Genomic DNA, 105718 nt, shown 5'->3' with positions numbered 1-105718 from the left:
GTGTTGTGTGGTGGCGGGGAGAGAGGGAGCCATCCGTTGGTCTCCACAGCCTTGGCCTTGGGACTTTGCCATGTGAGTCCTTTCCTAACAAGTCCCTGAGATTCCTATCCTCCATTCTGATCCTGAAGTTCTGCTGTATCTGAGGGACAGGATTGCTCTAGCCCATTTCCACTTTCTGAGCTTCTTTCTCTTTCTTTATAATCTCTGTCTGCTTTTATTAATAAAGATCTCTAATTTTTTTTTTTTTGGTTTTTTGAGACAGGGTTTCTCTGTAGCTTTGGAGCCTGTCCTGGAACTAGCTCTTGCAGACCAGGCTGATCTCGAACTCACAGAGATCCACCTGCCTCTACCTCCCTAGTACTGGGATTAAAGGTGTATGCCACCACCACCTGGCCAAGAATCTCTATTTCTGCCACTTTATGTTCTTTATAATTCTTTGTCCAGGGAGACAAGAGCTTGAAAACCAGCAGGTGTTCTTTGGACTCAGATCCAAGCCTGTAATTCTGGTATACTCAGAACATTCTTCCTGAGTCTCCTTTTGGAGATGAAATTGCATAAGGTGCAGTGTTGAAGTTTATGGAGGAGGAAGGAGTGATAATCTGCCTATATTCAAAAGTCACAAAGAGCCTGGCTGTAATTGAGAGTAGCCTGTCATTTTTAGTATCTTTTGGAAAATGAGCATTGACCCTGTAACCAATTTTAATTCCATCACTTGCATTAAATGTCTGGCTATCAGGAACCAGGAAACATGAACTAGATCTCGGGATGAAGAATTTCTCTGTTTTTTTTTTTTTCCTTCCCAGATCCCCTTAGTTTTCTGCCTCATCCTGACAGTCGGAAGCCTTTCAGAAAGAGATTTCTTGATTGTCTATAGACTGGGAATGCCTTGGCAAGTCTAAGATCAATCTTTATAACATGCCCTTGGACCTTAGCATAAGTGACTTCATGATGGAAGTGCCATTCAAGCCAAGAAACTCAGCACGTAGGCAGGACCACCTGCCAAAACTGAAACAAAAACTTGATCCATCAAAGTCCACAGTTCTGGAAAAGTTCTGGACAAATTATAACAACCTTGATTTCTGGCTTCTATGGTTCCACTTCTGGCTAACTGTTCTTGCGAACTGAATATGTCAACACAGGATGTGGGTTTCATGCTTATCTCTCCCTGATATAGGCTCGGTGCTACATGGGGATCTTGAACACCCAAGGTAGTCACTGGTTGACTTAAAAAGACTTTCCATTGGCTTAAACTCATGTCTATGTAGTCTTCTCTGGTGGATACCCCACAATAGTTATTCTGGGAGATTTCTTGATTGTCTATAGACTGGGAATGCCTTGGCAAGTCTAAGATCAATCTTTATAACATGCCCTTGGACCTTAGCATAAGTGACTTCATGATGGAAGTGCCACTTCATCGTGTCAAAATGATTTCCTTAAAATCATCTGATTGGGTCTTCCAGCACTCGGGAGGCTGAGGCAGGCAGATCTCTGTGAATTCAAGGTCAGCTTGTTCTACAGAGCAAGTTCCAGGACAGCTACGGGCCCAAGTCTTATCTTAGGCTAGTTCTAGCCCTTGGGACAGCCATTCCTTTCTCACCTTTGTGTCTGAACTAACATTGTAGCAGGCCCCACACCTTAGTAGGCCCCAGACTGTAGCACAACTGACTTCATAAAATTCAGCAGGTAAACAGCACCACCTGCCAAAACAAAACAGAGACCTAATCCATCAAAGTCCATAGCTCTGGGAAAGTCTTTAAACATACTAGCCATGGTTTATTTTTGGGGGGGAACCTCTGTAGTTCCACTTCTTGCTAACACTGCTCTTGCTAACTTCAGTGTGTCAGGCCAGAACATGGTTTTGTGCTTAAAAGCTCCCCGTGAGAAGAGCTCAGTGCTACACTCCGACCTGGAATACTCAGTGTAGTTGCTGGCTGACTGATAAAGACTTTTTCTATTGGCTTAAACCTGTGTCCAAGTAGTCTTCTCTGATACCCCACAACATCTTGTGACTAATGGACCTTTTGGAATCTATTAACTGCGTTGACCACTAGCTTCTACCAACCTTAAGCTATGATTGTCATCAGATAGCATCTTGGACCAGTAGAAAAGCTTCCCTCACCTCCCTATAGTTACCTCTCTTGCGTATTCACTAATGTATTTTAAACTTACTTGATTTATGACTTTCTTTGATCCGTTGAACTATAAAATTTCAAGCCAGGAGGTGGTGACGCAAAGCTGTCCTTTGTTTACTCTAGGATGGGAGCTGTGGTTTGTTTCTTCATTGAAAAAACTCCCACAGGTTGATTTTTACACATGTGCTGTGCCACAGGTACACAATACATGCGCGCACACACACACATGCACACACATACACACACACTAAATGTATGTAACTTTTTTTGAGACAGGGAACCACTCTGTAGCACTGGCTGGCCTAGAACTTGCTATATAAACCAGGGTGGCCTGGAACTCATAGGACTCTGCCTGCCTCTCCCTCACCAATTAAAGTATACACCGTCATGTCCGACTTAAATGTACATTTTAAAAACTTAGAAAAATGAAACACTAAAGAACCAAGTTATTCCAATTGATGTGAGAGATGCATCGCAATTCACATTTATAAAAGAAAGCCTTAACAGATACAAGAAAATGAGATAAGATCCTGCGTGCGCTCTATCATGGACTTTACATCCACAACAATAGAAATAGCAGAAAGTACGCAAACTTGTGGACACCAAGCTACAGATTTCCCATTCATTAAATAGTTGTGTGTGTGTGTTCAAGTAGGTGTGTGTGCGTGTTGGTGTGGTAGATCAACAGGCTTAATGTCATGAAAACAGCCTTCCTACCAAAAGAAACCTACGGATTCATTGAAATTCTCATCAAAACTCCAACATAGTTCTTCACAGAAGTTAAGAAATATCTTAAACTTCATATTGAAACACACATTCACAAATGGAATATCTGAAACAATTCTGAAGAAAAAAGAACTGCTGGAGGTATTAGCTTCCCAGATTTCAAGTTATAGTATGCGGCTATAATAATAAAAGCTAGCGTGGTATTGGCATAAAAACAGGCCTGCTGGTGGAATAGAATGAAGATCCAAATGTAACTCCAAATGTCTACAGAAACCTGATTTTTAACAAAGAGACCAAAAAAGAAACTGTATCTTCAAAACAGAAATTGAAGAAGACATCCAAGGAAGGGTAAATAGAACATAGTGTCATAAAGAGGACATTAGAATAAGAGGATTTAATGGGGAGGGGAAGGAGAAGACGGGGTCGATGTCAGGACGTGGGAAGGGATAACTAACCCTAAAGGCCTTTGGAAAAGCCTTATAGAAATTACTACTGTGGAAGCTTCCTAGAGTACATAGACATATAAATGGAGTTGCTTGTGCCAGCCCTTCCAAAAATAATTCAAACCAAGAGGTTGTGGAGAAATGGTTCTTGTGTGTGGTTGTCTGTCCAACAGTCTCTGGAACATCCACTCATTACCCCCTCTATGTCAGAACTAACGTTCTGTGACTAAGAGATTAAAAAGCAAAACTTTTGAAATCTATTAACTTAGTGGGCTGGTATCTTCTACCAAGCCAAAAGCTAAGAATGTCATCAAATAACAACTGATGATTCATAGAAAATCTCCCCCCCCGGCTGTAACCCCCTCTCTGACAGACCCACGGATTCATAGACCCCCCCTGCTGTAATTCCTTCTCTGACAGACCCACAAATTCATAGAAAATCCCCCCCCTGCTATAATCCCCTCTCTGAGGGACCCACAAATTCATAGAAAATCTCCCCCCCCCGCTATAATCCCCTCTCTGAGGGACCCACAAATTCATAGAAAATCCTCCCCCCGCTATAATCCCCTCTCTGACGGACCCACGGACGCATTTCAAACTTGCCTTGCTTTAATTAATTTTCTTGGGTCTGTAAAACTATAAAACGTCTCAAAACTGCTTCTAGATCAGAACATTCCATTTGAGACCTAAATGTAGATTCCTGGGCCGTGATCATTCATATTTGCTTCAGAATAAACTACATTATCTATTCCTTTGAGGTAAGAGCTGTTTTTTTTGTTTTTTTTTGTTTTTTTTTTGTTTTGTTTTGTTTTTTGGTTTTTCGAGACAGGGTTTCTCTGTGGTTTTGGAGCCTGTCCTGGAACTAGCTCTTGTAGACCAGGCTGGTCTCAAACTCCCAGAGATCTGCCTGCCTCTGCATAGGCCACCCTTGATTCCTACTTCTATTCTATGTATATTTGTTCCAGACACAGGAGTCTTTATCTCAAAACTGAAGTGAAAAAAACCAAGAGGGACATGGAATTGTCCTGGCAGCAATGAAAATATTCTAATAAGACCCTTGAGCTCCTCTATTTGGCTCTTAACCTATAGAAAGAACAGGCCCCAAGAAATTGGAATTTTTCCCAGGAATATCAAGCTGAGGCCTTGTGGGAGCCTGTGACAGAAGGCTGGGATTTTCCTGTGAACTGTGGATAGGGCAGAGTGTGGACTTCTTCCCACGAGGTGGCCTTCTAGAAAGAATTGCATAAACCCTGATAAGTGGATGTACTTGAAAGCCAGGACATGAAGGGAATGCACTGGGCTGTCCACATTATCTCTGTTGGCAAAGGCCTAGGAGGAACATTTGACTCTTCTCACACGACCGAAGATGATAAGACATAGTACCATGTGTGTTCCCTCGTTCTCCTTGTATTGCTTAAGCTCACTCTAAATGTCGCCTCATGTTTTGCTTGCTTTAATAATAAAGGAGCGAGAAGAGCTTTATGCGCAAGACTTGAGTTCAAATGCGTGGAGTCCCCTGGTTATCCAATGAAGATTTTTGGCACATCTCTTCATCCACTGAAATTTAATCTCGCGGGTCGCTGCCCAGGCGGGTATAAAAGGCCAGACGTCAGGCAGAGTTTTCACACGGTTCTGACGTCACTCTACAAGAGAGACTGAAGTCTAGACGACGATGGTGGACCAGAATGCACCTTTTGCAGGACTGCTTAGTTATACATGCCTCTCGTCTTCCACTGAAACCCAAACCTCACGTCAGGACCCAGAATTGGACTTGGGTTGGGAGTGATGGGCCCCTTTCTGTCTTTCCCCAATATTGTTACATTGAATAAACTTCCTTTTCAGCTTTTCATTGTTAGCTGTGTCAGGAATTAGGCTACTGAGTGAGTGAACCCGACTTGTTCGAAGCGAAGGGCCGGGGCGGCAGGGGTTAGGGCTGGCGCAGGCAGGGGCAGTGTCCAGATCCTTGACCTAATAATAAACTAGCAATTTTACAATGCTCCCAATGTTACCAGCGCGGCAACTCCAGTTTAGGTAGACACTACTAGTTTTGTTTTGCTTTGTTTTTGTACTCTTACCCCTGTTTGTTTTGTGTTTGTTCGTTTGTTTGTTTTGAGGCGGATGGTGGTATGTTACTTCCTGAGGAGCATCAGTATGGTTTATCATTCTTAGCACTGAACCGGGAGCATTCAGACTGGATGAACGGCGGTGGGAGGACAGGAAGACAATTCTTATTACAGTACCTAAATCAGTTCCAGTGGGGGCTCAGCAGATTCCCCCCACCCGTCTGAACTGCCTAGCTGGTCGGATCAAGCTCCCCCTGAAAAGCCCCGGGTTAAAGAACTCTCCAATCCGCCAAGCCCAGAACCCCTGCTGCAGGCTGTTGCTCTCCATCCCAGCAAGGGGCTCGCTCGCGCGTCTCCTTTAAGGGCCGCCAAGTTCCCGTGACGTCAGGGCAGGAAGTGTTTGAGGAAGTGGTGCTGGGCTGGCTGCGTGGGGACCCTGAGTTTTCATGTCCTCTGTGGGTGTCGCTGGCGGCCCCGCGGCCCCCGGGGCAGGTGAGTCCCAGGCGAGGGCGGCTCGCTGCCCGTGGAAGGGTTCGCGTGGATGCGCGCTCCGCCTCTTCCCGGGGTCGGTGGCTGTGATCGGTGGGGACGCGACCCGCCAGCGGGCCGGGCCGCAGCAGCAACTTTTATTTATTAACTAAACCGGAGTGCTCCCCTCACCTGGAAGGGCAGCAGCCGCTGCTGACCCACCGTGCTTCGTGAGCTCCTTCTTTTCCTCTCTCTGAACTTGTCCTCTCCTCCTGCTTGCTTCTAGAGTTAGCAGGGCATCAATATGAGCTGGTCACCATCCCTCCCAACCCAGACCTGTGGGGCCTGGGAAATGAAAGAACGACTCGGGACCGGGGGATTTGGAAACGTCATCCGATGGCACAATCAGGTAGGGTCCTGGCCCCGGGGAGAGTGGGTGGGATTTCTTGGTGCTGCTTCTATCAGGGCCGGTGTGAATGGGTGGGCTCCCTCCTACTCTTGGCTAATGGGGCGGCAAGGGAGAGTAAGAAAACGGACTGCAAAGGGGTCTGAGAGCTGCAAAACGTTGACTCTCAAAAACCATCTTAACCATGCTACTTAAAAAGAAGAAAAAAAGAGTAAGCTGTCATTCTAGGTATTTCAAATAATATCCTTACTAATATTAGACTGACATGTAATACAGTACACACTGGTGAATGTTGTAGAATACAGTATAGTGTTAAAAGATGAGAACAATAAAAATGTTTTAAATAAATTTAAATTTTAAAATATGTTTAAATAGTTGGTAGTTCCGCGGCCTTTTGTACCGTCTGCACAAAGCACAGAGCTAAGGATGATGGGTGAAAATGTGCACTGTATAGGCCGCTGAGCGATTTGGATTAATTTCTTTTTGGATCTGATTATATTCTCATTATTTTAGTCCATATGTGTTTGACATGAGTTTCTCATGTTAAAATTTTTTGTTCTTCCAAATATTTTGGTTTGGGCTAGTGGTTTAAGTACACTGAAATTCTTTGCAGGACTCTCTTTAATTTACCGAATGAGAGTTATTTAATGCATTTTGGATAGTTAGTTCATCGTAATGCCTGAAAAGTACATGTCACCTGTGATATTTCTGTAGCTCCATCCCTCCTTCTGCAGTAGATCACTTACTTACCTCAGGGTTGCTGAGTAACAGACAGGGTGTGTAATGTTGTACTTGGGGGTCACAACCTGTACCCTAAGCCAGGTGCTGCCACCCATCTTCAACAAGCCAATTAAAAGAGTCAAATTAATAGTGGGGAGTCAATGTAGTCACCTTGGGAGGAGGGACAGAGAGACCCAGCAAACACACAAGTCTGTCTTCAGGATCCTGACTGGGCTTAGGGTTTAAACAGAAGAGCAGCCCGGTGGCCCAGCTTAGCACTGACCCATGTTGCCATCCTCTAAGATTTCTGAGAGTTCGTTACAAACCTTTCTCCAGAAGACAAATTCCCCTTCTGGGTGGTACCTTTTCTTCTCCCAACCTGAAATTCCTGGGGGAATTCCCATCTCTTTGGGGTTCAGTGTTTGAAGGTGTCTCTTTCATTTATATTTTCATTCTTCCTGGACAGTTGTAGGACCTTCTGATAGACCCTGGAGGGGCTCTCCAGAAGTGTATTTTTATTTTTTTAGGATTCTAGTCTTGGGCAACCCTTGAGAAACATAACCAAAATTAGAAGCCACCCTTCTAGGGAATCAATCCTTCCTGGACAGCTATAATTAAAGTCTTGCCTCGCAATTGAGCAGTCCAGGTGAGACACTAGCCTGGCTGATGGCGGTGATGACAGGGAGAAGTGGGCAAATGTAAGAGCTATCTAGGAGTAGCGTGAACAGGACTGGGTGGGATAGAGGGCACAGGGGTCAGAGTTGGGGAGGAGCCCAGCTGAAGTGGTGCTGTCTGAAGGACCTGCCTGTGTAGTCTAAAGTCCTCTGCCATCTTCATGGGCTGATCCACAGGAAAGCCAGGGGGCTGCTTTGAATGCGCAGGCGCGATCTTTGGTCCATATTTGAGATCAGAAGATGCAGCGTGTTTTCCTGTGGTTGTGCCTCTGTCCGAAGCCTCTTGAAGAATGCATCTCAGATGTGGTAGCCGCACTTGGCATCCAGCATCTTCTTGCTACTTTGTAGGCTTTCTCCTGTCTATACACAAAAGAATGCACGTAGCTATCACAGAGAAGTGCTGCCTAAGAACCGGGCTCATGGCTGCAAACCTATTGCATGCCAGCCTCAGGCCAGGTGTCTTCCGTGCGGGTTTTGTTTGCATTACTCTGAGCTGTGTACCTTGTCTGACATGCTTTACTTCCAGGGTCAGCAGCTCTAATTCCATTTCGTAGCCTAGGAAACAGAAGCACTGGGGAGTTAGGTAATATCCCGAAAGAGGACATACTGTTAACATGTACATCTATTTAGATCAAGACCACATACTCCACAGTGGCTTCTGCAGGTTGGAACTAGCATTTAGGACACACCCAGCATATTCCTAGTTATTTCGGAGGTACTAGTTGGTTCTTTACAATCAATCCAAACCATTTTGAAGTACTAAGGAAAAACTAAAGAATACCCAAATCTGTATTCCCCATTGAAAAAGAGCAGTGTAGCAATGCCCCTCCCCCAATTCCCTTGATTCCTGGGAATCACAGTGTGAGCTTGACAGTTTTTGCTGCTTAGGAATGCTTCTAAATCTCCTGCTCAGAGCCCAGCACAAACTGTGCCGGTTCAGGTAGGCCTTGAGATATATATAGAGAGAGGAAAAAGATCCAACTCCAGGGACCTCAGCCTGCAGTTCCTTTTGAGGGTAGGCAGGGGAAGTAGCCACACATTCTCACATTCACACAGAGGTTGGTTGGAATTCTGACTCACTTGCCACAACCTCTGGTGTGTGTTAGGGGTCCTCAGCCTGACTGCAAAGACATGAGGCAAATGCCCTGTGGAACTGTCGCAGGGTCCTTTGCAAATGTTACATTGTCCTGTAGGCTTTCAGGGGAAGGAGGCTAGCAAGTCTGGGGGACCCGTGTGAAGATTACAGGAAGTAGTGAACTGGCTGGCTGTCAGAAGGCAAAGTGTTATCACTTATTCTTCCTACAAAGCAGTGCTAGTCTTTACTGATAAGGCTAAGATCACTTCCGTCTGCCTTTGTGTTTTAATGTGTGATCTTGGAACTCAGGTCTTTAATGGGCGTGGCCCTGAACTCCTGCAGACAAAAAAAGAGAAGACACCCATCCTTAGTTAAGTCTACTTACACTGAATCAATTCTTAGAAATATGACTGAGTCTAGATTTAAGTCTCACGTGTGAAAGTAATAACAACTACTTACTGCTTATCAAGAATGTCATTTGTCGGCCAGGCATGGTGGCACACATCGTTAACCCCAGCACTCACAACACACAACACACGGGACAGAGGCAGGCGGATCATTGTAAGTTTGAGGCCAGCCTGGCTTACACAGTGAGTTCCAGCACAGCCAGAGCTATATAGTGAGACACTATCTAAAAACAAAACAAGCCGTGCTAGCTGCGCCAGGTGCTGTGTCCATATTCTCTTGCTTGCTTGGTAGCAAGGGAAGACTTTGAGGAAATGGAACTTCGTCAGGTTCTTGAGAGGAAGTGGACTTTAGCTGGCTTGTCAGGAAAAGAGACGATTACGTGGGTAGAGCATCATCTAAGGAAATGATAGTTTCATGCTCTGCTCAAGGCTGCCTGAGGATCGCACCCTGCATTTCATTTTAATTGGCATCCCTGGAAGGGTCAAGTTTTTTCTCATCTGTGGATAAAGAGCCAGAGGTCTGATGGACTCAGTGCCGCGTATTTAGTTGCTCAAGGAGTCGATAATGCATTTGTCCCTTGAGTCTGTTCCTGACATCTGTGGGAGAGATTGGAGGACACTGTGTGTCTGCCTTGCAGGAAGACTGAGGAGTTGTGGCCCTTTATCATAGGAAAGGTGTCTGTGCCACTTGGCAAGTCCCAGATAAAGATGCATCTAGACCTCTTTTTTTTTTTTTAGAAAAGTATCTATTTTATTGTTTGAGATTATAATATAATTATATCATTTCCGTTTCCTTTCCTTTCCTCCCACCAAACCCTCCCATATACTCCCCTTACTGTCTTTCAAATTCATGGCCCCCTTTATTATTAATTATTGTTATACACCTACATGCATATTGATATACATGTGTGTTTATAAATACAACCTGCTCAGTCCGTATAATGTGATATATATATATATATATCTTCAGGGCTAACAATCAGTGTTTTCCCCCTGGGAAAGACACTTGCTTCCACTCTCAGTCAGTATTCCTTTGTTGCCTATAGTTATTTATGTAGGCTTCAGGCCTCGTAGGGTTTTCCCTGTCCATGTTGGCACGTCTATTATTTTGTCCTTGTTCAGCTCATGTTTAGGCAGTCATGTTAGTGAGACTTTGTGGGTGTGGCTCCTGATATTATGCGATGAGTCTCATAGCAAGCCCCCCTCTTACAGTCTTTCCCCCTCTTCTGAAATGATCCCCGAGCCTTAGGTACAGGAGTTGTTAAATGTATCCCAGGCCTCTGCTTTCCAGTGCATATTTGAGAAGTTTGTACGGTGTATTTTGATCACATTCAACTCCTCTCTCCTGACTCCTCCCAGCTCTCTCCCACTTCCCTAACCATCCAGCTTTGTGTCTTTTAAACCATCCGGTCTAATGTATGCTGCATCTCACAGAGGTGTGGTTGCCACCACAGAACACACCCTTACAGAGAACCGATTCTGCCTCTCTCAGCATCTATACTCTGCCAATAACTAGGGGTGAGACTTTCTGCCTACCTCCCTCTCCGTGCTTGGATGTTCCCTGGCTGAGCCTGTGCGTGCTTCATACTGCTGTGAGTCCGTACATGAACACCTTCCTTGTCCTGTGTGTGCTTCATACTGCTGTGAGTCCATACGTGAACACCTTCCTTGTCCTGTGTGTGTTTCATACTGCTGTGAGTCCATACATGAACACCTTCCTTGTCCTGTGTGTGCTTCATACTGCTGTGAGTCCATACATGAACACCTTCCTTGTCCTGTGTGTGCTTCATACTGCTGTGAGTCCATACGTGAACACTATCCTTGTCCTGTGTGTGCTTCATACTGCTGTGAGTCCATACGTGAACACCTTCCTTGTCCTGTGTGTGCTTCATACTGCTGTGAGTCCATACATGAACACCTTCCTTGTCCTGTGTGTGCTTCATACTGCTGTGAGTCCATACGTGAACACTATCCTTGTCCTGTGTGTGCTTCATACTGCTGTGAGTCCATACGTGAACACCTTCCTTGTCCTGTGTGTGTTTCATACTGCTGTGAGTCCATACGTGAACACTATCCTTGTCCTGTGTGTGCTTCATACTGCTGTGAGTCCATACGTGAACACCTTCCTTGTCCTGTGTGTGTTTCATACTGCTGTGAGTCCATACATGAACACCTTCCTTGTCCTGTGTGTGTTTCATACTGCTGTGAGTCCATACGTGAACACCTTCCTTGTCCTGTGTGTGCTTCATACTGCTGTGAGTCCATACATGAACACCTTCCTTGTCCTGTGTGTGCTGTCATACTGCTGTGAGTCCATACATGAACACCTTCCTTGTCCTGTGTGTGTTTCATACTGCTGTGAGTCCATACATGAACACCTTCCTTGTCCTGTGTGTGCTGTCATACTGCTGTGAGTCCATACGTGAACACCTTCCTTGTCCTGTGTGTGCTTCATACTGCTGGGAGTCCATACATGAACACCTTCCTTGTCCTGTGTGTGCTTCATACTGCTGGGAGTCCATACGTGAACACCTTCCTTGTCCTGTGTGTGCTTCATACTGCTGTGAGTCCATACATGAACACCTTCCTTGTCCTGTGTGTGTTTCATACTGCTGTGAGTCCATACATGAACACCTTCCTTGTCCTGTGTGTGTTTCATACTGCTGTGAGTCCATACATGAACACCTTCCTTGTCCTGTGTGTGCTTCATACTGCTGTGAGTCCATACATGAACACCTTCCTTGTCCTGTGTGTGCTTCATACTGCTGTGAGTCCATACATGAACACCTTCCTTGTCCTGTGTGTGCTTCATACTGCTGTGAGTCCATACGTGAACACTATCCTTGTCCTGTGTGTGTTTCATACTGCTGTGAGTCCATACGTGAACACTATCCTTGTCCTGTGTGTGCTTCATACTGCTGTGAGTCCATACATGAACACCTTCCTTGTCCTGTGTGTGCTTCATACTGCTGGGAGTCCATACGTGAACACCTTCCTTGTCCTGTGTGTGCTTCATACTGCTGTGAGTCCATACATGAACACCTTCCTTGTCCTGTGTGTGCTTCATACTGCTGTGAGTCCATACATGAACACCTTCCTTGTCCTGTGTGTGCTTCATACTGCTGTGAGTCCATACGTGAACACTATCCTTGTCCTGTGTGTGCTTCATACTGCTGTGAGTCCATACGTGAACACTATCCTTGTCCTGTGTGTGCTTCATACTGCTGGGAGTCCATACGTGAACACCTTCCTTGTCCTGTGTGTGCTTCATATGCTGGGAGTCCATACGTGAACACCTTCCTTGTCCTGTGTGTGCTTCATACTGCTGTGAGTCCATACATGAACACCTTCCTTGTCCTGTGTGTGCTTCATATGCTGGGAGTTCATACATGAAACGGCCCCCCCTTGGTCCTGAAAATACTCTTTTGTTGTAGTCTCTGGCTCTTACAGTCTTTCCAGGATGACACCTGAGTTTAGGGAAGAGGGATGTGATGTAGGCGTCTCATTTAGAGCTGAGCATTCCAGGCTCTTGATGTTGATCAGCTGTGGACCTTTGTGTTAACTGCCATTCACTGCATGTGGAAACTTCTCTGATGAGATTGAACAACACCCAGCACACCGCTCTGGGTCTCCAGGACCCGTGGTAGTTAGTGCCTCTAAACCAACTGACTCTCCAGCCTAGGTACCATCCATGGGCTCTTTCTGGGCTCAATTTCACACCTTTTTTCCCCCCTGAAACATTGATCTTGGGCAGGATCTGACTTCCGACTATATCCCGATCACACTGCTACTACTTGGGTGGTGGTAAGTGATTGAGCTCCCTGGAATGTAGTTCTAAGGGGACTTCTGCACTTCCTGTGAGTTTCCCCTGGATTGTTAGGAGGCTAACTACAGGGCCCAGGGTGACCCTTCTGTTTTCTTTATAGACTGGCCTTCTAGCTCCCTTTGTGCAGTCCCTTTCTGGTGGCTGCCAGCATCCTGAACATGTCTTTCCTTACCCCCCACCCTCTTCAAACTTTATAATACACGGTCATACACAAGGTTTGTGTTTTTGTGTAAAAGGCAAAAAACAGGCCTTCAAAAATCAGCTATGTTCAATATAGCCAATACGATTGGCCCTTTCCCTTTTATTGAGAATATAGACAATTTTTAAATTGTATTCTATTTAATGAGTCTGCTTACTAGCAAGTTGGAGAAATTCCTAATTTGGTTTCTGTTGCTATGATAGCCACTGTGACCAATATCAACTTGGGGAAGAAAGGGTTTATCTGGCTTACAGGCCCTTCATGTAAAGAAGCCAAGGCAGGAACCTGGAGGCAGGAGCTGAAGCAGAGACCATGGAGAAATGCTGCTTACTATCTTGCTTTCTGTAGCTTGCTCAGCCTTTCTATAAAGCCCAGGACCACCTGTCTATGGGGCAACACCATTCACAGTGGGCTGGGCCCTCCCACATCAATCATTAATCAAGAAAATATCCCACAGGCTTCGCTGTAGGCAATTAGATGGGGTCAGTTTTTCGGTTAAGGTTCCCAGATGATTCAAGCTTATATCAAATTGACAAAACAGAAGAAATTTGAATCTAAACACTAATAGGAAGTAAAACTGAAAACTAAGTTCCAGTCAGTTTGAGACAAATTGGGGGCTCATGACCTTGAGGTATTGCTTGTCCAAGCTGTGGCTTCTGAGAACGTACGCCAACTAGAGAAACGCGTTCCTAACATGGCCTCTCACTCCTGAAGACCACAGATGGACTTCGCTCTCGTTCGACTGTGAGCCACGGTGATTGATTCAGCATCAGTAGGAGCTACAATATAAAAAGGAAGCCAGCTCGTCAGAGAGAGCCTCAGAATCCATGCTTACAATCAGGATCTTCGTAGAGCATATACTTTTGTTGTATGGGAGCCTAGGCAGATTGGATGCTCAACTTACTAGACCTGGATGGAGGTGGGGGTTCTTTGGACTTCCCACAGGACAGGGAACCCTGATTGCTTTTCGGGCTGAGGGGGGGGAGGGACTTAATTGGGGGAGGGGGAGGGAAGTGGGAGGCGGTGGCGGGGAAGAGACAGAAATCTTTAATAAATAAATAAATTAAAAAATTATAATCACAAAAAAAATAAATAAATAAAATAAATTTTAAAAAATCCAAAAAAAAAAAAAAAACAATCAGGATCTTTAACAAAGAAAAGGAAAGAGGGATTCAGGGGCAGTTAATATACCTCCTGAGGGCCGGCCGGAGGGGCTGTTGAAGTCACCAAAGTGGATCGTAGCTGCAGCACAAACGCACTACAGAAATGCATCTCACTTCTTTAAGAAGTCTGGATGACCTTTGAGAAGGTCTGTCTAAAGTTATACATGTGTGACTCGGTTTACATGAAATGTCAAATTATGAAGTCCATGCAAGCAGAGAAGAGATCGGTATTGTCTAGGGGTGAGAGGGACTCTGGGGAAGATGGGAAGTGACTCCTATTGTGAGTGTGGGGTTTGTGGGGAGGGACCCTGCTCCAGCATTGTGGCTTTGGTTGTATACTTAGAACATACCAGAAAACTAGGCATGGAAGTAAGTGCCTCTTGGACACCATAAGCCCTAGTTTTGGAGTCAAACAGATCTGAGACTGTTTTAGACGTTTTGTAATATTTGTGCTCTGGCATCAGAGTACTAATGACCAATCTTATTTCTGAAGTTTTCAGCCTTCGCCACAGTTTTAGGGTTGATTTATTGATTGGTGATCACATTAGATGACTGCCCACTGTGTCTGGAGAGTTCCATTTTCCTTCTATTACCAGGTAGGCCCAGGCCCTTGCAGGAGTTTTGGCCATTTGGATAAATATGAGGCAAGTTGGATCCTAATGACTTGGGCACTAGCTTCTTGGACACTGGAAGTCTTGCCACGGTCTTCTTGTCATTTCCAGTCCCACATTAATTACATCACAGGGCCAACAGTCTTAGCTGTGTTGACCGTGGCTGATTTTGAAGGTCTTTAGAGGTTTCAGTCCTTCACCTTCTATATGTAGAAGCAGAAATCTTGTTCTGTATGGAGAATAACCCACCATCAGTGTTGAATGAGTGAGGTTTTTTTAAGTGAGTAGCAAGCAAAACTGAAAGAACAAATAGAAATAACTTAGAGGTGGATAACAGGGCACCATCAAACTGGGCGCTTAGATCGTTCAGAGAGAACATTCCGGAGTAGTCCTTGGCAGAGCATAGGAAAGCATCTTCAGGTAGGTGCTTGCATCAACCATGAGACATCCACTGGGAAGCCCTGCTGAAGCTCTCGTGCTAGGGTTCCCAGATGAGAGATTTCCAGGCAGGATAAACTTTTACCTTCCTGTCCCTACTGTAGGCGTTTTTATACTGTGCAGTATTAAATGGAGAGTCTTTGTAGCTCTTCTCAGTGAACTGGCCGGTGTCACTGTGAATAGGGAGTCTAATAACTACTGTCCTTCAGCCTTGCTTGAGGCTGCCACGTTTGACTCCGGGAACCTCACCCCAGGGCTTCTTGCTGCTGCTGCTGCTGCTGCTGCTGCTGCTGCTGCTGCTGCTGCTGCTGCTGCTGCTGCTGCTGCTGCCACTGCCGCCAAAACCACAGGCTCAGAACTCTTCCATCCTTCATGTTCCCCTGGACTATATACAGCAAAGAGACGTCTGTTAGCCTCAGGAATCAGTCACCCTGCTAAGTCACAAAATACCGATTTTTCCATTGAAGAAACCACAGTGAGGTTCAGAATGTTGTAGTGATATTTTATTTGTATTTTAATAAATAAAGCTTGCCTGAAAATCAGAATGCAAAACTAAGGCCCTAGAGGCCAGGGAGTGGTGGCACACACCTTTAACCTCAGTACTGGGGGGGAGGGGGAGGATGAATGCAGACTGATCTCTGTGGGTTCAAGGCTACCCTGGGCTACACAAGATCTAGAAAGGGATCCAGGTGGTAGTGGCTCACACCTTTAACCCCAGTGTTTGGGAGTCACACACCTTTAACCCCAGTGTTTGGGAATCACACACCTTTAATCCCAGCACTAGGGAGGTAGAGACAAGAGCGATATGGCTGGGCAGAGGAATATAAAGGGGAAGAGACAGAAACTCACTGGAGTCTTTAGTATGAGGATTTTTGGAGATAGGATCTTGCCCCTTTGGTCTGAAGATTTGGTAGAGGTAAACGGTCTCTCTAGTGGTTGACTGCTTTGCTTTTCTGATCTTCTCGAACCCCAATATCTGTCTCTGGGTTTTTATTGTTTGTGCTACAGAATGTAGTTCAGTTGGTGCAACGCTTGCCCGGTGTTCACAAAGCCCTGGGTTTGATCCCCAGCACATCTAAACTTGGCGCAGTGGTACATGTACACCTGTAATCCCAGCACTTGGGAGGGGGAACCAGGAAGATCAGAAATCCGATGTCATCCTTGTAGCCATAGTGATTATCAGCCTTGGCTTCACTAGACCATTCTAAAGTAAAGAAGTATGTCAATTAACAATGAAGCCGAGCTTCTGAAGAGTATATGCGTCATGCTGAGAACTGTCCATGTAGAGTTGGAGGATACCCTCTATGGGTCCTCATCTTCATTTCAGCTTTGAATAGTGGCAGGCCAGTGCTCCTGTTTCTTAAGTAAAGACACAGTCTCTGCATAGCTGGTGAAAGAAGGTGGAGTTTGAGCTGTCCTGTGTCCTACTGACTACCCTATACTCGTCTCTGAAGAGAAAAACTCTTGCACAAAAGCATGGAGATATCCACTGTGCCAATGTCAAGTTGAATCACATGGAAATGCCATTTTCACATGTGAAAAGGGCCAGTCACCAGCAATGCTGTATGGCTTAACCTAATATGGCAATGGTTGGGGTATGGAGAGAGATGTCGTCCCTGGACAGGAATTTGCTACAAAGCTTTAGTGGAAGACAGAGGGTCAGAGCAAGGCATAAGGGATCTGTGTTCCCTGGATGGGCAGAGGACATAGGAGATGAGCAAGCTGCGATGTGGGGACGGTAAAGAGAGCAGCCAGGCTGTCCAGGTGCTTCTTAGGCTACCTGCGTGGCTGGCAGGGCTCTGTGGGGGTCGTCTGTTTGGTCGTTAATTGTTCTGATGCCCAGTGTGCCCTTTCTGTAGGCGACAGGAGAACAGATTGCCATCAAGCAGTGCCGACAGGAGCTCAGCCCGAAGAACAGAGACCGCTGGTGCCTGGAGATCCAGATCATGAGACGGTGAGGACCTGCGCCCTTATCTGGGGAAGCCACTTCCACAACCCTGTGACGCTGGAATGAAAACCACAGCACGCTCTCCCTGCCGTGTCTAGAAAGGAACCCTAAGTCTCTTCCATCAGGACACTGCCAGGCTATCCAGAGAGGCGACTGTCCTCAGGGCTTCTAAAGGAGTAGCACTTAAACACTACATTGAGTTTGTGGTCAGGCCTGTTACATTAAACTTAAGATAGCTGTCATAGCTAAGCATGGTGCTGTGCTCCTATAGGCCCAGCAACTTGGGAGGCTGGAGACAGGAGGAATAGTTGAGCCCAGGAATTTAAGACCAGCATGGGCAACATGAGACCCTGTCAAAAATTATATAAGTCAATCGTGATAAGTTTTTATTTTTCAACAAAAATATCCTTGTCTTCCCTATGCTTCTAATTCCAGAGTGGCATCTGACCCTCTGCTGCTGTTTGCCCTCTGTGGATACCCTCACAGTGTGTGGGGGGACAGGATCTTTCTGTCCTGGGTGGATGCTCTCCCCCCACTGCTGTGACCTGTAGGTGAGCTCTGTAAGAGTTAGCTTGAAGCAACCAAGAAGATGCTCCCTCCACTCACTTCTTTCGTTTCTTTAAATGACTTAATTTTTACACGTATGGGTCTTGCCTGCATTTGGATACCACGTGCATGCTTGGTGCTGAGGAGGCCAAAAGTGGAGTTGAACCTTCTGGGACTGGAGTTCCAAGACGGTTGATGGTTGACGGTTGTCATCCAATATGCGGGTGCTGGGACTCAAGCCTAGGTCCTCTGGAAGAGCCCAGTCTCAACTGCTGAGTCATCTCTCCAGTCCTCTGTTCCTTTCTTAAAAAGCAGAGAGAGAGAGAGAGAGAGAGAGAGAGAGAGAGAGAGAGAGAGCGAGAGCGCGAGCGCGAGCAGTTGCCTCCCTCATTGAATATCCACGTGCACGATCGCATCTCCCATACCCTTAAATGGCGTAAGGTCCCTGTCATCACCTGTTAGAAGCAGCCTTGCAGCACAATGAAAACTTGAATTGGACACTTTAAGAACAATGAAAAGATACATGATATGCTTATAGGATATTTGAGTTTTCAGGGCTGAGGAAGGCTGAGTTAACATGTTAACTTAGTAGACTACTCCTGTTTAGTCCCCAAGGGGACTGGTTATTCTGTGCCTTTGTTGGAAGCTGAGATATGGAACGAGGGGGATGGATCTGAGCTGAAGCTCGAATGTTTATTGGTTTCCCCTCTTTCTAGGCTGAACCATCCCAATGTCGTGGCTGCGCGGGATGTCCCCGAGGGGATGCAGAACTTGGCACCCAATGATTTGCCTCTGTTGGCCATGGAGTACTGCCAAGGAGGAGATCTCCGAAGAGTGAGTCTTCCGGGATTGTGGGATTTAGGTCCATGTCAGCTGGGACGCTGGGAGGGGAGAAACGGAGAGACCATTCACCATCATCCATTCACCATCATCCAGCAAGCTCAAGCAGTCAGTGGACTGACCGCACCTATGCGAAGACCCTCTTCTATGCCTTCTTTGGGGTGTTTCCCATAAGTGTAAATCAGAAGGTTTAGTCAAAAGTGCCTGCAAGAAAGCCGAAGATGGGCTGTGTCACGTGATCACTAATGTGACAAGGAAAACTTGCCATCAGACCTGGACCAGGGAAGCAAGAGGGAAGTAGCAACACAGACTCTTCCCCCTTTGATATGTTAGAGCCACCACAAGCTTTTGGGGTCAGTGTCACTGCTGTCCAATGGGGAGAGACTTTCTTCACAGACGTGACAGCGTTGCACAGAATCACGGAGGATGGGAGGGAGTCTTAGCTTGGTCATCGGAGATCAGGGCCGCAGTTCCAGGTCCTTCCGTCTCACCTGTGGGGTTTCCACTTTCCTGCTCGCTGTCCTGCCTTCTCCACTCCAAAGCCACACTGGACAGAGGGCAGTGGCAGTTTTTCCGGGTCACAGGGACAGTTCTGTGTGCCACTTAAACACTCCTTATGCTTTTATAGGGTGCCTGGTTTATGGTTTCAGCATCCTGGTACCTACATAGAATTCCTGCACTGCAGGTAGATGCCGTGGCCCAGAGACGTTTCTTAGATAAATCACCAGCTATAGACCATGGCTGTGGTGGAACTCCCTGTCTGTAAACCTGGGTCAGGTCATTTAGTATGGGGGAAAAAATAAGCTCCAAGTGAGTTGTTTTCAAATCTACTCCGTCTATAACTCCATTCAGCTCCTTACTATAAAGACTCACAGCGTGGGGCCCAGGTGCTCTTTCGGGGCTCCTTTTCCATAGCAGTTCCCCTGACATACGTCATGTGCTGTGGCCTTTGTTCTGTGGGCCTTTCCCCTTCATAAAAGAAAAGTTTCTGTGAGTGAGTCTCCCGCTAGGGGTGGGAAGTCCTGACGGAGTGTAGCTAGGGAACAGGATATGACAACACCGTGATGCTCCTGTTTCCTGACCTTGGACAGTTACGTAGTTGCTAACTGCCGTTGGGTGGGAAGGCAGCCATGCTGTTGTAAGCTGTCAGAATCAAGTGACAAGTTGGTCAGACTGGAGAGAGAAGTGGGTGGGGGTAACCAGGTGACTGGGTGCTCAGAAGCGCAGTGGAGATGCACACTTGCCCCATCAGGCAGCAGAGACCCCGTAAGGTGAGGGAAAGGGGATGGAGATCTCAGGATGCCTCTTGGCCTGGACTTCAGGGTGATCTAGGGAGAGGCGGGATGTGGTTGCTTAAGAGAACCTCTGTCCTTGCTGTCGCTTGAAATGGCACTGGGGAAGAGTCCTGCTGCCCAGGGCTTTTATGATCTTGTTCTCTTCATTTCCTAAATAAGGTAACTTGTCTTTTACTCCTCTTTAAAACTTAAAAAAAAGAGTGGGCAAAATCTATATTATCTCTTAGAGCAGTGGTTCTCAACCTTCTTAGTGCTGTGACCTTATATCACAGTTCCTCATGCTGTGGTGACCCCCACCACAAAATTATTTGTGCTGCTATTTCATAATTGTAACTTTGCTACTGTTGTGAATCGTAATATCTGTGTTTCCTGATGGTCTTAGGTGACCCTTGTAAACGAATGGTTTAATACCCCCAAAAGAGATCATGACCCACAGGTTGAGAACCACTGTCCTAGAGTGCTAAGCTTGAGTAGCAGGTAGCAAATTTCAGATTCAGAGTTAATTTCATGACATAAATGTACCATGCTTTGTTTGTACCTGTAGTCCAGCTATGGGGGAAGTTAAGACAGGAGACTCATCAGGTGGTGGCGCACGCCTTTAATCCCAGCACTGGGGAAGCAGAAGCAGGCAGATCTCTGTGAGTTCGAGGCCAGCCTGGTCTACAGAGTGAGTTCCAGGACAGACTCCAAGGCTACACAGAGAAACCCTGTAGACTCTTTTTTCAAGAATTTGAGATCAACTTACAAAGTATGGTGAGACTCTGTCCAAAAAAAAAAAAATACACAGCCTCAAAAACAAACAAAAACCTAAACCGTGAGGAGAGTGAACTGTGTGGCGCATAGATAAGCAGTCGGGGATGGTCATGAGTGTTGATGACTCGTAGCAGCACGTGGAGCCGCTTGGTAAACTTAGAGCCATTCAAAGCCCAGCTCCAGCTTATATTAGACTCCCCGGTCTCAGTTTCTTCACCTCTGGCATGGAGATTTCAGCTGCTCTTCCCACTGTCCTGAGACGTGGGACTCGGGACAGTGATGCTGGGTGGCGCAAACAGAGTCTGCTGAATTCACCATGCAGTACCAGGTGCATGGCCAGGTACATAGCAAGTGCACATTCCCCCACATTAGATTGTCCAAGGAAGACCCTGTTAGCAGAGTAGCCAGAGGGTGGCTTTTTGCAGGAATCTCAAGAGCAAACTCAGTTGCTATTGACCTTAGACCCCGGCCACTCTCTTCAGACTTGCAGCAGTAGTGAAGTTGATTCAAATATTTCCTTCTGGGGCCAGGGAGGTGAATACATGGATGACTGCAGGCTGCTGCCTCGCTTTGACCCTGGAGCAAGTCCTACTGCCCCAGCTGCCTCCAGCCAGTTCCCCTGAACCCTGGTGTAGTCCCAGCACTCAGCTGTCTGACTGGCAGAAGACACAGGTGGGCTTCTCAGGGGTCTCTGACCACCCAGACTGACCCCGATTTTCATCTTCTCCTTAGTACTTGAACCAGTTTGAAAACTGCTGTGGCCTGCGGGAAGGAGCCATCCTTACCCTGCTGAGTGACATTGGTAAGTCCCGCCCTAGAAACAAAGCCAGGCCCTGCAGGGTAGACGTGAGTCCAGTCAGGCACCTAGGGAATTGCTTCTGCAGAGGGTGTGGTGAGATGTGGAGAGAACCTCCGGGAGTGAGTGAGGAATTCAGCCAGGGCTCAGATAGAGTTCCTTCCTTCCTAAGTCATGGTGCGAATGACTGTGCGTTCCCTGGAAGAGGTTTCCCTTCCCACCAAAGGGATCCACTCCCTACTTTCCTGGAACGGCGGGTGAGCTAGGTCGTCGTCTGGTAGTGAGGCTCTCTACTCTCACAGCAGCAGGTGTTTGCCAGCCATGGGCATAGGAAAGCCCCCTCTTTAACACACGGATACTGTGGGTGTCCTTAGATGCTGGAGCTTATGGCACTCGGAGAAGGCTGGCATCAGGGAGGAGAGTCAGGTGGGCCTGCGGACACCTGTATGTGGTGTCTCCTAGAAGTGGGGTTCTCACAGTCAGCTCTACCTCTCGCCTACAGAAGTGGGGCTCTCACGGTCAGCTCTACCTCTCGCCTATAGAAGTGGGGCTCTGACAGTCAGCCTAGAGAAGCAGATCTGAGAAGTGCCACAGAGCTTGCTCAGGGCTTTAAAGATGATGATGATGATGATGATGATGATGGTGGTGGTGGTGATGGTGATGATGGTGGTGATGGTGATGATGATGATGTGATGATGATGGTGATGATGATGATGGTGATGATGATGGTGATGATGGTGGTGATGATGGTGGTGATGGTGATGATGATGGTGATGATGATGATGATGGTGGTGATGGTGATGATGCCATCATCCAAGGCTAGTGCAAATTGATAGTTTGGGTTCTAGAGTTATCTAGAGTTCTTCCTTGAATATGTGTCATGTTTTTGGAGAATGGCCTATTTTCAGCCCTCCCCTACTTCATTCTTTCAACCTGTACATGTATGACTTGTTCACTCCAAGTTTGTTTTTCCAGTTGTACAGAAAGTTTGATGTGAAGTCACGCGTCCTTTCCTTGGGTTATCCAGCCATTAGCATTTACCTCATTTACACAGCTGTATTCTCTAACTTTGCAGTCCAGGGGCCTCTCATCTTTCAGGAACTTTGCCAGTGTGGGTCTTAAGGCTGAGATCCAAGCAGTCTGATATGTACAGCATTTCACCTTCCTGAGCATCCTCCCATTTCCTTTGCAGTGGAGCCCCATGGAGGCCTAGGTGACATTACTACAGTCTTACCTCATGGGTAAGCCACAGCCACCTCTTGGCCTCGGATTTTCCTGTGTGTCTGCCGGAGGAGCCCTGTCTGTATACCTGTGGGGTCTACTCTAGAGGTCTAGACTTCCACGTGTTCTCCCGACACCATACTTCCTGTCTCACTCACCCATGTTTTACTTAAATGTTCACCTGATTCTGTCTCTTTAAACCAGCAGCCAAATTACTGATTTGCTCCTGTTGGATTAGGTTGAAGGCAGGCTGGTAGGTAGGGGGTGGGGAGGAGAGAGGGAGGCAGGAGGTTCTTTTGTTCTCCCTGGGCGACATTTGCTTCCTTTGGTCACCGCTTTTTCTTGGATGTCATTCTCTCAAATATTTTTCTTCTACTCATTAGATTATTTATGCATCTGTCATATAGGTAGATAAAGTCTCTACATGGAGACTGGTGGCTCATGCCTGTAGTCTTAGTTTTTGGAAGATAGAGGCAAGAACATTGCTGCAAATTTGAGGATAGCCTGGGCTATAATGGAAACCCTGTCTCAAAGGAACAAAACCAAAAAGCTCTCTAAATGACTGGTCCATGTACGCTAACTGGATGACTACTTTGTATGCCCTTTACTTCCTTGGGTGCGGTGACTTTAGTATTATCTACTCTAGTGCCTCCTTGGTGCGGGTGGAGCAGCGGGCTCGAACATGCAAGCATCCTACCATGAGCTCTACCCAAGTCTTGAACCAAACTGCTTAAAACCAGAGCCTTTGGTCATTGCTTTGTCTTCAGCGTCGAGAGAAGTAGTAGCTGGTATATGGCGCCTTGTCTGTGGGTATCTATAAGATCAAATGTTCTGAAAGGAATTAAAACACATGATGACTCATTCTTTAAATGATAGAATCTGGACATCCCTGTATTAATACCCGGCTTATAAACCAGCCCTTCCACTCAGTAGCCAAGTGGCCTGAAGCGTGTTACTCATGCTCAGAGCGCTGACTCGTTAGCTGTAAGTGAGAGCATTGCTCACCTCGTTAGAGTCCTTGAACAAAGAATGAGATGCTGTACATCAGCTCTCCCTAGAATGCTGTACAGTAAACCAGTGTGGTCCCCTTCCCTTTCCCGCCCTGCAGGCCCTAAAACCCTCAGTCCCTGCTATGGATTATTAATGAGGTTGGAGCCAGCAAACCCCATAGGTGGGAGTCTCGTGAGATGCCCTTCCTGGAAATGCCTGCTCTTCCCCAGACCCATTTCTAACCCAGCCATTTCTGGGATGCATTCCTGTCCTTTGACTCTGCTTGAAGTTGCTGATAGATTTATGTTTTATTTGCATATCGCACCCCATTTCTGATTTCTGTATGAAACCATCAAATTTAGTCTCACGACTAAGTCAGCTCAAAAGCTTTTCATAGAGTGACGCAGTTAACATAACCGTTTTGTCTTCTGAAACAGCTCCTGAGCATATTTCGTCCCAAGTGCAACATTCTCTTTGCTGGAGTCACCACTGTTCCCTGCCTGGTTGGTTCCAGTTAATTAGCCAAGCCATGCTCCTGGTCACAGTCCACATTCATTGCCTTCTCATCTGGGTTAAATCTGTTTGCCCCTAATATCTGGGTCCTGATTTTTTAGGGACTCCGCACGGACCATCATCAGGTAACATGCACAAGCAGGATTCTTCCAGTGAGTTTTAAGTTACCAAATGCAGCTCCAGCAGCTCTAAGGAGAGTACACATGAGAAAACAGGTAGATGCCTGGCAGCCTCCTAGAGCTAGCCTGACCCACCATTGCCTCATCCTGGCAAACCATCCTGGGATAGACAGAGGCAGTGATAACAGTATGACCCTCCCCATAACAGGACCCCAGAATAGCCCACGGGAATCACAGTTACACTAAGTACTCTTTTAGAGAACATAAGAGTGTTGCTTCCTGCCAGCGAAGCAGCGAAGTCCCAAACAGTCAGGTCAGAAGGGGTCAGTGGCCCAGGCTGTCAGTGGCTTCCTGAACCTTAGAACTGCACATGCCCAGACCACACCTCATCTTCCATGTTGTCTTCTCTTCATGCTTGCCCCCTCCCCTTCACCTTCCTCTCCTGGACCGGCCGCTGTCTGCTTTACCGTATTGCTGGTTGTCTGTCTGGTGTCTTGTGGCACCTCTACCAACTGTATCTTCCCCGAGGCTGTGCTCTAACCTGAGCTCTGGATTCATGTCTGCAGAATATTTCTCCCAAAGTCACTCCCAAATTGAACTCTAAACTTCTTTTGACTTGATCCCTTTGTGATACCTTCTTTTTCACTGGACCTGTCTTTCTGCACACCCAGACATGCGTGCCAAGTTTAAATCTCATATTTTGGGTCAGTGGTTAAGAGTATTTGCTACCCTTACGAGGGATCCAGATTGGTTCCTAGTCCCCATATGGTGGCTCTCAATCCAAGGGATCTAAGAACCTCTTCTGGCCTCCCGGGGCACCAGACATCTACATAGTGCGCATGCACGCAGACACAGCATTCATACACATGAAATAAAAAGAAATAAACCTTTAAATCTCACCCTTGAAAATCTTCCCTTCATACGTTTCTTACTCTGCCTGGCTGGAAGGACTAAAGGACAAAAAACACTCTCCAGGTTGAGCTGGGCATGTGGCTCAGCTGGTAGAATGCTTGCCTTGCGTGCGTTATGCCCAGTGACTCATAAACTGGACATGGTGGCATGTGTCCCAGTTCTGGGGGTGAGGCTGGGGAGTAAGAGCAGCAGGATCTGGAATTTAAAATTATCTTTAACTGCATAGTAAATTTAATGCCAGCAGCCTTTGTTTCCAACTGAGGTCGCTAGCCTACTGCACACGGATTCCTATAGCCTGTTCCTCCATTCCCCCACTCGCTGTGTCCTTCCTTCCCCTGTACCTCATCCGGGACCCTCAGCCTTCCTGTCTGTTAGCCTCAGACTTTGCCCGTCACTCTTGATTTCCCTCACAGCACCCTGCTCTTCATGGTCGCTGAGCAAGTGAGAGAGTGGTTCTGCACTTTTGTCCTAACATCTGGTCTTGCTGCTTTCCGCCCTGCTTGTTAGTCACAGAACCCATTTTAGCCCAGAGACCTTGAGCCAGGCTAAGTCTGTTTTGCCTGGGAAGTCCGACAGCAAACTGGGCAGCTCATGGTAGGCTCGGCACTTTAATTAAGAGCACAGACATCTCTTACTTTATTACTCAGTGGCAACTTGGACCACCCATTGGTTGGCCTCTCTCCATCCCTCCCTCTCTTTTCTTCTTCTTCCTTCTGCCTCACCCCCAAACAGTCTACCACTAAGATACACCCGCCCCCTACCTGTTGCTTTTCGCTGTCTTGTTTTCTTCTGATCTCTACCCTCCTCGAATCTTCTTGTCCATTGTGTTCCCAGTGGAACATATCTCAAACAAGTGTCCTGAAAAGAGCTTACCAGACTCTTAAGACTTGTATGAATATCGGGATTTCATGGGCACGCCCCTTCCAAACCTCTTTCCTACCTGGAAGCCTGGTTGATTTAGTCTGTTTTCTAAGTTGTAGTTTATTATATGACGAATATGACTTAGAATTGACGTCATATTCTTACTGTAATCCTGGGGAGATCCCGGGTGTAGATGTGGGTACCACCCTGACAAGAGTCATAGTGATGCTCTTTGCCTGCTTTGGGTACTGCACCTGGATCTCTCTGCAGAATCCATATGACAACAGGCCAAGGTACCCATCACTCCCTGCCTGCAGGGATGGCCACCTCCCCTGCCTGCCAGACTGACCATCTCCTCAGTTTGCTGGAGATTCCACATGACTCAGCCCATCCTGATAGGCGTGGTACTGTGTTTTGTGTGTTTATGTATAGGTATAGATTAGTATGTGGATATGCTTGTACACTTGTGATGTGTCACAGAAAGGGCTTGGTATTAAATCAGTGTTGTTATTGATTTTTTTTATCTCCTACCCCTTTTGAGACAGGGTCTCTATGTAGACCAGGGTGGCCTTGAACTCGACATTTAGATTAGGTGACCTCTGCCTCATCTCATGATCATCTTTGTGCTAAGGTTATAGGCATATGCCAACTTTTACTTTAAAAAAAAGTGGTGGGGTCTGATACTGTCCTCTTGGCAGTGCATCATCGACATTCTTTAAGTCAATAGCTGTGCACCTAAATTGTTTTAAAGAAGTTGCCCATTATAGCTGGAGAGATGGCTTAGTTGGTGAAGTGCTGGCATGTGTCTTTGGTAGATTTCTATCGCTTCAATGAAATACCATGTCCGAAAGCAATGGGGGGGAGGGAAGGGTTCGCATCATCTCACACTTCCACAACACAGTCTATCATCCAGGAAGTCAGGACAGAAACCTCGAGGCAGGAACTGAACTGAAGCTGAGGATGAGCTGCGTACTGGCCTGCTTCTCGTGGCTTGCTCAGCCTGCTTTCTTAAAGCACTCAGGGCCCCCAGCCCAGGGATGGCACCATCCACAGTGAGCTGGGCTCTTCCCACTCGTCATCAATCAAAAAATATCTTACAGGCTTGCCCACAGTTGAAGTCCCCTCTTACACAATGCCAGCTTGTTTCAAGGTGATGTAAAACCAGTCAGCACACTGTGCAATCAAGAGGACCTGAGTTCAGTTATCTGCACAGCACCCCGAGTGAAAAGGGTGAAGTCTGCACCTGTAATCCCATCCCGGGGAGAGGGGCAGAGGTAGAAGGATCCCTGGGGCTGCTGGGAAACCAATCCACATGAGTTGCTGAGCTCCAGGTTCAGAAACCCTATTTGGAAAAAAGATAAAGGGGGCGGGGACAGGCTAGGAAAGGATGGAGGAAGATACCTGAGTTTGAGGCCCTTTCCTGAGCTTTGTTTGTGAAATCTTTGACCATGGATTTTCCAAATGTATTTTGTCTATGTCCCTTTTGTTAATCAGGGCTCCTGCGGGCTGGACTTGATCTTCCTAGAGGCTGACTGACCTCAGACTGCTGATCTTGCCTCCACCTCCCAGCTGCTCCCATACACCATCGTGGCTAGTCTTTTTATGCAGTACTTCAGCGCCTCATGGATGCTGGGCAAACACTGCAGTAACTGGGCTACACCATCAGCAGATAAACCAAAATCTCACAGTTAAAATTCTGCTCTTTTGGCCTGGCCCCCTTCACCTGGCCTGAGCAGTGTCCGCCCCAGGCTGCCGCTTCTGTCCACTGAGTTTATGCAACAGAAGTCAGAAAATGTGTCAAGACAGCACTATATTGTCTTTTACAGGCTTGTGAATTCTGAAGGAAAAAAGCATTTTCTAGATATAATAAAATATCGTTCATCTTTACACCCCCTCAGCATCAGCACTTAGATACCTCCATGAAAACAGAATCATCCACCGAGATCTGAAACCAGAAAACATTGTTCTGCAGCAAGGAGAGCAACGGGTGAGTGGCCTCCCTAGGACTTAGGGAGTCTCCGGGGCTGCTGGGGGGACTTAGGGAGTCTCCAGGGCTGCTGGGGGAACTTAGGGAGTCTCTGGGGCTGCTGGGGGACTTAGGGAGTCTCTGGGGCTGCTGGAGGGACTTTAGGGAGTCTCTGGGGCTGCTGGGAGACAGCTCTGGCAAGGGAGTACTCAGCATTGTAAGTTTGTTTCTGGATTTCCTCGAGTCACCCTGTGGTTCTCTTAAGGATTTCTTCTTTTGGGATTTCTTTCCGTTTTTGAAACAACAGTGCAAACTGTTCTTGCCGGCAGACTGAGGCAAGCTTGGCTGTATCACATTGACATTTTATTTTTTTATTATTATTTTTTCTCCAGTACTGAATGTATTACATTGTTAATTTCCCACGTTGCAGGAATCTGATAAGGAAAATGTTTATTATTCCACCTCCGCCCTCAACCAAACACCTCTTTGAGACAGACTTTTTCTTTTTCACTTGTTTTGGAAGCCTCACCTTTTGGTGTTAAAATGAGCTGAAGTTGGTTGTGGGTGTGGTTGAGAAGAGACAGGCAAAGGTAGCATCAGCCCATCGTGGGCATGGTCCAGGTTGCCGTTACACATGAACTACTTGTGGCCTCTGCCAATGGCTGCCCCACTCGAATGCAATGGTAACCTCCTCACGAGCTTAGATACTGTAGTCTCCCAACTCCGTTCAACCAGGGGTCGCCCATCCCTCCTGAAACGGCTTCCCTCACAATTCCTAGCCCAGCCCATGACTGTGGCAGACTCACCAAACCCTCATTCTTCCAGTCATTCTTGATATTTCCTGAGCAGGGCCTGGCCTGGCCTCTCCCATTACAAACCCAGGCTTAGTGACCCTGGGGTCTGATATGTAGGCTCTTAATTGATTAGTGGCAAACCAAGAAAAACATCTGCCCAGCATTTTTATAGTACCCAAAAGGTACCTGGTCGAGGACTTTCTCCTGTGAATATAGCGGCTCTAAGATGTTCAGGAACCACCATTCTTTGGGAGTTCAGGAATATCTTTGTTCTAGTGGCAAACAGACTCGCGTTGTGAAAGGAGACGGTCCTCTTACAGCCTACAGATTCTTCTCCTCACCCCACCCTTTTTTCTTCCAGTTAATACACAAAATTATTGATCTAGGATATGCCAAGGAACTCGATCAGGGCAGTCTGTGCACTTCCTTTGTGGGGACCCTGCAATACCTGGTAAGAAATGGGCCCAAGGGCTTGCTTCTCAGTCCCTGTGATGTTCATGTTTGTGGGTCTGTCTGTCCTTCCTGCCTGCATCTCAGGCTTGCTGGCTCCGTGGAAGTCTAGAATTTTTGTGTGGGTGCACAAACCCTAGTTCACACATGTGCGTGTTGTTTTGCCCTCTGGAAAGATTTAATCTCTGCCCTGGTGTGAGAAGGGCTGTGCTGTATGCCTTTACCCAGATCCTGGAACCTCTCTGTGCCAGGGTTCTGTCTGATTATCTATAGAGGCCAAGTTTCCTGGAGGGTCGCGGAAACCAGTGGGGAAGAGGTGGGGCCGTGACTTCTCTCCTGTGTGCTGTGTGATCTGGATACCGGAGTGATATTTGATCAACTCATTCTTCAGGAATGTTGTACGCCAGACCTTGTGCTCAGAGCTGGCAGTACAGTGAGAAAAGAGATAAGTGTTTTGCTGCTCACTGAGAGCTTACCATTCAAGAAGAAAGCAGGCGTTAGTCACCATGGCATCCAGATACTCAGAAACCACCGTTGTCATGAGCGCCTCTGATGCAAGTACAGTGTTGGAGGATGTGTTGTGTGTGAAGGGGGCCTAGCTAAGTCTGGGCCTAAAGGTGAAGGGCCAAAGTGGGGGGAGGCAGTGCAAGGATGGGGAGAGGAGAAACTGGCGAAAGCGTGGCTCATTGGAAGACACAGTAGTGTGGCCCAGGCGCTGGGGAGGAAGAAGGAAGGGACAAACTGTTATCCTTTACTGACTTTAAGGGTTTTTAACCGTATCATAAAACCTCTGGAACAGCCCTAAAGAATGACTAAGGCGGCTGCTGGACTGACACATCCCCAACTGTGCAAGTAGAGAAGGGAGGCACCGAATGTTTAAATGCAAGAACTGGGCTGGGACACTGTTTGGCATAGCTGTAATCAGCTCTTGCCCAGAATCTAAGCACTGGGCTGGTGGAGACAAGACAAGCATGAGTTTGGGGCCAGCCTGGACTACACGGCAAGTGCCTATCTTAAATAGAGCAGGGGTGGGGTAGATAACAGACACTAAGGAAGACTTAGTGATAGATTCATTACTGGTGATAGCAGCCATCAGATTGTGGTTGAATAATGGAATCTGAGTTCAATAAACAAAAAAGGTTGAAGGTCTCAGGGCTAAAAGATCATAAGCATTCTATCTCTTAAGAAAGAAATTGTGTCTTGTTTTCCTGAATTTGTTAATGTTTCCTATCTAGCCTACCAGTTAGAGTCCGGGAATGCTGTTTCTCCTCTGTTGTATGGAACGCAGCTTTCCCGGGACTGTGGGATGTAATTCAGACAGTGCGTCCATGTGGTATTATTATACACATTCCGCTAAGTACCCTCTCAAGCCCTCAGTAGCTCAGCAGCAACTGAGTGAGGTGAGCCCATGCTCTGGCCATGATTGGTGACTCCTTGTATGGCTCCAGGAACTTAACCTGACTAGAGGTAGCAAAGGAATGAAGCAGTGACTGGCAGGAACGCCAGGATTGAGTGGACTGAGCTCTCTGGTGCAGAAACGACGGCATCTTGGAAACTCATTGTGTTATAACAGAGAGGCAAGGTTATAGCTGACCACGGAGGTGGGGTGAGGCGGTGGGTTTAGTTAGGAGCAATCTTCAAGCCAAAGATGATGGGAGAGGGGAAGAGCTATGGTGGACAGTTTCTGCATACACCGTCAACATTCATACCCAGACCCCCTAGGAAATCTTGGCCTTCTCTCTGACCCTCATCCCGGTGGGGAAGGCTTCGCTGTTTTCCCATGGGTCTGAGACTGTAGCCTTTGCCATGGCGGTGTCCATGTTACCAGCACACATTCACTGGGGTTGTCATTCACGCAAGGCCCCCTCTGCTTCCCACACGAGGTGCTAACAAAGCTGTTTACTTACATGAATTAAAGTGTCCATCCATAGCCACACCTGAAGATTGAACTAATTATATTTTAACCCAAATTCCTCCTGGTGTTGACTCCTTGGCCCTTCTGTAAGTCTCCCATGTCCATGTAGATCATGGCCCTGTCATTGAGCCTCTGCTGGTGGTAGTCCTTCCTGGATGTTTCCTCAGTGTGTTTCCTTCAAGCCTTCTGAGCCCGGTGCATGGCCTGTCTGGGCTTTGTCACACTCCTGGGCCATGCTCTTAACTCGGGCAGCAATCGTGCAGCTTGGCTTTTTCCTGCTTGATTATAAATATCCCACCTCTCTGTATGGCTGTACGTTACTTGATTCGGGGTTACTTGGTTTAATGTATGTGCTTTGCATTTGGCGTGTACCAGCTGATGCCGTTTGTCTGTTGGGCATAGCTTATCTCTCTGTCTGCTGTGGACTGGGGCCTGCATGTGATCTTCATCAAGTCCTTGGTGTACTATAACCCTCATTTTTTTTTAAAATATGCATTGGTGGTTGAGGGAGTCAGATCCACTGGAACTTGAGTTACAGACAGTTGTGAGCTGTCCTGTAGGTGCTGGGAATTGAACCCCAGTCCTCTGGAAGAGCAACCAGTGCTCTTAACCACTGAGCCATCTCTCCAGCCCTTACCACCCTCATTTTTAAATAGGGAAAAATTAAATAACCGTGTAATGCAAAATAAGTTTACTCTGGTCTGCCTTGAAGTGATTCCTCAGGATCCTGACCCCTCAGCTCTCCTGCCAACACTTCTGAACACAGTCTCATTAAGAATTTGAAGTACAGAGCCAGGCTGTGGTGGCACATGCCATTAATTTCAGCACTTGGGAGGCAGAGGCAGGCAGATCTTTGAGTTTGAGACCAGCCTGGTCTACAGAGTGAGTTCCAGGACAGCCAGGGCTACCCAGGGAAACCCTGTCTTGAAAAACAGAAAGCAAACAAACAAAATATATGAAGTACAAGAAAATCTTACGTACCCACAGCTGAACCTGTTCGAGTGCTCCTTTTCTCTTCTGAGTGGACAGACTCTGGCCTGGTGATGAAGGCGGAGGCTGGCTCTGTGAGCTGGAGCTCTTCGAAGCAGGAAGAGGGTAGACACAGCCACTGTGTGTTTCAGGCCCCAGAGCTGCTGGAGCAGCAGAAGTACACCGTGACGGTCGACTACTGGAGCTTCGGCACCCTGGCCTTCGAGTGCATCACCGGCTTCCGGCCCTTCCTTCCCAACTGGCAGCCCGTGCAGTGGTGAGTGGACCTGGTCCTGGTGGGAGAGTTAGCCTGAGGGGAGATGTCTTGTCCTGGCTCCATTTCTTGTCGCCCAGTCCTTTTCTGGTCCCCAGGTTAGGCCCAAATGGTCTGTGGTCCGTTCTCCCTAGCAGTGGCAGGTCAAGCTTCTCAACCTTGAACGAAAGAATGGTTGCTGGCAGCACCTGTACATAGAGCATCGGTCCTAACGTGGTCGGCCTCGACAAGGTGGTCCACCCTAGACCGCTGCATCACTGCGCATTGACAGTGATGTGTTAGCAGGTCATTAGTGAAGAGAACAGAGGTTCTCACGAGACCGGTAGCGAAGGGCTATTTACAGGTGCAGTAAAGTCCATCAGCGTCAGTCTTCATGCAGAAAGGTTTTCCTTAAAGTAGTTTCTGTAGTAGTAATAAATGCTTGAAACTTCAAAAGTATTATATATGTATATACATATACGTATACATACATATATATATATTAAAAGATTGTCTCATGAAAGTCTCCATACCTCTTGGTCTCCCTCCTGGAGATGTGATAGCCACAGTTTAGTGTCCTTTATGGAGGCCGGTGCCCTTCCCGCCAGGTCTTGCGTTTTTTTTTTTTATGCTATCCTCATTGCACTTGAGTGGAACCATAACTGAGCATTCCTCTGTGTGTGCTCTGAAAGCCTTTTCCACCAGAATTCCCTTCAGAGCAATGTATTACACACACACATACACATACATACACACACACACACACACACACACACACACACACACACAGAGAGAGAGAGAGAGAGAGAGAGAGAGAGAGAGAGAGAGAGAGAGAGAATCCTTGTCTAGCGCCTAAAAGTGCTGTTTGGTGTTCTACTCAGTCACTGTGGTGCAGTTGGCTGTTGGAAGACTGAGTGGTTCATAATTGGTGCTTCTTAAAATAATACCACAAATAACATCCTTGTAGGTAAGCTGTTGCTCATACACAGCTATTTATCTGGTTATTTATACATTCCTATGAATAGAATCAACAGATTTACAGAGTACACACATTTTAAAGACTTTGAGGTGCCTTATGCCAGCTGCCAGAAAAGGCTGTACAAAACCACACTTCTGCAGGGGTACACCAATCTCGCCTTTTCCCTGTGCCGTTCTTAACACCAAGGTCTTCATTTTCCTAAGTACCTTGTAAGATTAGTAAAAAAAAAAAAAAAAAAAACAGTAACTTTTCAAAGGACAAGTGCTTACACCAAGAAAAACTATCTAGCAGAAAATAGCCTTCACTTCTGGTCCTCCTGCCTCCAGCTCCCAAAAGCTGGAATCACAGGCCTGTGCTATCACACAGTTTGACTCAGTGCTAGAGATGGAACCCAAGACTTCCTTGCCTGCAAAGGCAAACACTTGACCAGCAGAGCCACAACTCCTTAAAAACATCTTCTGATACAAGACGAACCATGGACCTGTGAAGGCGGTTCTAGATGAAAGGTTTGGGTGGTGGCAACAGAGATCAGTTCCACATTTAGAGCTACATGGTGGGGGTGCAGAGGCAGAAAACACGCCAAGAAAGCCCACTGTCCTAAGATAACTACTTACAAACCAGGCTTTGGTCTCTCAGCTCATGGGTTCTGGGATATACAGAATTAGCTTCTTAACCTATAGTCGCACATTATAATTTAACCATAAAGTAAAGTAGCTTTAAATTATTTGTACTACGTTGGTTTTAGTTAACCAAGTGATTGGTTGTTTTGTTTTCATTTCAAATGTTCACTTTTTCAAAGTTGAGCAGAGGAAGACATCACAAATGTTGAACTTCCTTTGCATTTAACAAGATAAGTTAGATCCTACAGAGCTGAAAAAAATACTGTTTGAAAACGCCCTTGATGGCTCGGCGTCGTCACAGCATGTGTGCTGTCCGCAAAATCTCTTCCCTGGAACCAGCCACACTGTCAGCTCCTCAGAAGTCAGTTTCACTGAAACCCAATTTCTGTGGACCAGTTTATGAGAAGACCTTGTCACCTCAGCCTCTAGAGTCATCTGCCCTCAAGAGACAAGACGCACAGCCCAGGCAGTCCGTGCTCTGCCTAGGGCGTCTGTTTCTAGTTTCCTATTGAAAGACTCTGTTTTCTGGAGGAGAGCACCCCGTTTTAGTTTGAAGCCCCAGGGACCGTGACTACCACTTCCCGGCTTTACTAGACCGCATGCCAACCTCTGCCATGCATGTCCCACCTTCTCCTGCTTCCCTCCGCCCTGGAGAGGCCAGCTCGCTGTTTGCCAATGGTAACTGCGAAAGGCTGAAGCGTTTTCTTTTTCATTTGGATCATTCTATTTAGGAGAAAGACGCATCTGGACTTTTATGCACTAGAAATTATACCAGAATTTGAGTCCTTTGTTCTGTCTAATATTGAACAACACCTACTCATTTCCTCACCACTAAGTGGCAGACTAAAAATAATGTCACCACACAGGATGGCCACCGAAACCGAGGAGCTCTGGCAGAGTACTTAGTTGTTTATAAAACGGCGTTCCAACTTAAGCTGTCCTCGTTACCAAGAGGACTGGAAGCCACTTGGGTTTAATTTTTCCCTCTCCTGCACTGCCTCAAATACCTTTGGAAGCTCCCCACTCTGGGAAATATGAAAGTTCATTTCTTCTGGAATATGCTTAGCCACATACTTGCGAAGGGAAATATGGGCTTCCCTTCCCTTACTTGGTAGCTAAGTGGTAAAGGCACACGTCACCAAGCTCGACAACCTGAATTCCGTCTCTGGAGCCCCAGTGGTGGAAGGAGAGAACCATTTCCCTTAAGTTGTCCTCTGATGCCCCATGCATGCCATGGCGAGTGTGTGCATTCGTGTACATGAGCATACATGCGCACACTCGAGCTCTCACACGAATAAATAAGTGTAATTAAAAATGTAGCCATGTACATGCGTGCATACTTTACATCTCAAATTAATGTGATGTGTACGCAATGACTGTGGCTCAGAACCCTGATTTTATCCTCTACCGAAACCTGAGAGCTGGGCTGGAGAAATGGCTCAGCCGTTAAGAGCGCTGGCTGCTCGTCCAGAGTACCTGGGTTTGATCCCCAGCACCCACATCAGGCAGCTCACAGGGGTCACTTGTCCACACACACATATGTATAATTGAAAATAAAATCTTTTTTAAAAATGAGAGCTTATATTTGATAAATGAAGGGTAGAAAAACTAAAATAATCAAGGATGAGACAGAGGTCAGCAGAGCTTCCTGTAGAGCTCAGGACGTGAGGTCATGAGCCATCTTGCTGGACGTTGTCCTTCAGCCTCAATTTGGGCAGCGCTGGCCACAATTTGCTTGTTTGCTGTGTTTTAATGCTGAACCAGAGTCTCCCCATGCTAAGGACTCATTGCCCCTGAGCTAAACCCATAAACCTGTCAGCATACTGAGCATTATTTCAGAAGGTGTGCAGTTGTAGTGAGGTTGGTTACAAGTGTAAACTGGGTGTTTGCCGTGAGTGACATAAAGGACATCTTACAATGGCATCTGCAGGCATTCCAAAGTCCGTCAGAAGAGCGAAGCGGACATTGTTGTCAGTGAAGACTTGAATGGAGCGGTGAAGTTCTCCAGCTCTTTGCCCTTCCCCAATAATCTGAACAGGTAAGGCCATGGGCGTTCATCGCATGTATCCTTCTTCTCTTTAGAAATACAGGTCTGAGGTGGCATCTGGTACATTTGTCTGTTTATTTTCATAATATATGTGTGAGTGACTGGTACCTGTGGAAGCCAGAAGAGGGGTCAGGTCCCCTGGAACTGGAGTTGCAGATGGTTGTGTGCTGCCATGTGGATCCTGGGAACCAAACCTGGGTTCTATGCAAGAGCAGCCAGTGCTCTTACCCATGAGCCATCTCAGGACCCTCTGGGCTTTTGAATGGATAACAAAATACGGTCCTGTCACTGAGAACTTGACAGTCCATCTCAGCATTAGACAAAGGATGCATTCTCGCTTGTATCTCCTCTCCCTCAAAATCTTCTTTGTTGTTATTAATTGGTTGGCTGGTTTTTGCTATGGTGGAGGTAAAAATCCCTGTCTTTGTTCATGCAAAGCAAATGTTCTACCAGCTCCCAAACCATCTCTTTGCTCGATTCACATAACAATTTATTTGTATATCTTATCGTTTTTGAGGGAAGCCAAGACAAGGACTCATAGCAGGAACCCAGAGTAGAAATTGGGGCAAAACCCTGCCAATTCATTTGAGGTTCCCTTTCCCAGCCGACTGTGGGTCTGACTATGACATGTCTCTACTCTGAAGTATATTCATTCAGCCTGGACTTTGTTACTCCACGGGAAGTCATTTAAGGGCAGGGGTTATACTTTATTCCTCTTTGTGTTCCTCGTCAGGCCCAAACAAACAAAGCTTTGAGGTTTGAATGGCACTGTGCTCTAGTCTTAGAGCTAGAATATAAGTGGTTAATTAGTGCATCAGAATTGGGTCATAGCACAGAAGAAAGCTCCAGGTGGGTGGCCGCTCACATATTCGGGGACGGGGAAGGAGCCATATGGATTACAGCAGTGTGGAGTGACACCGGGTGTTCTATAGTTGGGGTGGGGGGGAGAGTTAGAGAAGACATGGACAGATGAAGAAGATAGAGAAGTTTGACTGGAAAGATTAGAGACACGTGGGGCTGGAGAGATGGCTCAGTGGTTAAGAGCATTGCCTGCTCTTCCAAAGGTCCTGAGTTCAATTCCCAGCAACCACATGGTGGCTCACAACCATCTGTAAAGAGATCTGGTGCCCTCTTCTGGCCTGCAGGCATACACACAGACAGAATATTGTATACACAATAAATAAATAAATAAATAAATATTTAAAAAAAAGATTAGAGACACGTGGGGTTGGCCCTGAGGGGGCAGTGTGGGCAGCAGGAGCCTAGGGGGCAGTGTGGGCAGCAGGAGCCTAGGGGGCAGTGTGGGCAGCAGGAGGACTTTGAACATTGTATGTTCATCCATTAGGTGCTCTCAAATCAGCAGCTCAGGTTCCAGACCAGGGCTGCTTAAAACTTCCACTCAGAGCCCAGCATAGTGGCACACACCTTTAATCCCAGCACTGGGGAGACAGAGGCAGGTGGATCTCTGTGAGTTCAAGGCCAGCCTGGTCTACAGAGTGAGTTTTAGGACAGCCAGCATCCATGACTGAATACTACCCCGTCTCATGCTATTTTTTAAATGTGTGTTTGTGTGTGTTTATATTTTTTTTACTCGTTGGCTCTTTGAGGTGCCCACCACCAGCTCCCAGATAATCACATGGAGTCTTAGTTTTACTTATGAATGTTCAGCCTTAGCTTAGCTTTTTTCTAGCCAGCTTTTATTAACTTAAAAATCTCATCTATCTTTTGCCTCTGGACTTTTACCTTTCTGTATTTCTGTATATCTTTTCTTTCCTTCTTATTCTGTATCTGGCTGTATGGCTGGGTGGCTGGCCCCCAGCATCCTCCTCTCCTTCTTCTCTTGCTATTCTATTCTCTTCCTATATTTCTCCTCCTATTTGTTCTCTTTGCCTGCCAGCCCTGCCTATCCTTTCTCCTGCCTTGCTATTGGCCATTCAGCTCTTTACTAGACCAATCAAGTGTTTTAGACAGGCAAAGTAGCACAGCTTCACAGAGTTAAACAAATGTAACATAAAAGAATGCAACACATCTTTGCATCATTAAAACAAATATTCCACAGCATAAACAAATGTGACACATCTTCAACTAATATTCCATAACATGTTTATGTATGTGTGTACAGGTGTGTGTTCTCTGAAAGCCAGAAGACAACCTCAGAGCCTATACACCTCTTTTTTTTTTTTTTTGAGACAGAGTCTCTCATTGTTCTGGAATTCAACAAACAGGCTAAGCTGGCTGATTCTCTAAAGATTCACTTGTCTGATATAAGCTTTTTTTTTATATGGGACCTGAGATCGAACTTAGGTCCTTGTGTTTGCAAAGCAAACCCCTCACTCAGCCTGAGCTGTCAGCCAGAGACTGTGCTTTGGAATCTGCACACGAAGGCACCTGACTCAGGCCTCTCTTACCTTTGCTGCCCGCAGTGTCCTGGCGGAACGTCTGGAGAAGTGGCTGCAGCTCATGCTCATGTGGCACCCTCGACAAAGGGGCACGGACCCCCAGTATGGTCCCAATGGTTGCTTCAGAGCCTTGGACGACATCCTAAACTTGAAGGTGAGAGTAGAGTCAAGGCCTCAGTGGTCCCCAGTGGGACATAGTAGGGACACTTGGCTTTGGGAGGAAATCCAGGCTAAGAGGACAGGAAAGCGGAGCTGACTAACACTGCCACCAGCTTGCTGTTGAGGGAAATGGGACTTAGACTAGCGCTTCACTGGCAAGCACTGCGGACAGCAGGGGATCTTGGCAAATACATGGGTTTGTTTGTAAAGAAATTTGCTTTCTGGGTTAGTGAGATGGCTCATCAGGTAAAGATGCTTGCAGCCTAGCCTGACAACCCAAGTTCAACCCTTGCAGCCTGCATAGTGAAAAGAGAGAACCAGCTCCTCAAACCGTCTTCCAGTCTCCATGCATGCACTGTGACATGCACACGTGCCCCCTCCCCCAGGACACAGACAAACATAGAAGGCACATACGTGTTAAGAGAATTGTTTTCCAATACCGTCTGGGTTGTGTTGCAGCTGGTTCATATCTTGAACATGGTCACAGGCACCGTTCACACATACCCTGTGACAGAGGATGAGAGTCTGCAGAGCCTGAAAACCAGAATCCGGGAAGACACGGGAATCCTGGAGAAAGACCAGGAGCTGCTGCAAGAGGCGGGGCTGGTGCTGCTCCCAGACAAGCCTGCTACCCAGTGCATCTCAGACAGCAAGGTGAGTTCCTGATTTCCTGTACCTTACCCTGTTTCCCTCTGACTTGGTCTCCGAGGAGACCATCAGCATGACAAGCAGTTAATCGCACCGTGTACAACTTGCTTGATGGGTCAGACCTCTAATGCTTTCTTGTGCCTCTGTTGCCACAGTCATGTTCTGTCCTTCTGGACCACACAGCTGTGCTGGGCACCTGTGCTTCTGGACCACACAGCTGTGCTGGGCACCTGTGCTTCTGGACCACACAGCTGTGCTGGGCACCTGTCCTTCTGGACCACACAGCTGTGCTGGGCACCTGTCCTTCTGGACCACACAGCTGTGCTGGGCACCTGTGCTTCTGGACCACACAGCTGTGCTGGGCACCTGTGCTTCTGGACCACACAGCTGTGCTGGGTACCTGTGCTCACTCTGTCCATCAGTGTGTGACGCGGTGCTTGCCCTGATGTGCTGATGGCGTAGAGGACGGAGCTCACATTAGCCTATGAGAACCAGGCTTTGCGCAGGGAAGTGTGGCGTGTACAGGGAACTCCTGCACAGCATAAATAGAACCTGATGTGAGGGGCAGGTTCAGATAAAGAGAGTAGGGAGGAAAGCAGGCTGAGTTATGTGGCTTCTCAGGCCCTGGTGGCATCCTCGCTGGGCAGTTGGCAGTACTCTGACTGTTCCTGTGTAGCTGGGAAGGAAGGGTGGAACCTCCAGGTCTCATTCTGTTCTCGTCTCTTTGCAGCCAAATGAGGGCCTCACGTCGGACATGAACCTTGTTTTTCTCTTTGACAACAGTAAAGTCACCTATGAGACTCAGATCACCCCCAGACCCCAACCTGAGAGTGTCAGCTGTATCCGTAAGTGCATCGTTTATTAAAATCTACCAGCTGTGATATTTAGGGTGATGCTGGAGTGGGAGACGGGAAGGAAATGTGTTCTGATGGTTCTGGGGTTCGGAAGCCTTCTGTATTTGAGATATGCAGAGAATAGTCCAGGCACTCTGTGTGTTGGAGGTGAAAGGCAAGAGGATCGGGAGTTTAACTTTATAGCAAGTTGAAGACTAGCCTGGGCTACATGAGACTCTGTTTCAAAAAAAAAGTTAATGAAGGTACCCGATACAAAAACAGAACACAAAACCACAAAAAATACCCCCAAAGGTATCTTTGTATACAATGAAAGAAAAGCACTTTTGCTCTGGTCTCCAGCCAGTAAGCTCACCTTCCAGCAAAAATACTTGGGCATCTCCTTCAAAAAAATGCAGTGTTCCGTACCTCCCTTTTCACTCATGTGTTCTCTTTATCTTCCTCATATTGGGAACACAGAACTGCTTTGTTCTGAATGACTGTATAGTATTCTATTGCACGACTGTTTGGTGGACATTTTAAGGATGCAGCTACTCCCAATTTGGGGCCCCTGTCTCACAGATACATACTTAGAATACACGGATCAAAGATCGACTCTCTCAAAGAGCTCCTGGACTTCTTGATTAAACATTTGTAGAACATCTGGCTAATGTTGTATCTATTTCTTTATTATTGGGGGTGGGGCATCTGTGCCACAGCACACCTGTAGAGATTAGAAGAAAGCTTTGTGGGATCAGATCTCTCCCACCTTTATGTGGGTCCCAAGACTGAACTCAGGTCACCAGGCTTGTGTGGCAAGAGCCGTTACCCACTGAGCCATCTCACCTGATGGTGTGTTTTCATGAAAATTTCATACATCCTTAAGTGTGGTGACGATAAGAACATCTACTGAAAATAACCCAGGCTAGCCTCAACCTCCCAGCAAATGTCCTGCCTCAGCCATGCAGGTGCTGGGATTGCAGGTGTGTGTCCCCATGCTTGACTCATTGGATTTCTTCAAATCGAATTGGTAGTAGCTTTTAGTTGGCCCTCTATACGATTAATGGAACACCGAAATGTTTAAACTAATAATGAACCATAATGCCTGCAGAATTATGTAACAGTATATAGATTATATAACTCTAAAATCACCAGCAATGCCATGGGGGCAGGATGTGGTTCCCTGGAGCTGATGCCCTCTCTGACAGCTATTTGTTTCCAGTTCAGGAGCCCAAGCGGAACCTCTCTTTCTTCCAGCTGAGGAAAGTGTGGGGTCAAGTCTGGCACAGCATCCAGACGCTGAAGGAAGACTGCAACCGGCTACAGCAGGGACAGCGAGCTGCCATGTACGGTGCTGGTTTACTGAATGTATTTTAAATTGCCTGTTGGCTTTGGCTCTAGAGAGGTGGCTGAGGCAGGGTTCCAGAAGCAACTCTTAGGCGGGACAAGAGGAGACTCTGGTTTGGATGAAAGGGAGTGGTTGAGTGGGCTGACTGGAGGGAGGCCCTTGGGCTTCCTAAGGTCAGGGGTTGGTAAATGGGGCAGGCGTGCAGAACTTAGGTCTGGGCAGCTCATCCGTGTGCAATCTGGAGCTTGGAGAAGCTTAGTGAGCCCTGGGTGAGGGACACTGCCCTGGCTGGTGTGCGGGGACTTGCTGATAGATTCTCCGATTAGGATGAGTATATTGGGCTGTGTGTAGTACCTCAGCCAATTCCATCTTTGGCAAAGACCTTTATGTGTTGGTGCGGGCTAGGAAGTTGTCCTTATGATTCTAAGAGGCTGATTCGGTGACTGTGAGTGATTACGGCCAAGCCTCTCTTGGCAGAGGATTTTGTTACTATATAAGAAGTGTTCCCAGCTGCCAAGTGTGTCCCAAGGTTCTGGTTCTGCTTCTTACCATCCCCGCAGGATGAATCTCCTTCGGAACAACAGCTGCCTTTCCAAGATGAAGAACGCCATGGCCTCCATGGCACAGCAGCTCAAGGCCAAGTTGGATTTCTTCAAATCCAGCATCCAGATTGACCTGGAGAAGTACCGAGAGCAGACTGAGTTCGGGATCAGTGAGTGTGCTCCGCAGTGAGCTGGAAACACTTCCCCCTTCTCTTCCCCCTTCTCCTCCTTTCTTCCTGGCATTTCTCTGACCTTTATAATTCAGTTTTTAACTTCTGTTTTCAGTTTTATGATGTTTTTGTTTTTCATATATTTTTCCTAGCATCAGAGAAGCTGCTGCTGGCCTGGAAGGAGATGGAGCAGGCTGTGGAGCTGTGCGGGCGGGTAGGAGACCCACCCTAGCTAGGGTTCTGTACTATGGTGTCTGAAGCTTTGTTCTGCCATTTTCCACTTTCTCATCCAATACTGGTTTGAGCTGCTTTTTCAAAATTGAAGGTTTCCTCACCACATCCTTTGACCTTAACCAAACTTGCTGGAAGGAACAGAAGTGGTGGCTGCGGGGAGCCCTGAGATACCAGGCTTGAGAGATGGGCAGAGTTTGTCCACATTTAGGAAAAAAAGGAAAATATCAGATTCCCTTGGGAAAACTAAAGCTGCCTTATATTAAATGGAGCATCAGTGGGGAGATCAGTGCCCCCTCTTCACAGAGGTTTCTGCATGAATTCACTGAAACATGGAATCTGTAAGTAAGAAGGGTTTAAACAGAAAAGCTCAGCACAGTATACTTTAGATGCCACTGGAAACCCCTCTTCGTAAGGTCAGAGAAGGAAGTGTAGCTTGGTGCATTGTGCACAGATCCAAGGCCCTGCCTGCCAGAGCTTTTCCTGTCTTCACGCCCTGTGTGCTGGGTAGGGGACTTCGCCTGTGCCACTTTGTGGATGACTTTTTGAGTGAGACCTAACAGGTTAATGTATACTTAAAGGTACATGGGCATGAGGCCCCCAGAATGGCTCAGAGGGTAGAGATGCTTGCTGCAGTAAGCCTACTGACTCGAGTGTGATGTCCAGAACACACTTTTTTAAAAGTTGGTAATAGCACACATCTGTAATCTCTGTGCTCCTCTAGCAAACTGAGAGGCAGAGACAGAGACAAGTGATAGCCTGGAATACACAATCAGAACCAACATGGACAGCAGAATGAGAGAACCCACTCCTGAAAGTGTCCTCCAACCTCCACACACATAGGCACTGTGGCAATGCATTCCAGCATGCACGTACGCAGAAATAAATCTTCCAAAAAAAAAACATTAAAAGTGTGTGTCCTATCCTCACCAATTTGATACTCAGCCCTAGCACTTGCTTTTGTGTAGGAAAAGATGAAGTGATACGTACTGGGCATCTATTCCTCCAGATACTGTGCTTACTCCTGTTTTTAAGCCTGTAGTTAAGCCCTGCTAGAGGTTTGTTTTATGGAAGGAAACTGTGGCTTACGGTTAAGTGACTGCCGAGGGTCTCACACTAGGAATATCCAGCTTCAAACCGTCTTCCTCATGAGCCCACATTCCTTCTAGCCAGTCAGTGGAAAGTCTCCTATGAGTTAGCAGGGCCCAGCACGTCTCTTGTCTCAGGATGCCCTGGTTACATCAGTTGGCATGAGCACAGCTTTTCCATCAGGAGGACGACGTGAAGCATCTGGTAGAGCGGATGATGGCCCTGCAGACTGATATCGTGGACCTACAGAGGAGCCCCATGGGTCGGAAGCAGGGGGGCACACTGGACGACCTGTGAGTACCACCAGGGAGGACTGCACTGTACCCCAGAATGCACCGACACCCTGTAGAGTTTCTGATGTGGGAAAATTGCCTCAGGGGGTTCCTTCTGTGGGGCATGTCTTCTGGTGTATCACCTTGGCAAGGAAAAGTGACCTCACAGAGTGTAAGGAGCCTTTCAGACTATGAGAAATACACACACATGCATACACGCACTCACACAAGCATACACGCACGCACACACACGCACTCACACATGCATACACGCACTCACGCAAGCATGCAGACCTTTCTGTGGCAGCAGACATGCCTGTTCATCCAGCCCATCCTTGTCTAGGTGTGGCTCCCAGAGCAGGAAGTAGGACTGAGTCCCCAAGTTTGGCATTGTGTCCAAGAGGGGTCAAGGCGTCCACACAAATCCACCCTACCTGGAGAACCTAGCATGCAGTCTTGTGTGCTGGCAGAAGGGGCCCAGGCAGGTGGTTCAGCTTGACAAGGGCTCTGTCACCTGAGCGATCAGTGTCCCCTGGTGCTCTTACTAGAATTCTTAGGGTGAGAAACCTAAAAACAACGAATTATTTGTTCTCCATTGTATTTTATTTTTTAGCCCTTTACTCTTCATGTTTCCAAATAAAAATCTTCTCCCTCCTTCTCTCTCTCTCTCTGTCTCTCTCTCTCAGTGTGTGTGTGTGTGTGTGTGTGTGTGTGTGTGTGTGTGTGTGCGTGCATATGTGTGTTGTTTGTTTCAAAACAGGGTATTATTATATATTGACTGACCCAGTACTTGCTAGAGAGCCAAGAAAGACCTGCCTCAAATTCACAGGAAGACACTACTTCAGCTTCCTGAGTGCTCAGGCTATGTGTGTGGAGCCAGGGTCAGCTCATCTTCTCAGCCTGTATCAGGGAAGAGACAGGAGTTTATATCTAGCCTTGTACTTACAGTTTTGAGGACAAGTATTTTCTTAGTAAGGTCCAGAAATGGCACCTTGAATCACTCTTGTAGCCAAGCAGAGAAGGAATATAATCCTTAAGTTTGCTCTTGTTTGGGGCATTTGGATTTTCTAAATAGTACCAAAACTGGCAGGGTTTTTTTTTCCCCATTGAGAATATATGACCAGTTGTCTAAAAAATGGCTGTTCTGCTGGTAAGAATTAGCAGACCAGTGCTTTAAATGTCGTTGGTGGACCTTGAGTCTAGCCTCTTCTCTCTTCCAGAGAGGAGCAAGCGAGGGAGCTCTATAGACGACTAAGGGAGAAGCCGAGAGGTAGGTGGTTGTGGCCCTGGGACATTGTGTCTTGTCTCTGAGACACTGGTCTCCCCCAGAGACCAGGAGGAAGAACTATGCCCCTCTCTTCTGCAGACCAGAGGACAGACGGTGACAGTCAGGAAATGGTCCGGCTCCTACTCCAGGCAATCCAAAGCTTCGAGAAAAAAGTACGAGTGATTTACACACAGCTCAGGTAGGTGCTCCCTCTCTTGCTGCGGGACAGGATGTGGAATTAGCCTACACAATGAAGAAACAGCCTGGTTGCTGGTAGGATCCCTAATAGTCAGGAGCAACGCTGTGCCAGCCCAGATCTCATGGAAGTGTGGCTCGTTTCTTCTTCACAGTAAAACTGTGGTCTGTAAGCAGAAGGCACTGGAGTTGCTGCCCAAGGTGGAAGAAGTGGTGAGCCTTATGAATGAGGACGAGAAGACTGTGGTCCGGCTCCAGGAGAAGCGGCAGAAGGAGCTCTGGAACCTTCTGAAGATTGCCTGTGTGAGTGGCCTCTGCCCCAGCCTCTCAGGTCCCACCCCCTGTGCTGCCACTACTCTCTGAAGAGGCACATGCTCCTCAGCTCTCCTTAGCTGGCACTCATTTGTGACGTGGAGTAGACAGGAAGGCCTCTTTGAAGGGAAGGTTTTTGTGAGGTGATTCTATTTACCCATGTGGCTACTGTAACTACCACAAGTGGAGGCACTCCAAACAGCATTGTTCTTTCAGAGTATCGGAGGCCAGAAGTTAAGAATCCAGCTATTACTGGGCAGTGGTGGCACCTGCCCTTAATCCGCCAGATAGACGCAGGCCAATCTCTGAGTTAAAGGACAGCCAGGACTACACAGAGAAACTGTGCCTCAAAAAAACAAAAAACAAAACCAAAAAAAAGACTTAGGCCTCCCCTCCCCCAGCTGCCCCGTGTTTAGTCCCTAGCAAAACACACACACACTACATGCACGTGCGCACACAAACACACACACACACAATACACACAAGCACACACAGGTAGCTCACCTATAATCCCAGCACTTTTTGAGACAGGAGGATGGTGAGTTGAGGCCAGCTGAAGCTATGTTGTCAATCCTGTTAAGGTGTTAGGGGCGGATGAAGAGGTGTCACTGGCTTGAAAACACCTGATGATGTCAGAGCCCAGAATTATATCTGGAAGACTCCTTTTCCAAATCGGCCATATTTGTAGGTTCCAGGAGTTAGAACATGGACATCTCTTGTTCAGCACTGGTTGGCCCTCACCCAGGTTTCTACTGCTGCTGGCACTGTAGCCAGACCTTCTTATGCACAACTTCTGATTTTCAGTTAGTGGATATTTATTGTACATAATAACTGGGTTTCATGGAGACAGGTGCATACAAATATATAATGTATTTTGACCTCCTCCTCCGTAGTCCACTATTCTTCCTGTTTTTAACCGCTCGCCCTCCTACTTTTCTCATTCCCTCTGCTTTTATGGTATGTGTGGGTAGTTATATAGACTCCAGGATTCACCAATGAGAGAAAATGTGCTATTTGTCCTTCCAATGGCTGAATTTAATAAGATTATGTCCAGCCCCATTTTTCTGCAAACATAATTTTATTCTTCTTATGGCTGTAATAAATCCCGTTGTGTCTGTGTACCACATCTTCTTTGTCTATTTCTCTGTGGGACTCCTGGGTTGTTTCCATAACTGTGTTACTGTGACTAGTCCTATAACACTAAATGTAAGTGTCTCTTTCGTATGTTCATTTGGAGTCCTTTGGTAAATACTGAGGAGTGGTATACTGGATCTTACGGTAGGTCTATCGTGTTTCTTTGAGGAGCCACTACACTGATTTTCATGGTAGTCAATACCATTTTATATGTCCACCACAGAGTGTAAATGTTCCCTTTTGTATGTGTCCTTGCCAGCATTTGACGTAACTTGTTTTCTTGACGCCACTGTTACTAGGGCAGTTGGAATCTCAAGGTAGTGTTAATTTGATTTTTCTAATAGTAATGTGGGACATTTCTTCCTATGTTTATTGGCCATATATTATTTTATCTTTTGAGAGCTGTCTGTTCAATTCACTAGCCCATTGGATTGTGGTTTTCTTGGTCTTCAATTTTGCATATCCTAGCTATTAACTGTCTGTCAGACGAGGGGTGCAGACGAGGGGTGCTTCTTTTGTTGTGTTGAAACTTTCTGGTTCCGTGCAAAGCCATGCGCCCACTCCTTGCTGTTATTTCCTAAGAGCTTGGCACTTTGCAAAATATCCTGTACGTGCTTGTGAAATATTCTCCTTATCCTATCCTCTCATCATTTCAGATCTTAAATTGAGATTTTGATCCATTGGAGCTGATTTGTGTGTGTGCAGAATGCGACATAGGGACCCGGTTTTATGTTTTCCATACAGATCTCTAGTTCTCCCGGGACCATTAGTTGAAGAGACTGCCTTTGCCCTCATGATTTGCTTTTGTGTCTTCGAGACAGGGTCTCTCTGTAGCTTTGGAGCCTGTCCTGGTACTTGCTCTTGTAGACCAGGCTGGTCTCGAACTCACAGAGATCCGCCTGCCTCTGCCTCCCTAGTGCTGGGATTAAAGGCGTGCGCCACCACTGCCCGGCGTGTACACACTGCCTGGAATACAGGAGCTGCTAGGAGAGGGACCTGTTATTGAAAATATACCAGGAAGTAAGAGAAGGCGGCAAAAGAAAATTTCAATCACTAGTAACGTCAAGAGCGAAGAGCACCTAGCATGGCGGTGCACACCTGTGCTCCCAGCACCTGGGAGTCTGGAGCAGGAAGTTCAAGGCTAGCTGGGACCCGGCCTCAGATAACAGAACAACCCAGAAGGGCAAAGAAAGGGAGGCGACTTATTATAGAAGCAAGATACAAAATGGTGCTGTGTAAAGATTTTTTTTTTAATTTTTATTTTATCTTCATTGGTGATTTACCTGCATGTATGTTTGTGTGAGGGTGCCAGAAGCCCTGGAGCTGGACAGGTGTGAACCATCATGTGGGTGCTGGGAATGGAACCCGGGTCCTGTGGAAGAGCAGCCAGTGATCTTAGCTGCTGAGCCATCTCTCCAGCCCCTTTGTAAAGATTCTTGACTGGAGCATCCCAAATAGGCCAAGGGAGGAGATGGCGTACTGGAAGATTCACCGTGGCAGGGCACAGTTCACGGTCACTGCTGAGAACTGAAGGAGTCCCAGTCAGGAGCATTACTGGCAGGTTTCCCTGGAGATGGGAGCTGGGGATAGTTCCTCCTGTAAGAACAGAGAGGGGAGGGGAAATCCGAGATAATACATGCTGCCCTGCGCTGCCATCTGCGTCCACTGAGTGCCCGGCACTGTGGAAGCAGAGGTTATGTGGGGGCTGAATATGGCATTCACTCTAGGCTGGTGAGGGCTGCAGACAAGGACCTGAAAGAGAGCGCTCTAGACTGAGTAAAGAAGTGTACAATGGGGGCTGGAGAGATGGCTCAGTGGTTAAGAGCACTGACTGCTCTTCCAGAAGTCCTGAGTTCAATTCCCAGCAACCACATGGTGGCTCACAGCCATCTATAATGAGACCTGGTGCCCCTTTCTGGCTTGCGGGCACACATGAAAGGAATGCTGTACACATAATAAATAAATAAAAAAAAAGAAGTGTACAATGCTGGAGTGTGCAGGATGGCAGCCTGTGAATTCAGGGAGGAACCCCAGCTTTCTCAGAAGTGCTTGGTGTGATGAGCACATTCCAGAAGGGTGCGTGCTGTCTGGATGGTGAGAGTGACCCGAGACTGGACACGACTAACTGGCTTGTGTGGGACACCCCTTATTCTTACAAATAAGGGAAAACCCTAAAGGATTCGCTCTTCCCCTTCCTAATGGAATCACTCAAGTGGTAGCTAGTGACTGAATGCGACCCTTTGTTAGGTCTCAGCACTAAGAGACAGGCATTGCAGTGAGAGGAGCTGAGGGTTCCTGTGGGGAGTAGGCTACCCCAGCTGTGGGAGCTGGTCCGCATGGAATGACCTTCCACGCCGAATTGCTTAGGGTAGAAATGGGGGGAGCAGACATCTGGCCAACTGTGGCTAGAGACTCAACTGGAACTTGCTCTGTAAAGGTTTTCTCTTTCCTGGCAGACACTATAGCCCCTCCCTGGCAAGACTTTTAGCTTCTCTTTTGCTTCCTGCCTCCTAACTTTTAACCAGGCTGGCCTCAAACTCAGAGATCTGCCTTCCTGTGCCTCCCAAGTGCTGGGATTAAAGGTGGTCACCACCACCGCCCGGCTCCTTCCTCTTCTCTTTGATTTATTTTATTTTTAATTGTGTGTTATTGTGCAGATGTCTGATGGCCAGAGGATTGGATCCCCCTGGGACTGCAGTCAGAGACATTTGTGAGCCAGTGTGGGTGCTAGCATCCAAACCAGATTCTCTACAAGAACCTAAGTAGTCACCGAGCCACCTCCCCAGTCCACCGACTCTATAATTTTATTGACTGTCTTTTTTTGTTGTCATTCAGAGTAAAGTCCGAGGTCCTGTCAGTGGGAGCCCAGATAGCATGAATGTGTCTCGGCTTAGTCACCCTGGTCAGCTAATGTCCCAGCCGTCCAGTACCTGTGACAGCTTGCCTGACTCAGCCAAGAAAAGGTAAGCTATGTAACAGTGCCAAGTGTGATAATGTTCAAGGACACACGGGAGACTAGGCCTGGACGAGCATGCTTGTCCCCAGTCACTTCCGCCTGAGGATCTTGTATGCTTCTCGTTTTCGTGTCTGCCGGGTCCTATGGACACAGGCATGTTTTATAAGTCTGTTCCCATAGTCCCTTGTCGCTTGCTAACCTGTCCAAGAGTTGGATTTCAAATTGTTTAATGAGAATTTTGAAATTGTTAGTCAGGCTGTACATCGATGCTAATTGTTCTTTAAAACACTTCAGGTGTGCCCTCTTTGTCACACCTGGGTCCCTGGCCTTGTCCCTTCCAGGCCCCTCCCTCTGGAGTGACCAGGCTGCTGTTCCCACCCAGCGCCTCCCTTCATCCTCCTTTTCACCCCTAATTTTCTTTTCTTTTCCTTTTTTTTTTAAATTTTTGCTTTATTTTCTATTTCTGAATGTGGGAGGATGTGCCAAGGTACACCGCCAGGGTCAGAGGGCCATTTGTGGAAGCTGGTTCCCTTCTTCCCCCATGTGAACCCTGGGGACTGGACTCAAGTCACCAGACTTGGCCGCAAGTACCTTTACCTGCTGAGCCATCCCATAGGCCTTCTTTTCTCTTTCCTGGCAGACACTACAGCCCCTCCCTGGCAACACTTTTAGCTTCTCTTTCACTTCCTGCCTCCTAACTTTTAACCAAGTCTTCTGTTTACCTGGGGTGACATTCTGACCAAGTCACTTGATCAGAAATCAATCGTGAGGTTTTTTTCTCCATTCTAGACAAGGTTTAAACTCTTTAAAGCATTTGCGAACACCTCAGTGTGGTTCTTGGGTTAGTCTGCTGTCTCTTATAAATGGCTTGCCCTAGTCTAGTTCACCCTGAAGCAGCAGCAGCAACAATAACAATACAGGCTCTGGGGTCCCCCTGGAGACCCTCTGAATTGGGGTGGTACCCAGCAGTTCCTTCTGACTGGTTCTGCTACACACTGGAGTACAAAGATTTGCTTACTGACAAGACAGACCCTCCTTCCTCAGATGTCCCTTGTGGTGGTTTCTACCTGCAAGGCACGCTGCTTCCCGTCCTGCACACCCACTCACTGCCCCGTCTTGGGGGTTGCTTTGTTCATCTCCACTGACACTGTTCATTTCTTCTGCATACTGGGCCCCTTGCATGACAGGTGCTATTTTAATGCAGTGCCTGTTGGTCTAGTTGTTTTAGGCATAGGAAGGAGGTAGGTGATGGCCTACAGTGATCGTGGGGAGGGATGAACTGACTGGTAGAGGGTATAAGGTTTATTTGGGGGGTGATAAAACTTGCTGTAAGTAGTTATCAATAGTGATGGTTGTGCAGCTCTCCATATGCTAAAGCCATGAGTTGTCACAGTGTGAACAGGCAAGCTTTATAACATAAATTACATGACAATAAAGATGTTTAGGAAATTCCTATTCTTGATCCTAGGGAGTGTATAGTCTTTGGTGTTTCATCATATGTTACTATGGAGTCTTAATTAACGCTTCCATCTCTTGTAAGCTTCTGGAGGTCAGACACTGATTCATTGACCTCTCAGTTATCTCTGGAGCTGACATGAGCCTTTAGCCTAGCTAAGAACTCTGTGGATATGCTCTTCTTTTCCACACAGAATGTCACGTTTGAAGGAGAAGGGAAGTCTGGGGCTCTGTCTTGGTACTTTTCCTCCAGCGGTACCCACAGCGCTCAGAAAGGTTCGGCTGTGAACAGGGGCAGGGGTAGGGGTGACCGCTTTATCTCCCTGTGTCACAGGCTGTGGTTGGAAAAGGACACGTAGTTTGTTTGACTTGCCCCAGTGTCATGAAGACAGTCCATGATAGCAGACCAGTTATTCAGTCTAGATGTGCCTTCCCAGACCTTCGCAGTGTGTACACTCGTTATCCCTTTCCAAACCTGTGAGCTGCTATAGCACAGTGACAGAGCCCTTGACTAGGATGTGCTCAATTCCTGTTCACTCCCCCACCCCACCTCCAAAAAAACCTCAGAACACAGTTGATGGGGAACATTTTTTTTAATTTATCTATTATGTATACAGTGTTCTGCCTGCATATGTGCCTGCAGGCCAGAAGAGGGCACCAGATCTCATTACAGATGGTTGTGAGCCACCATGTGGTTGCTGGGAATTAAACTCAGGACCTCCGGAAGAGGTGCCAATGCTTTTAACCTCTGAGCCATCTCTCCAGCCTGATGGGGAACATTTTTAGATTTCGGCACTTTGGGGAGAAATTCAGTGATATGTAAATCAAAAAGAAGTCTTGGAGCTAAAACAGCTAAGACAGCACAACAGATAAAAGCGTTGGCTGCTATTGCAGAGGACCTGAGCGAGTTCCCAGCACCCACATGGCATTTCACAAGCGTCTGTAACGCCAATTCCAGGGGATCCAATGGCCTCTTTTGGCCTCCATGGGCACTGCATGTCCACTATGCACAAACATACATGCAGGCAAATGCCTAAGCACATAAAACAAAAACAGATCCTTTAAAAAAAAAGTCTTTTGCTTTTTTTGCTATATGAAGATCTGTTTACTGCTCCATATGTTCAGCCATGTTGTCTGTCTCTCATGAAATTTAAGCATCTGGGTAGGGGTTAACTAGACCCATGAAATCGCCAGCCAGCAATGCTGTGCTCTATGACATGAGTGCTTCCTACACTGTTTTTAGAACAGTGTGCAAGTTCCTTAGCGTGTTTGAAAGCAGGAGATTTGCTCTGGTAAGATCTTGATGATCTTGTTCTGGTAATCTGACCCTTGTCTTCAGTGAGGAACTGGTGGCTGAAGCACATGCCCTCCGCACCCGGCTAGAGAGCACGCTGCAAGATACCGTGAAGGAGCAAGACCGCAGCTTCACGGTAACAACCCTCGGGGACCCCAGCTTGCCCGCTCCCTTCCTTTCTGTAGCAAAAGATGAGAGGAGGAGGGAAAGCGACTTGGTGTCAGCCTTGGCACATACATTTTTAAGTTTTTTGTAACTATTTCATGCTTAGAAATGCCATGTGCATCCGTCATCTTATTCCTTATGAGAAATTAATCTCAGTGAGGAGGCAGCGGTGTTCCCAGAAGCCCCTTCCCTATCTTTGGGACCACTGCAGAACATCTGTTTGTGTTGGGCACAGTACTGGGCTCCGTGACAAAAGAGGAACCTGTCATGCATAGCCTGCGGCTCAGGGACTCAGGATTTAGCCACAGGCAGTGTCAGAGAAACTGACCTGAAGAAATCTAGCTGTGATTCGGGTGCTTTCAGACAAAGCGTAAATGATGATCGGTGTCTACATGGACTTTTCCTACTAACACAATTGTCTGCTCCCTGCTTTCACTTCTAACGTGGGGGGAATCAGAAGAAACCCTGCCGCCAGTTGCCATCGTCTCTAATCTGCTCATGTGTCTGTCACGTGTGAGCCTCCCTAACTCCTGCTGCTTTTTACCTCCTGGTACTGTTTCTTCCATCTCACTACTTGCTTGCACTTTAACCAGAGAAAGGGGAAGCCTCATCCGTTGGCATGGAAACATAGCTGAGTACCACCTTCCTGCAGAGAGTGTGTGAGTGAGCTCTCTGTGTGACCTCCACGCTCCACAGGCACTGAGTTCCAGGAACTCCAGCTGGTGCCAGAACTGATGCTGATAATGTATGAACATCCTTTTAGATTGTGCTGCTTGCCTCCTGAAGAGGAAAGATGTCCATGGCCACTGAGTATTTAATGTGCCTATTTAATGTGCCTGTTAACTTTCAGAGTCTAGACTGGAGCTGGTTACAGATGGAGAACGACGAAAGGGGTAGCCTGGAGCAGGCCTGTGACTGAGGTTCCTATGGACTGACCCCATGCTCTGGATGTGATGATGCTCGGGTGTCTCCAGCACCCAGCTGGAAATCTCACTCTCCCAGCAACTGTGACGTTTGCCCTCGGCAGCCTGCTGGCCCCGTCTGCACACTGGACATCCTCTGCCACAGAAGCACAGGAAGTACCAGTTATGGGCATTCACAGCATCGACGCTTCCTAGCTGCTTCCTCTGTTGTTAAGAAGAAATCGTTGAGTAGTTTGCCACCCAGAGCATATGGCAAATGTTTGTCCTGAGTGTTTCCAGGCAGCAGCCAAGCTGCCCCCTGTGGACCACTGCAGGGAGAGACCTGCCCTGCCCATCCTTCCTCACCCCACAGCTCGGGCTTCCTCTGCATCCAGAGGATCAAATCATAAGTTTGACGGTCCTGACTTTCTTCCTCTTTTCACCTCCCCACTGGTAAATATCATTTCTGCTTTCTGTGCTGCTCATTGTGGCAAATGATCTTTAACCAAGGTGTAGTGATGCCAAGATCCCTGCTGTCTCTGGTCCTCCAAGCCACAGAGTGTGCCACTTACAGAGCCAGGCAGACTGGAAATGCAGCTACCTTCTCTTGAGTCCCAAAGATTACCTGGAATCAGTTGTCATGAAGAAGAAAGACAGACGAAGGGTTTGTGCCTTCTGCTACCCTACTGAACACTCTGCCACTCCTCTGTGCCTGCCAGGTGTGTGTGTGCATGAGTGTGCATGTGCGTGAGTTTAGGATGGGATGTTGCTGCCTCTTTCTTACATTAGCTAGGAGCATTATTAAAATGGTTTATTTTATAAATAGTTTCTATATTTTATAACATTACTCAGATATATATTCTAGTATCAAATGTGTATTTCTACAATAAACCATCACTAGTTCTTGTGAGCTCAAAACTCAACACCATAGAAAATTCTGTAAAATTGAATGGAATATGTCTAGATCATGATCATTTCAACAAAACTTGTGTTTATCTGTGCGTGTGTGTGTGTGTGTGTGTGTGTGTGTGTGTGTGTGTACATGCATGTATAAAAGCAAAACAGCCTCAGGTTATCATAAACAGGTTTATTTGGTTAGAAAAGAAACAAACTGGGAACAGGAATTTCAAAGTGGCCACCACAGAGTCGGTATGAAGCATCAATGGTCAAGTGTTCAGAAGGGACTTCGTACTTTGATTGCTTCTTAGAGAGTCAAACTGTACACTGGTAAACTATCTGAAAACTCATAATAAAGACCCTGGCTTAAACTTAATGTAAACTGATCCTTGAGTAATGTCATTTGACCATAGAGCCCCGCCCCTCCTGTGTGCTCAAGGTCTACTAACATCCAGAAGTACTGGAGTCAAGAAAACATGATTTTAGAACTCCTGGAAAGGGCATAGTGGGAATAAGACCAGAAAGGCTGGGAGGAGATTGGGAAGGGAATGAATGTTGGGCTAAGAGCTGTGGTTTAATAAACAGTCGGGAGTCATGGAAAAACTTTATGCAAGAAAATGACATTAACCCAAAGCACTAATTTAGAAAGTTTGTCACTAGACCTTCGTAATTTATGACAAGGTGAAATTCAAGGCTTATTTTTGTTTCCACAAAAAATGAATGTCTTAGTTTGTGTTTCTATTGCTGTGATGAAACACCACGATCAAAAAGCAAGTAGGGGAGGAAAGAGTTTATTTGCCTTACAATTCTACATCAAAGAAAGTCAGGGCAGGAATCTGGAGGCAGGAGCTGATGCAGAGGTCATGGAGGGGTTTTCATTACTGGCTTGTTCCCCAGGACTTACTCAGCCTGCTTTCTTATAGAACCTAAGATCACCTACCCAGGCCTGACCCCACCCACAATGGGCTGGTCCCTCTTCTGTCAATCACTAATTAAGAAAATGTCCTACAACCTGATCTTATGGAGGCATCTTCTCAATTGAGGTTCCCTATGTTCAGATAACTCTAGCTTGAGTTAAGTTAGCTAGCCAGGACCATAAAATAAATACATTTTTCCCCTTCTGAGTACAGGTGAAATTCTGGAACACTGCCTTAAATGAATCAGAGAGGGCAGACTAAGCCAGGATCTGAAGACTGACAATGACTGTGAGTTCCTTGGGGGCCTGTTCTAAGCCAACTAGTGGAGTCCCACAAAAAAAAAAAAAAACCCAGGGAAAAAACTTTCTCTCTCCAACTATAACGAATGACATAGCTAAAATAAATTTATTCTTAACGTGTAAGGCAAGAAATTGCAATCTAGATTTCAGCAAGACTCTACTTCCCCTAAAGGTTTGGGAAGGGAACCTTTGCCGTCCTCGTCCCATTGAGTTATTATTTCCAGATAAGCCTCAGCTTGGGTTAGCATCTCTTCTTAGGGGTCATTGAATCACCTACTTTTCTCTCATTTTGGGGCCAGCCTGGTCTACAGAGTGAGTTCCAGGAGAGCCAGGGCTACACAGAGAAACTCTTGGGGGAAAAAAGTGTTCAATATCCCTAGTCATCAGGGAAACGCAACTAAAACTGCTTTGAGACCTGCCTTACCCCAGTCAGAACGGCAAGCATCGGGAAGTCTCATAACATGTGTTGAAGAGGATGCGGTGAAAGAGGAACCCTTATTCATGGCTGGCAGGGGTGCAAACTAACACAGCCATCATGGAAATGAGAGGTTCCTCAAAGATTAAAACTGGAACTATACGACACAGCATTTCACTCCTAGGCTTATACTCAAAGACTCCCACACCCACACCTCGAGATATCTGCATGCCCATTTTTGTTGCTGCTTCGTTTACTATAGCAGGGAACTGGAACAAACCCAGATGTCTATCAACAGATGAATGGATAATAAAAATCTGGTACATATATAAAGTGGGATATTATTCTTCTCTATAGAAAAATGAAATCACAAGCTTCGAGAAAGTGGATGGGTTTAGAATGTATAATATTAAGGGAGGATACACAGCCATACAACCTCAAAAGGAAAACAGGCTGCATGTTCTACTTGATGTGTATTCTGGCCTCTAAAGCATCTGGATATACAAATGTACACCTGGGTATAGGGCAACATTTAGGAAGGAGAGCAAGAAAGATATTAAGCGATGAGGATGTGATGCAGGAAAAAGACGGATAAGGTCGGGCAAGAGGATGGGTAGAAAGCGACTTGCTGTTCTGGTTGGACGGATAGAAAGCAACTTGCTGTTCTGGTTTTACCACCCACACTGTCTTTCCTGCCAATCCTCACATCTCTGTTTGTAGCTGATGCTTTGGGGATGGGCTTTCCTGCTTCTACAGGGACTCCACCCCCGTTGTTATCCTCATGCCCCCCTCGTCTTCACCATGACTCTGCGTGGTCCCTTTTATGAGAGAGGTATTTTTTAAACATTCTCTCTAAACCAGGGGTTCCCAGTCTTCCTAATGCTGTGACCCTCAAATACAGCTCCTCATGTTGTGGTGACCCCCAACCATAAACTTATTTTTGTTGCTACTTCATAACTAATTTTGCTACTGTTATGAATTATAATGTAAGTGTCTGTGTCTTCCAATGGTCTTCAGTGACCCCTGTGAAAACGTTTGACCCCAGAGGGGCCGCGGCCCACAGGTTGAGAACCAGTGCTCTCACTGGACCCTGTCTCTCACTGCCCAAGGGCTGTCCTATTTCCTTGTTTAGTTTTGTTTATTCCTGCAGTGTTGTGGGTGCACAGTGTTGAGGACCTCATTTTTGCTAAGCATGCACTCTCACAGAGAATCACTCATATTCTTGACCCGTTTTCAGGCCATGTCATCACTCCCTGTCAAGGAAAGTGCTTGACTTGCCATTACTGTGTATCCCACACCCAAAGCAGTGCCCTGTCCTTCGTAATAAAAGTCGTTTATCTAAAGCATTTCTGTATTATGAAAATAATAATAATGCGTTGATGGGCCTGGTGGTCCCAGCACCCACGAGACTGAGGCAGGAGGATTTCTGTGAGTTCGAAATCTACATATTGCAGTCTGGACTACATAGAGGCATCCCATCTCAGAACAAAATAAAAGCTAAAACTAAACAAGCCACAACAACAATTATGGAAATTTTAAAGTTAGGATTGGGGCAGAAAATAAAAGTATATGTTCCAACATGCTAATAATGGCTAAGCTGGAGGACAACTGATTTTAATTTTCCTTTCCTTTTCTTTTCAGATTTACTTACACTAGTATGTATCATAACAATTTTAACTTTGTGCTCAAATCACTCGCTGCAATTGCAGTTACTATGAACCCCATGAAGTACACTTACAAATATAGCGCAGGTGTTATATTTCAATTCTAGCAAATTGTAAGGTTTTCGCATATAAGCTGTGTGGTATGAGGGCTCCTTGCTGATCATCCAGGTCAGACACTTCCTGTAACTTTAGCTCCTCCCACAAAAGGCATGGGTATTTAATAAGACAAAACACATCTCCAGTCATTGGTTGACCAAGTTTTGGTTGGTATATTTCATTCCCTGTTTTACCCGGTGCCCAAGAGCACAGAGCAGCTCTTGGATCCTGACAGTCGACCTGGTGCTGGCAGCCCTCACATAAAGTACAGGCCATGCCTTCCCCGGCTGTTGCCCACAGCAGCCAACGTCCACCGCCTTCTGCACCTCGGGCTCTAGAGCGGACCGCTCTCCTACCCGGAGGGCAGATTTGATCTCAAGTTAACCCACTAAAGGGGTAACTCTGACCTCCCCACTCCCCGCCGCCGCCGCCGCCGGACTCCCTGCTTCTGCCCCGGCGCCGCTAAGCCCCGCCCCGCCCCGCCTGGCGCGTGACGTCACCGCGCTGCGCACTGTCAGGAGCCGCCATTGTCCCACCGGTGGCTCCCAGGTGCGGGTTCCCGGCGCCATGAGCAAACGCAAGGCGCCGCAGGAGACCCTCAACGGCGGCATCACAGACATGCTCGTGGGTGAGTCCCGGGCCGCCCTCCGGTGCCTCTCCTCAGCCGGGCCTCGCTGCTGTTTCCCTGGTCGCAGCCGCAGCGTCTGTGCCGGCCACGTCCGTCCCGGGAGGAACCCACCCACACCCCCTTCCCGGGACCGCCGTTCCCGGCTGTGCGCCTGTTTACTCGAGCTCTTTGTTGTCTTTTTCAGAACTCGCAAACTTTGAGAAGAACGTGAGCCAGGCAATCCACAAGTACAACGCGTACAGGTACGTTGTAAGCTGGCGCTCCTGGCTGAGATAGTCTTTTAGCAGGGATGGGGTGACGGGTGTCCAGGGGACTTTTGGACGATCAGAGGGAGGTTTTAAAAAACAAAAAACCGAGTGGCACTTTACTTAACATGTACAGAATTTTGGCTGAGCCTTATAGAGTTTACTCTGATACGTATATTCTCACTTTTATCTTGAATGACTGGAAATACAACGTGGCTTTAAAACAATGAACAGCAGCAGATGAGCTCTGTCTTATGAAATAGATGTGGCCGGCACTCGGGAGGCAGAGGCAGTCGGATCTATAAATTCGAGGCCATTTTGGGCTGCAGAGCAAGTTCCAGAACAGCCAGGGCTACACGGGAAAACACTGTCTCAAGCAAAACAAAACAAAAAAAGAAATAGCTGTGGTTCAAGAAATCACGTTTGTTCTGTTTGGACTATGACTGATCCTGTCACCTTCTGAAAACCATTGCCATCCCCACAGACCTCAGCAGGCACCCTCTGAAGTACCTAGCCTGTATCCCCAGTCACCTACTTCTCCGAAGTCAGCTACTTAGCCTATAAACATGCCCAAAGCCCTCGGCTTTCAAAACAAACCATTCTCATTTTCCCAAGCTAGCTCTTACCGCCTTACAATTAGTGTGCGTTAGTAGTCTATCCCATGCCTGAATTTACTCAGGAGTCATTCTTTATTAGTATTATATCTGCTATTCATTTTACTTTTGAGATTATTATTACATCATTTCCTCTTTCCTTTTCTCCCTCCAAACCCTTCCATAGATAACCTTGATCTCTTTAAAATTCATGGCCTCCTTTTTTATTAATAATTGTTATAACTGTACATATTTGTATATATATATATATTTCTAAATACATAAATATAACCTATTCAGTCCATATAATGTTATTTGTAGGTATGGTTTCAGGGCTGACCATTTGGTCTTAGATAACCGATTAGTGTACTCTTCTCTGGGGAAGACTATTGCTCTGCTCTCAGCGCTCCTTCATGTCCTGTGTAGGGCTGAGGTCTTGACCACATTGGCGTGTGTCTATTATTTTCATCCTTGTTCAGCTCATGTTTAGTCATGTTAGTGAGACTTTATGGGTGTAGCACCTGATATTATTACGCGACAAATCTCATAGCAAACTTCCTGATCCTCCTGCTCTCCCAATCTCTCCATTTCCTCTTCCACAACGTTCCCTGAGCCTGGGGTTTAGGAATTGTTTTGTAGAGGAATCCATTAGGACTTGGCTCCATGGCTCTGCAGTTTGATTGGTTGTGGTTTTTTCTAATGGCCTCTGTCTATTGCAAAGAGAGGGGAAAGACTACACTTAGCTCTGGGTATAAGGATGAACATTTGGAATATAGTTAGGGATTATGCTGCTTTAGGAAAGAGGTGGTTATAGGTTCTTCGCTAGCCGTGGGTAGTTGACTATGTTTCCAGTACCAGGCATGGTTTCCCTCTTGATGAGTGACTCTTCTGTACAATTGAGAGCTGCTGGTTAGCACTAAGAAGTGTGTGTCTCTGCTGCACCCTTAGGGTTATCCTGCCATGCAGGTTGTCATCGTGGTTCATAGGTGTCGTAGCTGTGTGGGACTGTTGGTTACCTCTCTTCTTTGGGAGCTTGCCTGGTTGCCTTTTGAGACCAGGAAAGCTAGTCTTCAGAGAAGGGACATTCACGTTAGTTCCAGCTCAGAGGCCTGTTTCTGAAGTGCATGGTGTCTTCAGGAATAGGGACTTTCCTTCTACCTCTGGGGTGCCACCAAAGGCAATAGCCTGTATGTTTTGGGGAGTCTCTAAGACAGCCCTGGCCAAAAACTCAAAAGAGGGCTTTTTGTGCCTGGCCTTAGATTTTTGTTAGGTGTGTTTCGGCGCTTGGAGGGGGCATTGTCTGCCCAGATTTTAAACTATGTGTGTATATTGATGCAGACTTACATTTATTATAGGCTTTTTTTTTTGGAAAATGTTAATAATATGATTCCTTATGGCACTTTCAGACATGCATACTGTTATTTTATCCTTCTTCTGTATTTATCTCTCCTCACTCCCTAATTATAGCCCCACCTTTTTCTCTCACTTTCAGACATGCATACTGTCATTTTATCCTTCTTCTGTATTTATCTCTCCTCACTCCCTAATTATAGCCCCACCTTTTTCTCTCACTCCTCACCCTGTCATCACTTACACCTTGCTATTCTTCTTATTGCTCCCCCAAAGCCTCTACCCTACCTGGTTTGCAGTTACTCCCGGGTATGCACTCACATCTGAAGATTTGGAGCTAGGAGCCTCCAGTGAGAAGAAGAACACGTGATATTTATCTTTCTGGGTCTGGGTTACTCAGTATGACCTTTCCTAGTTATATCCATTTACTTGCAAAGTTAGTGCTTTCATTTTTATTTTATTTTGCTGTTGTTTGTTTTGTTATTGTTGTTTTAGGCAGGGTCTTTCTATATACCTTTGACTTTGCTGAAACTCATTCTGTAGACCAGACTAGCCCCAAACTCACAGAGATCCTATTGTGTCTACCTCCCAAGTGCTAGGATTAAAGGTGTATGCCACCACATCCAGCTAATTTTTTTATAGCTGAATAGTATTCTACATTTTCATTATTTGTTGACTGAAGAACATTTAGGTTGCTTCCGTTCCCTTGCTGTTGTAAATAGAGCAGCAGTGAAATGACTGAGCAAGTGTTCTTTGGCGTGTACCGAGGAGTGGTGTAGCTGGGTCATATGGTAGGTTCCTTTTTAGCTTCTTGAGAAATTTCCAGGTTACTTCCCTGAGTGGCTACACCAGTTTGCAGTTCCACCAACATGAACGAGGTTCCTGTCTCCCCTCACTTTCTCCAGCATTTGTTGTTGGTTGTTTCATTGACCTTTGCCGTTCTGACTGGGTTAAGATGAAATTTCAAAGTTGTTTTGATTTTCGTTTTCCTAATTGCTCGAGATGATGAACATTTTTGAGATATTTCTTAGCCATTTTTATATTTGTTTGAGCTCTCTGTTCAGATCCCTAGCCCATTTTTTGAATAACTCTGGTTTGGTTTTGTTATTGTTGTTCATTAGGTTGGTTTTCATTATTATTTGTTTTTTTGAGTTCCTTGTATTAATCCTCTGTCAGGTGTATAGTTGGCAAAGATTCTCTCCCATTCAATGGCTTCCTTTCCACCTGACTGTTTCTTTAGCTGCACAGAAGTTTTAGTTTTATCAAGTCCCTTTGTCAGCTGTTGGCCTTCATTCTTGGTCAAATGGATTCTTACTCAGAAATTCCTTTCCTACACGTTTATCATGGAGGGGGCTGCCTATGTTTTCTTCTAGAAGTTTTAGGGTTTCCGACTTCAGGTTTAGGCCTTTGCTCTATTTGGAGTTAGTTTTATTCAGGGTGATAGTTGCGCATCTGTTTTCCTTCTGCTGCTTGTGGACGTCCAGCTTTCCCAGCAGCACTGGTGGAGGATGCTTTCTGAATCTGTACCATATGAAGGATGCTGATTCAAAGCTTGCACCACCTTCTGGAGAGCCTCCAGGCTGCTGCCGTCTAATTGGTGCTGTAACCGTGTCTTCAAATCACCACTCTGTCTTGCTATCAGGCCAGCTGCCTCAGGGTGGTAGGGTGCACGGTAAGACCAGTGGATTCCGTGAATGTGGGCCCACTGTCACACTTGGTCTGGTCAGAAGCAATGCTGTGTGGAACACTGTGATGGTGGACAAAGCATGTAAGCGCATGGATGGTAGTTTTGGCAGAAGCATTGCGTTCGGGAAAGGCAAATCCGTAAACTTAACAAGTATCTACTCCAGTAAGGCGAAGTGTTGTCCTTTCCATGGAAGAAGTGGTCCAGTGTAGTCAGCCTGCCACCAGGTCTGTGGCAGATCATTTAGGAAATGGTGCCGTATCTGGGGCTCAGTGTTGGTCTCTGCTGTTGGCACACCTGACACCTAGCAGCTGTAGCCAGGTCAGCCGTGGCAGTCCATGTTGTCGAGCCCATGCATAGCCTCCATCTTCTCACCAATTTCCAGTCAGGCTCTTTCCAAGTCTTTGAACATCCAGTGATCCAGTTTTAAGTTTTTACATAGTGGAAAACCAGCTATATTTGCTTTTTTAAAAAATGTGGGTATTTGTGTGTTTATTTCAGTTAAGAAAAAAATTAAGTGCTGGATTTTCAATCATTTTTCTTTTTTTTCCCCCTCCCCTCCTTTTTTTTGTATAGAAAAGCAGCATCTGTTATAGCAAAGTACCCACACAAAATCAAGAGTGGAGCAGAAGCTAAGAAATTGGTAAGCTTAATGAGTATGTAGTTGAAGAGTTCATACGTGTAAACATTTGATATGTTTTCATAAAATGAACTCACCTCTCTGCAGTGCCTTTGACCACCACAGACCAATTTCACTGCTCCTGGTTTCTTAGAATAGTTTTAATACTTTCCAAGCTCAAATACTTTTATTTGGAAAGAAGACATTATGCAGTCTGTTTCCTTTCTATACTTTGCCATATACACTCATTCTCAAGCTGAAACTCACCTTAAATGTGAGTCCTTCAGACGACCATGGTCACAGGGAATGCTGTTAGTCTAGTTCTAGGGGTCCCTCAGCCATCCTGTGATTCCCAGGAATTTGTGTGGGTTAGTACTCTCTAGTAGAACTCACCAGCCAGCCTACACCCTGTATTAGGGTAGCACTGTTCTCTAATTTCTGTGAGGCCAGAAGTGTCATGGTTCCTAGAGAGCCACATGTCATGGTGATTTGTGATCTCATGGGGAATATCCGGGGTATCTGCCTGTTGATGTTCTTTCTCATTTTAGCCTCCCGAAGTAAGCTGCAGTTCCTTACATTTAAGGACCATATCTGACTTCCCTTTTGTTGATGAGGCCAAACTGACATGATCTTTGAATGGTTCGGGTACTGAGAGCGTTGCTTCTCCCCATCGTTTATTTATGTTTCACAAAAGCCCTCTGGACTTGAACTTCTACCATGTGGTTGTCCTTGACGTTCTCACAAGAGCCTTGGGATTATGAACCATATCTGTCCTTATATTTTCATTGTTTGGTATTACAGTAAATCTGGTACTCTTATAGTTGAATGAGAAACTTCACATCAATCACGTGTCACATCTTAACCTTGAATTTGTTACTCAGTAACAATGCTCCAGTGTATGGGTTTTAAATCCTTTGTGCTATAAGTTGATCTTTTCTAAATATACAGTAAGCAACCACATTTTAAATGCACTGGACTTTAATTCTTGTTCTGTGTCTCTGTTTTGACGTAAATCTAAACAGTTGTTCCTATTTCCATTTGTCCTTTTATCACCACTGTCAAGCCTTTTAGATCATTGTTGCAAAGAACCCAGTGATTTTTATAATGATTCTTGAAAGCCTGATATAGGTCATCCCAATCTGAATATAGCCTCCAAAGCAATAAAAATAATCTAAAACTTTTATGGCTGAACTTCACATTAAAAATACTATTATTTTTTTATGATTTTATCTAACAATCTCAGACCAGTCTGCTGTCTGGCTCCTGTGGATGCTTCTGAATAATTCTAGAAATCTGAGATTTCCAAAATCTCAGTTGTTTGCCTTTTTTTCTGTTATGTTAGGTATAGAAATAGCCAGGGTCTGAATTGCTGGTGGCCAGTATGCTACTGAGTAAAATTATTCATTACTATCTGTAAACAGTTTATCTTTTTATTGCCCAATTTAAAAAATGAGAAGCCTGAGTAATTTCTTATATCTGATCTTCCTAAATCTTTTGTACACTTCTTGGTAAGTGTTCCTTTCCAAAGTTAAATATGTTCTCAGTAGTTTTTGAGGCTTTTATAAATTATCGAATAAATACAGAACATAAAAAGGTGAATGTGGGGGCAGATGTTATGGCACATGCCTTTAATCCCAGCACACAGGACACAAGTGCAGGCCAGTCTTAATAAACCCAAGACCAGTTCGGTCTACATAGTGAGTTCCAGGTCAGTCAGAACTCGGTAGTAAATCCTGACTTTTTGGGGGGGGAGGGGGATGGGGAAGAAAGCAAGAAACTGAGTCATGTCATATTTTTGTGCATACTGGAGGTTTAAATAGGGCTGGCCAGATGGATCAGTAGATAAAGGCACTTTCTGCCAAGCCTGCTGAACCTGGATTTAGTCCTTGGGACCATGTAGTAGAAGGAAAGAAGGGACTCTAGCAGTTTGCCCTCTGACCTCTATGTGCACATTGTGGCGTGCACCAATAATCACAAAACTTCGGTAATTTAGATTGAGACAAGATGCGATGTTGTGCCTGTCAGATTACCAAGTGTGATATGACATGTGGACAGAAATGGTTACTGCTTAAGTTACAGTCTTTCTGATGCATCATTCGACAGAGTTTGTATATCTTTTCCCCCTGTTTTTGAGACCAAGATCTCATTATGTAGCTTTGGCTGGCCTGGAACTCCCACAGATCCCCTGCTTCAGCCTTGGCAGAACTGGCATTAAAGGTGGCTCTATGAAATGTGTATATTTTGACCCAGGATTTTCACTTCAAAGACTTGGTCCTCATGGAGCTAATAAATAACAAGAATTCACTAGTTCTTAACCTTGAGCAAGTACATGCATAAGCACTGGGGAAATGCAGTAAAAAGACGGGATCATTATTCTTTCATGGTTTACATTTGAGATGACTGCCATCTAGTATGGCAACCATGGGCCTCCTCTAGCCATTGAATTCTTGAAATGCGGTTACTGTAGCTGAAGAACACAAAGTCTCAAGTACAGTTAAGTTGTCGTGTGACTAGTGTAATACTGGCAAGACCTCGTGGATGTGTCAGTCTGGTAGTGGTTCTCACTGGGGGTGTCCTAGAGTAGTAGCCTCAGTGCTCTGTGGCAACGTAGAAGTGCAAGTTGCTGGTCTTTCTACCTACCTAAGACATAGCAAATCAGAAACTCTAGGGTGAGACTTGGTATTCTGTGTTTTAAGAGTGTATTTGCTTTTTTGTTGTTGGTGGTGATGGTTTTTCAAGATAGGGTTTCTCTGAAGCTCTGGCTGTCCTGAAACACTCTCTGTAGACCAGGCTGACTCTGATTGGCCTCCCTCAGCCTAAGTGCTGGGGTTGAAGGTATATACCACCACTATCCAGCTTTTATTTTTTTTTAATTAAAAAGAAAATTTTGTTATGTGTATATGTGTGTGGTTATGTGGGTTTATGTGCCCCATGTGCATACAGGAGCCTATGGAGGCCAGAAGAGGACATAGGAGTCCCTGGAACTGAAGTTACAGTTGTGAGCCACTCTGTAGGTGCTGGGAACTGAACCCGATCTTCTGCAACAGCAATCAGTGCCCTGAGATGTTGAACCTTTTCTCTAGTCGCAGTATATCTACTTTGTCTTAGCACACTTAAACAGATTGATTTTACCAATAAATACTGCGGTTTTGTGGCTGCATATTAGTTCATTTTATGAATTTACTTAACAAATATCCTACTTGTGAACCTTAGATTGGTTTTCAAATATTTGACAAAATTATAATGGTACCATGGACAACCCTGTTCTAAGAGAGTCTCAGTTTAACTGAGACTATTTATTTAAATAGTACAAGCGAATGTTCGAGGATGTGTGTACAGGTGATTGGTTTTTTCCCCACTTAATTTTCAGGGCCATGAGATTACTAAGCAATCTTAACACTGTGTGTAACTTTATTTTCACATTTCCCTCTTTGTTTTTTTTTTAGTTAAAAATTGTTTGCATTAATTTATTTGGTGTGTGTGTGTGTGTGTGTGTGTGTGTGTGTGTGTGTGTGTGTGTGAATATGTGTGTGCAGTGGTGCACGTGCAACTTGTTCCTTTCTTCCACCATGTGGGTCATCAGGCTTGGCAACAAGTGCCCTTACCCACAGAGCCATCTTGCCAGTCCTGTTTTCTCAGTTCTCCATAATAAAAGTAGGGTACTTGTGTGTACTGGGAGCACATCCAGGTCCTCTCATGAGCCAGGCAACCACTTTCCCCCCGACCTGCATTTCCAGCTCACAAAAGTTAATTCTGTGTAAACAAGAGTCATTTAAAGTTATTTACTAGGGCTGGAGAGATGGCTCAGCAGTTAAGAGCATTGCCTCCTCTTACAAAGGTTCTGAGTTCAATTCCCATCAACCACATGGTGGCTCACAACCATCTGTAATGAGGTCTGGTGCCCTCTTCTGGCCAGCAGGCATACATGCAGACAGAATATTGTATACATAATAAATAAATATATAAAGTTATTTACTAGTCTTTCTCTGTTGCTCTTTTAAGCATTTTATTCTGGGGAATTTCTTCCCAGTGCTTGCTTGTCCGTATTTTCTGCTTCAAAACTTGTCCAATAAACCCTTGCTTCTTACTCCTCAGTGTTATCTTTTAGTGATTTGGTAGATGTTATATTTATATGACTTCTTTATTTTTAATTTTCTGTATAGCCGGGAGTAGGAACAAAAATTGCTGAAAAGATCGATGAATTTTTGGCAACTGGAAAATTGCGTAAACTTGAAAAGGTAACATTTTAATTTAATTCTTTGTTTGATCACAGTATCCTCCCTTATGGCACAGAGCAGAATAATTGACGTAATTCACCTTAGTGAGACCCAGAAGCAAAAGTGATAATTGGCGTTAAACATCCTGTTTTAAAAATGCAAATGTTGCTTCTGTAACACTCCGTGGGCAGGATTGGTGGAGTATGTGTGTGGCAGGCTGAGGCAAGGAAGGTGTCTTGATATTACGAGTTTGAGACCAGCATGGTAAGACTGTCTCGAAAGACAAAAGAACCTCTTCTCCCATTGCCCTATGTGGCCCTTGAGAGACTGTCTAGTAGAGTTGCCTCTCATTGTACCATTCAAAGTGATATGTCTTGATGAAAAAAGCATTGTCATTCATTTATTTAGTCTGTGCCTGAACTCTTCTGAGCATTTTAATGGTTTTTGTTTGTTTTTAGGATATAATTTTTGGTCTTTTGTGACTAGTCCTTTTTAAAGTATTAGAAAATTGAAAACTGAAAGGGCAGTGGGTATTAAATGTTCATACTACAAAAGTAACTACACAAGGTGATCATTTGTAGTTCAGTAGATCTTATCATCCTACAACATATGCGTAAAACCAAAACCAAATACTGTGCGTATTGAATAAATTAGAGATGAGATGTCTTTACTACGCCGTTATCGCCCACAAGCTACTCAGGTCACGTGTGTTTTCTGCAAATGCAATGATTTGTGCTTTGCTTTTTGCATCTTGGTGTATTTCCAATAAGATCACTTCAGTTCACAGAGCATTCCTAAGTCAGTAATAGATTGTTTTTCTTAAAGATTCGTCAGGATGATACGAGTTCGTCCATCAATTTCCTGACTCGCGTTACTGGCATTGGGTAAGAACTCTTTCCTAAGCAGTCAGAGCTGTAGCTCAGTCTTACTATGATGTCACCCAACTAAAGTACATGCTTCTTCCTTCAGAACTTGCACTTCTCCACCTACCTTCGGGCCTTTGCCCGTTCAGTTCGTCCTTGCATAGTGTGGGGATCTGCAGCTGGTCCTCAAGCTGCTGTTCTGTTAGCCCACCCGGGGCAGGTGGTGTTGCCACCTTCCTGAACCAGCCTGGTTCCCAGACAGTGCTTTCTTCCCCCAAAACCCAGCACTTGCTTCTGCGTCTTTTTATTGTAGACTGTGTCTGCTGCATGTTTATCTTAAGGATTTCTTCACAGCCCTTCTTAAAATTTGGGCTAATAAATTTTTTATCTTAATATTAATTTGGGGCTAGCAACAAAGAGAACTTCTTGAACACTGGACACATGAAAATTTAGCATGGAATATTAGGCCTATGGCACTTCTTCTGTCATCCTTATGAATCAAGACATTCCTTCAGCTGTATAATTGCCTCATTAACTGACCTTTATTCAGGTTTTAAACATAATAACTGAAAATCAGCATGACTCCTCAGAGATCCGAGGCTACTTTAAAAATGTCTATTTGAAGGTAGTTTAGGGAACATTTGGTATATTATTTTCTTTTTCAGGAAAGAAAAATGAAACACACATAGGAAGTAAGCAGCTTTTGCATAGCCAGAGTTAAAAACTATGTCTTCTGGCTCCTTGCTCAGTTTTTCCTTCTTTGTCACAGTGCCTCCTAACGTCAGTGTTAGTTTCTGCACCACATGTACTATGTTTGCTGAGTCTCCCAGACCAGTGTGCTTGATATGTGTGTGTGCACACGCGCACGTTTCTCCTTTTCTTTTCTCTTACTTTATAATACCAAAAATTGACACAGTGTAAGGGGGTTGGGAGATATAGGTGTTGTTCCTGTTGCCACTGCCAGCTAAATAGTTTACCACAACACATCACTTTATTGTTGAGCCCAGTTATTGTGGTGATAATCTATAAACTTAAAGTAGGTTTTATGACTGGCTTTTCCTCGTTTCTCATAGCTATTCATTGTGCTCACAGGAAGACCCAAACTTACCACCATGGCTTATGGAGTGCTATCGCAGGTGACCCCTGTGTAGTGGATGGTGGTAATCTATATCATCCTCTCATTCGGCTGTACTAATCTCCTTCTTGAGCAAGCCAAGCTCATGCTTATCTGTGGGGCTCTCATGAATTGTTTCTCCATCTGAATTCTTTTCCTTTTGGTCTCCCAAACAGCCGGCTTTTTGTCATCCATATATCAGCTCAGAATCTCAGAGTCTGGACTTCCTAGCCAGTCTACATTGAGATGCTGCTGCTCTGTCATGTCATGCTGTGTTCATCTGCCTGACATTTTTCTTGTTTATGTTTATATCTGTTGTTTCTCTCTACCTGATGGCATACGAGTGGGTAAATGCCAACGCTGTTATTTGTCTTGTTTATGCAGTGTTTCCAGCAGTGTGTGTGGGACTCAGTTGAGTTAATGAGTGTTCAGGGGCCCACATATCTGTGCATGAACATTATGATAGCTAGCTGCTTAGGTGTCTTTTTATGTTCAAGTTCATGCTTGTCCGTCAGTTGACATAAGACTCAAAAGTCTTTGGGTAAGATGAACATTAGCAAAGAAACCGTGCAGTGTTTAGCAAGTCTTGTTTATCTTAATAATAGCTCTGTACCTGACAATAAAAGGCATAATTGATTATCATAAAGACCTTGAGTTTCACTTGATTCTGAGACGGTGTTTTGCTGTTGTAGGCCATCTGCTGCAAGGAAGTTTGTAGATGAAGGAATTAAAACATTAGAAGGTAAGTATCACACACATCACTAATTCCAATTTCAATCTCCAACAAGGTCACCTTGAAAGTCCCATTCTCAGTAAACAAATGCAGATAAAGGAATTGGTCATCACTGCACAGTAGAGAGCAGAGCTAGGGTGACATCCACCTTCCAGGCCTCGACTTTTTTAGGTTTGCGACAAAAATCTGAGACAATCAGGAAGTTGCTTTGTGCTGTACGAGCTGGAAAATGAGCTCTAAAGCCGTATCTGTTTTGAATCGGCAAATATAATAGCAAGCCAAAGAAAAATGATAAGTAGCAGATAGATAAAACATTATCCAATCCCGACTTAGCACGTGTAGCCCAAATCAACTGGAGAAGCCCCTTTAAGGCAACCAGGTGAAGTCCCCAGTAGAGAGAGTCCTGAAGAGAACAGTGTCTCGTGCGGAGTCGTATGAGTAAAAGAACAAATCTAGCAAGCAACAAATGACATTATCAGATTGGTGCCTCACATTAGCCACAGAATCCACTGAAGAAGTTGAAGCAGTCAGTTGGAATTCCTGGGGGAGCTTTCTGCATGGATGAGCTTCCCATGGCTGAACCTCCAGCTTCTCTCTCCCACTGCAGGTGCTTTTATATCAGGGATAAAGAACAGTGACCTGTGTTAGCAGCGATCTGCTTATCAGGGCTGTGTTCTTACTCTCAGGCTGTTTTGCCCCTTGTCACAGAGTTCAGAGGGCCTTGAAGGACTCTTTGAGGTGCATGTGCTTCGGTCTGAAATGGAGGGACCAGGGGAAGGGGAAGCATCCCTGCTTTGAAAGTTAGCTTCTTGGTAAACTCAAACAGCACATGATAGACTGCTCAGCTGAAAGACAACTGAGTAGAGATTATTTGACAATTTTTAGAAGTTCTAAATTGCTTGCTTCTAAACTGTTTAAACAGTGACATCTTAGACTAAAAGCTAGATTTTATATGTTGACAGTGTTTCTTTTAGAGATGCATAGTGCTGTTGGAGAAATGTTTGCTGACAATTTAGTACATTTTTCTAACCTAGTGTAAGCACCCTTTAAATGTAACTTATCTCCTTGTGCTTTCCCGAGAGTACCTGTGGATCCATTAGCACACCCTTAGCACAGGATGAAATATTGGTGTGAGTTTGGCGACTTTTAAGCTACGCAGATAGGTTAGGTGGACAGAGTTTGGAAACTGATGGAGGTTTGAATGCCACTCCCAATACATCATTGCAGTGAGTGAGCTTAGTTCTTCAGTTTCTGGACTATGTGGTAGGTGTTTCTGACTCATAGGTTCGATATCGTAACAAGGTAAGGCTCTTAGAGTGTTTGGTGAGTAGTAAACACTTTAAGGATGGTAACATACTTGTGGGAACTTTATATTAGCGATACTACTTGTGAGCCAAATAGTCAGAAAATAAACTGCCTGTATGTCTCAGGAGGATTTTGTACTTTTTTGCTTGTAACATAAACTGTTTATCAATCAGTGAGATGATTGTTCAAAAGGGTCTAGAATCTCCTAGTTTTTATATTGTATAATTTACATGTGTAATATAATGGTGACTGTGTAACAGACTTGTAATCTTTCCATTTCATGTCAGATGTATTTGGGAGTGTTTTCTCTGGGAGGTAGTGTATGTTCGTGTGTCATAAATATGCATATTCTCCATTTCTTCATAGGGAACTTATATATCTATCAGTATCCTGGTGATTAAACAAATTATATTTGAAGCTTTTTCTTTAACAAGAGCTGCTATTACATTCAAGCCATTCACATTAATATTACAGCATTTGCAGAGTAAAAGATAAAGATGATGCCCCCTCCCCATTAGGCATTTTAGCACGTCTTCACAAATTCATCTCAAAGCAAGCTGAACAAGGCAGCCAGCACTTTTAAGAAGACTGAGTGTAGACCGGACATGGTGGCGTACACCTTTAAACCTAACACTTGGAAAGGCAGAGGCAGACTGATCTCTGAGTTCGAGTCTAGCCAGGACTACATAATGAGACTCAGTCTCAAGAAAAAAAATGTAGTCAACCTTAAGAAACTGTGGTTACTGTTGCTGCTATAGACAGTATAGTAAGCGATGTTAGATCTGTTTACCGTGTTTTAACTATAACCATTAAGATTGCCTCTTATCCCTTGTTTGCTTTCATCAATTTCAAGTTGAAATTTTGATGTATTACATAAAAATGATCTTAAAACCAGATGTTTGCAGCATTGATTTGAAAAGTGTTTTCACTAGTTCTCAGTGTCTGCAGGGTTTAGTTCTCAATGTCCGTGGGGTTTAGTTTTCAGTGTCCATGGGGTTTAGTTTTCAGTGTCTGTGGGGCTTAGTTCTCAGTGTCCGTGAGGCTTAGTTCTCAGTATCCGTGGGGTTTAGTTCTCAGTGTCTGTGGGGTTTTTCCATCATGTTTTGAAAACCATTTCAATATCTTTTTCTTCAGCATAGTTCTTTGTAGAAAAGGTATCTTTTCTAAAATGTATTCAAACTAAGCACCTCAACTTTATCTTCTATTCAGATCTCAGGAAAAATGAAGATAAATTGAACCATCATCAACGAATCGGGCTAAAGTAAGATAGCTAATTCTGATGCTTGAGTTGTAAAAGCTTTCAGAGACATTCTCCTTTACTTTTTGAGATTATAAGATAGTAGCATTTCTCCATTTCCTTTCCTCCCTCCTTCACACAGACCTCGCCTTGCTCTCTTTGGAATTCCTGGCCTCTTTCTTCAACAGTTGTTACATATTCGTTTGTAGACATTCTGTTGTATGCCATAAAAAAGTGTCAACCATTTTTCTATTCAGAAATGCTAAAATTTTATTGCAGAGTCTTGTAAAGTTTTTGCTTATGTTCATATATTTTATTATTACATTCTAGCTTTTTTTTTAACTTTGAGAATTCCTTTCATTCTCTCAACTTTAATTGGGGAGCAGTTTCCTATTAAATACGGAGAACTGAGATCTGAGTACATCAGATAGCCTGTGGGTGTTCACTTCCTGTTTACATCATGCAAAGCCGGGTCTAGGGAAAAAACTGTCAAGTGGTGAGGTGTGGTCCTCTGTGTGTGGGGGGGGGGGAGTGAGACGTGGTTTCACCCTGCACTCCTTTCGTGGCCCAGGCTGGTCTCAGACTTGGGATTCCCTTGCCTCAGACTACCCAGACCTGAGATACTGCACCCAGCTCAGGGAGCTCTTCAGGAGCTTACTCCCAGTCTGAGAAGGACATGAGGCATGTACAGTTTACATGAGTATAAGAAAGATTTCAAATATGAATGACAGTGTAGTATGTCAGCATCGTAGTGGTTTTGTGTAGCAGGTGTCACTTACAGTGTTGGTATACTAGCACTGTGTGTGTGTGTATCTGGTGTTATATAATCTTGATTTGTTCCAAATTGCATTTTTTCCTGTTTATGCCTTGCGATTCCTTGCATTTGTGTAGTCTAAGGAGAACCTGAGAGTTAGGGGGATTTTTGAGGTACCCAGAACTATTCTGGACACTTGCACAATCATTCTTAGGCATATGTGTAGCCACTATTTCATGCTAAGATATCATCCTATTGGCCTTCCTGAGATACAGTTTATATGTTATGCAGTAAACTGTGTAAAATACACAGTTGGATAACCTTTAATATATTTACAGGATTGTGCAACCACTATTCCAGTCAGTTTTAGGACATCTTTCTTATCCTAAAGGACCCTAGTATGTTCTTCCCCATTTGACCCTCACACACTTCTCTCCAAGCTCAGGAACCAGGAGTCTTTCTACCTCTACAACTTCTCCTGTTCCGGGTGGTCCACACATCCTTCATGACTGGCTTATTCACTCAGCATCTTATTTTCTTAGGTTCATCTATGTTGTGGGGTACTATTTAAAATACAAAAATTTTGAAAACTATTGGTATAACTTTCAACTGATGTATAAAAATCAAAATTACGGGGAGGGAGAGAGGACTGCTTCTATGCTTATATGGGGCAATTTTTAAAGAGATTAAAATTATACAGAAATCTCTCTCCACTTGCTCTGTCTTCCTAGATATTTTGAGGACTTTGAAAAAAGAATTCCTCGTGAAGAGATGCTGCAGATGCAAGTACGGCTCCTTGTGTGTTCTCCATTAGCGTGTGGGTGCCTGTTGGTTTGGGAGCACTGACCTAGCTTTTCTTCTGTTAGGATATTGTACTTGGCGAAGTTAAAAGAGTGGATCCCGAATACATTGCTACAGTCTGTGGCAGTTTCAGACGAGGTAACATACTTCACAGTCTTGAGTTATTCGTGACTTGATAGTAAAGTCACTAGTATATGTGACAATGTGAATTAAAAATATGTAATTTGTGTCACTTCATGGACTAAAACCCATAGTATTAGTTAAGTCTGCTTATTCATGAGTGGAAATATGTAAAACTATTGTTTATCCCGTATCCTGTTGTTTCTGTCAGTACACCTGAGTAGACAGGAGTTACAGCGTAGTAGAAGGTTACCCTGTTGGAAGTAAGGCGTGTGTATGTGTATCTTCTATTTCATTCTAGCTTGGCCTAGTTAGTAGGTCTTTGTTCTTTGTTATCATAGGGGCAGAGTCCAGTGGAGACATGGATGTTCTTCTGACCCACCCAAACTTCACCTCAGAGTCAAGCAAACAGGTACCTCAGAATGTCTAAGCAGATGTGATCCATCTTACAATGAGGGAGTTTTCTTGTTGTAACAGTATTCTTTTTTTATTTCTTGACTGTAACTATACAGCCGAAGCTGTTACATCGTGTTGTGGAGCAGTTACAGAAAGTCCATTTCATTACAGACACTCTGTCAAAGGGTGAAACAAAGTTCATGGTAAGTGTTTAAATATATCTGTGACTTGTAGTTTTCTGTTACCATCACAGATAGCTACAGGGTGTGGAGGTGCAAGCCTCTAATTCTAGCAAGCAGGAGGCAGAGGCAGGAAGATACCTGTGAGTTTGAGGCCAGCCTGGTCTACATAGAAAGCTCCAGGACAGCCAGGGCTCCATACATAGAGAGATGCTGCCTCAAAACAAGAACATAAAACAAATAGCATAACTCTGAGAGCTTGGTAAAAGTAATATCAGGATTTTTCTTGTACACTCTTTGTCAATAATTTGAATCTTCAAAATAAATATAATGCAGAATTTGCTCTTTAAAAATATTCATGATGACTGGCATGCAGTACTTTCTTAAAATAGTAAGTGTTTTCATATTCTCTGAAGATTTTTGAGAGAGGCTAGAATTGCCTGATTAGTAATCTGTTCTAGCAATTGGGGGAGAAGAGGAATCCAGGTTTATCATAGGACACACTGGAGAAGAACCATGCGCAAGGAGCAAGTAGCGGGGTCGCTGGGAGAGATAGTTCTAAGATCCACTATGCTGAGCTGTCAAAATTCTGTGAACTTTGGATAGAGATGTTTACTCAGCACTCAGGTTGAGGCAGGATGATTGCCATGAGTTCAAGTCCTACATAGGCTACATAGTGAATTATAGGCTACAGCAGGCTACAATGTGAGACCTTATTAGAAAAAAAAAGCAAGCTATAGCAAATATATTGGAAACAGATGTATCTCTATGAATAAGAAAACAGGAACGCTAATGGAAATCTAGGTCCAATATTCTTGCTGTGTTTTTTTGACTTACCTTTATGCTGTTTACTTCGTGTGGTCTCTTTTTCTCCGTGCTGCATTTTTCCCATGTCACATGACTAAAGGGAAAGCATTCCTTTTGAGCTCGAACATTCTAAACTTTGTAAGAGCCTCGACACTTGGATGGGACAGGGATGTTAGCTGAAGCATTGCTTAGTTACATAGTTTAGGTGGGATAAAAATTGAAACACTGTATGTAGACAAGATGGTGGCTGCACAAGTTGTAAAGTCCCCAGGGCTAAGAACTTTTTGCTATGTATATTTAACCACAACACAGTGATGTCATTAACTATGGTGATTTTAATGGACTATGACCATGTATTGCTTAAGTTAGCCACAGTATTTTCTAAAGAACTTTGAGAAATATATTAAAACGTGCTTGTCAGTTAACTATAAACTACTTGAAAACAAGGGTCTTAAATGTGTCAGATTTTGAGAACTTCCTGTGTCCAGAAGTATATGCACATGTGAGCTGGCATTGAGAGTAGGGTTTGGGGGCCAGTCACTTGTACATACCTAAGTACAGCAGTCAAAGGTGCTTGCTCTGAAAGCCTATGACCTGAGTTTGATTCCTGGAATTCATGTAAAGGTGTAAGGAGAGCCGGCTCCCAAAAGTTCTCCTCTGGCTTCCATACTCCCACCGGTGTGCTTGTACACACACACACACCACAATAAATAAAACAGTTTAAAGTAAATAGAAATAGGGTTTCATAAGGATCATTCTCTAAATCTTTAGTTTGATTTTCAACCAGAATGAGGGTGTATGTAATTTACATTAAGAAACATTTAAAACATAAAAACATGTCTTCCAGATATGACATATAACATACATGAACTCACAGAGAATGTGACAGCACACACGATATCTGCACAGATTCAGACCATACAAATCCCAGCACGGAGAAGGGGATGTGGATAGGCACAATGCCCCACCCCCAGTAGAGGAGCTCTTTGCTGGGAAAGGGAATCTCACTGGACAACTCGACCACACTGCAAGACAGACCCCAGTCCCAGATGGACCCCATGGTTTTGGTTTTATGTGTGTATGTGAATATTTTGTTTTGCTATTTTTGGTCTTACTGATAAATGGTTGTTTTTTTTTCTGTTTTGATTTTTGTTTCTTTGATTTTCCTTTTATTTTTTTCTTTGAGAGAAAATGAAATTGGTGAGTAAGGACATAGGGAGAATCTGGAAGGTGCTGATTAAGAATTTTTTATGAAGTTGTAAATTGTCATTATAGGCCAGGGCATTTTCTGCTGTTTCTATGGCCTTTGTCTCTTCTTCCATATATGTCTGTGACAGATACCTAGGTACGGCAGTGTTCAGAGTTAGTAAACAGGGATTAAGGTATATGGTGTATATATTCTCGGGAAGTGGTGGATGTGGAGGCCAAAGGTCACTGTTGGGTGCTTCCTTCAATTGACTTCAGCTTATTTTCTGAGACAGAGACTCTCTCTGACTCTGGACTCAGAGGTTGGTATAGACTGGGTGCTCGATTAGCAAATCCATGGGTCCTCTTACCTTTGCCTCCCTAGTGCTGAGGTTATAAGGGTGCACTTCCCCTGCCATGGTACTAGACGCAAACCCAAGTCCTGCTGCTTTTATTGCAACCATTCTGCTTACTGTGTGTCTCTGCAGATCCCTTAGCTTTTTCTTTATCATATATTAACTACAGTAATGAGATTTATTATAACATTTCTATGCATATGTGTAAGATGTTAATGACATTCTCGTGTATGTGTGTGATATATTTTGATCATATCATTCCTTGTTACCCTTGGCTGTCCCCATGTCTACTCAACGATCTCCTTCTCCTTCCAACCAGTCCTCCTCTGCTTGCACATCTTCCCATATTGCTGTTGTTTGCTGGCCCAGTTCCTGGAGCATGAGTAGAGACTGTACATGCATGGGCCAATTAGCAGTGCCTAAACCACTAAGAGAGGAAGGAGACTACCTGTCACCACCATGAACACTGTGTAGATCCCTAGGAGAGGCTGAACCTCCGAGGCGTCTCTCCTTTGGCACCCTTTAACTGCCTATTAGTCCTCAGAGGTATGGCCTCATGAGCCTGTCCTCCCTCTACAACAGAATGGGGATGGGACTACTCTTGTGCAGGGATACTTAGGGCTACAGAGAGTTCAGGAGTGCAGTGCCCTGTCCTGCCTGGAAATGGCATTCCCACCCTTCCTCCTGTCTGCTTTCTGCCAGTTCCCTTCAGGAACACCTTCAGGGTGTGATATAGATGTCCCATTTAGGACTGATCACGATAGCTGCTCTTTCTCCTGCCATAGCTGCCACCTGCTGCAGAGGGCTTCTCTGCCCCATATCGAACGCAGCCCTGGTGCTTAGAGGTGAATACTTAAGCACAGGAGCCAACCCAACAGGACCCGTGTCCTCTCCAAGCATGGCATCTGACCAGGTTTCTAGTGCCAGATGTGATGTTCCTCATATGGGCTAGCCTCATATCCAATTTAAAAAGCCATTGATTATCCCTAAGATAGTCATGCTATTGTTTCGCAAGCCAGTAGTAGCACTCACAGACCACAGCCAAGTAAGACATTTCTCCCTACAGCAGCCTGCGTAGCACCACCAGCTCTTTAAGAAGGGGGATCACAGACTCCTTTCTGGTTTGATGGCTGGAACCATTTATCAGGATCAGCCTCGCCGGTTTATTACCACAATCATAGCAGCCTAATGGCCAGGAATTGAGAAGCTTTAAGCCTTTTTATGCCCCAGACTTTAAAAGGCTATTGAGGCGTTTGTAGAAAGTTGTTGGAGTCCATTGTAGCAAGAGTAGCTGTTTGTTAGCCTCCTGTCTTAGTTAGGGTTTCTATTGCTGCATTGAAACACTGTGACCAAAAGGCAAGTTGGGGAGGAAAGGGTTTATTTGGCTTCCACTCCACATCACTGTTGATGACTGAAGGCAGTCAGGACAGGACCTCAAACAGGGTAGGATAGGTACTGAATCTTAGGAATGTGCTGAGAGCTCCTCACATGGAAGAGGAGGAGGCAGGGGAGAAGGAAGAGTAATGGGGTGGGGTTGTGAAGACAGTTTCTCAGTGGAAGGATGGCTGGGCCTAGAGAAGCCAGAGGTTGAGCGGGAACTGGAGTGTGTATGACGGGAAGGTCATTAAGGATGTCATCTGAGGGCTAAGTGTGGGGAGATGGACGCTGCTGTAGGAGGACCTAGAAAGGTACATGTGATGTCTTTTCACAGCCGTCAATGTTTGGATGTAGATCTTGGAGTCCATTCCTCTGACTGTAGGATGCAGGAGCTCACTGTGCCGTGAGGTAGCCAGAGCTCTTGACCTGGGGTGGTTGTAAGAGACTGCTTTCGTTACAAAGGGGAAAAAAAGGTTTTTTGGTTTTGTTTGTTTTTTAATTGTGAGGATCAAATTGAAAAGATCACTGAGGAGACATCAGTGAGTCAGGGAGTAGAAGTGTGACACACTCACAAGGGCAGTGTGTCCCAGAAGGTGCCCCTTGGAGGAACAGACCTGCTGTTGTCAGGAGTGACACCCAGTCTCACTGCCTTGACTCAGTGGATGCTCTAGCACGGATGTCCCCAAGACTAGAGTCCATGTGACTCTCGGGTAAACTTAGTCTCATTCTAGAATCAAAGCTGACCAGTTGGTCAGAAAAAGTTTTACAAATCAAAACTGTCTGTGTGTTTGTTAGAAGGGACTTAATTTTCCTGAAGAAAGCAAAAACTTGACTACTTTTAGGTCTCTCAGATCAGGAATTCTGTCTAGGAGGGGAGGAGCAGGCACAGAGACTGGGAACACTCACAGATGTGTAGTCTAGGAGGGGAGGAGCAGGCACGGAGACTGGGAACACTCACAGATGTGTAGTCTAGGAGGGGAGGAGCAGGCACAGAGACTGGGAACACTCACAGATATGTAGTCTAGGAGGGGAGGAGCAGGCACAGAGACTGGGAACACTCACAGATGTGTAGTCTAGGAGGGGAGGAGCAGGCACAGAGACTGGGAACACTCACAGATGTGTAGTGTAGGAGGGGAGGAGCAGGCACAGAGACTGGGAACACTCACAGATGTGTAGTCTTAGGAGGGGAGGAGCAGGCACGGAGACTGGGAACATTCACAGATGTGTAGTGTAGGAGGGGAGGAGCAGGCACGGAGACTGGGAACACTCACAGATGTGTAGTGTAGGAGGGGAGGAGCAGGCACGGAGACTGGGAACACTCACAGATGTGTAGTGTAGGAGGGGAGGAGCAGGCACGGAGACTGGGAACACTCACAGATGTGTAGTCTTGGGTGTGCCACTGCTGCTGCTTGTACCACACATTGAGAGTGAGATGGCTCACAGAAGGGAGAAAAATGGTCTTTTACCCATGTAGACTACCGTGGGATGACCGCCTTTTTCCGTTGCCTTCAGGTCCCCTACCAGAGTATAGCCTTGGCCAGAGTCCTTCATTTCCAGACAAGTAAGGCTTCCCATGAGAGCCTGACAGGAACTCCCTAGCTTGTACTTTGCCGAGTCACAGCCCAGAGGCCTTTGGATCTCACTGAAGAGGCTTCTCAGCCAGATCCTGTCAGTTGTCAGTGGTCCAGGCGGCTGGCCACAGCACCAGAGTGAAGACGAGCCAAAGAGGAAAGGGTGACATCAGGGCCACCAAAATGTCACGCTGGGTACTGTAGTGACCAGCCCGAGTTATGGAGGTAAACATGTTTACGAGTCCGGGACAGTTTGTTTCCATTCAAGTGACAGTACGAGATATCTTGACTTCTCTGAGAACATAAAAGGGTTTATTTTAGACACTTGGCATGAAACCAAAATCTATGCAGTCTAAGAATTTTACAGCAACACAGGAATTCTTCAACATTAGCACATCAGAAAATAAAACTAGCTTTGAGGAAAAGAACAAAGGCAGTTGAAACCCATTTCTACAACAGACGACAAGCCTGTGAATCCAGGCACCCTTAGCTGCCATTGAGTACCTCGTGATAATCCAGCTGGAAACTTGCTGATGCCAGGGAAGGTATGTTTCGTATTATGAAGATGAGTGTGTTTCATTAAGCTTCCAGCTAGAAGAACAGCTAAAGAAAATACCCACTTTAGATCAGACTTTTCTGTCTTGCGAGTGAGACAGCATGGCTTTTAGTAACACAAGCTTGTACGTTAGATCCCGTGTTGTTCTTAGAATGTGACAGGAGGTACTTGTAATTGGACATACAGTGGTTTGGGGCTGGAGAGATGGCTCAGCACTGTTCTTCCAGAGGACCTGAGTTCAATTCCCAGCACCTATATTAGGTGGCTCACAGTTTACCTATGACTCCAACTCCACGGGGCCCAGCACCTCTTGCCTCTCTGTACATGTACACAAACACAAAAATATCTTTTGTTAATTTTAAAGTGATATAGTGAAGTGTGTAGCACATTTACATATGCTTTTGTTATTGTACAGTACAGATATTTTACCCATTTTTTGGAAAAGGAAAAGATGATAAAACTTAACTCAGGGACCATGGAGAGATGGCTTAGAGGTCAAGAGCACTGGCTGCTCTTCCAGAGGTCCTGAGTTCAATTCCCAGTAACCACATATTGATGGTTCACAGTCATCTAAAATGAGATCTGATGCCCTCTTCTGGCATGCATGCAGGCAGAATTTAAAATAGAAATAGATCTTTAAAAAGCTGTAAAAGTATAATGAAAACTCAAGTGTAGAGAAGAAAGATGATCAATCTTGTCTTTCAATCTTTATTGTTTTTGTTTTGTCTCTAAGATTTCTCCAAACTCTTCTATATCATATTTAAACTTTCCTTGATTGTTTGTCACCTGTAATATTCTGCCTGTTCACGAATCAGATAATCTTGCTGTCCCTGAATATTACTGGCAGCTTTCTCAGTATGTTTGCCTTGTGCATGATCTTTATGTTATTGAGGTTACTTTTTCATGGTTGTTTTAGTCTCCGTCCTCAGGCCTGGTGCTTTCCTTGACTAATCTCTAGTTTAGAACCCACAAAGGCCAGATCCTAGAAGCAGCATCCTTGTCTGCCCCCGTGTGGTTCGTTAGTTAGGAGTACAGCGAGAAGGTGAAGGTCATACATCCTGTCCCCAGCACAGCATGTCAGGAACATGGCTTTCTACAGTGTTGGAATTCACTGACTAATAATAATGTTTACAGACTACACAGAGACTCCTCACAGACTGCGGTTTACCACACAGTTGTGATTCCCCAGCTGGTTAGATAAGATGTTAGCAAAGCTGGCTGGAGAGTTGCTGGAAGCATGCAGGACTGAGTAGTCACGGGGTCAGGCAGAGCTGCAGAAGCACCAGGACACCCAAGGCAAGGTTCAGGACTAGGTCTGAACGGTCAGGTGAACACACGGAAGACACTGGGCATAAGACACTGGGCATGCCCTGCCTATCCATCCTTTAACACATGCCCAGTAGAGACACAAGTCCCTAGGACTCTGGACTGCACAGTGTTCAATGTCCCTTTTAAATAGGGGCTTCAGGTTGATTAAGTTGCAGACCTGGTTTAAATAATCCAGGTGCCTGTGTGTTTTCACCTGCAGGAGTTACTGCTCTGTCCTCGCGGGTGGTGCTGGGCAGGTGGGTGGTCTCTCTGCACAGCGGGCTACAGTTGTGCCACCTCTGCATTTGTATCAGAATGGAGCCAAATGCTGCTGTAACACAGAGTCACCCTGGGCAAGGCGGCCAAAAGCCACACACAGTGTAGAGCAGTGCAGCGATGCACAGGACGCGCCCTGGTCTCCATCCAGAGCCTAGACCTGTTGCTACGATGAAAGTGCGCAGAAGCCTCGCACAGCCGCTTCACCATTAACCTTTGATGAGAAATAAGCCTGAAGTGTGTACGCCATCTAAACATTGTTTAAAATATCCATGTAGGGTGTGTGCCAGCTTCCCAGTAAAGATGATGAAAAGGAATATCCACACAGAAGAATTGATATCAGGTATGATTCAAATTGTGTTTGCTGAATCCTTTCCACTCCTGTCCTTGAGGCTGCAGACATGTGGGGATGATAAATTCTATGAATACGGAGTTGGCTGAACTGCGTATAGAAGGCGAATGTCCCCAGATGTCAGTTTCTCCAGATTTGCCCCTTAGTAGAGCAGCAGCCATAGCTGCCGTGGTCTGCCGTGTTGCAGTAAGTGGGGCACCTTTTCATTTGTGCACACCTGCATTCCTTACTGCGTGTGTAGCTGGAGCTTGGAGGCAAAAGCCTGGGCTCTGGCAGCCCGGACTTGCCTGTCCTCATACGTCAGATAAAGACAAGAATTGGTAAGAAGCTCGGAGAGATGGGTTCCATGTGTCCGCACTGGGAAGGACAAATAACAGCTGTTGACATCCCCGACTTAAGAGGGAAGAATTAGAGCAGGGCTAAGGGAGGTGAGACCCAACACTGTCTGCTCTGGTCCTGCAAACTGGTCCCTGTGTTCTTGAGAGATGGTCACTTCGTGAGTGCAGCCTCAGCCTCACGAGTAATTGCCCTTGACAGAAGGATGACCTGCACTATTTGAGGGTCCCCCATTCTGGAACCCCAAGTGACCCAGGAGGTTAGGGGAAGGTTAGGGGCAATGGTGAAAGTAAAGCAGAAAGTATAAGACGAAGGCTAACCCGCTTTAGTTGTGAGTAGTGAGTGTTGTTAACAAAAGCAGCAGCTGGTAGCAGCTGAGTGACCAGTTGCAACCTAACGACCTGCTTTTCCTAGGATATGAGACCACGTAGACTTTAGTATTCTGATTTTAGAAAACCTTGGCTAAACTTGAAATATGTGGTTAAAAAAGGGGGTTTTTTTGTCCCTAAGGTTGATCCCCAAAGATCAGTATTACTGTGGTGTTCTCTACTTCACTGGGAGCGACATCTTTAATAAGAATATGAGAGCGCACGCCCTAGAGAAGGGTTTCACAATCAATGAGTACACCATCCGCCCCCTGGGGGTCACTGGTGAGTATCCTGACTGCCTCAGCAGAGGAAGTGCTTTCCAGAGGTGCTCAGCTTGGTTTAGCTTTGGTATGTGGCCTTGGGTCAGCCTGGGCTACTCAGCAAGTCTGAGGGCAGCCTAGGCTACATGAGCCCCCTCTCAAAAACTAGGCATTTTAATATAATAAAGTTTCTTAGAAGACTTTTTAATGATTCTGCCATTTAATTGTAGCTCTTTTATGTTAATCCCACAGGAAATAAAAGCTATCTTTAGGGCCTCAATTGATGGTGCACAAGGCAAAAGTGATTTCCAGCTCTGTGAGAATAGACATAGCTTGACTGGTACAGTGCCTGCCTGCACACCCGAGGCCCTGTTTGACCCGTCCCAGCTCCTTAGGATGCTCATTGAAAGATCGTATGATGGAAGAGGTTCTGTTTGGCTGTGTCTGAGACTTGTGAAGAGCTTGGGTGTCCTTTCTTTCAGTGTCACTGACAACTGGTGCCTGAGACCGTGGCAGCGACAGAGCATGTTCTTAGCATGTAATAAGGACCAGGTGCCATCCCCACCACCCCCACCTTCACGGGGAAGAATAAAACAAAAAAATTACAAAATAATTCCTGGGTAATTATTCTCACTTCATGCTTTAAGATTTAAAGAATAAGGTGAGATGGCCCAGCAGGTAGCCCTCCCACAGCGGATTTGATTCCTGGGACCTATGTGGTAGAAGGAGAATTGATCCCTGAAATCTTTTATCTTCCGTGTGTACTTCCTGTGGCTTGCACATACCACATGTAGACATACGCATGTTTACACGGCACACAAAAATCAATCGAGATCTTGTTTAACATTTCACAGCCTGCTGTGTAGTTTACTGGTAGTGTCAACTGGGAGAATGAAGCTTTGCCATTTTGTCCTTAGTGTTGCATGAGGCAGGACTTCTGTCTTACGAAGACTGGAGCATGCTTTTCAAATATAAACATGCATACGGTTCACTTGGGTCCTCATTAAACGTGGCTTCTAATTTCATGGGCACTCAGGCATCTGAATTCCATTCTGCAGCCCAGGCTGACCTAGTCATGTACCGCCACACCCGACTTCTTTTTTTTTTTTTTTTTTTTTTTTTTTTTTGGTTTTTCAAGACAGGGTTTCTCTGTGGTTTTGGAGCCTGTCCTGGAACTAGCTCTTGTAGACCAGGCTGGTCTCGAACTCACAGAGATCCACCTGCCTCTGCCTCCCGAGTGCTGGGATTAAAGGCGTGCGCCACCACCGCCCAGCCACACCCGACTTCTAAGTGATGTCCTAGCAGCTAGCTCAAGAGCCACGGTCTGGGTTGCAGAAAAACTCAAGAATAGTTTATGATGGGTACAATAGAGATCCAGCAAAAAAAGAATCATGAACTAGGGCAGCTTTCCTGGCCACAGTTGGGGTACCCAGGGTCTGTTATACTGGTAACATGTGGCAAAACACGCATGCAGGCTTCTATCAGAAAGTGGAGGCAGGCAGGCAGGATCTTCTTCCAAGTGGCTAACTTCCTTTCCCCTGTGTTGGAAAGGGAACCTGATCGCAATCTGTGGTAATTAACTTCCCAAACTACTTCTTTTCTCTCTCTACTTGCAGGAGTTGCTGGGGAGCCCCTTCCAGTGGACAGTGAGCAGGACATTTTTGATTACATCCAGTGGAGCTACCGGGAGCCCAAGGATAGAAGCGAATGAGGCCAGCCCCCCACCTCCCCACCCTCCCACCTCCCCAGCTCCCCACCTCCCCACCCTCCCACCCTGGCTTTTCCCACTAGGAGTCCTAATTTATTTCTTAACCTTTGCTATGTAAGGGTTTTGGTGTTTTTAAGTGATCGCTTCTTCTCCAGGCTTACCATGTACTGTAGTCAATAAAGCTCTTGAACTATTGAATACTTATTTTCTTAGTAGGTGTACTTAATTTTCTGTGGCGTTTATGAGCACAGTTCACCATGGGTTTAGCAGAGACAAGTACGAGCTGGAGTGAGAGAAAGGTTAATGGGGATTTCATTTCTGCCCTGCATTGCAGCCCTGTCCTCCTCTTACTGTCTCCTGTTTACCAGTCACTTGGCTCTCCCAGGGGTGCCCCGGACGCTGGTTCAGTGTTCTCTAGGAACTAGGGACTGCCAGGAGTGATGGCACTCGGGAGGCAGAGATGGGCAGGCTTCTGAGTTCAAAACCAGTCTACTCTACAGAGTGAGTTCCAGGACACCCACCAGAGCTGCATAGTGAGACCCTGTCTAAAGATAGAAAAGGGCTGGAGAGATGGCTCAGCGGTTAAGAGCATTGCCTGCTCTTCCACAGGTCCTGAGTTCAATTCCCAGCAACCACATGGTGGCTCACAGCCATTTGTAATGAGGTCTGGTGCACTCTTCTGGCCTGCAGACACACACAGACAGAACATTGTATACACAATAAATAAATATTTTTAAAAAAAGATAGAAAAGAAAAAAAATGAGGTGACTTCATTAATGTAACTTTTTTCTTTGACCCGTTTTCTGCTTGCAATACATACTAATAGCTAGAAGAACAGGCGTGCGCTTTATCTCGGAAGTAGCAGCCCCTCACCTGAAATGACACGTGACTTATGGGATGGGCACATTCATATTTGTCTGCTAGGCAGGTCACTGTATATCAAAGATCACATGGTACACCCACATACGATTTCAATTTTTAGGAAAGATGTATTTGGACAGATTGAATTGGCTGTATCAGAATTGTTTTATTGTAGAATCATGTCAGTATTCTAGAAAGGAGACAAAAAGCATCTCGTAGTACTCTGGTTACTGTGTATTTCAGTTGCTAGGTTTGGTTCTATATTTATGCTGGGTATAGTGCTCGTCGGTTATCCCAACCTGGAGCTTGAGGTAAGAAGACAGTGAGTTTGAGGACAGCCTGGGCTGCATAGCTGACTTTGAAACCCTGTCTGAAAACTCCTTCCTCTACCCGAAGAAGTACCCAAAAGGCAGAAGCAGGCGGATCTCTATGAGTTCAAGACAGCCAGGTTGACAGCAAGTTCCAGCCCAGCCGGGGCTACACAATGAAGCTCCGTCTCAAAAAAACAAAATAAAAAAATAACAATAATAAATTTAGTGCCTGGCTGTGAGTTCCGTGTTTACAGCCGTGTTACAGTCATATTCTCTGGCATACTCTTAGCCGTGTCTGTTGCTGGTTTCCAGTCACCTGACTTCGACACACTAGTCCAGGACCGCAGTCACAGCGCTGAAAGATTTCTGGGGCTTGGGCAGCGTCCTTCTGCCCTCTCCTGGAGCAGACCTGCCCCTCTAGTAGAACCGGCTTGCAAATTTTTGTCCAAAAATGGCGAGCACAGCAAAGTCCAGGGTCACAGTCGGAAGTTCTCAGACAGCTTTCTCCCTCCTGTCCTGTAACAAGTTAGACGTGGCTTTAGTGGCAGGTGGGCAGCATTGCTTGTGGCAGCAGAAGAGTTAAGGGGGGTGTGTGTTGTTCTAATGGATCTAGGAATGAAGGCTGCAACCTAAAGATAGCAGCCAACAGGACCCATGGGTCTCACACAATGAAGGAAAATTCTAGCCCTTCCTAATAGGGTTTATTGTTTGTCTTATTTAAGTCAAGACATCAAGAAAAGAAGGAGCTGACATTGGTGGTGCCTGTCTTAAATCCCAGCACTCGGGAGGCAGAGGCAGGAGGATCTCTGTGAGTTTGAGGCCAGCCTGGTCTACAGAGTGAGTTCCAGGACAGCCAGAGCTACACAGAGAAACCATGTCTCAAAATTACAAAAGGAAGAGAAGGAAAGAAGGGATTTCCAGGCCTGAGAAATAGGTAACATTCCACAAAGTTTTGCTAATGTAATTTTTAGTGTATATGTAATGTATGGGACAGCTAACCCAATAACATAGGCAGGGAAGGCCATCTTACCACTTCACTTTCAAATATTCTGTGATCTCAAAGACTGTCATTTGGTACTCAAATTTTGTTTAAAAAAAATTCTTTCAATCAAGTGTGGTAGCAAACCCCTTTAATTCCAGCAGAGGCCGTTAGTGCTCTGATACATAGTGAGTTCCAAGACAGCTAGGGCTGCACAGACCCTGACTCCAAACAACAACAAAAATTCATTTTGTATTTTGTACAAGGTTTGATCTGTGTATGCTGAGGCTAGAGAAAGGAAAAATGGCATTTGTTACACCCCAGCATCGTGAAAGGGGGGTGTGTGTGTGCACAGATGCATGTGTGTAATTGAACACTGGAAAAAAATTTTTCCTAAGCACTTATTACAAGGGTCTTGTCCTGGCCTAGCCAGGGGAGCCTCTTGAGTTGTTCCAAGAGTTCACAGACATGGAGAAGGAAGTTAGTGTCAGCCTGTGAGGCTGGGAGCAAGAAAATTGTTTTTCAAATAAAATGTGCTCAGAATGATGTCTTTACCCTTACTGCTCTGTGATTTCTTAACACTGGGCTTCCCCTGAGGTCTGTTTTCCTCTGTAGGCCGTTTGGCGGTTCCTTCTGCATAGGTGCCGTCTTGGTCATCAGTGTTTCTGCCCATTACTGACCTTGTGTCTTCCACAGCAGTGCAAACATCTGGGGGGCAGACAGCTTTAGTTAGTGTTACTAAGGGACACGTACAGGTGTGCAGTTACTGTATTGCTAAAGGATTTGTAGCTCTTCTACCTTATATTTTATATTTCTTTTTTTTTTCTGTATATGTGTTGCTTTTATTTTTTTTTCTCTCTTTTTTTTTAATTTATTTATTTATTAAGGATTTCTGCCTCCTCCCCGCAACCGCCTCCCATTTCCCTCCCCCTCCCCCGATCAAGTCACCCTCCCTCATCTGCTCGAAGAGCAATCAGGGTTCCCTGACCTGTGGGAAGCCCAAGGACCGCCAACCTCTATCCAGGTCTCCTAAGGTGAGCATCCAAACTGCCTAGGCTCCCCCAAAGCCAGTGCGTGCAGTAGGATCAAAAACCCACTGCGATTGTTCTTGAGTTCTCAGTATTCATCATTGTCCTCTATGTTCAGCTAGTCCGGATTTATCCCATGCTTTTTCAGACCCAGGCCAGCTGGCCTTGGTGAGTTCCCGATAGAACATCCCCATTGTCTCAGTGTGTGGGTGCGCCCCTCGCGGTCCTGAGTTCCTTGCTCGTGCTCCGTCTCCTTCTGATTCATAAATTATGTCTCACACGTACACATACACACACACACACACACACACACACACACACACACACATGTAACCATGCTTACATGCTCACATACAGCAAATAATTAATAAAGATCCAAGTGTAAATGGGAAGATCCAAACCAGCCTACGTTGACTCTCTCCTTCAGAATCATTTTACCCATGTCACTGGTAAAAGGTGTTGACAGGTAATAATTTGTTTCCTCAACACAGACAGCTGCACAGATCTCCTCCATCCAGACCCAACAACACCCTAGGGCCTGCCTCCCGCGAACTGTCTTAGCCTGTGTGACTCCCACGGTGCCTTCGGATGGCAGCCCCCACAGCTTGGAGCCCCGGGTCACTCACCATTCACACAGATGGTTCCCGGGCAGCACATGGCGCTCCTCTGGCACCTTCTCCGAGCTCTGCGGCACGTGGCACAGAGTGACCTGTCGTCGTGCAGCGTGAAGCAGAATTTTCCTGCACTGCAGTCCTTGTCTGATGCACACTGTGAGCCCTGCAAAGACAAGCTTGTCATGGGCTGGGAAATCCAGTGAGACCGAAGAGGTCTTTAGCCAACACATGGGTTGGGGTGGAGTGGGAGGGGGGCTGTTGAGATATTGTGGAGAGCTTTGGGCACCATCTCAATTTTTCACCATGATTGATTTTCTCCCAAAAAAGAATACATCAAACTCCCCATGAGAAGACCTTGGTTGCTTGCATTTGAAAACTTGTCTTTAATCAATTATGAACTAGCCAACCTCCAACCCGTTTTACTTCAAAACTCAGAATTTAATGTTTTTATACTCTCCGTGGAAAATCAGTTTTTCCTGTGTGTCTTAGAGATGACAGATATAATTTTGAGTCTGCTTGTCACTACACCAGCTCCTCCCCAACTATCCTTCATTCTGTATGCAGTGTGCACACCACATAGAATAGAGTGTGATGTATAGTATACACAAATGATAATGGCTCCTCAAAAATAAAGTAGACTATTGCAATAATGTGTCGTGTCCTGATGCGTTTAAGCCCTAATTCCTACATACATGCTGTGTAGCCTTGGTCCGAATTCCTGCCCTCTTCATTGCTAAATAGGAAGCTGTGCCTGTCTCGAGATATAAGGAAGGCAAATGACCGCAAAGGCCTAACCCGCGGTACCGCTTTCATTAGACACTGACTGGTAGGCAAAGTCGGAGCCCTGGCCTGAAAACTGCTCTATGGCCTTTTGTTTTCCCTGGCTTTTTGAAAGATTTCGTCTGCAATTCATGGTGGCCTCTGACTCGCTGTCAGCTCCTTATTCTGCCTTCCCTGCCTCCCGAGTGATGGGATTACGGGTTTCTCTTGTCATAGTCAATGGCAGGAGAACTAGGTTTCATGTACAAGCTCAGTTAACCTAGAGGTGAGGGTGTCCTGCCTGACACACGTCATCGTTACTACGGGTCTCAGTGCCGCCTTACTCTAGCTGAACTTACCTTCCCAGTGCCTTGCACATCAGTAGAGCTCTTGATGTTGTTGAAATCCAGAACCAGCGCTCCCAGGGGTGAACAGAACCAGCTGAGTCCAAGCAAGGCCACCAGTACCATCCTTCAGTCACTCAGGTCTCTCGGAAGTTCCCAGTACCCCTTGCGTCTTCTGAGGCTGGGCTGCTGCAAACCCGGAGCTGAGTGGTCCTGCCGAGCTATCTGCAAGTCGCTGGGTGTAATCGGCAAGTCGCCTCGCCGGAGCAGAGAGGCCTTTTCTGAAAGAGAAGCGATTCTGCCCAAGGACTGTGTGCTAAATGAGACAGGCTGGGTCTGACCAGCACGCTTTTCCGAAACTATTTATAGCCAGATGCGGCCCCTCTTCTCCCTTCCAGCCCACTCGTTTCCTTCCTCTTTACCCCACACAGGCTACAACAGATCCCTTCAAATCTTTGATCAATAGTTCAAAACAAGGACTCAGTGGAAGGAGACCAGAGGCAGGGCCACAGCGGCTGCTCCTCCAGGCAGGAATCCCTCTTAATTATCGCATGCATATCAAAGTCAGTTCAAAGGGCTCCCGGGAGAGAAGGATGCTGGTATCAAAGGCAGTCCTTGATAATCACCTGCATTTCCGACCCTCAAACCTTTGGGGGGAGGGGCAGACTAAGATATGTTTTCCCAACTAGTTGTACTCAAAGAAAAAAAGAATGACTCACAGTAGCCCATATGCTGTAGATGCTTAAAAGGAATAAAATAAAACTAATGAATCACTGAATCTACCCTGAAGTCTACAATAGAGAAGGGTGTCTTTTCCTTAGTCCTGCCGTGTGCCCTCAAATGTCCCAACAGCTTCCGAATTGTGACTGTGGCATCCATCGCCTGCCCTGTTAAGACAAGCGTCACTTGGGGAATCTCTCTTCTTACAATGAAAACTGAGCGGTTTGAAGTCCGAGTTGTTTTCCTAGGGAACTAATGGGGTGCATAAATATCTGATTTTATTTTTAAATGTCTTAACTCCTTTTTAAACTCATATAGAAAAGCACCTTTACTTTCAGCGCTTGGGAAGTGGAGGCAAAAGGATTCAGAGTTCAAGGTCAGTCTTGGCTACATAGCAAGTTGGACCCTGTAACAAAAAATAATAATGATTTTTTTAAGATTTTATTTTTTCTTTTTATTTGTTTTTTTAATATTTATTTATTATGTATACAATATTCTGTCTGTATGTGTGTCTGCAGGCCAGAAGAGGGCACCAAACCTCATTACAGACGGTTGTGAGCCACCATGTGGTTGCTGGGAATTGAACTCATGACCTTTGGAAGAGCAGGCAATGCTCTTAACCACTGAGCCATCAAACTATGCACACGTGTGGGGGTGTGTGTGTGTGTGCATGTGGTACAGTGCCTAGGAGAGGCCAGAAGAGGGCGTGAGAGGCCCTGGAGGTGAACAGGAGGTAAGGCTGCCTGACGTGGATGCTTTTCATTACCCAGACATCTCTCCAAACCCTAAATTGAGTTATTTTTTGTTTTGTTTTAGTTTTTTGAGACATGGTTTCTCTGGGTAGCCCTGTAGAACCTGCTCTGTAGACCAGGCTAGTTTTGAACTCACAAAGATTCTCCTGCCTCCACCTCCTCGAGTCCTAGGATTAAAGGTGTGTGCCACCACTGCCTAGCTTCCGAAATGGAATTTTTAAAATATCTGCTTTTGCCCTTTCTCAGAGATAAAAATTTTACTATTGAAATGGAGTCTTGCTGTGTTGCCCAGGTTGCCCTCAGACTCCTGGCTCAAGCATCTATTGGACCTCCTGCTCGAGTAGCAAGGACCACCTGGGGCTGCCAGAGAAGTGAAAGGGGTAATTGAAGTGTGTGCTTCTCCTCGCGTTCTGAACACTTTAAAGAGAAAGCAAACTTGATGTGGGAGGGAAAAGTCCTATTAGTCCTTCACATGGCTGTCATTCTTTTCAGGGAGAACTCAGCGTAGAACTGTCTAAAACCTACCAAGTCAGGGGGCTGGAGAATTGCCATTAAGAGCACTGGCTGCTCTTACAGAGGACCTTGGGTTCAACCCCCAGCACCCACAGGGAGGCTCACAGCCATCCGTAACTCTGGTACCCTCTTCAGGTACCAGGCACACACGTGGTGCTCAAACATAGACACAGGCAAAACACTTGGACGTAAGATATAAAAATCTTTTAAAAATAGATAAAATCTAACAAGATCAATATTTTCTGTTAAATGGGGAGGGCCCCGTGGCTTTGCTGGGTCTTCCTGCAGTGCTCCCACCCAACCAGGGACCCCTGTGACACACTGAGATGCTGAGGACACTGGACACTCTCAGCTGAGAGCTCCCCAGCAGGGCTCTGCTCTCAAGCTACTTGGGGGGGGGGGCAGGTATGAAGGGGGTAGGGAGGAAGCGGGGAGGGGGTGGGGAGGGAGCGGGGAGGGAGCGGGAAGGGGGCGGGGAGGGAGCGGGGAGGGGCTTTCTGTCCAGCCCCTTCTAGGCAGCTCAGCAATGCTCCTACGTCTGCACTGGGTGTTCTCTTCTCCATTTTGTTCTGGCCTCGCTTGCTCTGCTAACATCAAAACCCTTAGGCAATTCGGTACAAGCCGGGAAAGAACTCCAGCTGCCTTCCGTGTGGTGGTTCTGCTTCTTGCCCCTGCCTGAACTGCAGAGAGTGTCAGGGAACCCAAGGCTTTAGCATACCGACACATGAAAGACAGACAGAAGGGAGATCCTGGAACGTCAAGTTCTTGCGACTGACTGTCAGAAATAAACTACAAAACAGGGTCTGGAGTCCAGAGAAGGAGCCTCGGATGGATGGGTGGTGTCCTTTCATTATGACAGGCACTGAAAAATCTAATGCAGGCATAACTTCAGAAGGGACACCATATAGACCTTCTTAAGAAAAAGGCTTTCAGGACAACTGTTGGAGTAGGGCACTTGCTGATTCCCAGGCACCTGGCTAGCTTAGACCCAAAATAGTCATACAGAAACTGTATTAAATCACTGCTTGTCCCATTAGCTCTAGCTTCTTATTGGCTAACTCTTACATATTAATTTAACCCATCTCCATTAATCTGTGTGTTGCCACATGGCAGTGGCTTACCGGCAAAGTTTCGGCATGTCTGACTATGGCAGCAGCTCCATGGCATCTCCCTGACTCTGCCTCTTTTCTCCCAGCATTCAGCCTAGCTTTCCCTGCCTACGTAAGTTCTGCCTTGCTATAGGTCCAAAGCAGTTTCTTTATTCACTAATAGTAATCACTGCACATCAGACAACTGATATTTGAGCTGATTTCTTTTTTTTTTTAAATTTATTTATTTATTGTACAATATTCCGTCTGTGTGTATGCCTACAGGCCAGAAGAGGGCACCAGACCTCATTACAGATGGTTGTGAGCCACCATGTGGTTGCTGGGAATTGAACTCAGGACCTTTGGAAGAACAGGCAGTGCTCTTAACCTCTGAGCCATCTCTCCAGCCCCATTTGAGCTGATTTCTGTGGGATATAGCAGAGGCACATGGCAGTCAGGGAGTGGTGGCGTGCCTTTAGTCCCAGCAGGTAGATCAACGTGAGTTCAAGGCCAGCCTGGTCTACAAAGAAACCCTGTCTCAAAAAACAAAACTGAATAAAAGATGGATGATGGGTTCTGGTTCTGGATATAAGTACTCTAGGCTGGAAAGGTGATGGGGCATTAGGATAACGATTTGATTCAAGGAAAGCTCTCCACCTTTATAGGATGCCTAATATCAAGATGTGAGATTAACTATGCTTCCCATGAAAAACACCCTCCACTCTCTTAGACAGAGAGGTTATGGGCCAGACCAACACTGGAAAGTGTCTCTGTCTGTTGTTCTGTGTCTCTTTGTTTCATTTCTTTCTCTGTCTACACACACACACACACACACACACACACACACACACACATACACACACACACATACACACACACACACACACACACACTACTGAACGAATAATGTTGGCTTCAGGGTCAGACAGACCCAGTTTGGTCACCACCCTGGCTTCCTGGCTCCACTTTCTGTTCCTCCAAACAGCACTCAGAAAACTCCCCTCTGCTTGGCTACTTAGGTTTTCACCTAGGTGGCGAGCCCTGGGAGTGTTTGGCTAATCGATATTTGGATCCTTAGATTCAAATACTAAGCACATAATAAAAGCTCAAAAAGAAATCAACACAGGATTTTGCACAACAGCCCAGGCTGCCCTGGGGACTGTCATCTTCAGCCTCCTTCGTTTGGGATCTGCAAGTATGAACCACCATACTTGACAAAGCTCTGAGACTTTTTATGTGAAACACAATTGCAGAAATAAATGTGATCTTTTTGATGTAGCATGTTGCCAAGGCAACTTCCAGAAGAATGAATTTATTTTGGTGTAGGGCTCCTTGAGTCCCTGATGGCAGGGACAGTCTGGCAGCAGGCATCAGTCCTGGCAGCCAGGAAGAGAAAACTTAGACCTCATATCTTCTGCCACAGGCCCGACACAGAGCAAACCAGAAGTCTGTGCCCAGTCTCAATGCTTGCCCCCAGAGACACACTTCCTCCAGAGAGGTCACACAGCCCTCCTGAAAGAGCAACACCAACTGGGAACCAAGGTCTCAAATAACTGAGACTGTGGGGGATACTTCTAATTCAAACCATCATACCTGCATCCCCAAACGGTGGTTTTGACTGTTAAGTGTCTTCCACAGGTTCATGTGTTTGATCACTTGGCCCCTAGTTGGTTGTGTTATTCTGGAAAACTGTAGAACCTTTAGGAAGTGGATAGAGCCTTGCCGGAGGAAGTGAACCATTGGAGATGGACTTTTACATTTGGTAGCATGGCCCTGTGTCCTGCCCAGTCTCAGCTGTGGACTGTGGACAGAATGTGATGAGCCACCTCACGCTCTTTCACTGTGCCTTCTCCACTGTGGTTGACTCTATCTACCCTTAAAGCACAAACCTTCCCTCCCTCCGTCAAAACTGGTCACGCTGATAAGAAACGCCTCGGCTCCCCACTTCCCCGGCCACTGCTTCCTACCACCTAGTAAACTCCAGCAGCTAGTAATCACTGTGCTTTGCTATGCTCGATGCGGTCAGCAGAAAAACGTCTTCCCCAATCTCAGGCCTCATTTTATAACAAGGCTCCCATTTCTGACACTGAAAAGTCAGAAGAGGGGAAATCTGAGGGCAGGGTGATGTGGAAAACGACTTTGGGGTATTTTCGAATCTGCCAAGACCATTGCCCATCAGTAAACCACGGTGTTCCTCATCTGGGAGACTGTCTCAACCATTTTAGGACTGGAGATGGAGCTGTGGGGAGAAGACAGGAAAGAGAGCAAGAAAAGATTTAAAAGGGCCTGCTGTCTTCTAGCTCGGATCTGAAATAGCTTCCAAGGCTCGTGGAGCTGGACGCTTGGTCAACAGAGAGCGGTGGCTGTGGGGCTTCCTCAGGGGGGACGTTGTCACCAGCCAAGGGCTCCACACAGCACCAATGGTTACTTAAGGAGTGAGTTCATCTTGAGACCTCCACCCAGGCCAAACCAAGACTCATGGCTACCACAAAGAAATGGATCTCAGGGAGAACCAAATAGGAAGCAAGTTGGGTTTAATTGTTAGTTGTTGTTTGAGATATGGTCTGTCTATGTAGTCCTGGCTGTCCTGGAACTCTCTATGTAGACCAGGCTAGCCTCAAAGTCACAGAGTCCTTCTGCCTCTGCCTCCCAAGTGTTAGAATAAAGGTATGCACCAATATATCTGGGCTCTTCAGAAAAAAAATTAAGTTACATTTATGCGCACGAGTGTGGTGGGGGGCACATGGTGCCACACACCATTACTTGGGTGCAGAGGTCAGAGGACAACTTTCCGTGTGTAGATTTGCTTCTTCTGTGATGTAGTTCCCGGGGCTTGAGCTTCGGTCATCAGCCTTAGCAGCAAACCCCTCTACCCACTGAGCCACCCCAGCTGCCCAGAGGTCCAGTTCCTTTACAGTGGATGCTTCTGGCTCCCAGGTTGCATCTCTAGTGGTTCCTGAGGAACTTTTCTGACCTCTGCCTTCTGACATTTGCCCGCATACGATAATTTATAGTGATGCTAAAAGCTAAAGAATTTTTCTGAGTAAACAGGATTATGAGGCAGATTTAGGAGAGGCACTGTTTATATTTTAGGGGAAAGATCCTAAAAACTCAAGGCTGGGCTTCATTTTGGCCATAAGTGAGTACAATCTAGTTACTGCCCTTGATGGTCTAGGCGGAGGTGTCTTTGAGAATGAAGCATCTGGCCCTGAGCGAGCACAATTTATTAATGATCTTTCACAAGATGCCTTTGGGAAATGCATTCGTCTCTGTGGGCCATTAGGTTCTTTTATATAGAGAGGCTTACATTTAGTTATTTATTAGAGTGGGCAAGGGGACACACAAGTGTCAAGGAGGTCACCGTTTTCTTCTTCCACCACTGTGGGTGCCAGGCTCAATGACTGCCTGGGCTCACAGAGACACCTCACCAACCCAGGCTTAGGCTGTTATCAGTGTAGTCGGAGGTCTCCCAACTATGTCAGCGGTAAAAATACATCGGGTCTGGGGTACAGACTCCCCTTCCTCTCCCAGCCTGTTCTCCCTGGGTTGCTATCATTCCCTATCTTTCTCTTGTGCCTCAGTGTGACTCGCACCGGTGGCTCACTCGGGACAGATCTTGGAGGTATAGCCCACCCCGCTTGAAGTTTGAGCTGCAGTGTGACCAGGCAGTGTGAACTCCCAATGTCGCAAGCCACAGTGCACCATGTCATGATGCGCTCTGTCTCCAGAAGCTACGAGCGAAAATAGACCTTCCCCTTGAGTGTTTTCTGGCCTGGCATTTTGTTGCAAGAACAAAGGAGCCGTCCTGTCCTTGGTCAGTCCACTGAAGATCGCATGAGGCCTACAGCAGTCAAATCCTTGCACAGCCCTGCCAGGATCTTGAACAGCAAGCACTTCCCTAACTTAGCTGTCTTTTGAAGAGTCACTACACAGGACCCGGTAGCTGCAGAACAAAGCAAGCCTCTTGTGCAGCTGGCCTGAGATGCTGTCATTGTCATGCCCCAAGGCAAGGATTACGGTTTAATTGAAAAGATCAAGCTATCCCTCCTAGTTTGTAGTAAACACCTGGGCCCAGAGAACTCTACTGTGAAATGCTGTTGAGAAAGCAGAGGGGAAAGGAGAATTCCCCGGAGAAATTTCCAAAGGTTCCTCTTTCGGCACTTCAGCCCTGATCGTTCCTCACCCAGGGGAAAACAGCAGATTTATGCCGACACCTGTATTCTCCCAAATTCGAGCCTCGGAAGTTCAGACCCAAGGCAGCGTGTAGATGGATGATTTATGTTCAGTTAGGAATGAGGATCTTTGTTATGGTTCCTGTGTCAAAGCCAGTTTTACTTCCATAAATTTTGCTTTTCTCAAAAAAAAAAAATCAAAGGAACTGAAATGGGCAAGCCTTTGGCAGCATCTCACAGGAAATGCTCAGTAAGTCAGAGAGGAGAAAAGGCATGCTGGGGGTTAGGGGAGGCGAGCAAGATTGATGGTACAGTCAAAACGTGAGCGGTTCTAGTGTCCCTGGTCGGTGGGTTGGTGAGAAAGGAAAGCTAGCTCCAGAGAAGGCTGAGGAGGAGCTGGCCGGCAAGCCTCAGCAGAGTGTGGTGCGGCTGGCCAGTGTGGACCAGAGAGCACCGCATCCAAGGACAGCCCCTTCCTCAGGTTAAGTGGTAATAGGGAAGTCTTGCTACCTCTCAACCTCACTTCCTCTTGAGCCTCAGGCTCCTCACACCCGTCTTCTATGGTGTCACGGCATGTTTGCCCTGGCTCTCCAGTGGCCAGCTCTAGCAGACACTGTCCGGTCCACGCTCTTGGTAGACAATGATTTTAGACTTATGAAGTAAAAGGGTGCTGTTAAGGGCTCCCCTCTTCCAGAAGACAGTGCTAAGCTGTCTGCCTTCACACAGGGGTCCACGGTCAGTAGCGCTGGGTTCCCTAGACCTTCCTTCCTACTGTCTTTTGTTTTGAAATAAAACATCCCCGATGTTATTTTTTTTTTTTTACCGTTTCTAGATTTCTCCATGTCTCACCTGCCCCTCCCTCATCACGGACACTCTTTCCTGTCTGGCTTTTCTGGGCCACAGTGACACACACTGTACCAAGTACCTGCAAAGGTGACAAGAGACCCTAGGAAAGGTAAGAAAAGAGAAAAATGAAACTGGCCGTATCTCAACAACTCTCTTTTGGTTGGTGAAGGGCCAGACTTGAGACAGGGATATTGTTCATCTGGATGGATTGTTACCTGACTCTTTCTCTAGACTCCTGTTATCAATGTCACCATGCATTCCAGAAAAAAAAATGGTTGTGTTTCAAGAGTAACCCACGGATGTCTTTTTTGTCTCTTCTCTTCTTCTTCAATTATTGTTGTTGTTGTTTTTATTATTATTTTGAGACAGGACCTCACTGTTGTGAAGATATAGCATGAGTTGGGATCTTTGTGGTGTCCCATGGCAGGTGGGTCCAAACCGCTGCGGGTGCAGACAGAGCTTGAGTGTGGACTTGATTGAGAGGAGATTTGGGTAGGAGGGAGAAAGGGAGGGAGAGAGAGAACAGCAGAAAGGAAGAGAGAAGGGGGTGGGTGGAGCTTGTCTCTTAAGGGGACCTTTGCACCTGAGTACAGACTAGGACCCTGGGCTGGCCAGGGTACTGCCTGGGTACATCCTGCCAGATGACAGGGCAGGCCAGCATAATGCCTGAATCCTAACAACCGTCTGGCCTTGAAGTCCAGGACATTTCTGGGCTTGCATCTCACTGTCTCTGCCTCCCAAGGACTATGGTTGAGGCCTGCGCCCCGTGCTCTGCCTCAGCCTGAGTCCTCGAGGACCTCCAGTCCTTTGAGATCATCGTAGGCGACATCTTCATGGTTCCTTGACTCGTTAGATTTAGGCTAGGGGCCAATCGAGCCTCACCAGAATGCAGGAATCACCTCCGCCTCCGACCTCACTGGCATGAAGAGACCCTGAGAGCCTGCCTGTGAATCTGTCCTGCTCTAACGTGCTTCCCAAGTTCTGGGAGTTCAGTAGAGCAATGCTAAATCCCTGAGCAGACAGTTGCTTGGGGTCCATCCATCAGCACCCCTCCCTGTCTCTGTCCTCATAATGGACCCCTGTTGTTTACAAAGAGAGAAAGACACATTACCAAAAGCCTGTCTTATAAGGTAGCACTCTGACAGACTCTGCAGGTGCCGGGATTCAAGGAGAGCTACCTAATTCCTCTGCAAACGAAGCTGGCAGACCTTAAATTACCAGACCCCTAGCACACCGCCCACCCGCAGAACGAATTCACTGTAACTAAACGTGCTCCTCCTCCACAGCTCCCCTCCCATCCTCTAAGCCACAGGTGAGTAAGGTTCCCTCCTCTCTTCCTCCTTCCCTTCCCCAACGCGTCACAGTAGGCGTCTTTACTCATTTTGGATGATCTGAAATCCTATCCTTTATTGTCCTGATGCTCTTTCTGGTGTTAAGTAAAACTGTGATCTCAATGCGCCCCGGGGTCCCCTATAGCATTGGCAACCTTATATCCTTTACCTCCTTTATGTTAAGAATATAAACACCACGCAGGAAAGAAAGGGGACTGGAAGGACAGAAGCCACACAACTCGGAGTTCCTGCTTATTCTCTATCATTGTCTTGACTTCATCATGACTTCATCTCCCATATTCTTTTCCATCTTCTTCTGTTATCTTTTAAAAATATATTTATTGTGTGTAGTGTTCTGCCTGCATATATGCCTGCAGGCCAGAAGGGGGCACCAGATCTCATAACAGTTGATTGTGAACCATCATGTGGTTGCTGGGAATTGAACTCAGGACCTCTGGAAGAAGAGCACTCAGTGCTCTTAACCTCTGAGCCACCTCTCCAGTCCCCTCTCTCTTTTATCTTATTTCTCTTTATTCTCTTATTTTTCTTCTTATATCCTCTTGAAATATGTATGTATATATGTATGTATATTTTAAATTTATTTTGAGACAAGGTCTTACTATGTAGCCCTGGCTAGCCTGTAACTTACTATGTAGATCAGGCTGGCCTCAGACTCACAAGTCTGCTTGCCTCTGCCATCTGAGTGCTGGGATTCAAGGCGTGCTCCAACACACCCAGCTTGTCCTCTATAATTTGATGGGGCTCCTATTAAGGACAAAGAGACAGTAGTTTGGGGAAGTGCTAGCAAGGAGTTGGCTGTTATCTAACGAGCTTTGTTGGGAGAGTCGGTTTCACAAGCAGGACAGCCAGGATTGGTATAGCCGCCAGACAGTGCCCTACCCTGAGTTACTTCATATTGTATCAAACAATAGTTTTTAAGACTGTCCCTTGCCCTAGGAGGCTCCGTTTTACAAGCAGCTTTTGAGCCCATTTGAGGGAGGAGGATAAACATGGTTCTCTAGTGGCTCATAACCACGCCACCTGTCTAGTGCCCGTCCAGTCTGTTCAGCACAGGCTGGTAAAAGATTTATCCCCAGGAGTAGAGAGGAAGCCACCATAGACATATATTGTACACCGAGATGGTAGGGCAATGTGGGTGTGTTAAAAACATACGAAGGAGATCAGACCTAAGAATTTACCAGTGTGGACAAGAACCTGAACTGAAGCTGTGTCTACAAGGCCTAATTGGAACGTCCACGACTGTGCAAAATTTGGAATGTTACCGTAGGTCTGGAAGCCTGATTACAATTTCTCCTGGGCTATCTTTGGTTCTGCAAAGAGCCATGTGCCAGATCTAACATCTTGATACACATAGTAAATAAAACCTTTGGAATATAGGGGAGAGGAGAGAAAGGGAAGGGAGCAGAGAAAAATATATAGCTCATTAAAAACTATTTTAAAAAACCCTTGGAAGTATTAACATAGCTAAGTCTTCCACCAGTTGGAAAGGCTAAGAATACTATGAGTAACATCTGAGACCTAGAGTTGAGATTCCCCCACCTGCAGTACCCACCTCTCTGATGTCTCCACCAATGCATTTTAAGAAGGCTTTGATTACTTTCTTTGTTCTGTTACCATAAAAACTCTGCTAAATTGTTTCCATGTTGGAACATTGTATTTGGGTGAGACCTAAATCTATGTTTCTGGGCCATGGTCACCCCATTTTTCAGTTCCAGAATAAATTATTCCTTATTCCCTGTGTTTTTGCATTGATACCACACACACTGGAGCAAGGAAAGCCTTATAGATCCCTTGTATGAACCCCATAAAGTGAGGGAGACCCAACGTTGACATGGTATGGCCTCACACCAATCTACCATCTGACATCTGGTTTGTGGCAGCCGTGGACATCCCGTGGTCCCTGGACTTTCAGCTAACGTGGCTTCCTGTGGTTGATTCTGTCTGTCTGTCCATCCACCTAGTCACTTGTAGAGCGGAATCTGCGGTCTCCTGGTCTGAGCTTCAGCTCAGTCATCTACAGCTTTGCTCTCAAGCCTGACCCCAGCAGCTCCCTCTCTCCCTCCCAGTACTCATCCAGTTCACTATCTTCTCAGTGGAGCATCTTTTACCACCTCCTCCTGAAACCTTCTGAACTCCGCTGCAGCCTCCTCAACTTGTATTCATTCTGAAAACCACATATATAGATATATGGACATAATTACAGTGTGGTACATGATTTAAGAGTTAACGTTAATAATTGAGAGCACCCAGGCATGGTGGTGCACTCCTTGAATTCCAGCACTCAGGAGGCAGAGGCAGGTTGTTCTATGTGAGTTTGAGGTCAGCCTGGTCTACAGAGCGAGTTCCAGGACAGGTTCCTGAAGGCGTAAGTCACAAACAATGCCACACCAATTTGGGATTATGATTAATAGGGTGATATTTATTTAAAGGGGAAAAACTTACAGATCACTGTCCCAGGCAACAGCCCTCTACGCGACCAGGGGTCTAGTCACCGGCGGAGCAGGAAGTGAAGAGAGAGAGGAGAGGGAAGTGGCTGCTTTTTTAAAGGGAGAGAGACCACGCCCCAATGGGCTGGTATCTCAGCGGCTATTGGCTGGAGGAGTGGGAGGACCTCCCGCAACACCTCCCCCTTCTGTTTAAATAAGAGAGTTCTAAACCTACTATGAAATTATATACAATAAGTACAAATATCCTATTCTAACTAGCTTAGGTCTTGTATAATAAATAACTTGGCCAAGTCATGAGAGAAAGTAACTACATTTATATAGTCTTCAACCCCATCAAAGATCTGAGAAGGGAAATAATGTTACCTGGGTAATTAGGAAGTTCAGTAAAACAACTTCCAAAACATGCATCAAATCACAGAGACAACTAGCTACCTAGGCAATCACCCAAAGTCACATTAGCAGCGTTGAAGCAACCAACTTTGGCTAAGGCCTAACATAACTGACACACCATTTTCAAAGGCAAGCAACTTTCAAAACTATCTTACCCTGTCTTGGCAGGATAAGACAGCCCTGTTTTATCCATTGATGCATGCTCTGTATCTTTGTCAGTGGTTGAGGTATGGGCATTTCTTTGCCCCAAGGCCAGTTCTGCCAAAAAGAAATGCTCCAGGTGGAGTGTCTTTGGTGCTCAACATTCTCTCGGGAATAGAGTGGTGTTGCCAGGAGCAATTGTGTCTCACTACCACAAAACTCTGAGTTAGATTAAAGGCCATTTTCTACAGCTCTTTGAAGAAGTTGAAGATTATCTATCTATACTGAGTATAATCTCTATATATCTAAAGAACCTGATTAGTCTAATTATAAATGACAAACTTAGATGACTATTATTCTATATAATTCTCAATATCTATCTAACTTAAAGACTAAGACAATAAACGACTGTGAAACAAATGAGGACAATGACCTCCAAATATAAACAATGTACAAATATACATTGCAGTAGGTAAATATATATCAATACACAAACATTATATAAGTATCTTAATCAGAGGTAGAAATGTACACTGCAATATGGTAAATATATACAATATATATATATATATCAATACAATATATGTCAATACATAAAAAATGTTTTAAACAGAGGTAGAAACATGAATGCATACAATAGTCAATACAATTTAACTTTGTATCAATATACAAGAATCTATATCAATATATTTGTCTAACAACAGTAACTCACAATTACAAATCTATTATCCCATCATCCCTCTTTTTTTTTTTTTCAAAATGATCCCTGAGCTTATAAAATTCCTCCCCCAACCCTCAATCGTATACTAATTATAATCAACCCCTAAATGATGTCCCTAAACCCAAGGGCAAACTTTACTGGGAGAGGGGACGTCGTCCTCTAAAATTACTTCCAGCTGTCATAGGGGCGACTTTCTTTCTGGGGGATCCTGTGAAAGTAAAATGATGGTTAAATTTCAAGATCAATGTCTTTTAAAATTGCCAATAGTCTCTGAGTATTTTGTGCAGGTCTGGCCAAAATGTTGTATAAGATGTGCACCATTTCAGCTAACCAAGTTGGAACTGTCTTGTGCAGCTGGTACCCAAAGCAGGTCTTGTAGTAGCGCTATCAGTATCATGACGTCATATCAACCAGGTGGAGTTGTTGTTATGGGGCCCCATCTTCTTCCTGGAAACTTCAAATGTCACTTCAGGAAAAACTCATTGTTCATTGTGAAAAACTTAAACATTAATCATATAGACATATATAGACATATATATACATATTCACTGAAAGGCATGATAGATATGTTCAATGAAAAGTATGATAGATATGAAGAAAAGCAAAGATGTTTTCTAAACTCATATTTCTTTCTGTCCCATATCATGGCTCTTGACATGAGACAGAAACTCCAGAAACTCTGGGTTTTTCTCTTACCAACAGGCTTGGAATTGGAGAGGGACTGAGCCAGAGTCCAACTTCAAAACCAGCTTTATAAATTTAGAAATATGGTTTAATATTACTTACACAACCCTTTGAGTTTTCTTGATAATTCCTATTGGGCAGGTATTTTTCCATCTGTCAGTATCCAAATATCCAGGGTCCCTTGAATTTTTCAAAGATGAGTGTTTTCCTGTGGAGATAAGAACAGAACCCTGCCCCCATTCTATATGTTTTTCTTACCACCTGTATGAATATCATCATTGTGGATGAGTTGTCATTTCTCATTTCCAAGAGGTTTCTCCTCTTCAAATCGAAACTTTATTAATTTTGATGGTATCCACAATTTTTCTTCTCCTGTGGAAACAAGAGCAAAACCCCTTCCCCAACGTAGCACATCTCCTGGCTTCCATTGAGAGGTCAGCACATCTTTGAAATAAATCGGTTGATTTAGTTCAGCAGACTTTTCCATTATCCAATGTCTCTCTGCTGCTGTCGTTCCTTTCTCATTAGCGTTAAGAAAATTCAAGGTTAATAAAGCATTATGTAATCTATTTCTGGGGGTATTTTCAGTCCCTTTCTGTTTGTTCAACATATCCTTTATAGTACGATTTGATCTTTCTATAACTGCCTGACCTGTAGGATTGTTTGGTATACCTATAATGTGTTTTATATTATAATAATCAAAAAAGCATTTCATTTTCTTAGATACATATGCTGGACCATTATCTGTCTTTATTTGTGCAGGTATACCCAGGATGGCCATAACTTCCAATAAATGTGTGATTACTGAATCAGCCTTTTCTGAGCTCAGGGCAGTAGCCCATTGAAAACCTGAATACATGTCTATGGTGTGGTGTACATATTTTAATTTACCAAATTCCATAAAGTGGAACACATCCATCTGCCAGATTTCATTTCTCTTAGTGCCCTTTGGGTTACTCCCTGCAGGCAACGGTGTTTGATTATAGAAAGAACAAGTAGGACATCTCTTTATAATGTCCTTAGCTTGTTGCCAAGTAATGGAAAATTCTTTCTTTAGGCCTTTACTATTGACATGATGCTTCTTATGAAATTCTGAGGCCTGCAACACACTTCCAATCAATAATTGATCAATCTCAGCATTGCCTTGGGCTAGAGGACCAGGCAGACCTGTATGGGAACGGATGTGTGTTATGTACATCGGACAAAGCCTGTTCCTGATTATGTCTTGTACCTGGATAAACAATGAAGTCAACTCTGTGTCATCTGGTATAAATTCAGCTGTCTCAATATGCAAGATAACTCTTTCTGCATATTGTGAATCTGTAACTATATTAAGAGATTCTTTAAAATCCCTTAGCACCATAAGAATGGCATATAATTCTGCCTTCTGGACAGAATTATAAGGGCTTTGTTCCACCTTACTCAATTCATCTGACTTGTAACCTGCTTTCCCTGATTTATTTGCATCAGTATAGAAAGTACGGGCTCCAGTTATTGGAGCATCACGTACAATTCTAGGAAGAATCCAAGAAGTTCTTTTTATGAGGTTAAGTCTACCACTTTTGGGATAGTTGCTATTAATTTCTCCCAAAAAATTAGCACAAGCTCTTTGCCACGGTTCATTGTCTTCCCATAACTTTTTTATTTCTTCAGTAGTAAAAGGCACTATAATTTCTGCTGGGTCTATACCTGCTAGTTGACGAAGTCTCAGCTTACCTTTTATAATTAATTCAGAGACTTTTTCCACATAAGTTTTTAATTTTTTACTTGGTTTATTAGGTATAAATATCCACTCTAAAATAATATCTTCCCTCTGCATTAGAATCCCTGTAGGAGAAATTCTGGAAGGCAATATGACTAGGATGCAGCTAAGATTTGGGTTCACCCTATCCACATGTGCCTCC

General features: G+C 45.6%; 3 protein-coding genes and 1 long non-coding RNA gene across 6 annotated transcripts; 2 read left to right on the top strand and 2 right to left on the bottom strand.

Moving 5' to 3' along the window:
* Nucleotides 1-5753: 5753 nt before the first annotated feature.
* On the top strand, nucleotides 5754-54785 carry Ikbkb (inhibitor of nuclear factor kappa B kinase subunit beta). 2 transcript variants are annotated; one of them, XM_075986324.1, is made up of 22 exons: nucleotides 5754-5856; nucleotides 6119-6241; nucleotides 17211-17305; nucleotides 18562-18679; nucleotides 21466-21535; nucleotides 28044-28132; nucleotides 29267-29356; nucleotides 32392-32516; nucleotides 36022-36129; nucleotides 38562-38691; nucleotides 39156-39350; nucleotides 40075-40189; nucleotides 41397-41520; nucleotides 42083-42234; nucleotides 42387-42448; nucleotides 43738-43847; nucleotides 45047-45096; nucleotides 45193-45292; nucleotides 45444-45591; nucleotides 49570-49697; nucleotides 52485-52575; nucleotides 53455-54785. In XM_075986324.1, exons 2-22 carry the CDS (start codon nucleotides 6137-6139, stop codon nucleotides 53521-53523), a joined length of 2274 nt encoding a protein of 757 aa, XP_075842439.1. In that variant the 5' UTR covers nucleotides 5754-5856; nucleotides 6119-6136; the 3' UTR covers nucleotides 53524-54785. The 2 variants fall into 2 exon arrangements, with proteins under 2 accessions (XP_075842439.1, XP_075842440.1); XM_075986325.1 differs by lacking the exon at nucleotides 52485-52575.
* A 3437-nt stretch (nucleotides 54786-58222) lies between these two features.
* Nucleotides 58223-85296, top strand: Polb (DNA polymerase beta). Of its 2 annotated transcripts, XM_075986322.1 has the most exons (15): nucleotides 58253-58422; nucleotides 58607-58664; nucleotides 62871-62937; nucleotides 67077-67151; nucleotides 67956-68014; nucleotides 69800-69849; nucleotides 72355-72406; nucleotides 73868-73922; nucleotides 74003-74075; nucleotides 74399-74469; nucleotides 74570-74656; nucleotides 82347-82411; nucleotides 83267-83406; nucleotides 85001-85125; nucleotides 85158-85296. In XM_075986322.1, the coding sequence occupies exons 1-14, from the start codon at nucleotides 58362-58364 to the stop codon at nucleotides 85093-85095; spliced, it is 1008 nt and encodes a 335-aa protein (XP_075842437.1). In that variant the 5' UTR covers nucleotides 58253-58361; the 3' UTR covers nucleotides 85096-85125; nucleotides 85158-85296. The 2 variants fall into 2 exon arrangements, with proteins under 2 accessions (XP_075842438.1, XP_075842437.1); XM_075986323.1 differs by having other exon boundaries at nucleotides 58223-58422; nucleotides 85001-85296.
* LOC142857666 (uncharacterized) lies at nucleotides 70397-79789 on the bottom strand. Its single transcript, XR_012911843.1, has 3 exons — nucleotides 79733-79789; nucleotides 75470-75533; nucleotides 70397-70450 (listed from the first exon to the last, which is right to left on the bottom strand). It is a non-coding gene; the product is annotated as an uncharacterized LOC142857666 (long non-coding RNA).
* Nucleotides 85297-86128: 832 nt separating the features above from the next.
* On the bottom strand, nucleotides 86129-90167 carry Dkk4 (dickkopf Wnt signaling pathway inhibitor 4). The gene is made up of 4 exons (XM_075984523.1): nucleotides 90004-90167; nucleotides 88898-89048; nucleotides 87799-87951; nucleotides 86129-86780 (listed from the first exon to the last, which is right to left on the bottom strand). Exons 1-4 carry the CDS (start codon nucleotides 90112-90114, stop codon nucleotides 86530-86532), a joined length of 666 nt encoding a protein of 221 aa, XP_075840638.1. The 5' UTR covers nucleotides 90115-90167; the 3' UTR covers nucleotides 86129-86529.
* Nucleotides 90168-105718: the final 15551 nt, after the last annotated feature.

The sequence above is a fragment of the Microtus pennsylvanicus genome, chromosome 9 (assembly GCF_037038515.1).
Source record: "Microtus pennsylvanicus isolate mMicPen1 chromosome 9, mMicPen1.hap1, whole genome shotgun sequence".
In the NCBI taxonomy this organism is placed as follows: Eukaryota; Metazoa; Chordata; class Mammalia; order Rodentia; family Cricetidae; genus Microtus; species Microtus pennsylvanicus.
The sequence above is the reverse complement of the archived record's forward strand: the minus strand, read 5'-3'. Positions and strand labels throughout refer to the sequence as shown.

Excerpts from the sequence above, each read along its gene's own strand:
- Polb (XM_075986323.1), top strand. The coding sequence starts at position 58,362 with ATGAGCAAACGCAAGGCGCCGCAGGAGACCCTCAACGGCGGCATCACA. Across the intron at positions 67,152-67,955 it reads AATTGCGTAAACTTGAAAAG|ATTCGTCAGGATGATACGAG; the intron begins GTAACATTTTAA and ends TTTTTCTTAAAG. Across the intron at positions 74,076-74,398 it reads CTGTGGCAGTTTCAGACGAG|GGGCAGAGTCCAGTGGAGAC; the intron begins GTAACATACTTC and ends TTGTTATCATAG.
- Dkk4 (XM_075984523.1), bottom strand. The coding sequence starts at position 90,114 with ATGGTACTGGTGGCCTTGCTTGGACTCAGCTGGTTCTGTTCACCCCTG. Across the intron at positions 89,049-90,003 it reads ATGTGCAAGGCACTGGGAAG|GGCTCACAGTGTGCATCAGA; the intron begins GTAAGTTCAGCT and ends TTGTCTTTGCAG. Across the intron at positions 86,781-87,798 it reads GAAATCACAGAGCAGTAAGG|GACAGGAGGGAGAAAGCTGT; the intron begins GTAAAGACATCA and ends AACTTGTTACAG.
- Ikbkb (XM_075986324.1), top strand. The coding sequence starts at position 6,137 with ATGAGCTGGTCACCATCCCTCCCAACCCAGACCTGTGGGGCCTGGGAA. Across the intron at positions 36,130-38,561 it reads TTCCCCAATAATCTGAACAG|TGTCCTGGCGGAACGTCTGG; the intron begins GTAAGGCCATGG and ends TGCTGCCCGCAG. Across the intron at positions 42,235-42,386 it reads GCAGACTGAGTTCGGGATCA|CATCAGAGAAGCTGCTGCTG; the intron begins GTGAGTGTGCTC and ends TATTTTTCCTAG.